Raw genomic sequence first — 109,656 nt, forward strand, 5'->3', positions numbered from 1 at the left:
TTAATCGAAAAGCTTATTAGCTTATTAACAGATAGCAAATGACTGGCTGAGTCATCTTATTTCCTATTTTGCTAATTTGTTGATGCGTTGTCCTTACATTTTAACAAAGTATTGACCATGTTGATGAATTATACACAGATACGCATGTTTCTGATAACAAGCATACACTCTGCATCATATTTACAATCTTTGATAGTTCACAATGTTTATCATTATCATAATAAAAAAAATCATAATAGCTCCATTTTTCTTTGAATGTATATTTCTGTGTTTGCCATTTTCAGTGTCCATCTTATTCAATTTCAAATATTCGAAAGGAAGTCATTCGACATGTCAACAATTCTCATTTGTGAAAGATCATGTTCTGAAATTTAACGGTGAATGAGTTTTGATATATTGTATATATAAGGTTTGAATATTTTAAAGTGATGTATTTGAACTTTCTTGTATTCTAAATATAAACCTTTTTTTGTATCAACACGTGAGGGTTTATTAGCTAATAATGGTATTCCCTGTGTATAATGTACCCTAGATATCTTGACATCAGCCTCTTATCAAGATATTTACTTCCAACGTTACCAGCACGGTGTAATGACATACAAGATGTATCATAATTGTGATGATTTTAATTTCTTCCATTTCTAGAGAGTGCCATTCCTGCTTTCCGAGGCATACGTAGCATTCGATTCGGCATATAATATTACTACATCCGTCACTGCTGACAAAAACTATACATCGTAGGGAGATACCGGTCAGTTTGAGAACGTGATATCATCTGATCTTGTCCTAGATCTGAGTAGACGGAGTTTTTCTGGAGCACATGGTCTCATTTTCCTTCCACATATATTTTATTGGTGTCCTGTCGTAGGTTTTATCGATTTAGAATAGTACAGTCCTATATCCGCGTCTCTTCGGTAGATCCTTTCACGTGTATTACATTAAGGGTATTTGTAATTGCAATAATATAAGAATAACAACTGATCCAATTGTCGAGATCAATCTAATCCGAAAATCAAAAGGATTACCTTTGACTCAATAACTCCAGTGTAGTCTTACATATACGGGCTTAAGGTCTTGTACTTGAATTACACTGTTTTATTGTAGAAATTGACTGACATAAACTATGTAATATATTATCATATTGATAACGCTGGATATGAATGATTTGATTATGGTATATTATTTATGTTTTCTATTTTTTAACAATAGCAAAGTGATAACCTAATTAATGGTATACTATAATATAGCCAATAACAGTCAGTGTCCTGTTTTTATGTTGATCCTTAGTCTTCTTTACCGTACGCTAGTCACATGTTCTCTTTGACGGGAGATTAATGTTGTGTAGTTTTATTACTTACGACACACACATTTTCTATACTATGGTTCGTAGACTTATTTTATATGCTTATGTGTATTGATACAATGTATACATGTAAAGCCATATTTGAATAAAATAGGACTAAATCGATATAAAACCCTTCTATTCGTAGTAGTGCGATATTTTCTGCGTCCGTTGTAAATATTAACATATCAATTCAAAAGAAATCCCCTTTAAGATTTCTTGTTTAACTACCTTTTTGGATATTGATTATATCTATTTATACTTGGAATTGTGCGTTTTCGTAATTTTCACATCCTTGCATGTAGCCTTTTCCACACAGTAACAGAGCACCATACATGTATTATTGACATATCTATGAGTGTGGATTTTATTTTGTAATTACCAGTGAATACCATACCAGATATATGTCTTCAAAATTAACACGATGGTCAATAGGAAACAAATTATTTTAGTTACTAGCATACATGATCGGCGACCATTGTATTTTAGTGAGTTTTATTTGATACATTATGTTTTCAAAAGACGAGTGATGCATAATAATTCTAATATATAATTAGCTTGTTAACCTACATAGTTATTTTACCTATGATTAATTTGAAAGGTATGTTAATCTCCGTATTTATCATAATGATTAATTCAAATGACATATTAACTTACATAGTTACCACACCTGTGATTAATTTAAGTGACATATTCACATACATAGTTACCACACCTGTGATTAATTTAAGTGACATATTAACCTATATAGTTACCACACCTGTGATTAATTTAAGTGACATATTAACCTACATAGTTACCACACCTGTGATTAATTTAAGTGACATATTAACATACATAGTTATCACACCTGTGATTAATATAAGTGACATATTGATATACATAGTTACCACACCTGTGTTTAGTGACATAAACATGCATAGTTACCAAACCTGTGATTAATTTAAGTGACATGATAACATACATAGTTACCACACCTGTGATTAATTTAAGTGACATATTAACCTACATAGGTACCACACCTGTGATTAATATAAGTGACATATTAACATACATAGTTACCACACCTGTGTTTAGTGACATAAACATGCATAGTTACCAAACCTGTGGTTAATTTAAGTGACATATTAACCTACATAGTTACCACACCTGTGATTAAGTGACATATTAACATACATAGTTATCACACCTGTGATTAATTTTAGCGATATATCGTCCCTCTGTATCAACACAGGTATTCAAGATTCATTGGCATACTGTGTGACTAATAGAATCCCCTCCTACAATGATGACGACGCAGACAAATCCCCAACCCGATGGATGATATTTTTATTAGTGATAATCTGACCTGAGGCTTCTCTGTCACATTCTTATGGTAGATGATTATTTTCCTCTCATCATGATACTAGGTGTTGAAATATTGTTGAAGTATGGGAGACAAGTCTGTGAATGATGAGGAAAGTATTATATATCTATGTCATAAATTGAATATGGGGTCTTATAGTTAGGTACATGCCGCAGTAACCTAGGTCTTTCTAATCAATACAGAGTCATATTGGCGTTTGTGGTGACAGTAGTGTCGGCATGTGGAGGAATTGTCTTCGGAATTAACAGACGATAACGTGTGTGCCGAGGAAGGGCGATGTCAGTCTATCAACAACAACGCAATGAAGTGGAGGCTAACAACGCCTTCCTATTGACACACACAGCGAACCTTTCATTCGTTGAAGTTGTATCTATACTAATGATAAAGTATTTAATCGGCACGTCTAAGTTTCCTCATGAAACATTCAACATGACCTTTTATTTGGAGTTGTTGATGAAGCGTTATCTATCCACGGGATTGATCAAATCAGATACTATCATGTACATGTCAATTATGTTTTGTTATTATTCCCCCCCCCCCTTTTTATGCTAATTTACCTATTTAAATAACTTATAAATTCGGTAAATATAATAGCATTACTGTGAAACATTATGATGTAAAGTATTCTTTAAAGTATAACTTTATACACTCTTGTTAGTAAAGCATAAGCGCTTTCATCTTAAAATCTTCAGATGCTTTACATCTTAGTAAGCATCTCTGTAACCATATGCGGTTGCCTACACACTAAAACATTATGACTGTTGATTGTTTATTATGACGTCATGGAAATGGGAGATCATTCTTAATAGTTTGTTCCATTTTTGGCTTGAGACTATTTATAAAATGTTATTCTTTCCTTTCCTTTCGATTGGGTTTTCCGAAAAAAGTTTATGAAATGGAAATATCTTAATTTTTTTCCATGCACAAGTATCCAAATGTTCACTAAATTAATTTTCCTGTATTCGGATACATTTATGTGTTATGTACCCGAACCCGAGCTCTTAAAGTGTCACCAGTGTCCCGATGAGATATGCTAATGCTGATGCAAATAGCATAACCTCACTTTTTCTAATCACATGACATATCAGCGTTGATGGTAAATTCATTTTCATTATCCCTTCTTGTAGGTGTACGCATGTGCCGCAACGTGGATCCTTACACTTATTACAATTATTGATGACGTCTTAGTGGATGGCAAACAAAGATATGTATTTATGGATATATTACAAGGTTAAACGGCAATTACGTTTTGTTTTTGTTGTTGTTCGTCTTCTTCATTCAGCCGACATTTACTGATATTTGAGGAACAGTCCAGGCGTATGAATTGTGCTAAATCATTCTAAAGTGTTTCAATTGTAGCTCTCTGTCTGGGTATAACAAGGAGTCACACCATGGACATGCCACATGGAGCCCAAAGGCAATGGTTACCTCCTAAAAATCAAGCAAGAACAGTGATACAGCTTCTGATGTATTTTCTTTTTGATAAAATAGTAAGCCTGTAATTAAGATACCATGCAAGGACGGAAACAAATATAGATAGCTTGATAGTGTCAAAATGCTTATTGACTATGCGTTGTCCAACAAAAGTAATATTGATCAAAAGTTTTGATCAAGCAGTATACATACACTGTCTACAGGGCTATTCAACAGTCCTGAGTCCCTACAATTTTTGTCTTGTTTCATTTGCTAACAAATGTTCTCTTGTGGAAATACTCCAGAAATGCACTAAAATTTACAATATACATATACCACTGTCTTACCAGTGTAGAATGTCGGCTCGGTGTTAACGTCACGGAGAACGCGATAGGAGAGTTAGGTTCAAAGCGAATACGAAGAATAGTGATAGAAGTTTTTTTTGTAATATTCTGTCTGATTCTTCCAAACATATAACATATTTAGTGTACCTCTGATGATCAAACCCATTACTTACATATCTCCTGGGACTTTTTCCTCTCAATAACCTTCTTATTGACCAAGCTGGAGGCGAATATCAGATTTGATTACATTTGGGTTTTATAAAATGTCGCCATTTGCTTAATATTAATATTTATTCAAGTTCAATCTGATCTTCAGACGTATTTTACATATGTTAAAACATATTCATCTTATAACTACTAAACATAATCTTAAATAAGAGGATATGTTGTAACATTTAATCTAAGTCTAATTTCATTTTTTTTATAGAACCAACAGTCGTGATAAATGATATGTCACTTAACACCACGTGTGTTTGTATCAAACAAACATTATCGTGAATTTATAAATAAAAATAACAGTACATAATATATATACAAGTTATGATATAATAACAATAAATAATGTGTATAACTTTTATAGCATCACGGGTAAATTAACACTCATATGTATTCTCTGTGCGTCTGGTTTTTAAACCGTATTGTCTTGTCATGGTGTGATCATGAACAATAACATTTCAGATTGGTATCGCTATAGGATCAATCCGTGAACACCCATACATATACACCACGTGTACCCGACCTGCGATATCTACCATGGTCTTTTTATAGCCGTAGCTAAGGAATACCCTCTATTGTTTAAACTAGCCTCTGACAATTAAGCCTGATTGGACCTGTTGCATATAAAATTAAGCTGTAGATCGACGCCATACTTGTTTTGGTGTTAGATATTGTAAAACACCAAACATGCCACCGAAAAAGAAAAAGAGTGGAAAGAAAGGAAAGAAGAGTGGGAAGTCCGGGCGTGGTTCACCCTCTAAGTTATCTGGAGATAGCGTCAACGAAATGTCAAAAGATTTCATATTCCTGCAGATTAGGGATTTAGAGCACCAGCTAATGAAGTAAGTAAATAAGGATTGAGAGCACCAGCTAATGAAGTGAGTAAATTAAGGATTTAGAGTACCAGCTAATGAAGTGAGTAAATTAAGGATTTAGAGTACCCGCTAATGAAGTCAGTAGATTAAGTATTTTGAGTACCAGCTAATGAAGTCAGTAGATTAAGGATTTAGAATACCAGCTAATGAAGTCAGTAAATTAGGGATTTAGAGCACTAGCTAATGAAGTGAGTAGATTAAGGATGTAGAGCAGTAGCTAATGAAGTGAGTAAATTAAGGATGTAGAGCACCAGATAATGAAGTGCGTAAATTAGGGATTGAGAGCACCAGCTAATGAAGTGAGTGAATCAAGGATTATGGGCACCAGCTAATAAAGTGAATAGACCTGTTAAGATATTCTGGTAGTAAAGTTTAATATGCCCACATCCACTATTGGTTTATATCTGACAGCATTTGATTAACATTCTATGTCCCTCCTTCGGTCGTATCTGTCAATAATACATGTTAAAGACTGTGATTTCACGAGGTAGCATCTCTGTTAAGTACCCGTAAACTCTCGATTATATACCACGATGTATGGCTTACACGCTAGAGCGTGTTTGGAAGGATCAAACGGGGATGTTTTGAGTGAGGATGAACAAAAAAGTATTGTCAACACACAAAATAATAATCTTATGGCATGTGTACAGTTGTAACAGGTAGTGATCTATATTGTAATATGATGATAATAATTACGATTTAATATAGAAATAATGTGATTGTTTTAATGTACTGAAGTATAATTTAATAGACATTTAACTTGTTACCTCCTTGAAAGCAGCATATAGGTATTTGTATTATATCCGATAGTATTAGTAGTCAAAACGAGACACCATTAAAGTATGACAAAGATCCTAGTAAGATAAATACCAAAATTAAGTCAATCTGAGCAGCCTATAAAAAACCGGCCCGAATACAGTTGTAACAACTCCAATTTGTATAATGTTTGTAGATATAAAGCTAAAGCAGAGGAACTGGAGGAAAATCAGATCATCCTACAGGAAAAACATGATGAAATGGCCCGAGAAAACGCTGATATTGAAAAGTTCTTTCAGGGCCAAGATAATGAAAAGGGTATGAATGTTTGTATAAATTGTATACATGCACATTCCAAAGTGAAATTATAGGCATTGCCTTTGGCACGTGCACATGTTATCGTAATTAGAGTTTTTAAAAAAAATATTCAATTATATTCATTCATTATTACAGTTTAAATCAGTTGGAAACAGCTTTATCTTCCTGTAAAATAAATACGGAAACATGGCTGTAGTTCTTCGTATTAAATATTCAGACTAAATGTATCATTAACAGAACAAGAAAAAGCTCTGATTATGGAGGAGATAAACGGGGTACAGACTACACGAGAGGAGGAGAAAGAATGGGCTAACGGCCAGATCAACCAGATCCGTCAAGACTTTCAGGACACCAAAGAGACGCTCACCTCAGAGAACAGTCTACTCAGTAAGTTTCGTATTCTTGACATACTATCATACAGTAAAATATTACAAAGTACCACCCGCATAGTATTGGATAAAATTGACTGAAATCTTCCTTATTTTGAAGTTATATACAGAGCGCTTTCTGGTAGAAATATTCAGGTATATCCATAACAAGAACTGTCCTAAAAAAGATAAACGGCATAGTTTTAATGCTGGTGGTTATAATTAAAATCTGCTGGTGGAAAAAATAACAATCTAATGCGTTTCAGCACGGATAACAAAATTATATCGGTTTGAATCATGTTTGGTGATAATAAGACTGCATTTGGATCAGGAATATAGTTTTATTAATGTGTCATTTGAAAAGATACACTCACTTATTCAGCTTGTATTCAATCTTAACTTTGTTTCGTTTTAACTGCATATCTGCATTTTGCATTTACCGCTACATTGACCAATCACATACTTCATCTTGACCAGTAACGCCACCTGTCGCGTCATATCCTGGGCAAAAAGAAAATTATACGGCTATGCCGAAAAAGCAACCAAGGGTCAATCAAAGACTCATTTCATTTGGTTGAATTAGTGATTCCATATTATCATCATCAATGCGCACCATGGATATTAAAAATATTGTTATTTTTTGTTTATTTATCGGTTTTCATTTAATAATTTCTCTTTTAAATAAGCACCAACGAATCCAGATAAACGTTGTAACAAACACAACAATGAAAAGCTTTGTACTTCCCAAATAAAGAGTAATAAACACCGACAACAACGCATACATGTATATATACCAAGTGTTATAGAACACTGGCGGTTTGATATACTATATGCAAGTACATTTATAAACCAGGTCAACAGCTGAATGAATTGGAGGATTTCAAATTGAAGAAAGAGGAGCGCATCGCTATGGTAGCGGCTATGGAGGAACACATGAAACAAAGCGACGAGGACCAGAAATACATCATTGAGAACATACGACTGAAGGCCATTGTAGATAAAGACAGGTCAGCCCGCGATTAACATCCTAAGTAAACACAGTAGTTACAGAATAGTTGAAAACACTCCAGTGAATAGGATATTTCTATTAAGGCAGTAGAATGATTTAAATGTTGGTCTTTAATGATAGGAGCACTGAGTGGAGAAGAAGAGGCCATGTCTTTTCGCTAAAATAAATTCGAAACTAACTAATTAAATACAGAAACCATACTTCATTTCAGCATAACATATAGTTTCCTTTCATTTTAAACTTATCTTTTTGCAAATACGAAAGATCTACCATCGGGCAACGTCTATATTTGCCTTTTCCATATTAGTGTTCGTTATAATACAGTCATTAAGATTATCAAATAACCACATACACAAATAAAATCTTTTAATGTCAGTAACGTATAATTTTGACTTCATAACAGGAAAGATAAAAAAAAGTCAACTTATTTTTGGAAAAAATGAGAATAGATCTACGATAAGTGACTCCTTTTTTATTTATTTGTATTTCTGATACTTGTTTATGACTTTTAACACACAGACTGAAAAAAGAAATGGTAGACCAAGTGAATCAAAGAGCTGCAGACTTTAGAAAGGTTTCTAATAAACAAATGGCAGATACGACCAAACGAGCAATCCGGGAGAATGTGTCAATACGAGGGGAGATAATCCAGACCACAGATAAAACTGAGGAGTTTAAAGCGGAAAACGACGAGGTTCGCGCGCGCGTAGCAGAACAGGAGGAACGTATAAAGATGTTAGAGGAAAGAGAAAAGGAACTAACGAAAAATAATAGTAGCAGTGTAAAGGTAGGAAGATTTTTACTAGATCAGCTTCACCAGTACTTATTAAAAAAGAGGACAATAGTAACAGCAATATATACTTATCAAATTCAAAAATTACTATTCGTGTGTGCTTGATAACCTATCTCTTTGAAAGGATCAACTTAAAATCCATCATAACTTGAATCCCGTAACCCTAAAATGAATTGCACCGTATACATCACGTGTTAATAGTACAATAAATATACAGAACATTAATCCGGTAACTTACCGTAAAGATCATACCAAATTGGAGACTAAAGCTGATATCTTAAATTCCAAAACATAAATGACTGCTAGTATAAGGTTTTCCTTGTAAAGCACCACAGCTAATCAGATATCATGCTTTTTACCTGTAACACATTGTAATATCATATTTATACGCCAGATAATAAAGATGCTGAAAGGAAGGAGCCAAAACATGAAGGAATTACTGGAGGAAATGGAGATGAGGGATCACGCCTTTCAAGACCTGGACGGAGACCGTGCTATCTTAGTACCCCAAGTAGAGGCTCAGAGGTACGTACCTTGTTTAAATCTGCCACGGATATTGCGTGAACTACCGAATTAGTAAGTTGTATAGGTGCAATGGCTTAAAGATGTGGCCATTCGGAATAAGTATTGATGTAGCACATTTTCTTCTCCCTTTGGTACTTTGCACTATAATTTATAATTTCTGTGTTCCGTTCATATGTTTTATAAGTTCAATATATAAAATAGCTCTATTAGTCAATATAATATATATATATATATATATATAAAACTGATTAAATAAGTTATAAGCGTTGAAAAGCAGTAGAATGCTTATTAAAAGTTAATTATATTACTATTGTCCTGATGTCTTTAAGGTTACACAAAGAACAACTCATCCGTGACAACAAACGTCTACGGGAGGAAATTCGAGATGTGAAAGGAAAGTTGAGAAAGGAAAACCGCGATATGATGAAATTAGGCGAGGTTCTCAGCAGCGCTTCCACCACCATCAGAGAGGTGTTGACGGTAGGTTCAATATCATATTTCCAACAGGGAGTTTTCAGTTGTAGGGCGCATTGATAGTTGTATAAGATAGATTTTAGATGTAGAATGTATGGGTAGTTCAACAATGGAGAATTAAGTTGTAGGGTACATTTGTATTCTGTAAGGGAGGTTTTAGTTGTAGGTTTCATTGATAGTCTCATCAGAGGTTTCAGTTGTAGGGTACATTGATAGTTATATCGGAGGGGTTTATGATGTAAGTTACATTGATAGTTTTGTCAGAGAGGTTAAAGATGTAGCTTACATTGATAGTTCTATCAGAGAGGTTAAAGATGTAGGTTACATTGATAATTCTATCAGAGAGGTTAAAGATGTAGGTTACATTGATAATTCTATCAGAGAGGTTAAAGATGTAGCTTACATTGATAATTCTATCAGAGAGGTTAAAGATGTAGGTTACATTGATAGTTCTATCAGAGAGGTTAAAGATGTAGGTAACATTGATAATTCTATCAGAGAGGTTAAAGATGTAGGTAACATTGATAATTCTATCAGAGAGGTTAAAGATGTAGGTTACATTGATAATTCTATCAGAGAGGTTAAAGATGTAGGTTACATTGATAGTTCTATCAGAGAGGTTAAAGATGTAGTGTATAGAGAGGTTTAAGTTGTAGGGTATATTGATAGTTATATATAAGAGATGTTTAAGTTGTAGGGTATAGAGAGGTTTAAGTTGTAGAGTACATTGATAATTATATCAGAGAGGTTAAGATGTAGGTTACATTGATAATTCTATCAGAGAGGTTAAAGATGTAGGTTACATTGATAGTTCTATCAGAGCGGTGAAAGATGTAGGTAACATTGATAATTCTATCAGAGAGGTTAAAGATGTAGGTTACATTGATAGTTCTATCAGAGAGGTTAAATATGTAGGTTACATTGATAATTCTATCAGAGAGGTTAAAGATGTAGCTTACATTGATAATTCTATCAGAGAGGTTAAAGATGTAGGTTACATTGATAATTCTATCAGAGAGGTTAAAGATGTAGGTAACATTGATAGTTCTATCAGAGAGGTTAAAGATGTAGGTTACATTGATAGTTCTATCAGAGCGGTTAAATATGTAGCTTACATTGATAATTCTATCAGAGAGGTTAAAGATGTAGGTTACATTGATAGTTCTATCAGAGAGGTTAAAGATGTAGGTAACATTGATAATTCTATCAGAGAGGTTAAAGATGTAAGTTACATTGATAGTTTTGTCAGAGAGGTTAAAGATGTAGCTTACATTGATAATTCTATCAGAGAGGTTAAAGATGTAGGTTACATTGATAGTTCTGTCAGAGCGGTTAAAGATGTAGGTTACATTGATAGTTCTATCAGAGAGGTTAAAGATGTAGGTAACATTGATAGTTCTATCAGAGAGGTTAAAGATGTAGGTTACATTGATAGTTCTATCAGAGAGGTTAAAGATGTAGGTTACATTGATAGTTCTATCAGAGAGGTTAAAGATGTAGGTAACATTGATAGTTCTATCAGAGAGGTTAAAGATGTAGGTTACATTGATAGTTCTATCAGAGAGGTTAAAGATGTAGGTTACATTGATAGTTCTATCAGAGAGGTTAAAGATGTAGTGTATAGAGAGGTTTAAGTTGTAGGGTATATTGATAGTTATATATAAGAGATGTTTAAGTTGTAGGGTATAGAGAGGTTTAAGTTGTAGAGTACATTGATAATTATATCAGAGAGGTTAAGATGTAGGTTACATTGATAGTTCTGTTAGAGGGGTTAAGATGTAGGTTACATTGATAATTCTATCAGAGAGGTTAAAGATGTAGCTTACATTGATAGTTCTATCAGAGAGGTTAAAGATGTAGGTAACATTGATAGTTCTATCAGAGAGGTTTACGTTGTAGGGTATATTGATAGTTATATCAGAGCGGTGAAAGATGTAGGTAACATTGATAGTTCTATCAGAGAGGTTAAAGATGTAGCTTACATTGATAATTCTATCAGAGAGGTAAAAGATGTAGGTAACATTGATAGTTCTATCAGAGAGGTTAAAGATGTAGCTTACATTGATAATTCTATCAGAGAGGTTAAAGATGTAGGTTACATTGATAATTCTATCAGAGCGGTTAAAGATGTAGGTAACATTGATAATTCTATCAGAGAGGTTAAAGATGTAGGTTACATTGATAATTCTATCAGAGAGGTTAAAGATGTAGCTTACATTGATAATTCTATCAGAGCGGTTAAAGATGTAGGTAACATTGATAATTCTATCAGAGAGGTTAAAGATGTAGGTTACATTGATAGTTCTATCAGAGAGGTTAAATATGTAGGTTACATTGATAATTCTATCAGAGAGGTTAAAGATGTAGCTTACATTGATAATTCTATCAGAGAGGTTAAAGATGTAGGTTACATTGATAGTTCTATCAGAGAGGTTAAAGATGTAGGTTACATTGATAGTTCTATCAGAGAGGTTAAATATGTAGCTTACATTGATAATTCTATCAGAGAGGTTTACGTTGTAGGTTACATTGATAATTCTATCAGAGAGGTTAAAGATGTAGGTTACATTGATAGTTCTATCAGAGAGGTTAAAGATGTAGGTTACATTGATAGTTCTATCAGAGAGGTTAAATATGTAGCTTACATTGATAATTCTATCAGAGAGGTTTACGTTGTAGGTTACATTGATAATTCTATCAGAGAGGTTAAAGATGTAGGTAACATTGATAGTTCTATCAGAGAGGTTAAAGATGTAGGTTACATTGATAGTTCTATCAGAGCGGTTAAATATGTAGCTTACATTGATAATTCTATCAGAGAGGTTAAATATGTAGCTTACATTGATAGTTCTATCAGAGAGGTTAAAGAGGTAGCTTACATTGATAATTCTATCAGAGAGGTTAAATATGTAGGTTACATTGATAGTTCTATCAGAGAGGTTAAAGATGTAGGTAACATTGATAGTTCTATCAGAGAGGTTAAATATGTAGCTTACATTGATAGTTCTATCAGAGAGGTTAAAGAGGTAGCTTACATTGATAATTCTATCAGAGAGGTTAAATATGTAGGTTACATTGATAGTTCTATCAGAGAGGTTAAAGATGTAGGTAACATTGATAGTTCTATCAGAGAGGTTAAAGATGTAGCTTACATTGATAGTTCTATCAGAGCGGTGAAAGATGTAGCTTACATTGATAGTTCTATCAGAGCGGTTTACGTTGTAGGTTACATTGATAGTTCTATCAGAGAGGTTAAAGATGTAGCTTACATTGATAATTCTATCAGAGAGGTTAAATATGTAGCTTACATTGATAATTCTATCAGAGAGGTTAAAGATGTAGGTAACATTGATAGTTCTATCAGAGAGGTTAAAGATGTAGCTTACATTGATAATTCTATCGGAGAGGTTAAATATATAGCTTACATTGATAATTCTATCAGAGAGGTTAAAGATGTAGGTTACATTGATAGTTCTATCAGAGAGGTTAAAGATGTAGCTTACATTGATAATTCTATCGGAGAGGTTAAATATGTAGCTTACATTGATAATTCTATCAGAGAGGTTAAAGATGTAGGTTACATTGATAGTTCTATCAGAGAGGTTAAAGATGTAGGTTACATTGATAATTCTATCAGAGAGGTTAAAGATGTAGGTTACATTGATAGTTCTATCAGAGAGGTTAAAGATGTAGCTTACATTGATAATGCTATCAGAGAGGTTAAAGATGTAGGTTACATTGATAATTCTATCAAAGAGGTTAAAGATGTAGGTGACATTGATAGTTCTATCAGAGAGGTTAAAGATGTAGGTTACATTGATAATTCTATCAGAGAGGTTAAAGATGTAGCTTACGTTGATAATTCTATCAGAGCGGTTAAAGATGTAGGTTACATTGATAGTTCTATCAGAGAGGTTAAAGATGTAGCTTACATTGATAATTCTATCAGAGAGGTTAAAGATGTAGGTTACATTGATAGTTCTATCAGAGCGGTTTACGTTGTAGGGTATATTGATAGTTATATCAGAGAGGTTAAATATGTAGCTTACATTGATAGTTCTATCAGAGAGGTTAAAGATGTAGCTTACATTGATAGTTCTATCAGAGAGGTTAAAGATGTAGCTTACATTGATAATTCTATCAGAGAGGTTAAAGATGTAGGTTACATTGATAATTCTATCAAAGAGGTTAAGATGTAGGTTACATTGATAGTTCTATCAGAGAGGTTAAAGATGTAGCTTATCATTGAATAATTCTATCAGAGAGGTTAAAGATGTAGCTACATTGATATTCTATCAGAAGAGGTAAAAAAATTAATAGATGTAGCTTTACATTTGATAATTCTATCAGAGAGGTTAAAGATGTAGGTCACATTGATAGTTCTATCAGAGAGGTTAAAGATGTAGGTTACATTGATAGTTCTGGCAGAGAGGTTAAAAATGTAGCTTACATTGATAGTTCTATCTGAGAGGTTTTAGCTGTAGAGTACATTAATACGTTATACCCATTTAGGTTTTAATTGTAGGGAACATTGATAGTTCCACCCGAGAGTATCGCTTTGGGTAAGGTTACATTGATAGTTCTGGCAGAGAGGTTAAAAATGTAGCTTACATTGATAGTTCTATCAGAGAGGTTTTAGCTGTAGAGTACATTAATAGTTATACCATTTAGGTTTTAATTGTAGGGAACATTGATAGTTCCACCCGAGAGTATTTCGCTGTTGGGTACACATACATATTGGCACCCTTGAATAGCGATGTGATCCACACACCACCGTGAATGTTTTAGAAAGACGCTTTTACTGGAACTGTTACTCCTGTATACGGAATGGAAGAGGAAGATAATGCATCAGATCGTAAAAACGCTTTACTTGAAGAGCTTCTTGGTATGGTGACAATGGTAACAACTCCAAAGTCTGGCAAAAGAAGCCCGGATAAATACAGAATTCGTAAGAAAAGCGCCAGTGAAATACCCGGGAAAAATTCCTTAAAACGAGGGTTAGTAGAGTGTCAATCATTACAGATATCTCAATTATAAAGTTATCTAAACAATAATTTTGTAGGACAGTAAGATAATTGGCTTTAACCACATGGTTGGATGGTCAGTGTTTCATCCTGTGCTTAAGTTATGTTTGTATGCTCATCGTAACGTTCTTATTGTAATTGGATAATCAAATATGGTAGTATGAAATAATGCTATGGACAATGCTTTCTATTTAGTGCACTTCCAGTTTCCCCAATAGCGATAGATGCACGAGGCACACAATTTCATTACCAGCCCGGGGACTTGGGTATGATTCCACGTCCCGAAAATCCAATTCCTACCAGTCTTGAAAAAATGCGTGTTAAGTCAGCTACGACGAGGTTAGGAGAACTCCGAAAGATGCTCACAAACTCTGTCGGGGTGCAGACTGTGAGCGCACCGAAGGTAAGCGCTTGTCAGATACTGATCAATGACAAAATATATCGTTTATGTGTTCAAACGTTGATAATGTGTGGTAGTGAGCAAATCGTGTCATAGCAGTTATATTAAAAAAAGTAAATATATGATAAAAAAACACACCTAAAAAACCGGTAATACCTACTACAAGTAAGTTTTATCTAAGTATACACGTTCTTTTCATGTCATTGTACATATATACTCTCTGTGGCAATTCTATAGTATATATCTAATAGTCTACCTTTAAAGGAAGTTGAGTATCGTTTTCTCCTTCTGGACGTGTGAAATGGTTAATTATATATCATAATAATAATACGTCGATTATGTATCATTATATCAAAATATAATGAAATTTAGACAAAAACAGTATTCCTCCTCAAAAGGATTTGTCCAAAGTCATTCCCCGTGTGTAAATTGTATTTATTAAATTCCAGTCATTGTACTACGCTGACCAGCTCCTTGACAATATCACCCCTAGACAAAAACAATCATTACTTCACGAGCAGGGACGCGAACATTCCCGGGATCAAATCCGGTCACGTGGTACTCCTATGGGCAGCATCGGACCAGCCAGTCCAGCCAAACGAATGTTATATGGAAAAGGCCACAAAGTCACATGAAAATCTTTCAAACACATTTTGATAACTTATCTATTTAGGTGTGCGAGGTTCAATTATGTCTCGTCATGTAATCCTGTATTTGATACATTGTTATCGGTGTCTTAGAATACTTTTGTGTATCTCATCGAACCCCCCATGTTTGTATATCTTTGCCACTGTGCTGTTGTAGCTGATGTGACTTATGTTCGCTATCGGGAACACTTTCTCGTGCGTAATCATACACTACCATATTAAATCCTACAGCAAAATGGATAAGAACAACATCTGCCTTTAGTTGGTTTATACTGTTAATCATTTATTAGTCATAAAATTCAACGGACATTCTAATTTAGTTGTTTTATCACATTGCGTAATCTGTATCATATTCAGAAAGTATAAGGTTGTCGTATACAAGTGTATTCTGGTGTCTGTAATTCCTGCACGTTTCCAACCGGATCCCAAAATTTTAGAAACATGCATGGTCACTTGTTTATCTAATTTCGATAGGTCAATTATATGCCTGGGGGAGGGAAGGGGGTGGGGCAAAGAATGCCCATAGGGAGCATAGGGAGGAGAGTTATAGCTGCTGAATGACCTTAGCGTAAATTTTCCCTCCATATTTACAGTAAACAAAATTCATATCTTCTAAGAAACCCATTTCGTAGTTTAGTATGTATAGTCATGTGTACTACGTTGTGCATGTAATCGACCGTCAACGAATATAGCTGTGATGAATATATATTGTTTTATAAGTGAAACACATAGGTTTATCCTGAAAGCATGTACATGTAGATGTAGAAGCCGAATGAAAGTGTGTGTAAAATAAATAAACATGTTTCCAATCATATTATTACGTTTTCAATGATTGTTTATTTGTAGAAATTATAAGATATCAACCCTAGTATGTTTAAATTTAATTTTTTTGAAGAGACACATGTGTTGCATTAAATTACTTTTTACTTCCCAAATGCACTCAGAGCCGAGTAATGTCACCTATCAGCCAGCAAAACACAGCGTATGTTATTATTCCTATAATACATAGTGTTTATTACATAATATTACTTTAGATTAGTTATTGTCTCGCCTGCAATGAAGTCAAGAAGTAAGACTATGTACTTTGTACACTTGTTCACCTTTTCTGAGTTCGAGTGACAGTGGCATAATGGATAAAAATTGAGATCATCAATAGAAGTTTTATCAACCTTATTTTGAAGCTGATTCTAATGACCCTTCATTGACTTATTATATTCCTGACTCCAGGATACGAGGGGATTAGTAACGTGTACAATGACTTATCTTTAGAAGAAAGATAATTAGCAATAATCTTAATCGAATTGATATCAAATACATAAGATTGTACTTTTAGTAATATGCCTATTTATTATTTTAGTATATTTGTACTACTTATTTTACTGCTTTTTTTATATTTACATAACATCAACATTTAAAGATTTGAAGATGAACTTATCAATCTATATTTTGAAATCGATTACAATATACACTACTCTACATATATACATGTATTTCATTAAATATGTAAATTCAGCCACGACTTTGGACTTAATACCAAATACATGCGGATGTGGACGATTCATCACTTTTAGAAGAAATACAGTTTGTGTCTTACGCTTGTAACTTTTCGAATTGCAGAGATCTGTATTGGAATGAAATATAAGGGAAATATAATGTCCTAAGGCTAATGGTGGAAAACACACACAAATGCAGTGGTGGATGAGTTCATTTTAATAGCCAAATACGAACCTTTATACAAGAAAATTATATGAGATATAGTTCTAGAACTTCATGTCTTCATGATTATTACACCATTATAGCAAAACCACGATTACTCATTGTGATATCCTGTTTGATGTTTGATTAGTTCACAAGTTCAAGAAACGCAGAGAAATAACGTAGAAAGCTGATTTGGTATCACATTACAGTATGATTACTTTCCATTGTGTGTAATATATTCTAGGTTATTCATGCACAAATACGACGCAAAGCTCATCGATTATTATTGACAAAGTCACAGCACAGCAGTAATCAGAGTCAATTAATTCAGTGGTAGATGCATATATAATATCTAAATCCTAAACTTTTCTTGTTAATTATACAAAAATGTAGAACAATTTACACTTACATGTCTTCATAATTATCACACCATTATAGTAAAGCCACGAGTACTCAAAGCGAGGTTGGTCATTCACAAAAACGATCCAAAGCTTAACGGTTAGCAGTTACATGACAGTACACCACGATTCTGTTGAGGTCGGTTGATCACTACGATCTTCGTCGATCTTCTCTTGATATTCGTCGATCTTCTCTTGGATAGGAGCGATGTTGCAAGGTTTGTTGTATGCTCCACACCGAAAGGAACCGTCAGTTCCTGCCGGAATTAGGCAAATGAAGCAGAAGTGCTGACCGCATGTGCATGTCATATGCTTACAAGCCTTCGTATGCTGAATGACCATACCGCACTTCGGACAGGCTCGGATTGATGGGCACCCTTCCAGTCCGATTATGGTCTTTCGTTGAGCTGTTTTCAGGATCTTAATCCTAGGATCTTTACCGGTACATGCGGTGTTTCCACAGCTACTGGTGCCAGATGATTTCCAATCATCGAGGCAGTACCAACAAAACTCTCGTACCTTTTACCGTTTTTGCTGCAGGATAGACACAACACTCTCCTGTCGTTACAATTTTGCCTCATGCAGAATACTGTACATTTAGGGCATTTCTGGATTCCAGCAGATTTTCGCATGTAGTTTTGAGCTAGTTTCGTTTCAAAATACTTCTTTTCGTCATCTGTTAATACAGCAAGCCGTTTGACTATGGAATATTCCCATATCTGACCACATTCTGTCGAATTTTTCCGATCTGTGTACGGACAGTGGAATTGCCATTGTCCAGCTGACATCAAACTTCTGCAATACGCGGTCAATGACTCTGGACCTGAAAGCATAATTTTGCAGTACCAATTGCTACAGGAAATTTCAAACATTGATGTCATCAGTGTCAAGATTTGTAAAAAGTAAATAAACAAACCATTCATCTTTAAATGCAATACGCAATTTCTATTTTTTTTATCTAGATAAATCATCTGATACACGCACTATTTGCTTACCAATGGCATGTCCACATGGCGTTTTTGCACGTGGATTAGCTGGATCATCATCCCAGGTTATCATGTCCGGAAGATCAGTACGTTCAACGTCTTCATCCAGCTGTTTAGGTTTCAGTGGTGGGTCAGGATCATTTCCTCCCGGAAGCCGAATCACTACGAACAACGTGGACCTGTCCTGGAGTTTATAATCAGACACATACATTTTCTTCCCATTTTTTCTCATCGCCAGTTCCTTGCCTGTGAACAATAATTTCAACATGTAATTATACAGAGTTTAATCAATTGATTATCGATGTAATATGATATTTACAGATATCCAAAGGACTAACCTGGCCGAACAACAATAATTCATGTATCTCCAGATTATCATTTATAATTTCTGATGATCATTATGTTAATCACACTTCAATTTCAATTTTATTAGTGATTGTTTTGTACAAACTCATTTTTATTCACGCACTCATAGATTAATACATCTCAGAGTGAGAACATATATTTTAGAAATTGGCTACTACTTTACCGGCAAATATGACACGTTGGGTTGCCGCTTCTATCCCGTTCCATTCGCAGATTTTTTTCAGGAGGTCTTCAATCGATGCATCCTAAATATGTTAATAAACATTAGAACAAATTTCGTTCTCATTCACATGGCAAATAGAAGCTGAAAATGATTCATCGATGCAAACAACTATCATACTTTGAAGGGACGTTTGTGCCAACGAAGAAATTGGAAATAGATCGAGCATTGAAAATAAACGTTACATTTACTTTAGGGATGTCAAACCGGTCGGATTGTAATAAACGGTTTGTCAGAACTGGTTTATCGGTAAGCTCAACAGTATGCTTGTATGCAACAAGTTGTTAAAATTATAACAAACAATCAACAAGAAAACATAGTTTATCTATGATAATTGTAACATTCCAACGTTGTTACATTTTTACACCATGTTCATCAATGATATGGTAGTCCCATGTACCTTAATACAACTGTTGTTATTGCTGCTCAATTGTCATTATCAACATTCAGGTCCTCCCTTCGTCGAGGGTTTCAACCCCTATCCCGGAACTCTGTCCTGATGGTTGGTTAGCAGGGGTGATCAATACCTACTTTCCGACGGTTGACGGCGTGGCTTCCATGTACTTTCTTTACGCCGCATCCAAAGCCATCGGGACGCTCGTCCTGCTTCCCGCCCCAACTCTTTCCAGTGATGCCGTGGCTCCGATCCTTCAGCATGTTTAAGGCAGAAATGATCTTAACCCTATTTCAACAGGGAAGTTTCACGCCTGAGAATCTTTACTTTCACACTCCTTTGTCAGCTCTGCATACTGGTGCTTCTTCCTTCCATTGCTGATTTACACCTTGTCTCTCAAATCGCAGTAAGTTCCACCATCAACAAATCCTTCTTGCTGGTTGATAGCAGCATTATGTCTGGTCGCTGTGTTATCTTCACGATCTGCCAAGATCCACTCGCATCTCCCAGACTCCTGAACCTCCTAGATATCCAGGTTGGCATTCCGTGTTTCCCCTATATCGCATGTCCTTCTCTGTAGTGTTCCCCCACAAGCCTGATTTTATAAAGATCTGCCTGTAACTTCTAATACATTTTTAGGCGCCATGCCCTTTTTCCAGTGAAGTAGGACTGATTATCTCTGCTATTGTCAATCAAACTCTCTATACATGTACAACGTAACACCTGATTGGGATAGTGACACTAATTGGTCAGCAAATTAGGGCAATCATCTGTGCACTGAACCATGTGCATAATAACAACCATGACCAACGCTTGACCGATTTTCAAACCTTTGAAAGTGACACAATTTATATAAAATTTCGGGGGAGCCGTACGTAGAAAGACAAAATTCAGAATTAAGAAAAGGTTATATGAGTTCTTATTAAAAGGATCTGATAATGTTAACAGCATTGATAATAATATAAAAAAAATATTCTGAAAATGTCACCTAACATGCATGAAGTACATCTAAAGCATACTTATTGTGCTCGTTGTATACCAAAATGAGCAATTCTTATCCAAGTATTAGCATCACATACCTTAAGTATACATGACTTAAACTTGAAGTATGCTTGGAATAATCCCTTGCAAAATTTGACACCAGAAGCTGATTAAGTATACGTGTGAGTAACTTAGAAAAAAACTAGTCTGATCAAGACTGGACCAAAATAATCTAAATTCAATACTCCAAAAAAAAATCTTTTGTACTTGTTTACCGATTTTCATAATTTGTCTTGAATTTGATACTATGTATATGAGATCTACAAATACATTAACATTTTAATACTTTTTGTATTTAATTGAATTTAAGTACAATTAATCCTGGAGCTAGATTATGACATGAGGATCCGGAGTTTGCATGAACTGCAATTGTTATAAGTACATCAATAATATTGCTGCTGATGTAAACTTAAGTTAAGAATGTTCAAAGTTATTTGATTTGATTCTACTTACTGAAGTTCTTTAATTGTAATTACCAAAATAAATATTTCAAACATATAGGAATTACATACAATATTTTCCGTATTCTGCTTGGTCATCTTAATACAATTTTTAGCCAAAAGCAATCATACATGATACAACTTCCTTGTCCACAATATGTACATCTTTGTGTTTTAAACACACTGGTTTTGATGATAAATATAATTCATTTCCCCAACGATTTGACATTTTGCAAATGCATTTCCTGGTTGGTGAACTAACTCTACATAAACACATTTGTAGCAAACATATTTTGATTTTTCTGTGAGTAAGCCATTGCTATGTGTTCCTAGCTAGCTGTGGTTAGTTCAAAATCATAATCCTCATGTGCTTTCTGTGTTGTTACTTTTTCCATGCTCAAAACTAGAGCAGCATTTATTGGAGGACATCCACAATTACGTGTTGGCATATGATGTTGTTTACTATGTTGAATCTGTATGTAATACTGTACTTGTCCAATTCGAAAATCTGTTGTCTGACCATAATATGATATTGTATAGCTGTTGCGTGCATAGCATCTCTGATACATTTCAAAATGAAACATATTTGATCAAATTCTCATTCGTTTGAAGATCAGTCCGAAAAATGACACCCAAGATAGCGTTTCCTCGATAATGTACCTACTGCATAAATTTTGTCAAATAACAGCTTATCATTTCTGTTTGGGACAACCTTAATTGTATTGAAAAAAAATCCATTTCTCGTAATCAGATAGCTATGTGATCATTTTTCAACTCTGATAGACTTTGCATCATACATACACTTTAAACATTTTGCAAATTATTACTTTGAGTTCAATGGAATAGTTTAAGTTGCACTTCCATTTTCAAATGGAAAACAAGAGTAGGTCCACAATAGATCCATGTCAAGAACCATTGTCAGAAAATGAAGGAGCTGATGTACATTTGCGGAAGGTGAAGGAACTGATGTACATTTGCGGAATGTGAAGGAGCTGATGTACATTTGCGGAAGCTGAAGGAGCTGCTGTACATTTGCGGAATGTGAAGGAGCTGCTGTACATTTGCGGAATGTGAAGGAGCTGCTGTACATTTGCGGAATGTGAAGGAGCTGATGTACATTTGCGGAAGCCGAAGGAGCTGCTGTACATTTGCGGAAGGTGAAGGAGCTGATATACATTGCATGTCATGTATCTTTTCCCATACAAGGCTGTAAACATACAGCAGAACCATTTCAGGAGAATGTCCGCTTTTCTACCTTCTCTGCAGAGATGTCCTGCAGCAAAATGAAAATTGCATAAACCAGCAAAAGGTAATGCTTTGTATTCTGCTTTAAAACACAATGACAACAGAAGTTTTGTTATTCCAAACAGGTTGAATTTGGTTTGAACAAATGCGTGCAATATTGTCATCTTTGATTAGTGTATAGCTATTTGAACATTACTTGTGAAATATCAGTTGAAGTTTTATGTCTTGAAACAAGTTTTAAAAATTGTCTGACAGTTTTTGGTATCTTATTCTCAGGTTTACAGAAAGAGTATATCAATTCCAAAAGCAGCTGTAAAGATTCACCAGTCTGAGATGCCTTCTGTGAAATGAAGCAATAAGAAGCATACTTGCACCAACAGTGAGCTATGTACCTGAGAGTACTGGAGCTTAAGCAGTTCCTTATGTATTCACATTTGGTACGACAGTAGAATATTCATTAAAATCGTATTGTCTTAGTCATTCAGATGTTGATCAGTTTCTTCATCAAAATAATTTATTTCAAAGTTGATGTTAACATCGTGTGACATTTCATAATTCTGTAGAAACTGAATAAAATTGTCATCTTTTTAATGAGAACTGTCAACAGTTGTTTGCACTACTCTTGAATTCTTGAGTCGGACAAGTAAAGGTCAGCATCATCTACATAAATTGAAAAGAAATTATGTTTTTGTTTGAATTCATTTAAGTATTTTTTTTCTTCAAAATATGACTTAGTTATAAAGAATACATCGCGTATATATATATTCAGAACAGACGTTTGCAATTGATTTGTCATAACAAAACATTCGTTTTCATGTGAAAGATTATGCTACCTAACACTTTCCTGTATAAGTTAGTCAGGCTATCTGATTTTTATTATCAATTTTTTCCCAATGACAACAACACATGCTGTTGCTGTTAGCAAATACCCCCTGTATACATAGACTTTATAGGAATTTTTGTCTATTTTTTAATTAAAGACAAGACATGTCCTTATGGTTCAGCTTCATTTTCGGCTCAAAAGTCTTTCTGCAAAATTTAGTTTACTAGATCTATGATCACTATGAACATTAACTTGAAACCAATATCTTTCTCAGCTTACAAACTTTGGTTAAAATTGGTCAATCAACAAATTCAGGAAAATTCTTTGAAGAAAAAGGTTTAAATGAGAGACTTACTGAGCTCCACTTTTCGTCTTGATGTTAAAGGTGCATGTTCTATAGGATTAGATTTTTTAAATATGTATCTCACGGTCCTTTTTTTCACTCGAGCACGCTTCATCTTCACTGCAGACGCTGACTTCTCCCACACTTCCGGTACGTAGTCAAAAAATGCCCGAGAAAGAAAGGTCCTACACAAAGCCAAGTGCATAATCACCAGTACACATATAGATAGATATAAAATCTATGATACATATATGATAAAGATATTAAGAATGGTTTGTTGCTTTTTCTGCATATAAGTGAATACGTGATTTTAAGCTTTGTACACGCCGTCATCACAGGTTACATTCACTCAGCATACAATATTTGGGGTTGTCCCGCCTCTCTGTTTTGATATGTGGCGTGGTCACGTCCGATAAGTTCCGAGTTGATCCAGCCTCCGTATACCGAGCCACACAAAGAAATATAGCTACATAGTCTCATTGGAATAAATTTTGATAAGCCGTTATTTGTTAAATATTTTCAATCATATTCATTATTTAGAAGAAAAATTGCACCGAGTAGAAAATACTAGGCATTGTTTTGAATTTGAAGACAAAATATCGCATCCCTTTAGGCACCTTACGGTTTACCGCACATTCAAAGAGGTTAATCTGTCATTATTATTTGGCACACGTCCAAGTGCTAGTATTAACAGACCGCGGAATTCTTAAAAATTTCATAGAATTGGCAACTTTAAGCAATGAGATAAATGGCTTAAGTGGCAACTGTTTCGTTTTGTTAGAGTGGATTGATAAAGGAAAGATTAGTACCGAGCCAACATAACCGATTATCTTGGATGCAACACGTGTATCAAGCTGTTTACGAGAAAGGGAAGAACATCAAACACAAGTCAACGTAAAAGCAACCCCGGACATACAACGTCCGGATCATACGATACTAGTCTCACACACAATTAAGATAATAATTTATTATATCACGAAACGACAATACACGTCATATATATGTCTAAGGCTGAGGTTCAGTAGGTTTTCCGTTATCGCCACCCGATTCTCGTTTGAGATTGTGACTTGTTTATAGCGGGTATCATCGGTGAACATTGGCTCTACTGATACACCTGCGGCTACGTGTCCCTTTTCAAGAGTCTCCGTACAAATCTTTATACACACATATATTACAAAAAATAATAGGGGAGTATTTGTGGTAGGGGAAGTGTTTGAATAAAAAGGAATCGCTTATTGAGTAAATGTGTGATTCCTATCACATATGGTGTGTTATCGAATTAAATAGCGTTTAAATTAAAAATTAACTGTTTTGTGCTATAACCAGCATTAGTAATTCTACAATAGTTCCACATAAATGATGAACATCACTTATTCCCTTTAGTAATTGCGATACTTTAAATCATAATTTACTTGATACTATATCAGAATAGTCGACAGGCCGAAAAATCACTGAATAGACTTAGGTACCGATTCTATATTTATGATAATGTACTCACTTTATGTATCTTAAATGTGGTTTTCTTGTCACTGCCAGATGAAACGAACAGCTGAATCATGTCATCCATACTGCTCACTGCTTTCCTGTCGAAGTGATATCGGAGATCCCTACTTTCAGTTTGTTGGAAGGGCGTTTTATGCTATAATATAAACCGAAAATGAAAGTAATTCTTACTACCACTGGCAAAGCATTACCAAATACCCAGTAACGATGTATAGAAGATTTCCCAAATGACTGGTGCCATTAGTTATGCATTTATTCAAAGGGAAATCAAATATGATAAAACCAGCAATACGTCATCTTCTTTTCCGCGAAAACTTCACGTATACCAATTGTGATATACAAACCTATCGACGTGTATACACAGTCTGCTTATCAATTACGTTAAAATATCAACATTTAATGTGTCACTTTGTAGGTCAAATTTACTGTTATCTTCGAATGTATAATTTGCTCATATTTTCAAGACACTATACTTAAATTGAAGTTTCTCTGGTGTGTACCATATATATCGATCATCTTTCCAGCTTACGTTAATTTGGCTAAACTTTATCATTCAACACAACAGAAGAAACTATTGAATGACTTGAAAGAAAGAACAAGCGAAAACCGAGTGAAGGATATGATGATTGAATGAAAATTAATATAGATATATATCTCTATAAGAAGGAATGCTGGATGCATGAAGTGAGAGAGCGTTGATCGGTAAGTGTTAAGAATGAGAGCTTTGATCATCAATCCGCCATTCGTTAAAACAATCTAGTTTGAGCATGCGTATAGGAACTATTATCCGCGGCCCATATCAAGTTTCAAGTTTTATTCAAACTTTGGGTCAATGGTCCATTATTACATATAGAGAATGAAGCACTATATTAGACATCCCACGTTATCAATTGGTAGTTTCCTGGTTATTGCAATTTGGAGAAATTACGACATTGACTCTCACATGATATCACCAATAGATATGTATTCTACCATTCATTATATTTTTGTAAATTTGTCATAATTGATATTTTATAAAAACATAGAAAGGCTTTACTAATAACGCATTAACACGTGCTATTCAATTTGTCTACAACCTTGTGAGAAATATAGGACCACAACTTTCCAAATAAGGCAGATAAATGCTTAAAAACACATATCTTACGAAATAGAAAAGGGGAGTATTTGTGGTTTTGGAAGTGATGGACTATATACATAGTCCTGTGGGAGCACATGTTTGGTATATGAAAGTCCCCAAAATTGACAGTTGTATATGTGTCTGGGGGAATAACACATTTTCTCGTTAAAACAGTTTGAAGGAAGTATTAAATTGCAGGAAATTTAATGCTTATCATTGCACCGAGGTATTACGAATATTAACATATTGTAAAATATAATTTGTTATATGTTGACGTAACGAAAACAGAGAGCGACTCGATCCTCGTGCTTACAAAACAAAGGTTTAATGTCTATGGCTATTATGGTAACCTACTTAAAACGAAAGGTGTATGTGGATGTCCTAGCTGATAATACCAGTGTGTAGTAACCGATATAGTATCCATTTCTGTTGTCAACGACCATTTACGACACAGGTGTGATGTTGATATCATTATTGTGTTACAGTCAAGGTGCATACAAAGTAATGCAATTAAAAACCGCCTGCTACTGAAGGCCTTATACAGAAGTATTCAAGAGACATGATCATCGTTACACTTTACGATATGATGGCCCATATCAGCCGTCGAATTACGAATAACCTACTTATTGGACACTGTTGTGCTCACTAACTTGACACAGTACACATGACAACTTACTTATTCAATTCAAGCTGTTGTATTCACTGACTTGACAAAGCGTCCATAACAACTTAATCTTTCAATTTGTGCTAAATAACTTGACACAGCGTCCATGACAACTTACTCTTTCTAGTTGTGCTTACTAACTTGACAACTTATTAGTTGAAGTTGTGCCTACTAACTTGACGTAGTGTATATGACAACGTATTCTTTGAAGTTGTGCTAATTGGCTTGACAAAGTGTACATAACAACTTGCTCTTTGAAGTTGTGCTCACTCACTTGACTACGTGAACATGCCACATTTCTCTTTCAAGTTGTTATATTCACTGACTTGCCAAGTGTACTTGACCGTTCACTCTGATGTCGTTGTACACACAAATATGGGTATTTGACAAGTTACTTTATGGTGGACAGGGCAAATTACTTATGTTGGTTAATTGAACATGATAATGGTTCTACATTATATTTGATTGGAATATAAACACAGCCGATAGTGTTGTGTTGGATGTATTTGTATTGCAAGTACTAATTGACGTTTTTCTTTTCTGCAAAATCACATTAACTGCGGACTTTCGTTTGGACAAAACGCTAAGAATGTAGAACCGTTATCATTCCTATACAACGACATCAGAGTCAACGGTAATGTACGCTTGGCCAGTTAGTGAGTATACGAATCTAAAAGAGTAAGCTGTCATGTACACTTTCGTCATGTCAGAAGGTAAACAGCAACTTAAATCTTGTAGGTGGTTTGACGGCTAATGTGGGTCATCGTACCACGCCAACACACCTATGATGAAGTGAGGTGTGTTGTGACGACGTGATATTTGCATGACAGGACCACATCATATCAATTCCACTTTGCAAGATATCAGTATACGATAACACTTTAATAAAACGCTAAATTCTAAGGCAATGATAAAAAAAGAAGAAAGAAAACAATAAAACTTATTTTATAAGAAAACGCCAACAACAATGACAACACAATCTACCTTAAATGAGAAATGCTGTAGAGTTGTACCAATGTAGGTTCCGTGATTATGGCATCACAGCACAATATATCTGTCAGGAAGTGGATTGTCCTTGCGGCTTGTTTCTTTAACATGCTGTTCTGTGCCGGATTTCCTTTCAACATGTCGGTGTTGAACGTGGAGTTGCTTCGTGTTTTTGCAGAAAGTAAAGCACAAACGGCCCTTGTACAGTCCGTTACAACCGGAACCTTGAATATTGCAGGTGAGTTATTTTGAATGGAAAGGTTTTGTATTATCTAACGACCTTTCAACAGCAAAGGTCATCCTCTGTTATGTGCAAGATAAATTTATGTGGTGAGTGTGAGTGTTTTCGGAGGCTGCGATACATTCGTGTTTGTCTACTTATGGTAGCGAAAAATTTATGCCGACTTTATAGTGATATCTCAATGAAGCATACTGCCGAAGACATCCAGCAGGCAACCCCGCCCAATCACAGTACACTGACCATGGGCGAGCAATCATTCACAATTCATAAAAATTAATGTGCGTAACAAGTGACATTTGTGCATACTTTGGTATGTCTAAGCCATGGATATGAAGAATAGATTACAAAAAGGAAGAGAAGAGAAAAGAGTAATTTATGAAAAAAACCTGAAATGTAATCAATGTGTTTCCGAAAGGAATATTACTGCCAGCACATTTTGTGACAAGTGCAATAACACAGTATATACAAGTGAGTAAATTTGAGTCAGTTATACATCATGTATGGTATGTTTTCATTGAAATGGCATGAGTCAATATATAAATGAGAGAAAATGTATATAGTGCATAATACCTATCCCGTCTCATATCATAATTAATAAATCATACAGTGATAACACATTACCAATTTTGATCCGTATGTGAAGCCTTATTTTAAATCAATGATACAAAAAGAAGATAACTTAAGCGACTATCATCTATTTATCTCCACGATTTAGCCATCGAATTATCATCTCTTGATACTGATAAAAAGTTTAACAGCATTAGAAAACTCTCCAGTATACACATTCACGACTTAAAGATTCGCTTTCCTTAGCCCTTCTATAAACCAGTTAAAAACTCGCCTTTCCTGAACCATCTACAAACCGCTTACAGACTCGTCTTTATTAACAAGGGTTTATGTAGTTGGCCTTGGATGTCCAGTAAAACGCATAGCCTTGGCTATTGCATGAACGAAAAACCTTTCACAAAGTGGAAGAAATGAACATTAACAATATGAAATCTATTTGAAGCTTAGCATATAGCTCATTGATAGGACGCCTGTACATGGTATGAGTAAAGAGAGTCTGCAGTGTCCTAGATTTCGGTAGGGTATATGCGATCGATACGGTCCAATTCGTTTTGTTTTTTGTTTTTTGGCTCTGGAAAAAAGCAACACCTCAGCATTGTATTCAAATATTAAATTAGAGGACACAGTCTTCATGTTTAATATGTCGTCGTCACAACAGTTATCATCTTCCGAACATGATGCTACCTTCATTTTACCTGTATCTATATCATTGTTGTCACCGAAGAATCAGAGTACGTCTGTCCTCGTTTTGTCGATCCGGACTTCCGTTTGCTCTTATTTGCCATTTATAACATGCCATTGTTTATCAAACTCAATATCTGAATTCAAACCTGCCGACATCATTGACATTATATGGTTGTTTTTTTGATATTGAAAGGGTTAAGTCATGACGATCATGTATCTACCGTGTTATATAGTACCATGTCACAATACGATATACGAGGGACTGATCAATAAGGTGTTAGCCTCGTATTGAAGGATTATAATTTTGCCGGACATATTGCATTAATTTTCAACACAATCCTCATCAGTATGTATACGTTTTTGCCAGCGGTGTTTAAGGGCCTCTGTGCCACTTTTATACCACTCCTTTTCTCGGCTGTTCAGAAAGTCATACACTGCATGTTAGGGTTAGGGTTAGGGTTAGAGTAAGGATGCCTAAAATAACTGTTTTCAGTTTTGGAAATAGATGAAAGTCTGATTGAGCGAGATCAGGTGAATAAGGCGGACGCTCAATCAATCCAAAGCCACAATCGTGAATGGCAGCCATGACAATGACAGACTCAATAATCCTAACCCTAACCCTAACATATTTTGTTCATTTTGCAAAAGCCGCTTGTCTTGATTAATTTAGGGTGCTACCTTGTCGATATAAACTAACCAGATGAGGATCAGAACAGATCAATCAGCCCTCATGTATCATATGACAAATGACAACGACCCAATACAACCATATATCCAAGTTAAGTTGTAAAGCTTAAGTAAATAAAGAAACTGAAACTGAAGTATTAGAGCATGCTATAAGATCTACAACACTCTGCAATGACAGAAGTATAGATATTGTTATGTAAGGGATATCCCTGTCATTGTTATACAAGTGGCACACATGCTTCATATTTTTTAAAGGTTTCATTAGCGGACAGTGTGTCAATAAGTACGGAGTAAGGAAGATTGGCATGTGTGGTGGTCTACTGGCTTTCCTGGGACTGACATCTTCATACTTCGCCACAGGTATCCCGTACCTGATTGTCTCCATGGGTGTAGTCACAGGTTAGTATTCCGACAGAGTAACTATGTGTTTAACTTATCAATGTTGTATTGTGTATATATACAGTATAATTGTTTAAATTGTATATATACATTATCAATGTTTAGACTTTATTTATATATTATCAAAGTTGAAATTGTTTATATACATTATCAATGTTGTAATTGTTTATATACATTATAATGTTGTAATTGTTTATGAATATTTGTAAAATTGACAAATATATATATATACATATTTTTTTTTTTAATTACGGAAGGTATTTTTTTAAACATAAAGTGCAGCAAATTAACTCCCTACAATTACACATAGGAATGTTATTAATATAGTGTTAAGGAATGTGAAATTACAATTTTCGTTGAAGCGCAAGAAATGCACATATAAACCAAATTGACAGTTAATTCAAACGCCATATATTCTATATATTTCGACACATTTCCTAGATGCATGTCTGCTAAGTTACAGAAAACCCTTGTACGTGATTGAAAACGAAACTTTAATGTGATCGAAACCTCAGACAAACCTTATTTAAGCTTTTTATTTTCGTTAAATGGTTTGTCTTTGCAAATTATTGAAAAAGCTAATGACACTCTTTCTATTGAAACAGGATTCGGCTTGTCCCTATCCTTTGTGTCGAGTGTGACGGCGGTAGGTTTATATTTCCAAGGAAGAGCCAACCTGATTGCTATATCATTCATTGGTACCGGATCGACTTGTGGCGCTGTTACATTCCCTTTCCTGTTGGACTTTCTTATTGATGAGTATGGATGGCGTGGATGTCTATTGATAATGGCAGGACTTATGGGAAATATGATTTGTTTTTTTGGTATCTGTGAACCTCTGTCAATTCGCCGTCACAAAAACATCGACAGAGCAGAAGCAACAGAAAAAAATAATGGATGTACTGAATCAAACAACCAAATTACATATCGAGCAATGTTAACGTCACTGGCTAGAAACCGTGTATTTATCCTCTTCATAGTCGGGATTTCTCTGACTCTTTCCGCTTTCGGTTCGGCATTGGTTTATTTAGTGGAATTTCTCCAGACAAAAGGATATGGAGTAAAGGAAGCATTGGTACTTTATCTTTACATGAATGTATCAAACACATTCGGAAGATTATTACCCGGGATGTGCACACTCATACCTCGTATGGATGTTCTCATTATATCAGTGATCTTCACAAGCTTGAGTTCGTTTACTGTCGCCTGTCTTCCAGCAGCAGCCAACTACTATCAACTCGTTTTCTTGGTGTGTGTCTTCGGGACGACGATTGGTTGCAATGACACATGTATGTCGATGACTACAATGAAACTTGTAGGATCAGAAATGTATGCCGTTGGACTTGGAATCCTAATGACTATGACTTGAGCTGTATATGTGCCGGAGCGGTATTTGGTAGGTAGCCACATTATGCGCCATGGTATGTAATGTATCAATCTTCCATGCACACAAGTAATATAAACATTTGTCAAAAGTTTGATATATTTCGTATTAGTTAAGTAATGTATTTGGATAAAGGTTTGTATTTCCTATCAATAACATATTGTTTTGTTATTACAGGTCGAATAGTGGATGTTACAGGTTCATACGATGTATCATACTACAGTGTGGCAGCTGCCCATGGTATGGCCATGTGTTTGTTTATTTTGGCGACGATATTACAGAGATGCAATCGAAGGAAGGTTTACTGTATTGATAAGTAGAGTATGTTGTCTCTAAGCAAGCAGTTGGCGGAGTCAAAAAGGAACACGCCAAGTTAATAAGAACAGTGTTTGATCATTCAATTTCATCAATAACATAATACAATCAGAAACACTTTTTTCTCTTCAAAATGTTCCACGAAGTTGTTATCTCTGAACTGTTGTAAAACATTATCAAACTGAAATTGATATAAGAAATTAGTACTCTGTAAAGCAGTTAACCAGAGATGAAACAGGAAACAGTTTTACAGCGAGGTAACAGGCAATTCGTTTGTTAAATATCCAGATATAAATGAAACCCCCAATGACATAAACATCGATTTAAGTCACCTCATGCCATCATACAGTATAAAACAATGTTTTAACTGATTTAAAACCTCGTACATTATTTGTATTCCTATCTTAACGATCATACTGGTGTCGTGTCGGATGTAATAGAATAAGCGTAATGGGCCAGAAGGGAAAGATCCTTTGTAACCATACTACCATCTATATGTAAAAGAGTGGTGTGCTATCAAAATGAAAAGGTTTCATGCAATATACATGTATTTCATTTAATGGTATTCCTGTGATTATTATTATATACATTTTAGAACAGTAGATAAATTATTCTGAAGCTCAATTTAAATTAGAAATCTATGTTCAACTAATGACTTTGTTCCAAATATTCTAAAGGGCAAGAAGAAAAATACTAATGTCAGGATAGAGCCAGAACAAAAAAGAATTTGATTCGAAATAGTCTTATTATTATGAGTTCATTGTAGTGGATTTAATGACTGCTGTATGACAGATCTATTTTTCAAGACATACTTATTTAATCTTATTCCCTATCGAATCTGTTAGACGAGCATGCAGAAGAAAGATAACCATATCTGACGTGCAGTTGAAGGTAGATTTCCTCCGAAATGCTCCAAAACAACCAGATGTATAAACTATGTGCAGGTAATATAAATCAGAAAAGACACTTAAACTTTTCTGTCTCTCTTGAGTGCATGGATAAAACAAAAACGAAAACAAAAACAAAAAAACAATATCACATCCCTGGTTACTTGATTATTTTTTTCCTGATTTTGCTGCACAGGGTAAAAGTTAAGAACCATTTCATCCATGTTTTTATGTAAACTTACTGTAAATGGATAATCTTGGATCATCATGATAAATATGTTCGGTATTTATTCATTATCTTTATGGTAGGACCGTGGGTCGGAAAACAGTGACAGACGTTTGATGACCAGGAACCTTTAATAGGTTACACAAGTATGTGTGTTCAGATAGACTTCAATGACTTGAACCAGTATCCTTTCACAAAACTACAACAGTAACAGCTCTCATATGCTATCACATCGCTCCTTTTAACTTATTTTTTTTATTAAATGTGTGTGTATTCAGGACCGAAATAAAAAACATCCGAGTATTCTCTATTCAGACCCTCATCTATCGCAAAGAAAATGTTCTCTTATGTATGTTTTGACAAACGTTTCTATAACGTTCTTGTGAAATGTTAAACAGTAACGTCTTTACAAAAAATTAAAACAAACATCCCAGTATAAAACATGAAAATTATGCTAACAATTTTTTTTTAAAGAATATTGTTAAAACATTCTCTATTTTTAATGACTATTTAAAATCGAGATGCAATAAAACATTTTAGAAATGCTAATTTTAAACATTGGATTGCGCTGCTGTGATGTTTTTCTAAAGTATTTCCAAAATCTCTTTTAACATAATGTTATAATAACAATTTCGCTAAATGTTGTTAAAACATTATTTAAAATGTTTTAAGGATATCAAAACACTTTATTTTCCTTCTATTCGGGTTCTGCTTCTAAGTCACATCATCCAAACGAGTGCCGGGGGCAACATAACCACCTTGTATACCAACGCCATTCCATAATGTTGATCTGGTCGTACATGTGTGTCTACATGATTATTTCAGATTTTTTTTCTAATATTGAACAAAAATATGCGATTTTTCTTTGCATATCATATTTATCCATTTCACACTACTTGTCTTTGTTTTTATTGGCGCCAGCTATTAGACCAATGGTAACTCCAGTAACGACTGCTGCAGCACCGGCCACAACCGTCACAGCTGCTGCTTTATCCACCTGTAATGGATACAGAAACACTTAATTATTATTATTTTGATTTCAAGAAATCTTATTTCAAAAAGGGAAATTGATCAAACAACAGGCATAGCCTATATAACTTCTCTCTTAAATATTATTATCAGTGTTGTAAAAAAAATCTTAATTTTCATGCTACATTTGCGTTTTAAAAAATTCCATTAATAACATTTATTGACAGGTGGGCGGTTCTTGGTAATATTAATAACATTTAATGACAGGTGGGCGGTTCTTGGTAACCACACATAGGCTGCCATACATTTAAAACAATGTATCTTACTTATGTTGTACATTTTTTGTAGTTGCTTTTAGTTTTGCAGACTACGTCCCGTTGAAATTTATGTTAAATATTATTGCTTTTAATTCTTAGTCATGAGACGTGTATGAAATAAATTAAACTAAAACCATTTTGGTTGTTATTGACATTCAAATCATCAGAGCGTTTTTTTGTTATGAGTGTAGAAGCATAAACATACATAAAACGGGACACTTACTTACTATGAGGGCTGATTGATAAGTTGTAAGCCTCATATTGAAGGATTTGAATTTTGCCGGACATATTGTATTATTTTTCAACATGATCTCCTTCAGTATCTATATACTTTTGCCAGCGGTGTTTAAGGGCCTCAATGCCACTTTTATACAACTCCTTTTCTCGGCTGCTCAGAAAGTCATCCACTGCATGTTTGAGTTAGGATTAGGGTGCCTGAAATAGCTGTTTTCGGTTTTGGATATATATGAAAGTGTGATGGTGGGAAATCAGGTGAATAAGGCGGATGATCAATCAATTTAAAGACATAATAGTGAATGGCAGCCATGACAATGACAGACTCAATCAACCTAACCCTAACCGATTTTGTCTATTTTGCAAAAACCGCTTGTCTTGTTTACTTTAGAGTGCTACCTCGTCGATATAAACTAACCAAATGAGGCCAGTCCTTGGGTACATTGCCCTATATAGTCAGAGAATAGCAGGACTTAATACGAACATCCTTAAGTGCCTCCATCAATATGAGTCTCACAACTTATCAATAAGCCCTCGTATCACTGTAAAGAAATGTGAACATCATAAATGTATTATAGATACCTGTTCGGACCACTTCCTGTCGTATCTAAGAAAGGCTGCAAAGTGTTCACAATTGTTCCATAGGACGTTGTAGCCAATCTCCCCGACCATTTCCTTCGCTCTCCTAACGATTTCGCGTGGTTGTAGTGGACTTGAAGTAAAACAGTTAACATCATTTAACGAAAACTACTTGTGCTTTTGCAGAACTCGGTCGTTGACTTGTAAAAACAATCGCTTCAGCTAACTTTCACTATTTCACTAAAATGATTGACATATATCCGTTGTCGTTGTACCTCGTAAACGTAAGCTACCTGCATCGCTTCAAATACGAAATAATGGATAAGGGTAAGCAGATCAAAAGGACGTCATGTTTGAGTGTTTGGGGTGGGGTGGGGTGGGGGTGGGGGTGGGGGTTTGATATCAAAAGGGAGTTGGAGTGAGGGGGATACCAGATCAAAAGGGAGTTGGAGTGAGGGGGATATCAGATCAAAATGGGGTAATACACACCTGCATTCACGATCCTTTCCGTTGTTTCGTTTAGCTTTACACCCGTTAGCAACTTTGAAGAAATCATCGATCTTTGCACAGGCTTTGTCGAAGTTCACCCCGCAAACAGAGAATAAACTTCCGGAGGTAAGAGCATCCGTACTACCAGCACCGTCTACTCCAGTTAAATGTACAATCTGTTGGTTTCCTAAATTAACACATGAACGAAATTGTTGATATCAGAGGATCAAAAGAAATGAGAGTAAATTGACAAAGAAACAAGAAACAACATGATTTTACCCACGAACCAATTTGACAATAACTGAGATTCTTATATCATTTTATGTAAATATACTAACGAAAAAACGAAACGCAAGTTTAATTTCGATAGCTATTATTTTACATGTTTCTTTGATGATGAGTTCATGGTGTTGGTTTCTCGATTATTTCATCATTACTGAATACATCTTGATGATTTTATTACTGTCCTATCACAGACAGTGTTTGAGTGAATACCGTTAAAACAAGGGTATCCTACGCCGTTTCCTGATCCAAATCAGTGGCGTGTATGCCCACCCATGGCGTCAGTCGCTGCTCTTGCTCTCCTTAACAATGACCCCATATAGATGTTTATTGCCATTTGAGGGATATTATTCCACTCCTGAATAAAGTTTGGTTTGGTTTGGTTTATTTTGTTTAACGTCCTATTAACAGCTAAGGTTATTTAAGGACGGCCTCCCGTGCGTGCGACATGCATGCGTGTGGTGAGTGCCTATGTGTGTTTTGGGAGGCTGCGGTATGTTCGTGTTAAGTCTCCTTGTGATAGGCCGGAACTTTTGACGATTTATAGTGCTACCTATCTGAAGCATACTGCCGAAGACACCCCGCAGGACACCCCACCCGGTCATATTATTCTGACAACGGGCGAACTAGTCGTCCCACTCCTAATATGCTGAGCGCTAAGCAGGAGTAGCAACTACCATTTTTAATGACTCCGGTATGTCTCGACCAGGGGACAGAATCCAAAGCCTTCCTCACAGGGGCGAACGCTCAACTGAAGACCAAAAGTGAGGCATTGTCAAGGGAGACATTAGGAAGAATAAAGTTGTTAAGAAAGAAGAGAAAAGATAAGATACCAAATTTAGTCGCCTCTTACGATCATGCAATGGGGACAGCAGGTACAATTCTTACGCCCTACCTGCGGGGCAGACGTGAGTGGAGCAACATTATATGTGACGGTGACGCTCTTCCGCATCCTAACCCTCCTGTCTAGCTCGTCCCACAAATGTTCGATTGGGGACATATCTGGACTGTATTGTGGCCAATCAAGAACTGGAACGTTGTTTTGAGCAAGAAAGTCACTCAAACTCTAGCAACATAGGCCATCACGTTGTCCTGCTGCAACGTAATGTTCCGTTGCTGGATAAGAGGAAGAACGTGTGATCTCATGACCTGATCCCGATATGTTACCGCTGTAAGATTACCATGGATAACCACGAGAGGTGTTTCCATGCCTTGAGATAACATAACAGACCCTCTCACAAATCTACCACTTTCCGTTACCACGATGTCGTTAGACACCTTGTCGTCCATCTGACATGCAAAGCGTAAAGCCAGACTCATCCGTGAACAATACGTGTCTCCAATGGGCCAAACGAGACCGATTAGGTGTATGTGCAAGCAGCCAATACATTCGACGTTGGCGTCGCCTCTGTGTAAGTGGCGGGCAACATAAGGACGTCGTGGCCTTACATGAAACTCCCATAACCGATTCCTAGCCGTTTTGGACACACTAACCGACCATGAGTACGGACAATTTCGCCGTCTAAAATCTGTTACGGAAGTGCGAGAGACGCATGCCTGTATCTTGACGTCGCAACGTAAATCGCGGGCGTCCTCTCCCGGAACAGTCTCCCTGTGACTCCGAGACGCTGGGCTACATGACGTTGCGAATGCCCCAGCGTTATCAGAGCAACTACTCTACCTCTATCGACTTCACTTAATCGTGGCACTGTACAATCACTTCGAAAAAAATGTTGTGTAAGTCATCTGTACTGTTCCAGAATTCGATATGTTATGATTTAAAAAGCACATATGGTGCACGAGTACCCCGGATGCACGTTTTCCTGAAATATCTGCTGAAAGCATGCGGTCGACTGAAATTTAACTGAGAAACATTTTCCTGTACATTGCACCGAGCTAGAGCAGTGTAATTTTGTTATTGACTTTAGACCACGTATCTGAAAGTTATATCTGAACAAGAGGCCTATAGGCCTAAACGCTCACCTGATCACGCAACAGAATTTTGAAATATGTAATATAGACATGCCTTGATGATCTTAGATGTCCCTTTCTGTTGCCCTAATATAATTATTGAAAAAGTTAGTCACAGTGACCTACTTTTGCAATATTGGCTATCGGCATGCCTTTCTCACCCTATGTCTATTTCTGTTGCCCTAATAAAATTATTGAAAAAGTAGGTCACAGTAACCTAATTTTGCAATATTTGTTATTAGCCTGCCTTTATCACCCTATGTCTATTTCTGTTGCCCTAATAAAATTATTGAAAAAGTAGGTCACAGTAACCTAATTTTGCAATATTTGTTATTAGCCTGCCTTTCTCATCGTAGATGTCCATTTCTGTTGCCCTAATATGATTATAGAAAAAGTAGGTCACAGTGACATAATTATGCAATATTTGTTATCAGCATGCATTTCTCATCCTAGATGTGAATTGAAGGTGTCCTATCATCATTCCTACTTTTCATTTGCACAAGTCACAACATAGAGCAATGTGAAGAGTGATATACAAGTCACCAAAGGTCACACTTCGAATTGGTCATAACTAGTATCAATGTGACATGCTTTCCACTTGCACATTATCACTACATAATATATATGTATATGACTAATGAATCAGAAACCTATAGACTCTCTCCAAATTTGATTTAGATTATCAGAAGTTTTCTGATACTTACCATATTTACACAAGGTACACATAATACCCAAAAAACATTTGTCAACAGCTAGTTATCAGTGATTTAAAGCTATACACTGGGTAACTGGGCAGATTTCATCACTTCGTAATAGCTCTGGAGATAGGGCTCCATTCCCAGACTTCTGCTGCCCTTTATCTAATTAATTTTATTGTTTTTCTGTGTGACTCTAAACCAGCAATACCATGGTTTCGTGCAGAGATTAAGCTAACAGGTTTTCGCATCAAAACTAACTGGTATCAGATAGTAGACAATCCAAAAGCCTAGTTATCTTACATAAAAAAAAGTTCTACAGAACTGAGTACTATATCATTCAAGTAAAGACACCCATTACTGCACAGCATTGAGGCAACACCCCGTATAATGGATGTGTATATATACATTGTATAGTTATCCATTATCTAGAAGCATACATAGTTTTTTTTTATGTTTTTTTTGTTGACAAAAACCTGATCCTGGTCCTTTTTTCAAAATCAATTCCAGGTGGGTGTGGGTGCTACTAGCAGCCAAGCTAGTCAACTGCCAGTTCCCCATTTGGGATCCCTAGCAACAATGTTCACACTGAACATATATACAGTGTATACAGACAGGTACAAACCATACAATTAGATTAATTAAAAATCAACCACTCATTATACGTACTCCAAATTAAACTCGTCTCTTTATCATCACTATCTTGACCTTGTTATTGAAAATCAACTCTAAACGATGAACCAGTCATTAGCTATCTTGTTCACAAACAAAAAATTAAGTACTTTTCCATAGCTCATCAGGTGATAATTGCTGTGGTGGCCATCTTGTAAATTCAATGAATTTTTGAAACATCACCTCTTGTTCAGAAATGTCACTAGAACATTCCTAGAAAGTCCTCTTACAACGAAGCAAATAATATTGGGAGTTATAAGGAAAAACATAATTTCAAAGATGGCGATCATGGCAACCATCTTGAATTTTACTTTCACTTAATAAATACAAATATCTAGTCAGGACCTTCTAACTAATCATTCAATGCGAATTTCAAACTCTAGCAACATAGGCCATCACGTTGTCCTGCTGCAACGTAAGGTTCCGTTGCTGGATAAGAGGAAGAACGTGTGATCTCATCCCCTGATCCCGATATGTTACTCCTGTAAGATTACCATGGATAACCACGAGAGGTGTTTCCATGCCTTGAGATAACATAACAGACCCTCTCACAAATCTACCACTTTCCGTTACGCATGCGTCAGAATATCGCTCACCACGATGTCGTTAGACACCTTGTCGTCCATCTGACATGCAAAGCGTAAAGCCAGACTCATTCGTGAACAACACGTGTCTCCAATGGGCCAAACGAGACCGATTAGGTGTATGTGCAAGCAGCCAATACATTCGACGTTGGCGTCGCCTCTGTGTAAGTGGCGGACCAACATAAGGACGTCGTGGCCTTACATGAAACTCCCATAACCGATTCCTAGCCGTTTTGGACACACTAACCGACCATGATTACGGACAATTTCGCCGTCTAAAATCTGTTACGGAAGTGCGAGAGACGCATGCCTGTATCTTGACGTCGCAACGTAAAGCGCGGGCGTCCACTCCTGGAACAGTCTCCCTGTGACTCCGAGACGCTGGGCTACATGACGTTGCGAATGCCCCAGCGTTATCAGAGCAACTACCTCTATCGACTTCACTTAATCGTGGCACTGTACAATCACTTCGAAAAAAATGTTGTGTAAGTCATCTGTACTGTTCCAGAATTCGATATATTATGATTTAAAAAGCACATATGGTGCACGAGTACCCCGGATGCACGTTTTCCTGAAATATCTGCTGAAAGCATGCGGTCGACTGAAATTTAACTGAGAAACATTTTCCTGTACATTGCACCGAGCTAGAGCAGTGTAATTTTGTTATTGACTTTAGACCACGTATCTGAAAGTTATATCTGAACAAGAGGCCTATAGGCCTAAACGCTCACCTGATCACGCAACAGAATTTTGAAATATGTAATATAGATATGCCTTGATCATCTTAGATGTCCCTTTCTGTTGCCCTAATACAATTATAAAAAAGTTAGTCACAGTGACCTACTTTTGCAATATTGGCTATCGGCATGCCTTTCTCACCCTATGTCTATTTCTGTTGCCCTAATAAAATTATTGAAAAAGTAGGTCACAGTAACCTAATTTTGCAATATTTGTTATTAGCCTGCCTTTCTCACCCTATGTCTATTTCTGTTGCCCTAATAAAATTATTGAAAAAGTAGGTCACAGTAACCTAATTTTGCAATATTTGTTATTAGCCTGCCTTTCTCATCGTAGATGTCCATTTCTGTTGCCCTAATATAATTATTGAAAAAGTAGGTCACAGTAACCTCATTTTGCAATATTTGTTATTAGCCTGCCTTTCTCATCGTAGATGTCCATTTCTGTTGCCCTAATATGATTATAGAAAAAGTAGGTCACAGTGACATAATTATGCAATATTTGTTATCAGCATGCATTTCTCATCCTAGATGTGAATTGAAGGTGTCCTATCATCATTCCTACTTTTCATTTGCACAAGTCACAACATAGAGCAATGTGAAGAGTGATATACAAGTCACCAAAGGTCACACTTCGAATTGGTCATAACTAGTATCAATGTGACATGCTTTCCACTTGCACATTATCACTACATAATATATATGTATATGACTAATGAATCAGAAACCTATAGACTCTCTCCAAATTTGATTTAGATTATCAGAAGTTTTCTGATACTTACCATATTTACACAAGGTACACATAATACCCAAAAAACATTTGTCAACAGCTAGTTATCAGTGATTTAAAGCTATACACTGGGTAACTGGGACAGATTTCATCACTTCGTAATAGCTCTGGAGATAGGGCTCCATTCCCAGACTTCTGGTGCCCTTTATCTTTAGACCACGTATCTGAAAGTTATATCTGAACAAGAGGCCTATAGGCCTAAACGCTCACCTGATCACGCAACAGAATTTTGAAATATGTAATATAGACATGCCTTGATCATCTTAGATGTCCCTTTCTGTTGCCCTAATATAATTATAAAAAAGTTAGTCACAGTGACCTAATTTTGCAATATTGGCTATCGGCATGCCTTTCTCACCCTGTCTATTTCTGTTGCCCTAATAAAATTATTAAAAAAGTAGGTCACAGTAACCTAATTTTGCAATATTTGTTATTAGTCTGTCTTTCTCATCGTAGATGTCCATTTCTGTTGCCCTAATATAATCATTGAAAAAGTAGGTCACAGTAACCTATTGAATTTCATTTTCACTTAATAAATACAAATATGTAGTCAGGACCTTCTAACTAATCATTCAATGCGAATTTCAACACTCTCGGTTAAAAAAAGTTAACAGACGACGGACGAGGACGACGCACGACAGACGCCGGACGATACCCCATAGCAAAAGCTCACATGAGCCTTCGGCTCAGGTGAGCTAAAAATCGGACATACGTTTTTGTATATCAGTAATATTCCGACAATATTTACCTATATAAACACCCCAATGAGAATACAGTAATCTTGGAAATTCCACCAAATCTCCAACTTTTAACTCTCTGAGAACTGTAGCATTGTGGGGGTCTACATTTGTTAAGGCCATCTCGAGTCAGCTTAATCTGAAATGAAAAACAAAAGGCCATTTTGAAAATCAATCTTGAAATTAATGCGTATATAAATGTAATCAGTAATGATTATATCAAAAAGTACGCTTATTTTCTTACAATAATTAGTGTAATTAGGTATAGTATCTATGTTAACCGGGAATAGTCACCTAGTTTTAAAGCACCTTTTATTGCTGTATGAAAAGGCAATGTTTAGATACTTTTCGAGAAAAGCCAATCAACAAGTTTAGTGATCATTAATAGGTAGGTACAAGTCAATTCATAGATGCATACAAAATTATAGAGGAAGTATCTACAGGTTCCCTATCGATACCTTACCTGTATTTCATACACACTGTCTGTCGACATTAATGCCCATGTCCCTGTCACACCCTAGACAAGTTTTCAATAATCAACTCCTCCCCCCAGGGATAATTACCTTACTGATCCTCCTAGTTCGTTCCGTTCTGAAAATGAATACAGAGAACTTCCTCGTCTACATTTATATTGCATTGGCCTATCTATAATACAGGAAAAACCAAGCACCACTTTCAGTTCATGCGTACATCTATAGTAACTGTAATTATAATGTCATAGCCTAAATGCCAAAAACGCTGGGTATTGTAGACCTATGTGGACACTTACATGTACTATGATTCAATACTCGGACATCGTCAGCAGTGACACCATGACCTGAATTTGAGAAATACGAGAGGTAAAGGCGGAAGCCAAATGTTTAAACTAGCTAGACACTTCGCGGCGATAGTTAACATTGAATACACGTCGGCTGAGTGCAATGTTAAAGTGCGGTAGATATACATGTAAATCTTTGTTCATGATTGTTCATTGAAGTAATCTTCGTTATTCCTATGTAAGAGTATTACTAGCACACTTAAAACCGCGTCTGTGTGATATATATGACTATCGCCCTTATATCGTTAATGCACAGCTCAGCTTCATGTTCTGACATTGAGACGTGAATCTAATATAGCTTAATCAAGTGGAGGCTGAAATGAATGTGACCAAAGAGATAGTCTGACGACCGTAAATATCTACACAAACCAGCATAACTTATAACCAACATACACGCATACACACACACACATATGAACAACTGCAAAATCACATTGTTCAAAAATCCTTCACACACTCCCAACAAACACATACCACAAGTTTACAAATAGTTCACTATAAAAAATACAATCTAGTAATAACTGATAGTCAATATAATGACGTACAATCGCTGTATATGTATTCCACTCTACATGAAGTCACCGTAGATATATGGTTCACACGTATACATGTATGGAATTAATGTATAAGACTTCTTACCATACTGTTTAAATCAGTCTAGGCTGAATCACAGTTCCAACTATGAGTGCCGAAACAAGACTACGCCAGGGATACACTCGGTTAGAACCAATCGGATCCTAATCTAGATAAGATGTCAAATACAACATATTCATATACCTTTAGAGCCTATTTTTAGATCATTATTGTGTTTTCTCTTTATACCCGACAACGCTATATATAGTTATAGGGTGAAGATCCCAATGGTTTCAAAGATATATTAAAGAAACTAAGACCCTTGGGGTGGGGAAAGACTCCAGGGCATGTTTTAGATCATGGTGTGTTTATTTCTTTATGCCCAACAACGCTATACATAGTTATAGGGTGGGGATCTCAATGATTTCAAAGATATATTAAAGAAACTAAGTCCCTTGGGGTGGGGAAAGACCACATGACCTATTTTTAGTTATGGGGTGGGGATATCAAAGGGTTTTCCCCTACTGGGCCCCACCCCTCCGGCCCCATTGGAGCCACAACCTCCGCTTATATAACGTTTTATACCCTTTGACTAATAATGATCCAGTCTATATTTAAATCAAAATCCATTCATACGTTCAGGACTAGTAGGGATTTATAAAAAAAAGTTGACAGACGGACGACGGACGCCGCACCACGACATAAGCTGGCCGGACCTTCGGTCCAGGTGAGCTAACAAGACACTATCAGGTCAGTTTGAATACAAAATAAATCAAAACCAATCCTGTCACATACTTCCCCTGCTTGAAAAATGTCACGACATTGATTGATCCAGACCATAAGAGTAGAAAATTAATAAAAATCCAAGAAAACATTAAAAAAAAATGTTCTGGTGTAGCCGGCTTTGGCCCCTTGGACCTTTTGAGTTTTTCAAACCTATTTCAAGGTTTTCACTTTAAGGTTGATACAGATTGAATCTGGCTTTGGTCAAATTGGTTCGTGGGCAAAATTCTATTATTCGTGAAAGAGGTCCTTTGAACTTTTTTTTTTATATGGGACACCATCTTGTATTGAATTCAGTACTAAACATTCACCTAATCTACATAAAAATGACGAATTTAATGAGTTCCTTATGGTGTTCCGTTAGGGCCAACTTTCCAATATCGCTCCTTCGCTCCTAGACCTAAACGCAAAGAGCAAAAACACGATGCCGAAGGAGCGAAGGAGTGAAAATACGATGGCGAAGGAGCGAAAACACGATGAAACTTCGCTCCTTCGCCATCGCGTTTTCGCTCCATCGCATTTTCGCTCCTTCGCTCCTTTGCTCATTCGCGTTCGGAAGTTGTAACTAATACTGGGGGCGCCGTTAGGGAATACAATAATATGTCTCTATTACCTAATACGGGGGGCGCCGTTAGGGGATACTATACTACAATGTATGTCTCTACTACCTAATACTGGGGGCGCCGTTAGGAAATATCACAATACAATGTATGTCTCTACTACCTAATACTGGGGGCGCCGTTAGGAAATATCATAATACAATGTATGTCTCTACTAATACTGGGGGCGCCGTTAGGGAATACCATAATACAATGTATGTCTCTACTAACTAATACTGGGGGCGCCGTTAGGAAATATCATAATACAATGTATGTCTCTACTAACTAATACTGGGGGCGCCGTTAGGAAATATCATAATACAATGTATGTATCTACTACCTAATACTGGGGGTGCCGTTAGGGAATACCATAATATGTATCTACTAACTAATACTGGGGGCGCCGTTAGGGAATACCATAATATGTATCTACTAACTAATACTGGGGGCGCCGTTAGGGAATACCATAATATGTCTCTACTAACTAATACTGGGGGCGCCGTTAGGGAATACCATAATATGTATCTACTAACTAATACTGGGGGCGTCGTTAGGGAATACCACAATATGTCTCTACTAATACTGGGGGCGTCGTTAGGGAATACCATAATACAATATGTATCTACTAACTAATACATGGGGCGCCGTTAGGGAATACCATAATACAATGTATGTCTCTACTAATACTGGGGGCGCCGTTAGGGAATACCATAATATGTATCTACTAACTAATACTGGGGGCGCCGTTAGGGAATACCATAATATGTCTCTACAAACTAATACTGGGGGCGCCGTTAGGGAATACCATAATACAATGTATGTCTCTACTACCTAATACTGGGGGCGCCGTTAGGGTTTGGTTTGGTTTATTTTGTTTAACGTCCTATTAACAGCTAAGGTCATTTAAGGACGGCCTCCCGTGCGTGCGACATGAATGCGTGTGGTGAGTGCGTATGTGTGTTTTGGGAGGCTACGGTATGTTCATGTTAAGTCTCCTTGTGATAGGCCGGAACTTTTGCCGATTTATAGTGCTACCTCACTGAAGCATACTGCCGAAGACACCCGGCAGCACACCCCACCCGGTCACATTATACTGACAACGGGCGAACCAGTCGTCCCACTCCTTGTATGCTGAGCGCTAAGCAGGAGCAGCAACTACCATTTTTAGAGACTCTGGTATGTCTCGGCCAGGGGACAGAACCCAAAGCCTTCCTCACAGCGGCGAACCCTCAACTAAAGGCCAAAAGTAAGGCATTGTCAAGGGAGACATTAGGAAGAATAAAGTTGTTCAGAAAGAAGAGAAAAGATAAGATCCCAAATTTAGTCGCCTCTTACGATCATGCAATGGGGCAGCAGGTACAATTCTTACGCCCTACCTGCAGGGCAGGCGCCGTTAGGGAATACCATAATACAATGTATGTCTCTACTACCTAATACTGGGGGCGCCGTTAGGGAATACCATAATATGTCTCTACTAACTAGTACTGGGGGCGCCGTTAGGGAATACCATAATATGTATCTACTAACTAATACATGGGGCGCCGTTAGGGAATACCATAATATGTATCTACTAACTAATACTGGGGGCGCCGTTAGGGAATACAATAATATGTATCTACTAACTAATACTGGGGGCGCCGTTAGGGAATACCATAATATGTATCTACTAACTAAAACTGGGGCGCCGTTAGGGAATACCATCATATGTATCTACTAACTAAAACTTGGGGCGCCGTTAGGGAATACCATAATATGTCTCTACTAACTAATACTGGGGGCGCCGTTAGGGAATACAATAATATGTCTCTACTAATACTGGGGCGCTATTATGGAATGTCATAGTATGTCTTCACAAACTAACACTCGGGCGCCGTGAAGGAGTAATATTAAACTTGTCTGGGTCACAAGTAGGAAATTGAACGAATGTAAGCAGATCAGACCTCTTTGGACTTTCTGACCACATTCCCTTTGGGTTGATTACGGTCAAATGTACACAGCATTTCAGCTATTTATCGTCTTTTGCGTATACAATTTAATTCTGATCAGTTTTTAATTTTCTTCTGAAAAAAACCCAGCAACTTCAAATTGAAACAAATATTTAATTTTCAGAAATCTGTAGTAAGTTTGTCGTTTTATGCTGAACATATTACTATAATTGTTTGTCTAACATGGACGTAGGAGATTTCTGTATGTTTCTTTACAGAAGGATTTGAATAATCTCTCGTGTATCACAGTGTATATTCTATTGATCTGATAAATATAAAGAGTTGTATTAATTACCGATTTGACACGTTCCGAGCCTAGTATACCCGACTTCTTTACAAGTAAGTTAAAACCGAAATGGTTTGTTCTTCCTGGAATATTGTACCGGAAGATAGATGTCTTAATCAAAATGGAACACCATAAAACATTGAGAAAACTGAAAATGTGTTTAAACTTCAAAACGAAAATTTTTCGCATGTCAGATATATTATATTCTCTACTATCATATCTGATAAACAACCAGAACTTAATTCTAAATCAATATGGAGGCAAAATATGAATGAAATAGATTTGTATAGAGATTCTAGAAACAGTACAAAGATAATATGACCATGTGTTCAGGAAGGGTAAGCATCTTAGATCCGCTGCATGCAAATCTAGGTCATTTCCTCCCATGAGATCCAGGGGAGTGACAATAAATCCAACGTTATTCTGTGGTGCTCTTCTGGTCGTCCATCTACAGATCACAACATGTTAAGTTTTGCCATGGTTACTTCATATTGTGTGTATCTTTATAATACTGAACAGAAATACGAGATTTTTACTTGGACAATATGCATATCACGTTGATCCTTTTCCATTTTTTTTTTTTTTTTTTTTTTTACTTGTTTTTGTTTTTAGATGTGCTAGCAAATAGACCAATGGCAGTTCCAATACCGGCGACTAAAGCACCGCCCCAAACCGCCGTTTCTGCTGCTTTATCCACCTGTAATGGATACAAAGACATTTGATTGGTATCATTAGTGTAGTCATGTCCTTAACACCTAACAATATCCGCTCACGCTATATAAGCGATTTAAAAAATAATTTTGTTGTCAGGCGGACGGTTTTGGCAAACACGCATATGTTGTCTGACAACTTAAACACTGTATTGTACTTGTTTATCAACTACGACACGAATTTATGCTAAATATTATTGTTTTGATTATAAAAGTCGTGAGAAATACATAAAATAAATTATACTAACACCAATTTAATTGTTAATGTCCTTTAAAACAGAGATTTTTCATTATGACTGTAAGCATAAACATGTATATACATCACGGGACACCTGTGTGCTATGTCAGCGTAAAAAGTGTACGATATAAATGTATAATAGATACCTGTTCGGACCACTTCCTGTCGTATCTAAGAAAGGCTGCAAAGTGTTCACAATTGTACCATAGAACGTTGTAGCCTATCTCCCCGACCATTTTCTTAGCCCTCTTAACAATTTCGTGTGGGTGTAGTGGCCTTGAAGTAAACAAGGTTAATATCATTAAACAAAAATCGCGTGTTTTGGAAGAACTCATATGCTGACGGGTTAAACCATCGCTCCAGATTTCTTCCACTTTTTCACATTGAAATAACATTTATCAACATTGTGAAGTATATCTGCTATCAATATCACTCATTTCCTTAACGTATGCTATCTGTATCGCTTTAAATTAATCACATTTAGAAATGATAAGGTGTGGGGATAGTAGATCAAAAAGGGAGAGGGTTGTGTGCGTGTAGGGACAACAGATGAAAAAAGAGTGTGACATGGAGATAGCAGATCGAAAAAGAGGTGTGGTTAGCAGATCAAAAAGGGAGTGGCTTGCGTGTGTGTGTGTGTGTGTGTGTGTGTGTGCGTGTGTGTGTGGAGGGGATAGCATTTCAAAAGGAAGGAAAAGGTGAGGGGGGTCGCAGATCAAAAGGGATGTGACAGTGGGGATAGCAGATCGAACGTAAGGTGAGGTGAGAAGGGGAAAAGCAGATCAAAAAAGGTAGTGAGGGTATCAAAACTTGTGTATTCAGCACACATAAACACCAAAAGTATGCAAATTGGGGGATAGCATATAAATAGGGAGGTAAGGTGAGGGGTTGGGAGAAAGCAGATCAAAAGGGAGGTAAGATGAAGAGGGGTAATAGGAGATCAAAAAGGAGATGAGGCTAGGAGGATATCAGATCAAAAGGGAGGTGACGTGGAGTGGGGAATAGCAGATCAAAAGATCAAATTTATTAGCAAATTTGCATACTTTTGGTGTTTATGTGTGCTGAATACACAAGTTTTGATAAGAACCATCAGATAAATTGTCCGGGAACAAGACTCAAGCCGGCACGGACAAACGGCCAGCAACCAATGGGGTGTAGTGATTTGTCTGTCGACTTGTAGGGTAAAGTAAGATTTAATATATATGTGATATATATCGGTGTATGCACCACACAAGACCGTTGAGTGAATACGGACAGACAGCCTGATTTTAGCACCAACCCTAATATTTATACCAACGACAACACATGTTTGATAAATGCTAGTTTTGTTTTAAACAATTCTGTTTCCCCGATTCACCATTACAATAAGCTTTCCTTTACCGTTATACATACCTGCATACATGATCCTTTCCATTGTTTCGTTTAGCTTGACATCCTTTAGCAACTTTGAAGAAATCCTCGATCTTTACCCAGGCTTTGTCGAAGGTCACCCCACAAACTGAGAATAAACTTCCGGAGGTAAGAGCATCCATACTACCAGCACCGTCTACTCCAGTTAAATGTACAATATGTTGGTTTCCTGATTTAACACAAGAACGAAATTGTTGATATCAGAGGATAAAAAGCAATGAGAGTAAATTGACATGTTAAAGAAACAACATTTTACCCACGAACCAATTTGGCAATAACATAGGCAAAGATACCAGCATGATTTACCTATATAAACACCCCAATGTGAATACAGTGCTCTTGGAAATTCCACCAAATCTCCAACTTCTAACTCTCTGAGAAGTGCGGCATTGTGAAGGTCTTCATATGTTGAAGCCATCTCGAGTCAGTTAAATCTGCAAAAAAAAAAAAAAAAAAAGGCTATTTTGAAATGAAAGCGGTTCATAGATGTTATCAATAGCAATGACATTACGAAGTAAGCATATCTTCCAACATTAGTCAGTGTTATTGAGTAGTATCCATGGTACCCGGGGGATAGTCACTTACTTAAAAGGACATTTTCTTGCTCTATGATAATAAAGCTGTGTTTTATACGAACTCAGCGTTCTTTCGTACAACTGGTCTTGGTGATCATTGATGGTTACGTTCAAATCAGTTCATAGATACATAAAATCACGTAGAAGGAGAAAATTCAACCAATACTTAAATAACAGGTTGTTTTACCTGTATTTATGCACAGATACAATGTCCGTTTACATAAATGTCCCAGTCACAATCACACCCTAGAAAGGTTTTTAATAATTAACTGCCGTCCAGGAATAGTTATCGTACTAATTATCTGAGTCCGTTCCGTTCTGCGAATATGAAAATAAATTTAAGGTAGAACTACTTCCTCCTCTACACTGATATTGCATGTTAAATTAATAAAAAAAAAAAAAAAAAAAATTGCGTGCATTTATATATAGATTATAAGACAAATGTTATAAATAGCAATTACTTAATAAAACATGTCCACCAACGATAGTCAATTGAACCAGGACTTAAATTATAAATCATAGGTAGAATTCTGGTGCCAAAGTAATTATCTTTCTGTGGCATAGATATTAAAGATATTTAAAATTGTATTACCAAGAACGCTGGGTGCTGTAGGCATATGCAGGTACCATGGAAATTCCGCTGACAATGTAATACCCGGACTTCGTCACTATTGACACCATGTCTTGTATACATACAAGGAAGTGCAGTGACGTGTCATATTGACTCTTGAATTACCACAGGTAATATACGCGAGGTAAAGGCTGAAGCTTTATCAAGTGATTATATCTAGCTTGAGTTCACAATAAATACACGTCAAATGAATGCAATAATAAAGTGTGGTAAATATGCACTATATAAGGTAGTGTATTATTGTTCATTGAAGTTATCGTCTCATAAAACGTTATTCCTATGTAAGAGTATTACATGAAGAGTTAACCCTTATACAATTGATGAACAGTTGGATGTTGTGGTCTGACATGGAGACGTGTATCTAATATCAAGTTGAGGCTGACGACCATAGATGTCACGAGGTGTGGTATATGGATCAAACTTCACACAAACCTGCATTGATATGCAACCAAACAAAGCATAAACAATCACACTGTTCAACAATCCTTCACACACTCCTAACAATGCATAGATCCAAATTTCACACGCTACAAATGGCTCACGCTAAGCAAAAATAATGCAGTAATAACTGGTAGAGTTCTATGTATTTCACTCCACAAGAGGTCACCGTAGATATATGGTTCACGCGTAAAAATGTATGTAATTAATGTATATAAAAGACTTCTTGCCATACTGTAAATCATTCCAGGTTGAATCAGTAACTATAAATGACGACTCAATATTACACAAGAGTTACATCCTAATCTAGTACAATTGTCTTATACACATTTGAACGCCTTTAGTATTTCTGATAATCTAAACTTCTTTAGGAAAAATTATGAAGTCTCAAGTCAGTCTTTCAAATATAACAGTTCATGTCTCAATCTTGTGATAAACGTATGACAATGTATGTAGCATTAGACCATAGTTAATATAAAAACACCAATTTAATCAACATTTAATATGCATTCTCGTATCAAGCAAGAAATACGTATTTGATAATACGTGCAACAAAATTGGCTTAGAATATGTATAATTTTAATACATCATTTAAAAGAGTAACTATCAGAGAGATCAAAAGTCATGCAATACTGGACTAGGGAAAACAACACCTGTGATTGACAGGTTGTGTGTAGAATCTGATACAGAGCTCAGGGGCGTAGGCCGCGTGATTTCCTTAGTGATAGAAAAGGGAAAGCATCGCTCCAATCTTAGTAGATATTGCTATAGCCATGATAAACGATGACAATAATAGATAGGCTACTGGGATCAGGAGGGGCCAATGATCAGGTACATGTGTTGTCGCACGTGCGACATGCAAATAACTTAAGGACACGGGATATTAGGTATTAGAAGAAGAAAGCTAAAGGCGAGGAGGGAGAACAAGCGGATAACGCTAAAGGAGAGGGAGCTCCCTTGGACGGGGAAGGGAGAGCTCCCTTGGGAAAAACACGAAGGGAAGAGGTAGAAGAGAGCACACGAAGGGGTGAGGGGAAAGAGAACAATGGCCATTGGAGACGGAGAGAGTTAAAGGAGTGGGGATAGTAGATGTGTAACACTCGGGAAGAATTGATAAACTGTATACAAAAGTAAACACAACGCAAAGTAATAAACTATTGTAAACCATAAGATGTTATTGTGTTACATACATCATCTTACAGGTAGTTTCATCCGGACACACAGTCATCCACAATATTTTGGCACACAGCCTCATGAAAATAGTCGATATAAAATAATAGGTCACATAGTCTTACAAAATAGAGCTCCTCGAATACACAGCTTGAACATTATATAAATGCACATATACAGGCACAAAACTATCCTTAGTACCAAGCTAACATATATTGGCATCATTTTTTTTGTAGATACTTGCAGGCTCTCATTACCACCCAGCTAATACAAAGTTTTGAGCCCTAGCCTATACAAACTTTACTGTCTAGGTCTGTCTCGTACTACACCACCCTACCTTGTATACCTCATACCTTTACTGTCTGGTACTACCCTACCTTTTGTACCTCATACCTTTACTGTCTCGGTCTGTCTCGTACTACCCCACCCTACCTTGGTTACCCTATAACATAGCTGGTAACTGCATACCTAGCATGTGTTCCTCAACTCTCATGAGTTATCTGAGACACGTACAGTCCCTGAACTGGTCAAACCAGTTTTCAGATTCACCCTGGCGAAGCACGTGCACTTATCAGAAATAACATGAAGAAATTCCCCTAATATATATAAATTTATTAGAGAAGAACATATTTGATATTTACAATTACGCACATGGCTTTCCCCCATGGAAGTCGCCACGGTAGTAGGGGATAGCTCGCATCACCTCTAAAGCACCAAAGCAATAAGTATTGGTAGATAGATTACAATGCATCTGAACAGATGCTGCATACTAAGAAATGTCCAAATAATCATAATTTCTTGTGGTTGTTAACACCCACGCCAAATTGAGAGAGTCTCGACTTCTCGGGGGTGTTTCCATTAATACTCATATAGCTGGTATCCTTACCTTGATTATGATTATATTTGAAACAGTGATCTCATGGTAAAGTTTGTTTAAAACATCTTACATCCATATAGGGAGGTCCTTATTTGACATGCATTGTTTTGATCGACGGGTTCCAGATAGTTGTATATATCCGTTGATGACATGTGAGTTTCATACTGCAGTCTTTTTTTGATTGGGGAAACTAAGTAATAACATCAATATTTTCTATGCCAAATAAGAACGTAATAATACACATGGTACAAGATTGACATTATATAGATATATTCACTTTCTACACAAATACAACATTAACAAAGTCTGTTTTCTCTTGAAAGTTGTGGTTTACAACCTCGCTATATACAAGACAAGGGAAATAATGCAAAACTTTGTAAGAATTTTGAAAGTCAGACTAATACAAACAGAATGGATTATCCGCAACCACATAAATGTTATGATACAACGCTAACTTACTATATGTCATAATGCCTTGTTAATCACTATGTACTATTCAGCATTTGCAGCAAGTTCATGGTATTAAGTTGTCGATACAGTAACAGTTTCTAACTACGAATTTGTGTATTTACATATTGCAATACTGTAGAGTCAATTATTAAAAAAGTGTCACCTACTCATAATTTATTAACAGAGGATATTCATTTGCTTGTTTTACTGAAATCAGAATACCGTTCATGTAAATGATACATATGATAATCTGATATTCTTTGGAAACCACTCAATTTTCTATAACTTACTTCATTTGTGTGACGAAAAAATGATAAAAGAAATGAATGAATAAAATAATAAAAAATTGCTGTGAAAAAGCGGGAACCAGCGGCTAAATCTTTGACGTCGAGTTTTATGACGTCATGTTTGACAACAAAACAGTGCCAATTCGAACTGGCTGCTCAACGCATTTTCATCATGTCTTCTGCTGTTTTCTGGTAAGTTTACATAGTTGTTATCTAATCAGAATATACTTAAAATACTGAAAGGTATCCTTCAGAGAAGTAACATAACCTCTTATTATACCCTCGCTTCACATTGATCTGCACCGAAAACTTGGCAGGTTCCGATATTGAAAATTAACCATATATGTTAGCCATTTAAGTTCGTCAAATAGGTTTACCTCCTTAGTACAAAATTAAAGTTGAAATGGTACCTTTTAAATGAATTAACATTTATAATGATCACAGTTTTACAAATCTTAACGTCTATTACAGTATTTTAAGGAAACTATTTACATAAAGATATCAAAACACAAACAAACGAACATACAAATCAAAACAAAAACCAAAATCGAATTTAAGAGTTTTCCATCGACTGGCTTGGGTTTCAAAAAGATTTAAAAAAGCGATATTAAAAGACAAAACGGGATATCCCCTGCTTCAACCCTCTTGTGTTAATGAGATATATAACCTTTAATTTAAAGCTATTTACAGTATCTTGATGCTTGCGTATTATGCTGACCGCAAATTGACATATTTTGGGTTTGTCACCTGCTTTCAACATGTAAAGAGAATTTACAATTTCACACCATTTTAAAAACGTTCTTTTCTTTCTGTTGGAGAATTTGCAAAATATTGAAATTGGGGAATATACTTTTATTTCGGAAGCTTTAATGCAGCGCGTGGAGCAGCGTATGAGATTTGTATATTACGTCATAAAACCTCAGTCACATTTAATGTTTTCCTATTCCAACACTTTTGTCCTTATAAAAGATAAAACCAGACAAATTGAATTTCTTATTGGGCACTTCTAATAGTGAACATTAACTTTTGCCATCATCAAATGATCTTTATTGGATCTATGTAAGCCTTGATGTTTTCTCTTCTTTTCTATCTTTTCTGATCTTTATTGGATCTATGTAAGCCTTGATGTTTTCTCTTCTTTTCTATCTTTTCTGCTCATCTTAGTCAGTTGGGCACATGCAAAAATAATCTGAAAAAAGGCAATTAAGACAATTATTTCTGAGAAATAGCGATAACGATCTTCATCTAAGATCAAACCTTGTCAACCTTTCTGTTTTTCAAATCAGTCCTGAAATAACTATGAACAATAAGGGAAACGAGATCCTACACATAGTGTTTGAGAAATATCCTGCAAGAACTTCTTAAAAATGATGAAAAAAAAAGTTTGAAATGCCAAAAATATCAGCCATATCGTTTTCCTGATCAGACTCTAAATTGATCATGCACATCAACAATGGACTAAGGAAAACCTACACATTAATTTTGGAAATATCCTCCTAGTATTTCGTTCTTAAAATGTCCAGATATAAATGAACCTTCAGATCGAACAAACATCAATTTCAGTATCCTCATCCAATTATACAGTATGAAACAGTGTTTAGACACCTTAAAACCTCACTAGTTATGTGTATTCCTTTTCAACGATCATGTCAGTGCTGTTAAAAATGGACTTAACTATAATGAAGTTATTTGTGGGAAGTTTTATAAGTGATTATATATAAGTCATTAAAATGCATGGTGCATTATGAATATGATACTTGGTTCGAATATATCACTGTTACTTTGATGCCAATTAAGCAATTCATAAAATATTTCCGTGTCAAGACATAAATATACGAGATAGTATAATTACAATCACTAAAGTAAGTAGAAAAACTCAGTATGTCAAAACCAGGTGTTTTTTAGGCAGGTATACATTTGCCTCGATCTCACATTATTGTATTGATAACCGATTTGACATGTTCCGCGCCTAGCATACCCCAGGATACACAGACTTATTTACAAGCAATGTAAAAACGGAAGCGTTTGTACTTCCTTGAATATTGTACCGGAAGGTGTCTTAATCATTGTGGAACACCTAAAAAAAAAAAAAACACAGAGAAAACTGAAAATGTGTTTAACCTTAATATGAAAACTTTAATTCTAATTCAAAATTTAGACCATATTATGAACAAAAATATATTTATATAGAGATTCTAGAAACAGTTCAAAGATAACATGAAGTGTTCTAATCAAATCTAGGTCACATCCTCCAATAAGAACCAGGGAAGTGACAACAAAAACGTACACCAACGTTATTCCTACTCTATTGGTGGTGCTCTTCGTGTTGTCCATCTATAAATCATTGTTAAGTTTTGCAATGATTACTAAACATTGTTTCTGTCTACTTTTGAACAAAAATACGAAGTTTTTAATTGAACAACATGCATATAATGTCGATCCATTTCAAGCTAGTTGTTTTTCATTTTAGAGGTGCGGGCAAATCGACCAAGGGCAGTTCCAACACCGACTGCTAAGGCACCGCCCAAATTCGCCATTTCTTCTGCTTTATCCACCTGCAATGGATGCAAAGACACTTAGTTAGTATAATGGACAGTGTAGTCAAGTCCTTAACACTTAACAATATCCGCGCATGCTACATAAGCGGTTTAAAGAAAATAATTATATTAATAAAATTTAATGTAAGACAGGCGGTTTTGGCATTCACACGTAGACTGGCTGCATTTAAAACAATGAATTGTACTTATGTATAAGTTGATGGTAATCATGTTTGGTTTAACAGCGGCTTGTTGTTGGAGTTTGTTAAGTATTATTGTTTTTTTTTAATTTAATGTTTAGAGTCGTGGGGAAAACATCAAATAGATTATACTAGCACCATTTTGGATGTTATTGTCATTAAAAACGTCGGAGCTTTTTTATATGAGTGTAGAAGCATAAATATATATATATATATAACATAGTAACACTACTGACGAAAGAAGACAACATTATGACTCCTGTCCTGACCGGGCCTCGAACTCACGATCTACGGCACCTACTCGAGGCACAAGTCATAAAGTTGTCATCGTTCGTTAATTGTGTTACTATGTTATACATAATTATATAAAGCTGGACACTTATTTACTATGTCATTGTACAAAAATGTGTACATCATAAGTGCAGTATGGATACCTGTTCGGACCACGACTTGTCGTATCTAAGAAAGGCTGCAAAGTGTTCACAGTTATACCATAAAACGTTGTAGTCAATCTCCCCGACCATTTCCTTCGCCCTCCTAACGATTTCGCGTGGGTGTAGTGGCCTGGAAGTAAAACAGTTAACATCATTAAACGAAAACTTTTTGGCAGAACTCAGATGCTGACGTGTTAAACCATCGCTCCAGATAACTCACTTTTTAAACTTTATTTATTGCAGTATATCTGCTGCCAATATATACGTCATTTAGAAATGATGAGATGGGGATAGCAAATCAAAAAGGGAGTGGAGTGTATTTGTTTGGAGGAGGTGAGGTGAGGTGGGAGATAGCAGATCAAAAGGGAGGTCAGGTGAGTGGTATATCAGATCAAAAGGGAGGTGGCGTGGGGAATAGCAGATAAAAAGAACAAAACTAGAAGCAAAGTTACGAACCTTCGGTGGTGAATTTGTGCCGAATAGACAAGTGTGCATAAGAATCATCAAAAGAGTTTTCCATGACAACATTTATGCTGGCATGATGCACAACCTGATTCCAGTACACGCCCTAATTTGTAATAGACATGTATTTACTATAATACATACCTGCATACACGATCCTTCCCATTGTTTCGTATAGCTTTACATCCCTCAGTAACTTTGATGAAATCCTCAATCTTTACGCAGGCCTTTTGCACCACAAAAACAGAGAATACACTTCCAAAGGAAAAAGCATTCGAACTACCACCGTCTCCTCCAGTTAAATGTACAATTTGTCCGTCTCCTAATTGAACGCAAAAACTATCTTTTTATATCAGAGGATACAAAGCAATGAAACTAAATAAATATGTCAAAGAAACAACCTAATTTTACCCATGAACCAACAGATGGGATTCTCAAATAATTTTATGTAAAATATCAGTAATATTCCAGCAATATTTACCTATATAAACACCCCAATGAGAATACAGTGATCTTGGAAATTCCACCAAATCTCCAACTTCTAACTCTCTGAGAACTGTAGCATTGTGGGAGTCTACATTTTCTGAAGCCATCTCGAGTCAGCTTAATCTGAAACAAAAATACCCGGGGATAGCCATATGCTTTGACAGGACCTTTTCTTGATCTATGATAATAAGGCAATGTTTTCATATGAATATAGCTTTCTTATTTATGGTTGGTACAGATCAATTCATATATATATCAAAACTATAGAGGGAGCAAGTATCTAAGGTTTATCTACTTGGTTCCTTTCCATACCTTACATGTATTTAAACATAGATTACACAGATACAGTGCCCGTTTACATAAATGCCCCTGTCACGATCACACACAAAAAAAGTTTTCAATAATGAAATCCTCTGCAGTCCAGGAGTAACTATCTTATTAAACCTCAAAGTCCGTTACGTTCTGTGAATATGAAAATAAATCTAGGGTAGAAATAATTCCTCCTCTACACTGAAATTGTATGCATTTATCTATAAAACATGAACACCTCACAAGTGCTCATATTAAATGTTAATTTTAAAATTCTAAATATGACCGGGGTGCACTGTGGAAAGTACAAGGTTGGCAACTCCATCACGTTTGAAACGGTGCCCCACTTCACTTCTATCGGCTAAAAATCACACTTATTCAAACTGACACAGTGACTACTAAATACGACCACTGCCAAGAAACATTGATTTCTAACCTGCAGTGTCACTTACTATCGTGAATTCCTTCAACAAGAGACCATTTTGTAAACTTCCCTTTCAGCCTGTCCAGATTCCTCATTTACATACGTACAAATCGTCGTTTGTGAGATCATGGACTAATTATATAACCGCATTTTATGTCAGTGATAAAATCGTCATTTCCTTTTCTTCGCTTTCACTTTCATCATTTTGGTATTAAAACGAAGTTTTAAAATAGAAAGATTGCGTGTACATTGATATGGGCGTATAATGAGACTCTCATTATGTATGTACGTACACGTTCCGTCCCAGACCTTTAAATTTGTTTGTATGTATTATTCGGACGGGGTAATAACTAATTGTTATTTAACATTTTATTTTCAAATTGAACGTGTTATCTATGTATGGTTAAGCATGCCTTCTTCAATTTAAAAAAAACAAAACAAAAAACAAAACATGAGCCACTTACTAGCTAATCTGTATATCGAAAGACCATACAAAATATCGGGAGTCCATGCAAAGCCAGTATCCATTGATAAAGCAGACTAGCTCAGAGGTCAATGCCATTTTAAGGACTCTAACTAACATTTGCACATTCCACATACCGTAAGAACTCTATGTTTAATTTCTTAGCCTTGTTGAATGTTAAATTTAAGTTTTAAAATCTGCGTTTCGCAACAGATTTTCATTTCCTATATGACTGATTGTTTTCCCTTTCTTTTTTATTTAATAATTTGACCTGTATCTGTTTTTAGGCCGATGTATCTAAAACATTTTTTCGAGGCGGGGAATGGTTTTGATTTCTGGCTTAAGCCTTAAATGAGAACTATTGTTTGGAAATACATTGTACTCTCAAATCTTCTCTTTTCTTTCCCATTTCAATGCAATATTTTTCTGCTGTAAGCCACGTTAATTGTGTTAATTCTTTGACATTGTTGACGCACTTATCGTCAATTTAGTTTAAGGTGAGGTCAAGTAAGCAAATAATACTTTTTTTTAATATTTAATTTGAATGAAAAAGTTCAAACTTAAATGAAACCCGTCCTCAGTATTTCTGTAATCGCATAACCTACAAATTGTTTGGCAATTTTCAATTCAACTATATTAGTACTTTTATCATTACAAATGTAATGTGTTCACTAAACGTGAACAAAATAGAAATAACAATATAATGTAACACTAGATCAACTGGATACAGGCCTGTCTTCCTCCACTCTAATGACTGTACATGTTTTATAGATAAACAGGTCTCAAGTAAGCAATAACCAGTTGGTATACGTACCAATTTCCCTATTATAATAAGCTGATGCGATGACAGACTTTTTCCTGTTGTGTGTTTATTCCTTTTGTCGTGGTTTCAGCAAACGGACGAGATTCAGTCATATATGTATTTTGTTCTTACTCTGTGACAAAAGGATGCCACTGCATTTTCACTTTTTTTTTTTTTTTTACTTCCAAATGTTGTTTTGTTTCAGGTTGGTCCGAAATTCAAGATGGCTGTTACGGCAGTCATCTTGAAAAATACATTTTAAAATTCTTCCCAGTTCATCTGTTGCCATTGAGCTGGAAATTGGTGAGGATGTTAAGGGAGGGGAGCCAACAAAATGTTGTTATTTTTCAGCCTTTTAAAAACTTTGACATGACAGCTACGGTCGCCATTTTGTAACATGATTGTGCAATCATGATTTTCCTGAACAACACCTATTTTACACTCCTTCTCAAGTTCCAACCAGAAAGGATTTTGAGATGGTCCTGACCAAGTGTTGTTATTTTTCTGGTCGGTCTGAAATCCAAGATGGCCATCATGGCCAACAGTGCCACTTTACTTGCTACAGAGTATGTATACTACAATAGTACAAGGATCATTATAATCAGATTACCGTTAAAGCCCATGGTCCTTTTGTTATGTTTGCGTGTCGATGTTGTAAATGCATACCTACTGTTTTTATGTTTGAGTGTCCATGTTGTAGAGACACTATTATTTTTGAATGACTTCTGTTTTTATGTTTGCGTGTCAATGTTGTAGATACACTATTATTTTTGAATGACTTCTGTTTTTATGTTTGCGTGTCCATGTTGTAGATACACTTCTATTTTTGAATGACTTCTGTTTTTATGTTTGCGTGTCCATGTTGTAGATACATTACTATTTTTGAATGACTTCTGTTTTTATGTTTGCGTGTCCATGTTGTAGATACACTTCTATTTTTGAATGACTTCTGTTTTTATGTTTGCGTGTCCATGTTGTAGATACACTACTATTTTTGAATGACTTCTGTTTTTATGTTTGCGTGTCCATGTTGTAGATACACTATTATTTTTGAATGACTTCTGTTTTTATGTTTGCGTGTCCATGTTGTAGATACATTACTATTTTTGAATGACTTCTGTTTTTATGTTTGCGTGTCCATGTTGTAGATACACTATTATTTTTGAATGACTTCTGTTTTTATGTTTGAGTGTCCATGCTGTACATATGCCTATGTTGTAAATGAATGACTTCTGTTTTTATGTTTGAGTGTACATGTTGTAGATACACTACTATTTTTGAATGACTTCTGTTTTTATGTTTGCGTGTCCATGTTGTAGATACACTATTATTTTTGAATGACTTCTGTTTTTATGTTTGCGTGTCCATGCTGTAGATACACTACTATTTTTGAATGACTTCTGTTTTTATGTTTGAGTGTCCATGTTGTAGATACACTACTATTTTTGAATGACTTCTGTTTTTATGTTTGCGTGTCCATGCTGTAGATACACTACTATTTTTGAATGACTTCTGTTTTTATGTTTGCGTGTCCATGTTGTAGATACACTACTATTTTTGAATGACTTCTGTTTTTATGTTTGCGTGTCCATGTTGTAGATACACTACTATTTTTGAATGACTTCTGTTTTTATGTTTGAGTGTCCATGCTGTAGATACATTCCTACTATTTGTATGTACATATGCCTATGTTGTAAATGAATGACTTTTGTTTATATGTTTACGTTCATTGTTGTAAAATGTCTGCCTGCTGTTTTAGCTCCTCACGTGGCAGGAATTGCTCTGGGGCCTTTGGTATGGAGCACGTGTCCGTCGTCCGTCCGTCAACTTTCAACGTCTTCAAGAAAACTATAAGGAATTATGGACTGATATTAGACTATGAGGTATAATGGGAAGAATACATTTAAGGTTACTCATATCACTGATCTTGAACTATTTTCAGGTCACGGCGATCAATTATGTTAAGTACTTTAAGAATCTTCTTCTCAAGTTACAGCAGGCCCACAGGGCTGATTTTTTGTGAGCAGATACCTAGGAGAGAGTGGTATAACGTTTCATCATATAAATGAACTATGACCTTCAGTTTCACCTAGAGGTAGATTGACATTGTGTTATCTTTAAATGTTAAAAATGTTATTGTGCATGTATAGGTCGGATTAAACCATGAATAACTTGAAATAAAGAAAACTACAGACTCGTCAACAGCAACCGTTTACTGTGATTTTTACTTGCAACATAGCCAACAGTGACAGCGAACAAGTAATGATAACCATGATGGTTTCAAACTCAAAATTGTTCATTTCTATTTCTATAGATACCAACATCCCTGCTTTCCCTACATACCGAAGAAATTAGCAGCACAAGGTTTTGAGAGATACAGGTTGACGAAAACCTCGCATATTTTTGTGGTCGACATCCAGGATCTCGTTTGGAATATTCACTGCCTGAAATATGTTTTGATGCTTGAAGATTTATGTGATAGCGGTTCCGGTGTCACCACTCTTACTAACAATCGCGGTTGTGACTAGCTTTTTAAGGCGGTGACGTCGATGAAGTAGTATAAAAAAATCTATATTTGTTTGTTTTGCTTTCGTTTAACTAAACAAAAAAAAAAAAAGCAATAAAAGAACTGAAGAAGTGTATCCAATTATCGAAGTTCGGTTAATATCGTCAAATATATAACGGAAGAAAGTAATTATACTAGATAGCTATATAATATATATATATACGGTCCATGTGGTCCCAACTTTGGATAGTCATTCTTTGTACATGCATGTATAGGTAATTATTTTTATCTCCCTAAGGTTGATAACAAAATCAAGTCCCTGGGCAGAACAATACTATAATTAATGTTATTGAAGACGAATTTTCCATTTCAAACCCCATGCTTCTGCAACGTCACTTTTCCATTACTTTAATAATTATGATATAAAATCTGTTATATATTTCATTTTTTTAAGATTTCGTTCGTCTTAAAAATGCATACAAATAAGATAATATAACCTCAATAAAGCCAGCTGAAGTTGGTATAGAATCAGTTTAAGATACATTCAATTATGACATTTTACAAGAACGTTGGTAATTTCTGAAAAAAAAACAAATCCTTGTAAACATGCATAGATATATTTTCATGTACAATTCTTACGTTAATGAACGACGTAATGTAAACGGGTATATAATAAAAAATATATATAGATGTATCATACGATATTTCTATTCTTTACAAATTACATACATGTACATGTAGGTACAATTTTGTATCAAGTGGTGAAGGTCAAGATTCTTATAATTGATACCAATGAAAGTTTAAATAAAGTGATTAAGAAACGAAACAACAAATATTTTCTTACTTTCAGTTCCTCACCATCATTATTGTTTCGAATTTAAAGCTATAGTTTATGTTAGACATGTATATGATGATTGTGTGCTGATGCTGTTTTGTGTACCTGTAATTGTACGCCTATCATGGATTATTCAATATAGAAACTATAAATTATTCGAATTTTTCACATTTCCAACATACGCTACATATTTTTGTACAATATGTCATTACTGTCTTGATTGTTAAAGTTGCAGAAGTTATATTAGGCCTTATGGTAAATATCAGGCATAGGCATATCACGAATCACGGACACATTCTCAGCCGTGTCCGTGGGCCTAATTTACTAGAAAACGTATTAATTACGTCTTTCTCAATACGAATTACCTCCCTTGTTATGTGCTCTTCCGGTTTATCTCCAAAAATGTCAGCGTACAGAAGTAGAGCGATTAATGATTTGGAAGCAGTTCTTAGTGAACAAAATAGGAGCGAGATTATGACACTCAAAATTATTTCATGTAACTGCATCGGAGGAAAACTTTTCAGTGCTGCATCGGTCGTTACACAAGAAATGTTGAGTATATTTGAAGATTTCCCATCAGAAAAATCATGCACGCTGGCATTTGAAGATGTTTGGGACGTACGGAAACTCCAAGACCTGGTGGAATTACACTCGGAGAAAGAATGGAAGGAAGAAGTTAGAGCAAAGAAACCTAAAATATCAAAATCTATTCAAAATAACAAAGATGATGCAGCGTTTGTAAACTTAGAAAACTATATCCTTGGTACGTTGTGGATCCCAATCACTGGGACTCGGTTTCGGGATTTTGAGTAAAGTAGTAGATAATTAGTTAAGATGTATTACCGAATGCAGTGGCTGACACCAGTTGAAAACAGGTTCTTCAGCAAACATACATAAAAACGTTTTCACTCATCAAATTAGTTATTCACTGACGTTAATAGAGGATAAAATAATGGGTAAATTTTAGCAAAAGGGAAATTTGTAACTGTACATGTACTAGAACGAATATTCATACCCTGCCTACACTGCTCTCCGGCAGGGTATGAAGTCCCTCCCATTGCCGATAGTGTAGCAAGCCCCGATGTGATTCACATCGGGCAGTATTAGCAGTGGTAAAATTTTTCTCGGATAAAAAAAACCATGTAAATTGATGATTCTAGTATCTATGATGAATATTCAAGCAACAAACCTGCACATTACTTCAAATGTTTGACAATAAATGGTAAAATCCAAAACGAGCAAGACACACGGAGATATCAGTTCAAACATACCGCCATCTTTGATACAAGTGTAAAGGTCAATTTCCTTATAAGGAAATCAAAATAAATTGATGCTAATGAGGTTTCCCACGAGATTTCAACAGAAAAACAGATTCGGAGTAATATATCTCGGTAAGGAAGGTCAATTCATTCTGAAATTATTTAATTACGCAAAGTAAGATTCGCTTTCTTCACAAGAGTTACAAAAGAGTGGTTAAATATCTCTGATTATGTATTTATTTATCGTAGTAGCTTCATCCATATATGGATCACGGGTTCCATATTTGGGTTAGAATCCTCGCGAGAGTTCTTCGAGAAGTATCATGGCGGATCACGGAGACAACTCCGAGCAGTATGATATCAGAATATGCGAATTAAAGATTTCTAGATTAGACGGTAGGCTAATACATTGCAAAATTGAATTAGAAATGTTTAATTATACGAACTATTACTCCAAAGTTAAACGATATCCGCTATTTGTAGCATTTTCGAGGTTCACTGTTTTGCTACATTACGAGCAATGGGAGGGAATCGTAGCTCTGACGACGACCATCTGTCAAAAATTATCCGTCCGTCGTCCAGAGCTACGTTATCGCAGCTGTACATGTAGCTTAGACGATAATAAAACTTTGACAGTTTGTAAGCACTGAGAGTCATTAGCCCTACTACCTGTCCTGTCAATAGGTGGCTTCTGAGCAATATGACGATGTATGCAACAGTATTTCATACGCAGAGAAAGCCTCGTCACCTCGGCGACTGTTATATTTTTAGATTTAGCTGTTGGACATATAAGACTTGTAAAATGTTCGATTATGAATTTCGATGACTTGGTCAGGGTTTGTGTAGTGTTCAGTTGTTTTTAATTTTTTATGCATAATTTGTTACTTATAAGAAAAACTTGAATATAATGTGGTTTTGTAGTTTATCCTCTATTAGCACGAGTGAATAACTAATTTTGTGTGAAAACTTTTCTATGCATGTTTCCTGATCATGACTAACCTGTTTTCAGCTGTGATTGTAAGTGGTTTCGGCCATTGCGCTCAGCAACACTAAAAATACCGTACTTACAAACATTCTGTACTTACATTCTCAAACAACCTTAGAATGTCAATAATAACTGATGTCATACCTCACCATTCCAAAACTGAGTTCCTTAATTGACAGCATGTCTAAATATCCAACGCTGCCCAATAACTAGTGTGATTTTTCTCTGGCCCTGACATCATGTCTGGTGTAGGGCCAGAGCATACTACTATATGAAAATGTGGAATTCTCCGACACAGTGACACTATATGGTGTCGCTAATTTAAGACTTAGGTGCAGATAAAATAAAATTGGCGTGACATAACACCTGCCTCAAAACAAATATCATATTTATTATTGATAAATGAGATATTTGTTTACCCCCAAAACGTCCATTAAGGATATACCTGCATGGTTAATTGATTAATTTAATGATTTATGTGATTAACTGCTGAAACGTTCTGGAACTGATCAGTAACTGGTTAACAGATATACATGTACAAGAATTGAAATAGGAAGAAAAATCCCAATACATAGAATGCTGCTAAATGATGGAAAGGTCTGCTGACAAAACACTAATTAGACTTGTAGTATTACATTTCTTCACCAGACTGATAGACTTTGGATTGGAAATGTCAAATACAGTTTGGTATACATATGCAATAGCATTTTGTTCTGAATTACTAACGTTTCTTCAATTTCTTTCAGATTTGGATTATCACATGAGTTGTATGAAAAAAGTAATTAAAAACAGAAAAGAAGAAAGAGATCTGAGTAAAAGAGAAGTTATAAAGGCATTGAATGTGCATCTGTTTAGTCCTCTGAGTGGTGGAAACTGTGTAATTGATTTCCATGTCATGGAAGAAGATAACTGTGTTTGTAGTTGTGGCTGCACTACTCCAGTACATGCAGGACCAACTGGCATAGGTAAGGTTATTTTTAGCCAGACATCATCAGACGGGGGACTATTAAAATCGCCCTGCGTCCTTAGTCCATCTGTCTTAATCCCTCCGTCCATAAACAATCCTTGTTATCACTGTTTCTTGAAAAGTACTGTGGGGATATTCCTCAAACTTCATGTGTAGATTTCCCTTGGTCCCTATTTGTGCCAATTCAATTTTGAACTTTGGACAGAAAAAACAAAATGGTTGACCAGCAGCTAATTATTTCTAGGATTTTGAGAATTTAAGTTTGTTATCACTATTTATTTAAGAGGACTTGAGGAGTATATCCTCAAACATAATGTGTTGGTCCCCTTGGTCCCTAGTTGTGACAAGTCAATTTAGATTTTTGATCAGGAAAACAAAACAGCTGATCATGACAGACAGCCATATTGGATTTTGCTTCTTGGAAGTTTATCACAATTTCTTGAAAAACACAAAAGGGATATGTATTCCTCAAACTTTATCTCTAAGTCCTCTTGGTCCCTAGTTATGCCAATTCAAATAAGATGTGTATGTTCCACTTGTTCCTGTTATTGGATTATTAAGAGGAAAAGAAGGAAAATAGAGAGAAGATCAGTCTGATAGGAATCGTCAAAGGTCATTTGATTGTGGACACAAGATCCCTCTGGGATCCTTTTTATGCTACAGTTACCTTTTTTAGCCCACCATCATCAGATGGTGGGCTATTCAAATCGCCCTGCGTCCGTGGTCCGTCCGGCCGTCCCTCCGTCCGTAAACAATTCTTGCTATCGCTATTTCTCAGAAAGTACTCAAATTTCATATTTTGGTTCCCCTTAGTGCCTAGTTATGCATATTGCATTTTGAGACCAATTGGAAAACAACATGGCCGACAGGCAGCCATCTTGGATTTTGACAATTGAAGTTTGTTATCGCTATTTCTCAGAAACTAATGAAGGGATCTTTCTGAAATTTCATATGTAGGTTCCTCTCAGTGACTAGTTATGCACATTGAATTTTGAGACTAATCGGAAAAAAACATGGCCGATAGGCAGCCATCTTGGATTTTGACAATTGAAGTTTGTTATCGCTATTTCTCAGAAACTTATGAAGGGATCTTTCTGAAATTTCATATAAAGGTTCCTCTTGGTGCGTAGTTATGCACATTGCATTTTGAGACCAATTGGAAAACAACATAGCCGACAGCTGGCAGCCATCTTGGATTTTGACAATTAAAGTTTGTTATAGCTATTTCTCAGAAACTTATGAAGGGATCTTTCTGAAATTTCATATGTAGGTTTCCCTCGGTGCCTTGTTATGCATATTGCATTTTGAGACCAATTGGAAAACAACATGGCCGACAGGCAGCCATCTTGGATTTTGACAATTGAAGTTTGTTATCGCTATTTCTCAGAAACTAATGAAGGGATCTTTCTGAAATTTCATATGTAGTTTCCTCTTAGTGACTAGTTATGCACATTTAATTTTGAGACTAATCGGAAAACAACATGGCCGACAGGCAGCCATCTTGTATTTTGACAATTGAAGTTTGTTATCGCTATTTCTCAGAAACTTATGAAGGGATCTTTCTGAAATTTCATATAAAGGTTCCTCTTGGTGCGTAGTTATGCATATTGCATTTTGAGACCAATTGGAAAACAACATAGCCGACAGCTGGCAGCCATCTTGGATTTTGACAATTGAAGTTTGTTATAGCTATTTCTCAGAAACTTATGAAGGGATCTTTCTGAAATTTCATATGTAGGTTTCCCTCGGTGCCTTGTTATGCATATTGCATTTTGAGACTAATCTGAAAACAACATGGCCGACAGGCAGCCATCTTGGATTTTGACAATTGAAGTTTGTTATAGCTATTTCTCAGAAACTTATTAAGGGATCTTTCTGAAATTTCATATGTAGGTTTCCCTCGGTGCCTTGTTATGCATACTGCATTTTGAGACTATTCGGAAAACAACATGGTCGACAGGCAGTTATCTTGGATTTTGACAATTGAAGTTTGTTATCGCTATTTCTCAGAAAGTACTGAAGGGATCTTTCTCAAATTTCATATGTAGGTTTCCCTCAGTGCGTAGTTATGCATATTGCATTTTGAGACCAATCGAAAAACAACATGGCCGACAGGCAGCCATCTTGGATTTTGACAATTGAAGATTATCGCTATTTATCAGAAATTGCTGAAAGGATCTTTCTGAATTTCATTTGTAGGTTGCCCTCTGTGTCTAGTTATGCATATTGGATTTTGAGACTAATCAGAAAACAACCTGGCTGACAGGCAGCCATCTTGTATTTTGAAAATTGAAGTTTGTTATCGCTATTGTACAGAAGGTACTGAAGGGATTTTTCTCAAATTTCATATGTAGGTTACCCTTGGTCCCTGGTATTGCATTTTGGGACCAATCGGAAAACAACATGGCCGACAGACAGCCATTATCGCTAAATCTTAAATTTTATATATAGGTTGCCCTTGTTTGAAAAGTACTAGAGGGCTGTTTCTGAATTTACGCAGATTAGTAAGACTTGGAGGAAGGGAAAAGTAGAGAAAAGATCAATCTGACATGGAACCTATAAAGATCATTCAATGGTGGGCGCTAAGATCCCTCTGGGATCTCTTGTTACCATCAACAATGATCATATTTTCACAATCACAATTCCTGTAATTTTAATTTCTTGTTCCTTTGAAAAAAAAAATGGAACATGCTTTGCATCATTCAAATGAAGAAAAATCAAGGATAACATTATCAATTTATCACTTTAAATATTCCTTGGTGTTTTACTTCCTCTTTTGTGATTTCCTTATATAGGTTTTATTCCAAGACTGTTTCTTATCTTGACTGAACTTTACCTGTTTAAAGCTTGTACTTCTGTGCATGTTTTACTTTGCTAATGAAGCTGAGGAAGTCTTCATCATTTAACTTTTTTTTTGGTTTGAATTTCCCTTATTTTGATGTGGGAGCAGGGATGGTGAAATAGATTGCGTGTAGTTTATGTTTTATTTTGAAGTAGGAGCAGGGATATTGAGATAGACTCGTGAAGCTAATATTTTATTTTACATGTACAAGATAGTTTTGAAGTGATTGATGAAACTCATTCTCTGTTTACAGGTGTTGAATCTTGCTGGCATGGATTTGTGGATATGGTTGTCAGTGGTAATGAGTTGGTTAACACTGTGCAGACGTCAGACCTTTCAGAAAAGGTGAAAATGGTAGTTGGAGTAAAAAGAGAAGAAAATTTACTTGATTCAAGATTTCAAAGCTCAGTTATAGCAGAAACTATAACCAATTCGTTTGCACAAGTCAATAGAAATCCTGCTGTCTCAGGACTACCGATTCCAGCATTTGGATGTACACCAGATGAAATATTAGTTTTTGCATATGACTGTAGAAACGATATGTTACTGAAAAAAATGGTGGATTTGAAGCTTTTTCATGATGATGTGAAGAGTGCAACCATCGTAATGTTATGGTTGTATATTAACTTTACAAGTTTCATGAGGAGAGATGTCACAGATACTCTAACAAAGCCTTTTCTATCTGAATTCACATCAGAATTCTGCTCAAGTCGGCAAATAGAGTCATGTTACAGGAAAGTGACTAGTGCAACTCCTGAATTTTATCCTGTTTCAAATTGGCCAAAGCTTAACTATTACAGTTCAGCAAACATGACATAACCCAGGACTTAATGCTCTATTTTGTCTTCATTCCTGAGAAGTTTAGGAATCTGTCAACATCCATTTTGAGAATTCAGATGTTATCAGAAAAAATATTCTTACAGTGCAACTTGCTAACTGCAATGCAGTACACAAGATGTTATCAAAATAACATATCTACCGTGAGTAGCAGTGTTATATTTTAAAGAAAACTGATTAAATCAGTATACTGTTGTTTGAAAATGCAGACAATGAGTTTTACAAGAATGAAAGTGCATATATAGTAAATCTTAAGAGATATTGAATTTTGTAATGCGATTTATGTCAAATATTGAATATAAAAACTGCATCATACAGCTATTTTCTCCTTTAATTCATCAGTGATGGTTGGAACAAATCATACAAGATATCTACATGTAGATAATTATTTTTAGCTCACCTGGTCAGAAGGACCAAGGTGAGCTTATGCCATACCGTAGCGTCCGTCGTCCGTCCGTCAACAATTGACTTCTTCTTCATAACTACTGATCAGAATTTGACCAAATTTGGTCAGAAGCATCCCTATGGGGTACCCCGGGGACTCAGAATTGTACAAATGGTGGGCTGACATCCTGGGGGCCTGAGGGGCGGGGCCAAAATGGGTCAATATAGCTATATTGATATTAATGACTTCTTCTCTGAAACCGAGCAATGGATATGGCTCATATTTGTCTGGTAGCATCACTATGGGGTGGGGATTCAAAATTGTACAAATGATGGGGCTGATGCCCCAGGGGCCTGAGGGGCAGGGCCAAATGTGGTTAATTGGGCTATATTGATATAAACCACTTCTTCTCTGAAACTGAGCAATGGATATTGCTCCTATTTGCCTGCTAGCATGACTATGGGGTGGGGATTCAAAATTGTACAAATTGTACAAAGCTTTAGTTCGACCCCATTTAGAGTATGGAGCATGCATATGGAACCCATATAAACAACAGGACATTGATCTGCTTGAAAGCGTTCAACGGCGAGCTACGAAACTTCTACCAGGAATGAAGGATTTTTCGTACGAAGAACGACTGCGTCGCCTTAAACTCCCGTCGTTACTATATAGACGAAATAGGGGCGACATGATTGAAGTTTTAAAATTTTGAGAGGAGGCTATGAGACAACAGCATCACACGGACTTCTGCCAATTAAGAAAGAGACGGACCCGGGGACATTCACTCAGCCTTGATAAAACACGAAGCAGGTTGGACATGAGAAAGTATTTGTTCACTCAAAGAATTGTAGTCAGTTGGGACTCTTTACCAGAAAATGTAGTTGAAGCACCAAATTTAGCCAGTTTCGAAAACAGTTTAGACAAATTTTGGAGTAACGTCACAACATAAACACTCTTATATATATGTATATATATATATATATATTAGATATTGTATAAACTATGATTTGAATAGAGAGGCAATTATCATGCCTGCGTTCAGAATAAACTTAGTTAACTAAGTCAAATGATGGGGCTGACTCCCCAGGGGCCTGAGGGGCGGGGCCAAATGGGGTCAATTGGACTATATTGATATAAACGACTTCTTCTCTGAATCCGAGCTATGGATATTGCTCACATTTGCCTGGTAGCATGACTGTGGGGTGGGGATTCAAAATTGTACAAAAGATGGGCTGACCCTCCAGGGGCCTGAGGGGCGGGGCCAAATGTGGTCAGTTGGGCTATATTGATATAAACCACTTCTTCTCTGAAACCAAGCAATGGATATTGCTCGTATTTGTCTGGTAACCCAATAGTGATGCTACCAGGAAAATATGAGCAATATCCATTGCTTGGTTTCAGAGAAGAAGTCGTTTATATCAATATAGCCCCATTGACCACATTTGGCCCCGACCCTCAGGTCCCTGGGGGGTCAGCCTCATCATTTGTACAATTTTGAATCCCCACCAAATAAGGCGGTGGGGATTCAAAATTGTACAAATGAACGGGTCAATTGGGCTATATTGATATAAAGGACTTCTTCTCTGAAACCGAGCAATAGATATTGCTCATATTTGCCTGGTGGCATCACTATTGGGTAGGGATTCAAAATTGTACAAATAGTGGGGCTGACCTCCCTTGGGGCTGAAAGGCGGGGCCGAAAGAGGCTCATTTTGGCAGAATTGATATAAACAACTTTTTCTCTGAAGCTAAGCAACGGATATCTCTAATATTTAACTGGTAGCATTCCCTTGGGTTACAAATTCAAAATTGAACAAATGACAGGGCCAACCCTCTGGGGGCTGAGGGGCGGGACCAAAAGGGGTCAATTTGGTTAAATTGATATAAACAACTTCTTCTCTGAAACTAAGCAATGGATATCACTCACATTTGTGTGGTAGCAGATTCCCTATGAGATTGCGCCAAAAGTCAATTTCATTTCATGGATTAAAGTCAATTTCATTTCATGGATTAATGCATTTTTTGGCATAAAAACCTCACGTACCCATATAAAATGCCTATAATATATATTCACAGCAATACCAGTGACAAATATATTTAATCATCATTCTTGTTTCATATCTCATGAAATCCAGGTGAGCGATACAGGCCCTCTGGGCCTCTTGTTTTAATATTGTGAAGGAAATGTCGACTGCTCCATATACATGATATTAGTAAAAGGAACACGCCTCTTGGCTGTTTTAATGAAGACTTATAATGTGATGATTGTTCTATATTGTCCATTTCAATTTTGCAAAGCTATGAAGAGAATGATTTTGTTACAACTTCATATTTTATTGAAAAGGGGAGGTAATCTTACTTGGTGCTATACCAGTAGAACATTATTTTAATATTAAATTTCTTTTAAATTATTCTTTTCATATATCATTGAGGTTTTATCCAATATTTACATAAACATAAACTCACGATTATGATTTTATGGTTAAAACTGTGTTTTCAAGACTCCTGTTCTGATTGTCATACAGTGGTGGTAATCAATTACCCTTTAGTAGAAAATTTATGTACAAACAATGTTTACATTTTAAGTGCATTTATTACACATCTAAGCCTTTCTGATTAAAGGGGGGGGGGGGGGGGGGGGGGGGGGGGGGGGGACTATAGTTTTAGATACTTTGGGCATTGGTTCATCTTACTTAATTGGGACATTGATTTACCTTACTTCGGGTATGGGTTCACATGTATTGAACTGCCGGTATATCGCCTTCTACAATTAGTGATATTCCTGAAGTCATTCACATTAATACCACCAAATAGAATTATTGGATACTGATGAGTCTGTCAAAGATTCAGAGTGTAGAATTAGTTCCAACAGGAATTCATCCTCAATGCATTTTTGGCATATCATTTCACATCCGTCAAAGTTTCAACATGAATTCACCCTCAATGCATTTTTGGCATATCATTTCACATCCGTCAAAGGGGTCTGTGACTGTGATCCACTTTATTGTCTTATTGTTTAAATATCCAAGGGTAAAATGGAAATTTAGAAGGGGGCGGGGAAGACTGAACAGTCACTTACTAATATGATTCATTGGCATTTCTGTGACGAAACCAATCCAATGTAGTACTGTATATGATGAAGTAAGATTTACAAGGTCATCCTATCGTTTTTCTGTTCTTCTGTCGTCATATACGGTCCATAAAACTGTTTGCATTTCAAAGTTCCTCTCCAAAATTCCTGAAACGATCCTGAGATGGTTGGTCCAAAATCCAAGATTGCGGCCACGGATGCTGCCATCTTCAAACACATTTTAAACTTCTTTCCAGTTCCGTTAGTGCTATTAAACTGGAAATTGGTGTCGATGTTAAGGAAGGAAATGATTTTCCTGAACACACATATTTAAAACTTCTCCTGTTTCACCACTGGGATTCAGCTCATCCTTTCTTGCGATGGTCTTGGCCAAGTGTTGTTATTTTGCTGGTCGCTCTGATCTCCCAAGATGGCCGCCATCTGCAAAACCATATTTTGAACTTTTCCCTAAGTTCCAATGGTTCCCTTCACTTCTAAATTGCCTGAAATGTTCCTGAGATGATGTTACTGGCCATATGTTGATTGTTTTTGTTAGGTCCGAAATCCAAGATGGCCACCATCTGTAAACTTCTTCACAAGTTCCACCAGTATGATTCGGCCCTTTATTTTTTCTGAAATGATCTTGACATGGTCCTAGCCAAGTGTTGTTATTTTTCAATTGAAATCCAAGATGACTGCACTGGCCGCCATTTTGAAAGACACATTTCAAACTTCTCGATTTTAATCAATGGGATTCAGCTCTAACTTGCTGAAATGATTCTGAGATGATTTTAACCAAGTGATGTTATTTTTCGGGTTGCTTAGTAGTCCAAGATGAAAGCCATGACCAGCTACAGTATTTCACAATCCCAAATATTTTCGATACCATTCTACTGCTGTTGAGTATATGGTACTAAGGTCATAGATGACCGTTAATGCCCACGGGCCTCTTGCTTGATGAAAACTACTGTACGAGATTGACTGATGAAAACATAAAATTATGTAAAAATGATATATGGTCATTTAATTGCAGTATTGTTTATAAGTCAACTAGTGCCGTTGCTGTACAGCTGTTTTGTTTTGCTATGGAAGTTCATCAGAGCTAGGTACCATTCATTTTAGAAACCTTAAAAGCAACTCACGGAAATAAATTCCATGTTGTCTTGGCTTACATTAAAGGTCAAAGATGTGAAAATATTTCAACGACTTAGTCTCAAAAATGCACATGGCCTACATCATTAACTTTCAATGATGCAGGGTTAAAACGCTCTTTAATCTTTAAAATTTTCATTTTGCAAATTGCCCAGGGTCTAGCTATTAGACAGGTAGTTTTCTGTGAAGAAAGGCTATACAGTGTAGCTACTAATCAAATTAACAAACCAGTTCTACCTTTTCAGTCGCACGGGTAACTTGCGTTAAACAAACTATTCAATCGACTTATCAATAAGCGAGAGACAAAGAGTTGTAGTAGTGTACCAATGTCATGCTGCATCAGATGACTACCAAGTTATTACATAAATGAAACATTTTGGACTTCTTTCCAGGACGCATTGGTCAAACGTGTTAAAAGCCTAACCCCCCCCCCCCCCCCCCCCCCCCCCCCCTCGATAACCACATGACAGGACCGTTAGTCCTGAGCTATGTTGGGATGAAGTGCTACAAGGAATAAGTGCATTGAAACTGACGATCTGGAGCTTTTTTTATGTCAATTTGATTAAATGTGTTAAAATATTGATATGTCTTTAAATGAATCTTTAAGTATATGTTCCTAAATACCACATACCATGGTTACGATATTGGATATGTAGCAGTTACTGAAAAAAGATGTCTTTAATCACGAACAGCACCTTTGTATAATCTAGAATAATTTGCGTCAATGTGGAATTCTATTAGACAGGAACTTTTAGTTAAATGCCATCAAAATATAATACGACTTTCATAATCATGTACATGACATGGACATGTCGTCGATAGCAAGAACACAGCATCCCAATTAAAGAAATAGTTAGGCATATGTATTACTCTATGTGAAAGAATGTCAGTCGTTGATTTTGAAACCGAAACCTACACGTTCCGATAATTACTTGTGTAAACCGCGTTTATTTCGAAATACCACCATACATGATCATTTCGTATGTATAACATCTGGCCTTGACATGATGATGCTCCCGAATTTAAAACCGTAATGAATTGGATTAAACCGGTTTCATCCGGATTACTTGGCCCATTGTTAACGTAAAGGAATATATTTGAAAGTTGTTGTTACTGCGGCATAACATGATTCTCCGTGACTTTGAAAGTATAATTAAAACGGTGTGTGCGGTGTTTTAAGTGTATGCAAGGGTTTAAAAGTATGTTGGAAGAGGGATGGCTATTGCTCGGGACATTTGATTATCGGCAACACGATATGTGTATGTGTGTGCAGTTGCATATTTATATTCCTCTGCAAGTCATTACATTTATGTAAAAGACCGCTGTATAGCTCACTCATATGGTAATTTCCGTTGAATGTCAGCTTGTTAGATGAGAGGCTGCTAGATAAAACCCAGGTGTGGGACAGACTATTTCTCGTGTCTCCTTCGTGTTGCAGATTTGGTGCCGCTGACCATCATACGCGTAAATTATAGGAGAAACACGAGTTACTACTGGAGGAGGGATTTGTGTCAAAGTTGAGCGTATTGGCCATGTTACTGTACCGGTTGAGGCCAGCTGGGGGATAAGGATGTCAATATATGTTTTATTACTCATTCGTATTACAGTAAACACGACTCGAATATTGTTATGAATGCAATGGGTCAGTGTACACGTAGGTTTTTAATAAAAGATAAAGTTTCCCTAATCCAGCAAATTGCTCTGACAAAAGATACTATGACCAGCCTACTTAACAGTTATTCAGGAAGCAATGTTGATCCTTATTTTCATAAAGCGATATAAGCTATCTGATATAGCATATCTTATTGTATATAAGATATCGTATTAACTTCATCAGATATTTCATTTGATTCAGACATAGTTATTGTTAACATTATACGGATTGGACGCAAGTTAGAACGAATTATCTACGTCCTCTCCCGATACACGTATACATTTACAAATGTACATACTAGACGATTAGTGATACCATGAAATCAGGCATATTTCTACAATAATACAATATATATTGTATGTTACTATCAAAATATGTTCATGATCTTATAAATAATTGCACATGTCTAAAAAACATTAGAATTAAGCTCCATAGTAAGATGGAAGTTTTGTAAACAAAATTGTTTCCAAATTAAAAACAACATTTTAAATAGTTTGAAATTTCAAATGGAAGTATCGCTTCATTTATAAAAAGACGACGTTCTAGAAATAGTAAAAGACATTCTCATAAGAGTTACACGTTTCACACGTGTATGCATTATTTACAAGGTTTGTCCTAAATTATCACAATTAAGTGAACTACATTGGTAAAATGATCACTGATGAAATGAGATAAGTAATTTCATACCACATGATATACGTTTAAGATATTTTATATCATAACATATATGGCAATTTAATTGATTGTACTTAACCCCACACGTGATTAGCACCTTAACATACTAACCGGGTGATTTATGGACTATAGGCTGAATCGTCAATATCTAACTGCATTTCATAAACTCGTTACATGCAGTTCAAGTTAAGTTCAAGTTCTTTATTACTTTAAGCATTTCGGCTCATCCGTAGACATGTGAATATTCATATTATAACAAAATCATTGATCACTTTCGCACCACACCCACATCGACACATGAACGCGATATATAACGTTTACATACATGTATATACATTGAATTTCAACTTCACCAAACCTTAAGGTACAGACAATAAACAAAGCCTTTGTTAAATGTCACTGAGATGCACACATGTACACCACATACAGTATCAAACTCATTGTCGACGTTTGTATTCGAAACCAGTTATGACTGGTTATCTCTAGTCTCGGCAAACAATGTGAATACTAACTAACTATGTATATGGGCTGGAGTATAAAATGATAGAACGTATTGTGTCTGGCTCAAACTCTCATCGCTACAGCTAAAGGTGCGTCCACTATATTAAGGCAATGCATAACGCTGTTAGAAAAGAAACGTTTTAATTAATGTGGTAGAATTTATATGACTGTCGATTATATAACCGATGTGGAAACTTACCAATGATTTCCTTTAATTATCTATGTGTATCAACTAATATTTATTTGTAAATAATTTACATGCGGGTTTTGTCGCCTAAATATCAAATATACATAGAAATTTCCAATTTTTCAAAAATTGTCAGATTGGTCATGGAGGAAGTGAAACCATTATTGCATGTGAAGCCCAGAACGTACGTCCGCCGATGGTGGGTTCTCTGTTACTTCAGCTTGGCATGTATGTTTACCACCTGTAGCTGGAATTCATGGGGACCAATCACAGAGTCCGTTAAATACGGGTTCGGATGGGGCGACTCCGTTATAGCGGATATCCTTAATATCGGACGGCTGGCAATGTTTTTATGTATCATTCCACTGAGTTACCTGCTTGACACGAAAGGTAAGCACCATCTAGGGGTTGATTTCTGATATATTCAATGTACCTATTTGAAAAATAAGAAATGTCTATTAAGAATTTGAATGACGCATTCGTCCTCTTTTATCCATTAAGATAATACTTCAAACTGGTATCTTTAATGCCTGAAGCATTTGGGACTTTTCGCACTTTTGAAGAGAATCTTTGATATTTTTTCTTTTGTACACTAAATTCATAGCAGCTATAAGATATTAACATGGTGATCTGGGGTTTGTTTACATTGACGGGTTTACGATAGTGTAACGTATTTCCCCTACAATAATTGTTACTCACTTTACATGGATTACATTTTAAATTTTTTCACTAAAAGGAATCCGCCATGGCATGGTAACAAGTAACGCTCTTTTGCTGGTGGGATACGTATTACGCTGTCTCATCAATCAAACAACATCCACGTGGTACGTACATGGTACATATTCAGACGAAGTAAAACATATTGGAACATTAAGGGTAGGTTTCAACATACTATTTACGTTTATAAAGACTTCTAAAGTTTTTCCCTGAAAAGTAAATGTTTGAACGTGACTTGGTCCGTGTAGCACTTAACAATTCAAAATTCTAAAATGTTTAAAGTTTTAGATTTTTGACCAAAAACCTAAAATTTCAAATTTTAAAACAAAAATGAGTTTTTTAGTTTTTCTAAAAACTCAAAACAGTTTTGAAAGTTGAAACTTTAGAATTTTGGTCAAAAATCTAAAATCTTAAAACTCATTTTTGTTTTGAAATTTGATAGTTTAGGTTTTTGGTCGGGGGTTGGGGGGGTTGGGGGATGTTTTTTTGATCATTTAAATGTACAATGTATGGAATTATAAATTCGTTTCTGACTGTGGGAGTATTGTTTGTGATGTCCTTAACATTTTATGGGTTGGTTGACGTTGTTACGTAATTAATACTAGATAAACTATTTTGTTTTTTGAACCACACAACATCTTGTATACCTATCTTAAGTAATGGTGTGACCGCCACTCTAGCTGGCATCGTAACTTTTTAACAACACAATCAAATATAACTTATATACCTAGTTTCCATCCACCCAGATTAGTGATGTTACTATATTGTATAGTAGCATAGCCTAGCCACTACCTAACAGGACTGAGAACTAAAAACGAGGTTTAATTGATTGTAATTGTGTGACGTAGGCCGGCGTTACTTGGACAATTTATGATTGGTTGCGGAAATGTGATAGGATACAGTGGACCGTCAGCTATGTCGGTGGTATGGTTTCCACATAACGAGCGAGCCACAGCCACCTCTATAGCAGTAATGAGTACATACATTGGCCTCGGAGTCGCCTATGTCATTAGTAAGGAGCAGCTATCTTTGCATTATAAAGAAATATTTATTTGTCAGTATGGTATTAATTTTTTGTCAGATTGTATGAAGTACTTTGAACTATAATATGTAATTGATGTTTATGTAATTGGTGTTTGCCTTGATCTAGTAACATTCTGCTGTAATCGTGTATTGATGGATAACAATACTGTGCGTTCTTATGATATATCATATATCGAGATAAACGTTCTTGTCATGGTGTTATCAGAAACATGTAAATGAAAACGACAAAGAAAAATTGATGAAATATAGCTCCATTTTAACACAGAAACCAAACATTGTATATAAGTTTTGTTTAAATGGTTACACCTTTCTCCTAGATCCTCTACTGGTATCGACACCTATATTTGGTCAGGAGGCGACCCCATACCGAAACGTCAGTCATCGGTAAGTCTGTTGTAATTAAAAACACAATAGAGTGCAATAAATACACATGTACAAAACCAGACAACATTCTATAGTTTCTTTTTCCGCAACAGTCCTGCTATACCGATTTCGTATTTTCCCTGAAATGAAAAACGGACACGGTGCCCCCCCCCCCCCTCTTTTTTTTATAAATAACTTTATTTAGACCTGTTTTGAACATAAACGGAATGATTCTGATGATTTGTGTGTATCTAAAAAGAATTGATACCGATATGTGTTGACGTTTTCTGAATCGGTCAATTTACGATCGATGCTTTACAGTTCTATCGATGTTCTTTGTAACTATTAAAGTGTCTGACTTGCAGCGGACGTATAAACTATACCGATCATGACCTTAGTCTCGCCGCTAACAATGGTAGCATTAGCAATGTTGGTATGTATTAGCATGCGACTAACTACATTCAGTTAAAACTTATTGGTCTTCAATATTTTTGTTTGAATAGTCTTCAGAAGGCTGATGGGAACCAGGGGAACAAAATGTGTCCCTTTCTTGACAAATTTATCAAAACAGATTGCATAATATACTGTCTGAATGTGATATAATGGACACTGCAGACTTATCAGCATCGGCTGCTTTTTGTGATCAATACAAGAACGGCTAATGTATTTTCGATTATACTATTGTGACCTGTTTCTTTCTTCATTACAGCTTTTACATTTTGATATAAGATAGCAATGTAAAACAAAATACAAATTTCCATCGCTTTTTTATTTCAGTTTTGAACAAAAACACCATACAAGAGGAGACAATGACCTTGATGTACATAGGTAAACGCTTCTGGACAAATTTATATAATACGTGTATAGAAATATATTTGCATTTCCGGTGTGTTCGTTATATAACCTTACTAAAAACATCGTTTCAGACCTGACTTGACGTTTTCAATCAAATATTAATGGCTATGGAAGAATTAACTAAAATATAACGATGAAATATTTAAATTATCTTAGATGAATCTAATTTCTTTTTTTCTTTTGCTATTTGAAATCTGATATATCATACCCAAGTCAGTAAAAAAACAAAAATTACAAAGTCGTTTTCATGGTATCCGCTCTATAATGTTTTACTTTTGTTTTTGTATTTAAAGATATTGTAACATTTAAAATGTCTGTAAAGAATGTAGTTTACACGCCAGTAAACGATAAAAAACAATTATTCCTGAAATAAACTCGAAAGCGTTATTCTTATAGACAATTCTTAAGATTGTTAATTTTTGCTCATTCTGTTAATATACAATGTACTTATATTCCAAAGTATATAAAAACTTACCTCCACTTTATCACCCCATGAAATAAAATAATTAACAGTTTCTCTTAATTTGTAAATTGAATTTGTTAATACACAACAGAAACTATTTCTGCTATATGACCAGGACAGTTTTGGTATTTAGTACACATATTCATACATGTTCCTTCATACGTTTTGTGCAATTGCAGGACAAATATTGCGCCGTTGATCTTATTATATGCTTCAATACGCCATAGATCTTGGTTAGGTTATGTTTTATTCACATTGTATTTTGAACGCCTGTTCTTTCGATGGGTACATCTATTGAGTTTAGTTTGTACAGACGGAAACATTCCATAATGCGTTTTTTAAGTACATACATCTATGTATAGCTAGTAGAGACCAATTTAAACAGGAATGTTTTATTGAGAAAAGAGCTGAACTGTACGTTTTAAATATAATAACTACTCCGCTTATTTTATTATGTTTACAGAAACGGGGATAACAGCAGTGTTCGTGCTAGTAGGCATAGTTCTTGTTCCAAATGCCCCGCCAACTCCTCCTTCTCATAGTGCCAATGCAGCAAGAATGGCATACACCAAGGTGTTCTTACACCTCATTAGGTATACATACTAGTATTTACATATTTATTCATAAACAATATACATTTCAAAGAGGGAGGATTTTTGGATTCTCTGTTTCTTTCACAGTTGAAGTGTGTAATGACAAAATCGAAGGCTCTCTACATATTAGTGGTACTCTGACCCAGAACAGTCATACGGCAACATTAAGGAAACTTCAAAAGTGATTATCTGTCTTACGAATGCTCGTTTTTTTTTTCTGAAGCCAGTCAAATGTGTAGTTGTGAGTCTTGGACTTTGTCACGATATGCTTGAAGTGTAGAGAAAAGGGCTTGAATCAAAATTAGCCTTAACAGATATATAGAAATCGGAAGATCATTAACCCGTTGACTTAATCCATTAGGTAAATTTGGACAATTGTTAAGAGAAAGGCGGCATATTAATGTGTTACAGCTGTTAAATAATGTTGGATAGTGGACTGTAAGTCCCGAGTACATATTCTGTCAAATCATCAAGTTTTCTCAAATTACGCAATAAAGGGATGATACGGTTCCTTTCTTATTTTGAATATCTGTTTTGGTCACTTATATCTAAACTTTAGGCCCCAGTATCATGTCCAGTAAGAAGGACGTAATAGCTGCAGAATGCAGTTTTATATCCATTATTATGCATATACTACTAGTATATATATATTACGGATTTCATATTTAAGGCGCTATTCCCTTGAATGCTTCTTGTACAATCCATTTTGTTTTACCACTGATTTAATCATTTAAACTTAGCAAAGATTGAAAGCTCTGAAATCTCCCTCACCGATGTTATATCCCCCTAAAAAAATAATAATAAAAAAATTAAAAAAATACAAAAAATAAATGAAAAAGCAATATGTAAAGTAATGTTTATTGATGGTACATGTTATCTTTTGAATTCTTTCTCTCGTCGAGCTAAACAAAAACCAATCGGCCATCTTATCATCATTGGTGAAAGGATGTGTGTATCGAATACATGGGGAAACCCATGCAAGAATCATTCATATCAAATTGGTCCATTCCCCTAACTGTAGACATAAGTAATGAAAAAAGATTCCAAACGAAATACTGTTTTGCTAAATGTTTGTATTCAGGAGTGGTTTTCTATGTCTCCTTGTGGTGTACACTGGCATGATGATTGGCATGTATTCTACGTGGGTAGTCATATTTGGAATAACGTTCGAACACCTCGGTATCACCCAGGTAACCAAAACTGGCCACGCCATGGTCTATTCTAAATCTGATTATGCATACATATGTAATCATTAGTCTGTTTGTAGTTTGAATCATGATTATAATTAATTAATGCAAATCTATTTTTAATACATATGAGTGTCGCATGCTTTATATAATCCTATCAATAATCCTATCATCACATTATAATATAATTAACTTAATAAAACAATAAGGTTTGCATGAATCATTCAAAAATAATAACTTCCATAAATCAACATTTTTGAAAAATATATTCCATTCAAATCCAAATGAAACTAAACTGACAGGTCTAATGAAATGATTTCTAAATGGCTTATCTTTTTTCGGAAAAAAACTCTTCTACTTTAATTACGTGTATGTAATATAATTTCATAAATATCATTTTATTGCACCTTGATTGGTTAAATGTTCCTTATGCAATACATTTCCATATGTCCAAATATCCATATAATACAGTGTGTATAGCAAAAAAGTCAATATTTAGTAATATACATTGTTCCCAATAAAGAGCCAGATTTCCACCAATTTGTCGAATCAGGCGATCGGTTGTTTTGTCTTTATGGACACATTGCTCTCGCGTGCTTATTAGCTCACCTGGTCCGAAGGACCAAGGTGAGCTTATGCCATACCGTTGCGTCCGTCGTCCGTCCGTCTGTCGTCTGTCGTCTGTCGTCCGTCCGTCCGTCAACAATTGACTTCTTCTCCATAACCACTGATTAGAATTTGACCAAATTTTGTCAGAAGCATCCCTATGGGGTATGGACTCAAAATTGTACAAATGGTGGTGCTGAGGGGCGGGGCAAAAAGGGGTCAATTTGGCTCTATTAATATAAACGACTTCTTCTCTGAATACAAGCAAAGGATATTGGTCCTATTTGCCTGGTAGTATCACTGTGGGGTAAGGATTCAAAATTGTACAAATGGTGGGGCTGACCCCCTGGGGGCCTGAGGGGCGGGGCCAAAATGGGTCAATATACCTATATTGATATTAACGACTTCTTCTCTGAAACCAAGCAATGGATATTGCTCATATTTGCCTGGTAGCATCACTATGGGGTGGGGATTCAAAATTGTACAAATGATTGGGCTGACCCCCTGGGGGCCTGAGGGGCAGGGCCAAATGTGTTCAATTGGGCTATATTGATATAAACGACTTCTTCTCTGAAACTGAGCAATGGATATTGCTCACATTTGCCTGGTAGCATCACTATTGGGAGGGGACTCAAAATTGTACAAATGGTGAGGCTGACCCCACGGGGGCCTGAGGGGCGGGGCCAAGAGGGGTCAATTGGGCTATATTGATATAAACGACTTCTTCTCTGAAACCAAGCAATGGATATTGCTCATATTTGCCTGGTAGCATCCCTATGGGTTGGAGATTCAAAATTTTACAAATGATGGGGCTGACCCCCTTGGGGCCTGAGGGGCGGGGCCAAATGTGGTCAATTGGGCTATATTGATATAAACAACTTCTTCTCTGAAACCGAGCAATGAATATTGCTCATATTTGCCTGGTAGCATCACTATTGGGTGGGGATTAAAAATTGTACAAATGTTGAGGCTGACCCCACGGGGGCCTGAGGGGCGGGGCCAAGAGGGGTCAATTTGGCTAAATTGATATGAACAACTTCTCCTCTGAAACCAAGCAATAGATATTGCTCATATTTGACTGAGAGCATCCCTTTGGGGTTCGGATTCAAAATTGTACAAATAGTGGGGCTGATCCTGACCTCCCTTGGGGCTGAGAGGCGGGGCCAAAAGGGGTCATTTTGGCAGAATTTACATAAACAACTTTTTCTCCGAAACTAAGCAATGGATATCTCTAATATTTGACCGGTAGCATTCCCTTGGGTTAAGGATTCAAAATTAAACAAACGACGGGGCCAACCCCCTTGGAGCTGAAGGGCGGGGCCAAAAGGGGTCAATTGGTTAAATTGATACAAACAACATCTTCTCTGAAACTAAGCAATGGATATCACTCATTTGTATGGTAGCATGGTCATGGGGTGGGGATTCAAAATTGTACAAATTTTCGGGTTGACCCCACCAGGGATCTGAGGGGTGGGGCCAAAAGGGGTCAATTTGGCTAAATTGATATGAACAACCTCTTCTCTGAAACAGCTCATATTTGACTGGTAGCATCCTTTTGGGTAAGGATTCAAAATTTTATAAAAGAAGGAACTGACCCCCCGGGGTGCAGAGGGCGGGGTCAAAAGGGGTCATTTAATTTAAACAACTTCTTTTCTGAAACTAAGCCATGGATATCACTCACATTTGTGTGGTAGCATCCCTATGGGGTTGCGCCAAAAGTCAGTTTCATTTCATGGATTAATGCATTTTTTGACATAAAAACCTCACATACCCATATAAAATGCCTATAATATATTGACATAAGAATACCAGTGACAAATATACTTAATCATCATTCTTGTTTCATATCTCATGAAATCTAGGTGAGCGATACAGGCCCTCTGGGCCTCTTGTTAACTTTTACGTGGTTATAGCTAATTTGTCTTATCTTAATATACGTTTTGAATTAAACTAACATTACAGTTTAAAATCGAATTAATCTCTGTGGCGTTTGCGGCCATGCAATATAATTAACTGTGGTAGTCATACAGATATATACAGTATATTAGCTTCTCCTCCCCTCAAACGAGTACATCAACACAGAATTTGGTACTTCCATTCTAACTGGATGAAATAATTTTGATATTGTTTTTTAAATATCATTTCAAAGAAACTTTGTTGGATGCAATCAAATTGCTATATTTTCCAATACCATCTATGATGTACACATTCTATATGCATACATGGTATTCTGTTTACTTATCTAATAACGAACGGAAAACAATAAATAATGGTTGTCAGGCATTATCATTATTTTACATTATTTTGTGTAATATATGCAGAAAGAAGCTGGATGGCTTGGGTTTGCTAGTCTCATAGCAAGCAGTGTCGTGGGATTTATAAGTGCAAGGTAGGTGTTGTTTGTATCTTACATATCAATACAGGATGAGTGAGACACTTCAAATGTTACATGAAAACCTGACATACGATATGCATTGCCCGAAAATTATATTCAATTACATATTAAATGATTATGATTTTACAAATAGATCGACGGACGTTTGCAACTAAAAAAAATATATTCATGGTCATTTACTATAGCGCGAAAATACATATATGTCAGTGTTACATGTATAATGTTTACAACACCGCTATAGTTCCTCCTGGTATAACCCTAAGATTTAGTAATTTACAGCACTTATGTTTCTGTAGGTTTTCTGACGTGTGTGCTCGGAGGTTGAAGACGATCTTGATGATCATGTTGGTTATCGCTAGTCTCATGTACCTGTGGGTTTCCTTGTTATGTAGTCAGTACATCGACTATAGTAAAGGTAACGGCGGGCATGTGTTCTAAAATACCACCAGCTCGTAAAGCATGCACTACATGTGACGCTTGAACAGTACATTGAATATGTAAATTGTTGATATGCGCTAAGCGTTAAACAATATATATGGTATAAGAATTTGTTTTGAATGTGACGTTGTCTTAATGATTATAGTTTACAACATGAAAGCTTTCGTTAAAAAAATCATAAAAGTTTTGATTTCTTTTACTTTCTCATATCTCACCTCATGTGTAATATGATGGATTACACAGCATTCTATGATGTAACAGCAGAAACGTATTTCGTCTTCAACAGTAACAAATATAAATCATCGATAAAGTTCGGTTCCGTTAATGAGAGACTGAGTAATTTAATTTGTTATAAAATAAGACAAAATGAAAGTTCATAGAACAAATACATGTATATCATTTAAGCATACATAATCTTAATGCAATATACCCACCCATTCAGAAAACCTTGACAAATACACTAAGGCTGTGAATCATTGACATTTCACCAATTCTCTAGGCGATCACGGACGCACTATTTGATTTATAACATAACATGCGATTTGTGTATTGCTGTTTATCGAATATTAACACAAAGTATTATGCGATAATTATCAATAATCTTAAAATTTTAAAATCTATTACACACTGATACACGAAAGCTTTTGATTCTGAAATCTGAGATAATAAGTTTTTCAGTAGATATATATCTATCATATTTATCATTAACTTTGTTTCAGAACAATTATACGTGTCGACAATCCTAGCCTGTGCCTTCCTCAATGGCTGTGTACCTTTACTTTATGAACAGATATGTAATGCTGCCTTCCCTATCCCAGAGGGAATCATTATTGGAATATCTGGCCTCATGACGATGTTAGGTGGCATATTTTATATGTTGCCAATCTCCCTCGTCCAGTTTGAAGGTAAGTAGTCTCCCTCTTGATGATTTAACTGAAATTGTTCATTTCCCGACGCTGTTACATTCGATTGGCTAAAATACAAAGCATAAATATATGAAGTTATACATGTTTGTCTACATAATAATGCTCGTGAACTATCTAATCATCTGACATGTCGAACACACGTTCCCACTCATCAGTTTGACTCTCAAACTGCAAAGAATTCGGAACGACATAACGTCCTTTTCCAATTAGATTTGTTGTAAATTGCCATCAGGTACCGTTTAAGTTATCTGAATTAATGAATTGATTAAACATTTATCATTTCAAGAAAGTTGAAACACTGTTATTCTAGGTTATCAAATTTTACGTATTTCAAACAAATTGCTAGCTTTGAATGTAAGTATCGATTGCCTCGTCGAAGTAATTGATCTTCAACGTCCTTCAACGTTAACGTTTATGGGCGATGACATGTTTAGATTACAAATTTACCTGATTCTTTCTTTATGGAAGAGACTAACGAGTTTATGCATATCAAAATATGTAAGTTTTGAGTCGAAATGTATATTTGATAGTCAGGCACCAAGAAATACTATCTTTCTGTCCCTATCGATGCTACAATTTTGGTTGTGTATTGAAGATATATATATATATATTTGACCTGATGAACTTATTGATGTTTGTTGGATTATTTTTCAAGTGGGCCGAAAACTGATTTGGGAAATACAATTATTTCAAACAGAAAGAGAAATGCAATGGTGTCTTCGAGTTTTGGAATGTCCCAAATGGATGTATATGTCCAGGACGTAAATAACTGTATTTCCAAACTCACCGACATCACAAGTCATTTTAAAGGGCGATTCCTTGTAACATTATAAGCGTACCGTATAAACTGGAGTCCTAATTCGTGCGATGTTGTAATATTTGTATTGCTTATTTCAGATAACTCCTGGCTGGAATGGGCTATCCTAGTGGTATGTGTTGCCGGATGTATTGTTATACTTATTATTCCTCAAAGGAACGGACGGGCCGATCTGGATGTGTCTATCCGTGTTTCTAAAACCGGCTATTATCAAAGACTAGAAACAGAACAAAAAGACTTACTTATCACAGAGCACAAAGTTCCAGAAAATACTTAAGTATGTCGAACGTGTATAAAATAAACTTTCTATTGAAAGCTGACATATTATAATGTATCACAAAAGATGATGTTTGCCTTGAATCGTGTTTTATATTTGTTATGCTATATCTGTACATTATTTGTTGTTATTTATTGGATGTCATATAGAGCGTCAGTTATTTCTCATGCATTTGAGTGGATTTTGTTTACTGTTTTGATGCCAATACATGTCCATGGTTTTCTTAAATGCGTTTTATCATGTTGTCTAAATAGTTAAATAAAAGTATATCATCTAACTGTATCTTGCTTATATTTTCTTTGCACAATATATAAATAATTGCAAAAATCTAGAATATTGAAGATTTACGTAAAACAGCTGATCAATGGAGTACTGACGTATTATCATATATCAGATCATTTTATAAGAGATATATTATCTAATTTTTGTTCGTCTTTCATCACGTGGTTCATCGTTATTTATATCGTCAGCATAGATCACAGCATACTAATGCCATACGGGTATACTGATGGAATAGGATATCAGTAATACGGTGCTATTAATAAGCTGATTGATATAGTTAATTAACGTTTTGATAAATCTTAATTAAAGTCACCACTCTGGTATACTTACTGTGTTAAGGTACTAATATACAACAGCTTTTTAAGATTACACTATCAATATTGACAAGCCACATCTGTGCACTCAAAGGATTTACCTCATACTTTATCATATCGGTTATAACACATAGCTATTCCTGTTATGACCAAGCACTGAGAAAAGTATGACGTATCATCGGATGCAAAGTCATATCGTCAGATACAAAGTCATATCGTCAGATACAAAGTCATATCGCCAGATACGGGTTCATCAGATATTCCATCCGCTAATCATAAAACCATCTTTTAACTATTTGTGTGATTTTTTAAAAACATTTTGCATGATAAACAACAACAGGTTATATTTCTCAAGTAGAATTATATCATTACTCGCTCACAATTTTCTTCATTTTTCTCATTTGAACAGTTTAACTGATCAAACTATTAGTTATGCTAGATCCAACCCACCGTACTTTCACACTCGCATACAACATGAAGACATAAAGAATCGGACAAAACACAAAGAACAGCAGAACAAAAACAAAACAAAACACATATAAAGAGAGCTACAGAGAAAGGGTGATGGCTAGAGGTGAACAGTGCCACAATGTTTTTAATAATGAATGGAAAAAATGGTTTAAACTTGATGAACTTGCCTGATCGAAAATGTTGTAAGATAAAAACAAACAACAACAACAACAAACAAACAACAACAAAAAACAAAAAAAACATCTACCTTTTTGACCTCCTCTCACCTTCATATCCCTCTCTCTTCCGTATCTTTTCCATCACCCTCAATTGTTTGTTTATGTTGTAGCGATATAATCAATCGTTTACTTATTAATTGCGTGTATTAAAAAAACCTATTGGCGTTTTCAATGGAAAATAGGACAATACAGTTCCCATCGTGTGGTCATGCTCTGATATGCCTATTTGTCGGGCTACAAACGGTTTGATTACCTATAAAAGATCATTTGAGTCAGACGTCCTTAAATCATGTACTTGTAAGACGTTGCAGACAACGGAAAGAGCAGAAAGTTAGTATACATTGTTAATTCATTCTTAATATTATTATAAAATATGAATAATACATGTACATTTATATTAAACATTTTGTTTTAAAGCAAATTGCAAATTGTTATGCAGATCAGTTTTGGTTGAAATGATCAGGCATATGAGAGGAGGATGTTTCGCAATACGTTCTTATATATAGATATTCAAGACACATCATATACACACGGACCATGACGTACAATTGATGACGGGTCAGATGACCTAAAAAGACATCGGCATCCACTGAGAACCATGACATCACCTTTTTCTCTTCATCTCATTTATGTTTTGCTGGAATTGATGTCAATTATTTGGTGGATATTCATAAGTGTTTGTTGTTATTACTGTATAAAAGTATTGTAGGATTTCGAACAAACACATGGATTTATATGCCAATGTTTGCTTGTAGTGGCGCCGCGAAAATTGTCAAAAGTAGGGACATCTATTCAGTCATCACAAGCAAAGTCTTTAGTTAAATTTTAAAGAAAGAAAATTACAATGTATATGTATGTATATACGTTTCGTCAAGGTACCCGGATAGTTAGTATGTACAGGGTATATAGATTTCATGAAACGTATATAGGTTACGTCAAGACACGTGGTAATCAATAGGGTAGAGTGGTTTCGTGTATGCACACAGATGATTGATATGTGTAGGATAGATATTTGCATCCAGAGTTAAAAAAATTGTTCAGCTGTACAGGCTTAACTTGAAATACCCCTTTCCTAACATGTCAAATCGAACCACTACTATTCTTGAATAGCGCATCTGAGACAAACATTACAAGTAATACCCAGAACATACACGTAGAGGCAGACATATATATGTAGTTGATTGATGTTACATAAGGAAAAGTTACAGAAGGATTCCCATACAGAGCCACTCTCTCACTACAGAAGGATTCCCATACAGAGCCACTCTCTCCCTACAGAAGGATTCCCATACAGAGCCACTCTCTCACTACAGAAGGATTCCCATACAGAGCCACTCTCTCACTACAGGATTCCCATACAGAGCCACTCTCTCACTACAGAAGGATTCCAATACAGAGCCACTCTCTCACTACAGAAGGATTCCCATACAGAGCCACTCTCTCACTCGCTCTGAGTCGTTATAGATGGAGGTATTCCACTCACAGCTTAACATAAGAAATAAAGCCAGTCCACTCACAGCTTAACATAAGAAATAAAGCCAGTCCACTCACAGCTTAAAATAAGAAATAAAAGCAGTCCATTCACAGCTAAACATAAGAAATAAAGGCAGTCCACTCACAGCTAAACATAAGAAATAAAGACAGTCCACTTACAGCTAAACATAAGAAATAAAGACAGTCCACTTACAGCTAAACATAAGAAATAAAGGCATTCCACTCACAGCTAAACATAAGAAATAAAGGCAGTCTACTCACAGCTAAACATAAGAAATAAAGACAGTCCACTTACAGCTAAACATAAGAAACAAAGACAGTCCACTCACAGCTTAACATAAGAAATAAAGCCAGTCTACCCACAGCTTAAAATAAGAAATAAAGCCAGTCCACTCACAGCTTAAAATAAGAAATAAAAGCAGTCCACTCACAGCTAAACATAAGAAATAAAGAGAGTCCACTTACAGCTAAACATAAGAAACAAAGACGGTCCACTCACAGCTAAACATAAGAAATAAAGGCAGTCCACTCACAGCTTAACATAAGAAATAAAAGCAGTCAGTCCACTGACAGCTTAAATAAGAAATAAAGGCAGTCCACTGACAGCTTAGCATAAAAAATAAAGAGAGTCTACTCACAGCTTAAAATAAGAAATAAAAGCAGTCAGTCCACTGACAGCTTAAATAAGAAATAAAGGCAGTCCACTCACAGCTTAAAATAAGAAATAAAAGCAGTCAGTCCACTGACAGCTTAAATAAGAAATAAAGGCAGTCCACTGACAGCTAAACATAAGAAATAAAGGCAGTCCACTTACAGCTTAACATAAGAAATAAAGGCAGTCCACTCACAGCTTAATATAAGAAATAAAGAGAGTCCGCTCACAGCTTAACATAAGAAATAAAGGCGGTCCACTCACAGCTAAACATAAGAAATAAAGACAGTCCACTCACAGCTCAGCATAAGAAATAAAGGCAGTCCACTGACAGCTAAACATAAGAAATAAAGACAGTCCACTGACAGCTAAACATAAGAAATAAAGGCGGTCCACTCACAGCTAAACATAAGAAATAAAGGCAGTCCACTCACAGCTTAACATAAGAAATAAAGGCAGTCCACTCACAGCTTAACATAAGAAATAAAGGCAGTCCACTCACAGCTAAACATAAGAAATAAAGACAGTCCACTGACAGCTAAACATAAGAAATAAAGACAGTCCACTTACAGCTAAACATAAGAAATAAAGACAGTCCACTGACAGCTAAACATAAGAAATAAAGGCATTCCACTCACAGCTTAACATAAGAAATAAAGGCAGTCCACTCACAGCTAAACATAAGAAATAAAGACAGTCCACTGACAGCTAAACATAAGAAATAAAGGCAGTCCACTCACAGCTTAATATAAGAAATAAAGAGAGTCCGCTCACAGCTTAACATAAGAAATAAAGGCGGTCCACTCACAGCTAAACATAAGAAATAAAGACAGTCCACTCACAGCTCAGCATAAGAAATAAAGGCAGTCCACTGACAGCTAAACATAAGAAATAAAGACAGTCCACTGACAGCTAAACATAAGAAATAAAGGCGGTCCACTCACAGCTAAACATAAGAAATAAAGGCAGTCCACTCACAGCTTAACATAAGAAATAAAGGCAGTCCACTCACAGCTTAACATAAGAAATAAAGGCAGTCCACTCACAGCTAAACATAAGAAATAAAGACAGTCCACTGACAGCTAAACATAAGAAATAAAGACAGTCCACTTACAGCTAAACATAAGAAATAAAGACAGTCCACTGACAGCTAAACATAAGAAATAAAGGCATTCCACTCACAGCTTAACATAAGAAATAAAGGCAGTCCACTCACAGCTAAACATAAGAAATAAAGACAGTCCACTGACAGCTAAACATAAGAAATAAAGGCATTCCACTCACAGCTAAACATAAGAAATAAAGGCATTCCACTCACAGCTAAACATAAGAAATAAAGAGAGTCCACTCACAGCTTAACATAAGAAATAAAGGCGGTCCACTCACAGCTAAACATAAGAAATAAAGGCAGTCCACTCACAGCTAAACATAAGAAATAAAGGCAGTCCACTTACAGCTAAACATAAGAAATAAAGGCGGTCCCATCACAGCTAAACATAAGAAATAAAGGCAGTCCATTCACAGCTCAGCATAAGAAATAAAGGCAGTCCACTCACAGCTAAACATAAGAAATAAAGGCGGTCCACTCACAGCTCAGCATAAGAAATAAAGGCATTCCACTCACAGCTAAACATAAGAAATAAAGGCAGTCTACTCACAGCTTAACATAAGAAATAAAGAGAGTCCACTCACAGCTAAACATAAGAAATAAAGGCAGTCTACTCACAGCTAAACATAAGAAATAAAGACAGTCCACTCACAGATAAACATAAGAAAAACATAACATAAAACTTAACATAAAGTGGTTGCATCTATACATTTACTCAGTTACATATATGATTAATATTTCAACGATTATTCATTTTCGAATTATTTAACCCGATAGGCTGATAGCTATTTTTATTTTTGATTCAATAATTATATTTCAACTATTATATCTAATAATAACTATTATATGAATTCTTTATCATATGTTTGTTGAAAAAATGCCAATATTGTTGGTCCGAATACCACGAAATGTCAACTTAATGATTGGCCCCATCGCATTCATAATGTTAACCTACAGACGGTGCTGATATTGGTACCCGTAATTAGTATCGACATGACTGCTCTATCTAGTAATGCATTACAAAGTCGTCTTCTCGTCGTTAATATTGTGTTTACAAAATGTTAACAACAGTTTACGCTTGATACACAATTTAATTACTTTCAAAGTCACGAGACATGACTACAGCTGTGATCATGGAGACGTATTGCCAGACATATCTGTACATATATTTACCGCGTATGTAATAAACCAGACAAAACTGGTTTATTCCGAACCTATTTTGTTCCTTTGTGATTTGCGGAGGCCGCTCCATGTCCTCATCAATCTCGTGACTCTCAGTACCGTAAACAGCACGTTCCTGTATTATGATAGTTCACCCCTAATGTCACGTGACTATAGAGTGGTGCTACTCGATAGACAACCTTGACTGGAGTAACTAATGTTCTGGTAAATCGTTTGGTTTTATGTTGGATCACTAACTGGCACGTTACCCCCACCTTTATATCAATCAACTATTCACTACTTACACGGAAACCAAATGACCTTGGCACCTATTACATTAGACTGGCCATCTGTCTCTAGATTATTGGAATTATAAATAATATTGAGCTTTATTATTTTGGTCTCGAGGATATGTCTGATTCTAACAGTTTCAAACAAGATGATCTAGTATAAGAATTTACTGGAGCAATTATAACAAAAAACGTGGCCAGTCTATTATCTAATATACAATATTTTTTTCTCGGCAATTGCTGATGGTCTGATATCTTTATTGAAAGTAACATTTATATTATCTAAAGTCCTGTTTATTGTTGTAGTCTAATATAATATTTTAAATTATGATAAAATTTCAAAAGAACATTATTGAATGATATAATATATACCATTATGAAGATAAAACGTGAGAATCAATACTTTATTGTAGTTTTTAATTGCATTAAAACCGACAAACTATCCATTGATTACGGTGTATCTTCCACTTCTATATGTAAATGAGCCTCGGAGTTGACAAAACTGCATCACCTATTATTTAGAGTTAACGTGAGTCTGTTAAAAAAATCGGCTAAACGTGACACGCCACAATGAACTGGCAGTGCAACTTCTCGGCATTTGAAAAGCAAAACCCATGCTTTTCTGTTCAACTCGGCGCGCGCATGGTTAGTTAAAGTTCTAACTTTGGATACATTTTAATTACGAATTGTTGTCGCAACTGAGCATATTTGAAGGAAATAAAAAGTAGATAAACCCATAGGGGATTAAGGAGTTGAGTTAGATAAAATTTATATCTATAAACAACAACATAAATAGGTTTTAAGATATAAGATCAACTGGATCTTACACGAGCTTCTATTTCTGCACGTGATATAATACTTTCACGAGACACGCGACACAAGATTTATAACAGACACTTGATGCAGTATTTACATCAGACACATGGTACACTATTTTATGGACACCTGAAACATTTAGAGCACACACAAGATATAGAGTACATCCGTAATATACTATAAGCAGCAGGCAGGTGATACAATATTTTCACCAGATACGTCATACAACATTTACAGCAGACACGTGATATAATATCTTCATCTGCAGCAGCCACTTGGTATAATAAGTACTGCAGAAACATGACATCATATTGACTTTAAGTCTTTAGACAAAATATATATACAATGGACACATTAAACAGTCATCATGTTGGATATATAAGCATAACACTTTAATATATCAAGACCCAAAGCTTAATGAAATATTTACAGCAGTCGTGCGATATATCTATAAACGGATTTTTTCACGTTGTGAATTAACAAACTCACCGATAGAAACATTTATCTCTTAAAAGGAAAAACTGAAAGTAGTTTTAAAAAACAAACCCTTCGATCACGGTATCTATACACAAGGTCATATTAGATGACTACTGATCATGCTACATGTACAAATCAACAATGGTATACAACGTCATGTACATATGTCAATCCATCAAAACCAGTTAAAACTGCTCATCTCCTGTTCTAGCAAAACTAGTTGCTATTAATAGATACCACAAGACCAGTTTTTAGTGACATAACGTAGGAGAGACAATGTATATAAAGGGCCACACTCGACCACTTTATGTTATTGTACAGTTTCTTGCTATTGAGGTGAACAGTTGAAACATCACTGACAGGAGAAGCCATCATCGTAAGTGTTAGTATTTAGTGGTATATATGTAAATGTCAGATACAAATGTAATAACGACGGGGCAATATATATTCCCAATTTTCATTGTTTCTTTACTTTTGCTATATTAGATACATTGTAATGTATTAACTAGCTAATTGGTTTTGGCGAGTCGATTTTCATCGTTCTATGTTCTTAATAACGTGATAATGTCCAAAACTATCACCAGTTGACGTATGCAATAATTCAATTACCTCCCGTTGATTTACACGGCGACATCGATGTGAGTTTTACAGCGCAATGTCTTATTCAACATCCTGGTAAATTCATTTGAAAAATAGCTATTTGGCCAAAGTAATTGGCGGAGAATAAAATACGTTGTTTCAATGTCGTAACATCAACGCGATGTTTAAATATGAAATCCGATTTTCAGAATCTAAAACAATCGTTATGGATGAGTTGAAGCCTTTATTGCACTTGAAGCCGAGGACGTATGCCCGCCGCTGGTGGGTTCTCATCTACGCCAGTTCAGCGTATGTGCTTATCACACTAAGCTGGGGTGCATGGGGTCCGATAAGTCAGTCAGCGGAGTATGGATTCGGTTGGGACGACTCGACTATAGCAGATATCCTCAATGTTGGACGAATTGGAGTTATACTAAGTATCATTCCGATGAGTTATTTGCTAGATAAGAAAGGTAAGAATTGCTTTTTAAAATAGTGAAAATAATTAAAATAAATAAACGCTTATTTGGATATATGCGTTTTCGTGCGCAGACTACATAAGCATCACACGGGGTACCACAAGAGGTTCATCAAGCTTTTCGCTGTTAATTGTATACAAACAGGTGTTATAAAATGGTTGCCGGAGCGGTACTGTGGATTCAAATCGGTATCATATTAATCTCCCGATACTCTTCGGTTTCCCTCATTTCTGCGTCAACATACGTAGTTGTTTTTCTTTCTTCCATGTAACATGTTTTGAGATGTTTCATTACGTCATTAGCCGTTCGCCCATTATTGGCTTATTAGTATTTGGCTTGTTTTTGTACAAATTGTCCTATCAATAGCTACATGTATAGTCATTTAAGAACAATGGTAAACAGGTAACCTTATAGCCGGAATCAAGCTATGTTTTCATATGCATTATTTGCTGAAGACAACAGGTGTATTTATTGGCACATTGCTCAATATGTCTTGTTTCAATTTGTGTAGGAACAAAATATTCGGGAAAGTGCATTTTATCTTTGCGATTAGTAAGGAAAAAATACGTTTTCATAAGGTCGGGATTTCTATTTATACATATAAAATGAAATACCGTCATAAAAATGAAGGACGTTGAAAAAGTACAAGGGGCAAAAGACCAGGTATTGCATCATCGACGAGACCAGCCATACAATGCTTGGTTACATCCCGGTTAGGTCACATTCCGAAAATGAGAACTACGGTGGTGACGACGGAACAACTAGGCCTATCAACAAGTATCATTCCTGACTTCATATCAGTATAACAGAATATAATATACCCAAATAAGGTCATGATGTCGACCAGTAAACGTTCTCGTGGTCTTCATCAACCTGCATCTCTCGAAACCTCGAATCAACTGGGACATGTAGATGAAGCAGCGATGTTATAATATAGATATAAAAAATAAACAACTGGTGAAATTAAACTCATCACGGTAATCATTCAGCTTTTTTGACAGCAGTCCATAGTTACGGTTTAAGTAAGAAAGTAGTAAGAAAAAGCTTTCGATAAAAACAAATACTTGCGCCGACAGTAAAACGTTTAAGCTACAACTTGAGTACATTGTGTATTGTTTTTATTCCTATTTCATTCGGCAGGGATCCGACATGCTACAATAACAAGCACTACGCTGATATTTATTGGATATGGATTTCGTTGTCTCATAAATCAAACAACTTCCACATGGTATGTTTCTTGTGTATTGGTGCATTGAAATAAACTAAAATTTCAACATTTCAACATTTAATTGTTAACGTTCTTCGTTTTATCGCTCAATCAATATTAGACATACAATGACAGTTAATATAAATGTTATTTTTTGTACCTGGTTTATTAATTTGGATTTGTTGATTAACTATTGTATTTGAACCTTTACGTTGTATTTACGTCTATTCGATGGGGATTAAAGACATGTTTTTGCTGCCAATATAGCTTCAATAAGTTTACCACATATCTATCCAATTACATACATGTAGGCTATGCATGTACCTTTGTACTGATCTGTATATCTTCTTTGTTTTGGATGCTGTATTTTAGGCCAGTATTACTGGGACAGATATTTATCGGCAGTGGGATGGGTATAACATACGGCGGTCCGGCCGCAATGTCAGCTGCCTGGTTTCCGCCAAAAGAACGTGCTACAGCCACATCTATTGCCGTGATGTGTACATACTTTGGCTATGGGATCGCCTATATTATCCGTATGTATTAATTATCGTTCTAAATGAGATGGGATAAGGATCATATTTACTTTTTATCAATTGTGTGGGAATCTAATATTTCCTTATATAATTCTTCCCATATTTGTTTTGCATTGATATATTGCCCATCGACAATAGGCTTATTTTAGAGCACCACAATTCTTCACAAACATGTACGTTTAGTAATGTAAAACTTGAAGTAAGCTTAATTTGTCTCTAGCTGACCACATTTTCGGAACACTTCTCGATTTTTCATGATAAGTGTGATATTGTTAACGAGAACCTTAAGAATTCATTGTTATGATATCTTAACAGGGAAACTAATATCGTATTTTTTCTTCATAGATCCTATGTTTGTATCATCACCGATATTTAGCGAGAATGTATCCGCAAACCAAAATATGAACCAAACGTAAGTAATTCTCTTTTTCGTTGGAAAAATAATGAAAAAACAAGGAAAGAAACAGACAAAAAAAGAGAAAAAGAATGAAATACAAAAAATAATAAAAAATGACGTGTTTTGCGAATTCACACGCACGATCCTTGCTAGTCAGGCTGAGTTAAATTTCAACTTAAACAGATCAATACTATGTCACATATATCGGTAAGGATACATTTCCGATAACCGTACGATGCTACAATATATATAACCCCAGAAATAGAATAGCTATACCTGTACCATATCTTTGAGACATACAAATTTCCCCCTTTATATTGAAATAAGTGAAACAAATACCCCCTTCATTCTCTTGTACAAACTAAAACTAAATCGAGAGAAATTAATTTGGCAAAACGGAGTCGGTTTTCAAATAAGATTGGACCGTCATCTTACATAAATACGCATATGATATACGTGTAAGTAGAACATTCATATAATATTACTACAACATTCATATAATATTACTACAACACTCATATAATATTACTACAACATTCATATGATATTACTACAACATTCATAAACTATTACTACAACATTCATATACTATTACTACAACACTCATATAATAACTACAACACTCATATGATATTACTACAACATTCATATGATATAACTACAACACTCATATGATATTACTACAACATTCATATGATATTACAACACTCATATGATATTACTACAACATTCATATAATATTACTACAACACTCATATGATATTACTACAACATTCATATGATATAACTACAACACTCATATGATATTACTACAACATTCATATGATACAACTACAACACTCATATGATATTACTACAACACTCATATGATATAACTACAACACTCATATGATATTACTACAACATTCGTATGATACAACTACAACACTCATATGATATTACTACAACACTCATATGATATTACTACAACACTCATATGATATAACTACAACACGAATATGCTACAGCTATAACACGCATATTATATAACTATTTCATGCATATGATATAACTATTTCATTCAGTTAAGTTACTTTACCAATGGTGTTTTACATACAAATCAATGCTTTATGTGATCATCTGTAAACAGTCGTTTTGGTTTCCATCTGAATTACAGCAAACTCGCGAACACAACTGACCTTAGTGTCGACTCTAACTTGACCAATGGTAGTACTGGTAATGTTGGTATGTATCCGTATATAATAGAAAATATGTATGGTCCGATCTATTGTTCTATGATTGATATAGCCACTGATCGACATATACTAATGTATTCAATTGAACGAAATGCCGCCAGATTGCACATTTCGTACAAATAGTACTCGTGTGATCTTGATTTAGAACGTAGCTTCTTTTTGGTGCATTCGACAGTTAGGCTATTATCACATCCGTGAATGTCCCTTAGTGGTCTGAATGTTTTAGAGTTGATATAGTTCTGTTTATATGGACAATACACATAAATCTGCCTCTTTGAAATCAACTGTAATTCACACAGAATGACTGTAACAAATGAAAAAAAAGTATATTACCTGTAGCAATGTAATCAGGTAGAATGGTACTCTAGGTAATACCATAGAGTTGTTGGCTCAAAATTGCGCAATGTTCAATTAAAATGATGTTTAAATACACTACATGGTTAATAACTTAACACATTTGTATATGTATCCGTCTTTGAAACTCTGCCTGATAATAAGCGGTTCTTGTGTGGCGTGATTAGCTTCAACACTTAATCAGGAGGGTGTCCGAAAACAGTCCCACTTTGTTATCATGGGATTTCCTGTTTAATTGTACGTCCCCATCAAAATATACAAATGAAAATACGTCACGGAAAATATAACATTTGATGAGGGATCTGCTTGCATGAATGATGTTCAAAACGTCTTAGGTTTTAATCAACGACAATTTCGTAACCGTTACCATTTCTTCCTGTCTTACGTAATACCCATCTCCATCACCAGAATGTAAACCGTTATAACAAAACGCCCCTCAAGATAATATCGAGCATTTCTAACTTAAAACGAGTACAAAGTCCTTCGTTGAATTTATAGTCCTTTATTGACCACCATATAGTCCACACATGTCCAAACTAAACATGGATAGGGCAAAGATGACAGCCGGTTTTAGAAAACTCACTACCGTTCAATCATGTGTCATGTGTATATGTTTAAAGGCTAACATTATCTTATTTTCTGTATTTCAGTATTGAACAAAGACATAATACAAGAAGAAACAATGACCATGCTGTATATAGGTAAATGGTCAATGGATTTCTTAATCATAAGTAGTAAATACTAGTTATAACTTTATTCACAGGTTGGTTTTAATAAAATTCATTTGAGCCTAATTGTTTTTGAAATGATCCATATATAGACCGGTAAAAACATTAGAAATAAAACATTAAATAATGCTTATTCATTAAAGAGTATTAGATGGAAAAAATCTATTTCATATCTTATGATTCATTATTATTTGTTTCGGCCCGGTTTAATTTCCGTACTTTCTCCTATGGATTTTTACACCTTTGGTCACGCTTTTGGACCAACAAAATAATGTACGTTATATACTGAGACGTAATATCAGAATATTTAGACCATAGCGATAAGAATATTGTTAATTCATACGTTGCATGTCTGATTTTAGAGACAGGGATCGCAGCAGCGTTCATGATTGTGGCAGTGGCTCTAGTTCCAAAGGCCCCTCCCACACCACCTTCTAAAAGTGCCAACGCAATCCGGATGGGATACACCAAAGTGTTTCTACATGTCATTAGGTAGAGTTAAAACCGTGTTCTACTTCAAATTGAATAAATAACCCGAATGCTATTTTATCTAACATAAACACTGATTATCGGAGTGTTCTAGAACGGGTTTTCATAGTTAGGCTTACGTTACTGTTGGAGCGTTTACGTCAGTACAGGGTCGTGTGGCGTTTGGACACTTGTATAAAGTAACTTAATGATTGTATATATAGCTAAATAACTGCAATATTGAAAATACTGGCAATCTTTCGTGCAGACGTCATTGGTATGGGAAAGTGTTCACACTTTTTTTGAGAAACCATTAGGACCTTACAACTTCGTATGCAAATAAGACATTTGAGAGCAAATTCCGTTGATCTTTTGTGTATGATTTTACTTTTTCTGTTGTGCATTAGGAATGGTTTTTTGTGCCTGCTCGTTTGTTTTACCGGTGTGGTGGTTGGCATGTATTCCACGTGGGTGTCCATATTTGAAATAACGTTCGGTCACCTTGGTGTTACTCAGGTAACAACAATAAATGCTTAGATGTTAGATCTATTGTCGTTCCTGGTACTTTAACTCACACAATATCAGATCTATTGTCGTTCATTATACAGTAATTATGATACCCACATAATATCAGATAGATTGTAATACAGTGAGGTATGATGCCCACGAAGTTTTAGAACTGACAGTATCGACTTTTTTTTATTTTATTTTGCATTTTTCTTTGCAATTCGTATATATTTTATAATAATGGTCTTGAAAGTCCCATCATTGAGCATAGTTAGAGCTCAAGGATATATATCACTAGTTTCCTCGTTTTCGGTATTGTAACTGATTTCTGAGTTTCTCTTGCATGTGTTGCTTATGCTGCATCTAATATTAGCTTTACAAAGCTAGCATTTCAAGTGTCGGAAAAACAAATGCTGCAACATATCTAGAAATAAAAAAAATAGTCAATAGTAAAGATTTATTTGTTACAAACGTTTGATGGTTTATATTGTGATAAGTTAATCATGCATGATGCGGCGGTGTGAGACGGTCATCAAATTTCATATGCTGAGTCTTATGTTTTTGTTATATTCTGTACAGAAAGAAGCCGGGTGGCTTGGATTTGCTAGTCTCGTAGCCAGCAGTGTCGTGGGATTTATATGTGCAAAGTGAGATTTCTTACGATCTGCATTGTTCTGTTCATAGAATCCCGTTTTGTAAAAATTCTTACATACCTTATCTTACGTACATTTGTTTGATAATAGTGTGATAACATTAAAATAAATCGACCCTCTTCTAAAGTAATACCCATCAAATGGACACAAAAATGAATACATTTCCTCCAGCCATGTTTTCCGTGGCTGGATGAGTGTTGTATCCAGACGCATCAGACTTATACATTCTAACTATATCTACATTTACATCAGGATTTCAAATGATGCTTGACTTTTGCATGTATCTTATATTTAGGTTTTCTGACGTGTGTGCTCGGAGGTTAAAGACGATCTTGATGATCATGTTGGTTATCGCTAGTCTCATGTACCTGTGGGTTTCCTTGTTATGTAGTCAGTACATCGACTATAGTAAAGGTAAGACCAATCATACATAACAACACGTTGTCGTGCCTTTGTAGTATAGATACGATCAGGTATGGTATAATTATTTGAAGTGTTTAATTATTGCTCGCCTTTATGTGACAATTTCAGACTATATCCATCTTACAGCATCACGCGATAGTTGTTATCTAGGAAGCCTGATGGACATCGGTGTTGATGATAATAACATATAATCACGATGTTGATTTGGATTGTAATGTATACTGTAGATCTGTTTTAAATCACATGACAATACAACGTCGTTTTGACATCATTGTGACCTGTTCTACGTCGCGGAATCGGCTGACGCATGTTACAACATCAAGGAATCAAGTTCCTCTGGCAAATCAAAGTGCTTGGAAGGTCTTCCCAACTTAACCAAATAGACACCAGTAGGTTCAAAAGATAATCCCGGAGATGTCAATACAGCTATTGATTAAACTGTTTTCCGGAATTTCATAGAAATATTAGAACATAATAGAATAACACACGCTTCTAACCTCATGTGTATATGACAGATGGATAGACAAATGCTTTACTCTATTGGCATTTAAACATTCATCAATCATCTAGATGATCGCATAGCGTGTGGTATGATATAATATAATAACAGGGAAAGTGAAGCTCAAGGTAGAGGTGGGAGTTTGTAACATGAAATTATGATAAAAAGGAGAATAATACCCCTTTTCAAAAGTACTAGATTGTTAAGAGATCTTCCAAATTATCTTTATCAAGAAATATAATCCTACCTAAAAATGATTCCTCTTATCTCTTTCGCAGATGTTCAGGAAATGCGTTAACTCGCCTGTATGCATTTACCAAATATTCACGTATGAGAACTAATGATATGTTTTGTTTCAGAACAATTATACGTGTCGACAATCCTAGCCTGTGCCTTCCTCAATGGCTGTATACCTTTACTTTATGAACAGATATGCAATGCTGCCTTCCCTATCCCAGAGGGAATCATTGTTGGAATATCAGCCATTGTAACAACTCTGGCGGGCGTTCTGTATACGCTACCACTCTCCCTCATTGTGTTCAAAGGTGATTTAACTGTCGTATCCATAAAATGTTACGTATTACAAAATATAAAATAAGACAGAGTAATCAAAATAAAAACAAACTATTCTGGCTACGCTTTTAACATGATGTATATTAAAATCACTGCAATAATTCAATGTGTTCTTTTATTGAATTGTATACAATGTGTATCCAATATCTTTGGAAGTCTTTTTTTAAACTATTTAATTGGGAAACACTATACTGCCAAAGCGAATCATATATGTAAATGTAAATTTTTACTGATCATGAATATAGTAGCATTGATAAAAATCTGCATTCTAACCTTTGATTATTAGTTAAGTGATTAGGTAGTCTCGTCAACTGAAGCTATCAGCAAATCTTTATTTCTCAATAAGTGTTTGTCCAAGCTTTATTTTCATTTGCATATGATTTATAAATGGTTTGCTCTGCATTTTAAACGCTTTCATTTGAAAAATGAACATATGTGAACAATTTGCTGTCGGCTGAGTGTATAGTACAATTTTTCCAAAATCTATTTTTGTGTTTCTGGATGTTAGATTCCTTGCTTTACTGAGTATCCATAGCAAACCTCCTGGTCTAGAGATGCTAGTGATACCTTTATTTTTATTGTATTTTAAACATTTATCTTATATGTTTGTCAACTGCACTAAAATATTATAAATGAAATCAAATTTGTTTTATAGATCGTCGCTGATTACTTTTGTAATCGAACATTTATTTTACATTTCTTATTTTGCATTAGAATTGTTTTGATACATGTATTTCAGATAACTCCTGGCTGGAGTGGTCACTACTAGTAGTGTGTGTTGTCGGATGTATTGTTATGCTAATCACTCCTCAGAGGAACGGACGGGCCGATCTGGAGGTGTCTATCCGTGTTAACAAGACCGTTCATTACGAACGACTCGGAAGAGAACATCAAGTCTTACTCGTGGCATCAGAAAAGAAAGTTCCAGAAAACGCTTAATATACAGACTTAAATGAACATTATTTATCACAAAACCGAGATGTACCTAGAATCGACAACATCGAGTCGTTATATTCATTTGAAGGGTAGAGTTGGGAACCCTAGCACATCGGTTTTTATTTTCTATCGTTTTACACCTAACTGCTCTTAAAATGCCATTGTTGATTTACTGTCAATCTTTCGCTTGATTTATTGTTATCTAATATGCACAATTTAGTTTTGCTTTTATATTTGAGCGCATTGTTTACTTTCTCGTTTTTGCTAATTTTATTCCACCTCCTTTCAAACATATGGAAGGTTTTATGTTGTATTGTTTAATAAAAACTCATAACTTTAAAGGTTTTATATGGTATTTTGTTGACATTTGTTTGTCATGCTGTGTCAACTCTGTTTTTTCTTTTCATAATTGCAATTACGAATTTAGTAAAATGCTGTAAGACAAAAGAACATTCACTACACCAATGGCCTCTGTGTTATTGTGCACATCTTTACCTACATTACCAATGACCTCTGTGTTATTGTGCACATCTTTACCTACATTACCAATGACCTCTGTGTTATTGTGCACATCTTTACCTACATAACCAATGACCTCTGTGTTATTGTGCACATCTTTACCTACGTTACCAATGGCCTCTGTGTTATTGTGCACATCTTTACCTACATTACCAATGACCTCTGTGTTATTGTGCACATCTTTACCTACATTACCAATGACCTCTGTGTTATTGTGCACATCTTTACCTACATTACCAATGACCTATGTGTTATTGTGCACATCTTTACCTACATTACCAATGACCTCTGTGTTATTGTGCACATCTTAACCTACATTTGCCAAAGACTATTTATTTGGTTACATAACATGAAGGTAAAACATACAAGTTTTTCCTGGAAAATAGTAAATACCAAACAGTGTATAGAGTACATTGTGCACATTTTACTGGCATTCAGTGTCACATTTTGCTTCGAATTCATTACTGAACCAAACCGGAGTACACGAGAATGTTTCGTTTTTGTTTAGTATCTGTTTATCGTCCAACAACAGCTAAGGTTACTTCAGGGTGGTCTCCATTTGTGCGAGATGCATGCGTGTGGTGAAAGCTTGTGTGTTTTTGGAGGCTGTGGTATGTTCGTGTTTGTCTCCTTGTGATAGCGCGGAATCGATGCCGACTTTATACTGCTACTCCACTGAAATATAATGCCAAAGACACCCAGGGTTGGAGAAACATTCGCCCAACTCTCAAAATCCGAGCGATAAGCAGGAGTAGAAACTGCAAAGAAACAGAGCCCAAAGCCTTCCTCGCTGGGGCGAACGCTCAACTAAGTGCCAAAAGTGAAGCAGGGTGAAGGGAGACATTGGCGAGCAAACATCCAATGCAGACATGAGAAGGTACATGTACATGCATACTACGGTGTTCAGTGATTCCTTCAGTGTATGAATACAACCAGTAGTGTTCCAAACATGGTCGGCAGTCACAATCACTATAATGCATTGACTGGAAAATAGACGTTAATTCACGATATCGTTCCATAGTGTACAGCAAACACGATATATAATATTATATTGTACATGTATACACTGTATTTTTCATGGTGTAGACTAAACGTAAGTAGTGTACCTCATTTTGACTTCGTATACGGTAGTTCGCCCACAGTTGGCAACGAACATATCCTATGGTTAGCGCGTTAGCGCTCCCTGGGAAATGTTCGTTGCCAACTGCGGCCATTCTACCGTATAAGCAGTCAAAATGAGGTACAATCCTTATATTTACATCAAACAAATCTTTTAAATACAGTACGAAGAAAATAAAATTCAACATGTGTTGCGACGTTGGTAACTTTGGCAGCCGTCTAGTTGACGTTTAGGTAACGTCACAAATAGACGACGTCATGATTATGTTACCGATTCTGGCGCTTTTTAAAATGCTGAACTTTTTTCACTTCGTATACGCTAATTTATTCGTAGTCAGAGTTTACTAAGCAGAAGTAGGGAGAGAAGTTAATAGAATACACTATTACATTTTAGTAGATGTAAAGTCAATGATATTGTATGGTATATTTATATATTTATTTTAACTAGAGACTACGGAACTTTATTTTCGATAGAATCTGTAGGTCACGTGCAGCTTGGAGTCGCGCAGAAGAATATGATGGCCCGAATTCCAGCGTCAATAGATTGCTAAAAGTTGGAGGAATGATCACAAAATCAATGTTTCCGAACAAGGCTTTTAATTAGAAAGAGCTTACCGAACCCGATGAATGTTATTGGCGATATTCCCACGTGGTCATTAAGCCTGCGCAAGAATACCAGTGACCTGAAAATGAATTATAAGATATCTTATCTAAAAATATGTTCAAGAAAAACTTTCATAAACAGTTCTTGCAGTAACTGAAAATATAAAAGAACTTGAAAATAAAAACTCCCTTGTTCAAATTGTAACCAGTGAGAAGGATGAGACGTGATATGTGGTTTTATCTTTTATTCGATCCGAGACCACAGGGAGCCGGCGTGTGTTTATTGTTCGATCCGAGACCACAGGGAGCCGGCGTGTGTTGGAAGTATGTCCGTTCACCCGGACAGGTATTGCAAGAGTGATACATGTACAAGTAAATGTTGGACAGGTGGCGGGGAAAGAATAATTGGTGGTCTAGCCAATCGCACGCTCGCATACGCACCTGTGTATATATCCTTACACCTACCGGTAACCCCATGACCCGAATATATTCATATATTCCAGGTAACAAAAAGCAAACGAGGAATAGGGATTTTGTCGTCTGCAATATATATCATTAATACAGCTGCGGTCGATTCCGTCAGCATGTTTTATGCTGGCAGGACGTACTGAACCGGCAAATAATACTGAACATATTGAGGCTTTGCCTGAATTAAGTTTGAGAGAGTGGTCTATAAGTGGAAGTGCACTATGCCACCTCCCGAGACTCCAACAGGTCCAGAGTCCTCATCATTTGTTTCTCGCTAATTCAGAGAGCAGCTGCGTGATGTTAATGAACTATTACTGTACCATGCAGTTATCATAAAAAGTAACAACTATCTAAGATTGAAAAAAGACAAAAGGTTCTAGAATAAAAAAGATACAAAACCAGTTCTTTTCTCTTAAACCTATTTTGCTTACTGCTGTCGTCATTGACGCCCCTACAGCGCCACCCAGTGTTTCCTGTATAATGATTTGTATAAGGTAATTCATTTTTGAAATGCTTTACGAAATACCGTCGTTACCAAGTGTATTGAAGTGTAAATATGAGCGCACCAAGGAAAATATGTAATTAACCCAATATAAATACACTTCGATGCAGGTACCGAAATAAACAAACAATTCTGAAATGGTATTGGAATGCAAACTGTATAGTATATATACATTCGTTCGTATATATTTTAATCAGCGGGAATGTAAGATATGGTATTTATATACTGCATGCTTTTGTTATGAGCAAGAGTTTTCCATTGACTGGTTTAAAAGGACGGACCATGAGGTCCGAATGTAAATTGTATGGTAAATAAGTACGTTAGTATTCTGAGAGGATGCAACATTTCCCATTAACCTTTTACTTCACGCGACTTCTATAACTACGAAATACACTGACTTAATCGAAAAGTCATTGACATCAATACCATAATCAGTTATTGGCGTTTGATATCACAGCTATTGAACTATGGTATCAACTAATTATTTTGAGACGAAAATAATGAAACCCGGGATAGTGTGAAAAGTGATATAAGGAATGTTGTAAGCAATATAAGTTTTGTAACA

At 35.8% G+C, this 109,656-nt stretch overlaps 9 protein-coding genes across 16 annotated transcripts; 5 read left to right on the forward strand and 4 right to left on the reverse strand.

Annotated features, from left to right (window-relative positions):
- Positions 1 to 5,368: 5,368 nt before the first annotated feature.
- On the forward strand, positions 5,369 to 16,002 carry LOC117340802 (cilia- and flagella-associated protein 157-like). Its single transcript, XM_033902582.1, has 10 exons — positions 5,369 to 5,523; positions 6,509 to 6,601; positions 6,848 to 7,017; positions 7,852 to 8,005; positions 8,527 to 8,794; positions 9,195 to 9,325; positions 9,655 to 9,805; positions 14,588 to 14,796; positions 15,019 to 15,226; positions 15,673 to 16,002. The coding sequence occupies exons 1-10, from the start codon at positions 5,369 to 5,371 to the stop codon at positions 15,856 to 15,858; spliced, it is 1,725 nt and encodes a 574-aa protein (XP_033758473.1). The 3' UTR covers positions 15,859 to 16,002.
- Positions 16,003 to 17,561: 1,559 nt separating this feature from the next.
- On the reverse strand, positions 17,562 to 25,472 carry LOC117315441. The gene is made up of 4 exons (XM_033869633.1): positions 25,323 to 25,472; positions 19,482 to 19,563; positions 18,962 to 19,198; positions 17,562 to 18,789 (listed from the first exon to the last, which is right to left on the reverse strand). The coding sequence occupies exons 1-4, from the start codon at positions 25,389 to 25,391 to the stop codon at positions 18,380 to 18,382; spliced, it is 798 nt and encodes a 265-aa protein (XP_033725524.1). The 5' UTR covers positions 25,392 to 25,472; the 3' UTR covers positions 17,562 to 18,379.
- Positions 25,473 to 28,140: 2,668 nt separating this feature from the next.
- On the forward strand, positions 28,141 to 32,243 carry LOC117340807 (monocarboxylate transporter 4-like). Its single transcript, XM_033902584.1, has 4 exons — positions 28,141 to 28,333; positions 30,530 to 30,673; positions 31,279 to 31,319; positions 32,235 to 32,243. The coding sequence occupies exons 1-4, from the start codon at positions 28,141 to 28,143 to the stop codon at positions 32,241 to 32,243; spliced, it is 387 nt and encodes a 128-aa protein (XP_033758475.1).
- A 1,703-nt stretch (positions 32,244 to 33,946) lies between these two features.
- On the reverse strand, positions 33,947 to 44,015 carry LOC117315449 (phospholipase A and acyltransferase 3-like). 4 transcript variants are annotated; one of them, XM_033869660.1, is made up of 6 exons: positions 43,998 to 44,015; positions 43,311 to 43,358; positions 42,553 to 42,680; positions 36,074 to 36,260; positions 35,588 to 35,717; positions 33,947 to 34,482 (listed from the first exon to the last, which is right to left on the reverse strand). In XM_033869660.1, exons 3-6 carry the CDS (start codon positions 42,662 to 42,664, stop codon positions 34,378 to 34,380), a joined length of 534 nt encoding a protein of 177 aa, XP_033725551.1. In that variant the 5' UTR covers positions 42,665 to 42,680; positions 43,311 to 43,358; positions 43,998 to 44,015; the 3' UTR covers positions 33,947 to 34,377. The 4 variants fall into 4 exon arrangements, with proteins under 4 accessions (XP_033725551.1, XP_033725534.1, XP_033725543.1 ...); XM_033869643.1 differs by lacking the exon at positions 43,998 to 44,015 and having other exon boundaries at positions 43,311 to 43,424; XM_033869652.1 differs by lacking the exons at positions 43,311 to 43,358; positions 43,998 to 44,015 and adding an exon at positions 43,105 to 43,219.
- Positions 44,016 to 47,392: 3,377 nt separating this feature from the next.
- Positions 47,393 to 51,296, reverse strand: LOC117315473 (phospholipase A and acyltransferase 2-like). 2 transcript variants are annotated; one of them, XM_033869688.1, is made up of 6 exons: positions 51,110 to 51,213; positions 50,705 to 50,835; positions 50,249 to 50,376; positions 49,925 to 50,111; positions 48,679 to 48,808; positions 47,393 to 48,281 (listed from the first exon to the last, which is right to left on the reverse strand). In XM_033869688.1, the coding sequence occupies exons 3-6, from the start codon at positions 50,358 to 50,360 to the stop codon at positions 48,177 to 48,179; spliced, it is 534 nt and encodes a 177-aa protein (XP_033725579.1). In that variant the 5' UTR covers positions 50,361 to 50,376; positions 50,705 to 50,835; positions 51,110 to 51,213; the 3' UTR covers positions 47,393 to 48,176. The 2 variants fall into 2 exon arrangements, with proteins under 2 accessions (XP_033725579.1, XP_033725571.1); XM_033869680.1 differs by lacking the exon at positions 50,705 to 50,835 and having other exon boundaries at positions 51,110 to 51,296.
- Positions 51,297 to 56,551: 5,255 nt separating this feature from the next.
- Positions 56,552 to 59,325, reverse strand: LOC117315489 (phospholipase A and acyltransferase 4-like). 2 transcript variants are annotated; one of them, XM_033869709.1, is made up of 5 exons: positions 59,251 to 59,325; positions 58,485 to 58,612; positions 58,148 to 58,325; positions 57,600 to 57,671; positions 56,552 to 56,925 (listed from the first exon to the last, which is right to left on the reverse strand). In XM_033869709.1, exons 2-5 carry the CDS (start codon positions 58,594 to 58,596, stop codon positions 56,883 to 56,885), a joined length of 405 nt encoding a protein of 134 aa, XP_033725600.1. In that variant the 5' UTR covers positions 58,597 to 58,612; positions 59,251 to 59,325; the 3' UTR covers positions 56,552 to 56,882. The 2 variants fall into 2 exon arrangements, with proteins under 2 accessions (XP_033725600.1, XP_033725592.1); XM_033869701.1 differs by having other exon boundaries at positions 57,542 to 57,671.
- Positions 59,326 to 64,210: 4,885 nt separating this feature from the next.
- Positions 64,211 to 71,039, forward strand: LOC117315503. The gene is made up of 3 exons (XM_033869719.1): positions 64,211 to 64,591; positions 66,819 to 67,037; positions 70,135 to 71,039. The coding sequence occupies exons 1-3, from the start codon at positions 64,231 to 64,233 to the stop codon at positions 70,698 to 70,700; spliced, it is 1,146 nt and encodes a 381-aa protein (XP_033725610.1). The 5' UTR covers positions 64,211 to 64,230; the 3' UTR covers positions 70,701 to 71,039.
- A 5,107-nt stretch (positions 71,040 to 76,146) lies between these two features.
- Positions 76,147 to 89,300, forward strand: LOC117315509 (solute carrier family 49 member 4 homolog). Of its 3 annotated transcripts, XM_033869741.1 has the most exons (12): positions 76,147 to 76,979; positions 78,479 to 78,732; positions 79,079 to 79,166; positions 79,908 to 80,071; positions 80,421 to 80,487; positions 80,832 to 80,899; positions 81,244 to 81,294; positions 82,248 to 82,377; positions 86,492 to 86,559; positions 86,862 to 86,980; positions 87,723 to 87,908; positions 88,827 to 89,300. In XM_033869741.1, exons 2-9 carry the CDS (start codon positions 78,486 to 78,488, stop codon positions 86,526 to 86,528), a joined length of 852 nt encoding a protein of 283 aa, XP_033725632.1. In that variant the 5' UTR covers positions 76,147 to 76,979; positions 78,479 to 78,485; the 3' UTR covers positions 86,529 to 86,559; positions 86,862 to 86,980; positions 87,723 to 87,908; positions 88,827 to 89,300. The 3 variants fall into 3 exon arrangements, with proteins under 3 accessions (XP_033725632.1, XP_033725624.1, XP_033725641.1); XM_033869733.1 differs by lacking the exon at positions 76,147 to 76,979 and having other exon boundaries at positions 77,537 to 78,732; XM_033869750.1 differs by lacking the exons at positions 76,147 to 76,979; positions 78,479 to 78,732; positions 79,079 to 79,166; ... (3 more) ...; positions 81,244 to 81,294; positions 82,248 to 82,377 and adding an exon at positions 83,236 to 83,567.
- A 14,450-nt stretch (positions 89,301 to 103,750) lies between these two features.
- Positions 103,751 to 106,154, forward strand: LOC117341015 (solute carrier family 49 member 4 homolog). The gene is made up of 3 exons (XM_033902816.1): positions 103,751 to 103,863; positions 104,731 to 104,916; positions 105,684 to 106,154. Exons 1-3 carry the CDS (start codon positions 103,785 to 103,787, stop codon positions 105,881 to 105,883), a joined length of 465 nt encoding a protein of 154 aa, XP_033758707.1. The 5' UTR covers positions 103,751 to 103,784; the 3' UTR covers positions 105,884 to 106,154.
- Positions 106,155 to 109,656: the final 3,502 nt, after the last annotated feature.

Source organism: Pecten maximus, chromosome 2 (assembly GCF_902652985.1).
Source record: "Pecten maximus chromosome 2, xPecMax1.1, whole genome shotgun sequence".
NCBI classification, from domain to species: domain Eukaryota; kingdom Metazoa; phylum Mollusca; class Bivalvia; order Pectinida; family Pectinidae; genus Pecten; species Pecten maximus.

Excerpts from the sequence above, each read along its gene's own strand:
- LOC117315509 (XM_033869733.1), top strand. The coding sequence starts at position 78,414 with ATGCGGGTTTTGTCGCCTAAATATCAAATATACATAGAAATTTCCAAT. Across the intron at positions 80,072-80,420 it reads CGGAGTCGCCTATGTCATTA|ATCCTCTACTGGTATCGACA; the intron begins GTAAGGAGCAGC and ends CCTTTCTCCTAG. Across the intron at positions 80,488-80,831 it reads TACCGAAACGTCAGTCATCG|CGGACGTATAAACTATACCG; the intron begins GTAAGTCTGTTG and ends TCTGACTTGCAG.
- LOC117315473 (XM_033869680.1), bottom strand. The coding sequence starts at position 50,360 with ATGGCTTCAACATATGAAGACCTTCACAATGCCGCACTTCTCAGAGAG. Across the intron at positions 50,112-50,248 it reads ACATTGGGGTGTTTATATAG|GAAACCAACATATTGTACAT; the intron begins GTAAATCATGCT and ends GTGTTAAATCAG. Across the intron at positions 48,282-48,678 it reads ACAGGAAGTGGTCCGAACAG|GTGGATAAAGCAGCAGAAAC; the intron begins GTATCTATTATA and ends TATCCATTACAG.
- LOC117340807 (XM_033902584.1), top strand. The coding sequence starts at position 28,141 with ATGGCATCACAGCACAATATATCTGTCAGGAAGTGGATTGTCCTTGCG. Across the intron at positions 28,334-30,529 it reads CGGAACCTTGAATATTGCAG|GTTTCATTAGCGGACAGTGT; the intron begins GTGAGTTATTTT and ends TATTTTTTAAAG. Across the intron at positions 30,674-31,278 it reads CTCCATGGGTGTAGTCACAG|GATTCGGCTTGTCCCTATCC; the intron begins GTTAGTATTCCG and ends CTATTGAAACAG.
- LOC117315449 (XM_033869660.1), bottom strand. The coding sequence starts at position 42,664 with ATGGCCTTAACAAATGTAGACCCCCACAATGCTACAGTTCTCAGAGAG. Across the intron at positions 36,261-42,552 it reads TCATTGGGGTGTTTATATAG|GAAACCAACAGATTGTACAT; the intron begins GTAAATATTGTC and ends GTGTTAATTTAG. Across the intron at positions 35,718-36,073 it reads GGAAAGGATCGTGAATGCAG|TCCACTACAACCACGCGAAA; the intron begins GTGTGTATTACC and ends TTTTACTTCAAG.
- LOC117315489 (XM_033869701.1), bottom strand. The coding sequence starts at position 58,596 with ATGGCTTCAGAAAATGTAGACTCCCACAATGCTACAGTTCTCAGAGAG. Across the intron at positions 58,326-58,484 it reads TCATTGGGGTGTTTATATAG|GAGACGGACAAATTGTACAT; the intron begins GTAAATATTGCT and ends GCGTTCAATTAG. Across the intron at positions 57,672-58,147 it reads GGGAAGGATCGTGTATGCAG|GCCACTACACCCACGCGAAA; the intron begins GTATGTATTATA and ends TTTTACTTCCAG.
- LOC117315441 (XM_033869633.1), bottom strand. The coding sequence starts at position 25,391 with ATGGATGACATGATTCAGCTGTTCGTTTCATCTGGCAGTGACAAGAAA. Across the intron at positions 19,564-25,322 it reads CCACATTTAAGATACATAAA|GATGCATCGATTGAAGACCT; the intron begins GTGAGTACATTA and ends TAACATATTTAG. Across the intron at positions 19,199-19,481 it reads CCAACGTGTCATATTTGCCG|GCAAGGAACTGGCGATGAGA; the intron begins GTAAAGTAGTAG and ends TATTGTTCACAG.
- LOC117315503 (XM_033869719.1), top strand. The coding sequence starts at position 64,231 with ATGTCAGCGTACAGAAGTAGAGCGATTAATGATTTGGAAGCAGTTCTT. Across the intron at positions 64,592-66,818 it reads CTTAGAAAACTATATCCTTG|ATTTGGATTATCACATGAGT; the intron begins GTACGTTGTGGA and ends AATTTCTTTCAG. Across the intron at positions 67,038-70,134 it reads TGCAGGACCAACTGGCATAG|GTGTTGAATCTTGCTGGCAT; the intron begins GTAAGGTTATTT and ends CTCTGTTTACAG.
- LOC117340802 (XM_033902582.1), top strand. The coding sequence starts at position 5,369 with ATGCCACCGAAAAAGAAAAAGAGTGGAAAGAAAGGAAAGAAGAGTGGG. Across the intron at positions 8,006-8,526 it reads GCCATTGTAGATAAAGACAG|ACTGAAAAAAGAAATGGTAG; the intron begins GTCAGCCCGCGA and ends TTTAACACACAG. Across the intron at positions 14,797-15,018 it reads AAAAATTCCTTAAAACGAGG|TGCACTTCCAGTTTCCCCAA; the intron begins GTTAGTAGAGTG and ends CTTTCTATTTAG.
- LOC117341015 (XM_033902816.1), top strand. The coding sequence starts at position 103,785 with ATGATCATGTTGGTTATCGCTAGTCTCATGTACCTGTGGGTTTCCTTG. Across the intron at positions 103,864-104,730 it reads GTACATCGACTATAGTAAAG|AACAATTATACGTGTCGACA; the intron begins GTAAGACCAATC and ends GTTTTGTTTCAG. Across the intron at positions 104,917-105,683 it reads CTCCCTCATTGTGTTCAAAG|ATAACTCCTGGCTGGAGTGG; the intron begins GTGATTTAACTG and ends CATGTATTTCAG.